The sequence below is a fragment of the Doryrhamphus excisus genome, linkage group LG21 (assembly GCF_037039965.1).
Source record: "Doryrhamphus excisus strain RoL-2023G ecotype Guam linkage group LG21, RoL_Dexc_Guam_v1.1, whole genome shotgun sequence".
NCBI classification, from domain to species: Eukaryota; Metazoa; Chordata; class Actinopteri; order Syngnathiformes; family Syngnathidae; genus Doryrhamphus; species Doryrhamphus excisus.
The window spans coordinates 2,061,692-2,176,947 of NC_136377.1; the positions used below are offsets into that span (position 1 = coordinate 2,061,692).

At 41.1% G+C, this 115,256-nt stretch overlaps 2 protein-coding genes across 4 annotated transcripts; both read left to right on the forward strand.

The window, feature by feature from the left end:
* The first annotated feature begins 8,560 nt into the window (after positions 1 to 8,560).
* med13a (mediator complex subunit 13a) lies at positions 8,561 to 92,949 on the forward strand. 2 transcript variants are annotated; one of them, XM_078788011.1, is made up of 31 exons: positions 8,561 to 9,164; positions 9,250 to 9,352; positions 20,624 to 20,858; positions 36,777 to 36,945; positions 54,166 to 54,311; positions 60,275 to 60,475; positions 61,751 to 61,948; positions 62,037 to 62,199; positions 63,857 to 63,967; positions 65,804 to 66,547; positions 69,152 to 69,368; positions 69,985 to 70,015; positions 70,850 to 70,971; positions 71,110 to 71,200; positions 72,013 to 72,224; positions 72,692 to 72,888; positions 77,616 to 78,535; positions 79,478 to 79,645; positions 79,887 to 80,110; positions 81,466 to 81,655; positions 81,904 to 82,300; positions 82,365 to 82,596; positions 83,813 to 84,004; positions 85,035 to 85,258; positions 86,782 to 86,924; positions 87,009 to 87,167; positions 88,961 to 89,149; positions 89,237 to 89,379; positions 89,852 to 90,016; positions 91,466 to 91,566; positions 92,597 to 92,949. In XM_078788011.1, exons 2-31 carry the CDS (start codon positions 9,287 to 9,289, stop codon positions 92,727 to 92,729), a joined length of 6,483 nt encoding a protein of 2,160 aa, XP_078644137.1. In that variant the 5' UTR covers positions 8,561 to 9,164; positions 9,250 to 9,286; the 3' UTR covers positions 92,730 to 92,949. The 2 variants fall into 2 exon arrangements, with proteins under 2 accessions (XP_078644137.1, XP_078644136.1); XM_078788010.1 differs by having other exon boundaries at positions 8,561 to 9,134.
* Positions 92,950 to 94,430: 1,481 nt separating this feature from the next.
* ints2 (integrator complex subunit 2) lies at positions 94,431 to 108,776 on the forward strand. Of its 2 annotated transcripts, none has more exons than XM_078787723.1 (25): positions 94,431 to 94,801; positions 95,310 to 95,610; positions 95,695 to 95,833; positions 95,915 to 96,017; positions 97,566 to 97,679; positions 98,010 to 98,140; positions 98,395 to 98,565; positions 99,380 to 99,600; positions 99,764 to 99,889; positions 99,984 to 100,055; positions 100,457 to 100,571; positions 101,018 to 101,086; positions 101,489 to 101,623; positions 101,729 to 101,905; positions 102,042 to 102,150; positions 102,554 to 102,658; positions 102,727 to 102,891; positions 103,601 to 103,802; positions 105,085 to 105,210; positions 105,319 to 105,520; positions 105,587 to 105,868; positions 107,185 to 107,292; positions 107,438 to 107,543; positions 107,723 to 107,899; positions 107,977 to 108,776. In XM_078787723.1, exons 2-25 carry the CDS (start codon positions 95,318 to 95,320, stop codon positions 108,150 to 108,152), a joined length of 3,624 nt encoding a protein of 1,207 aa, XP_078643849.1. In that variant the 5' UTR covers positions 94,431 to 94,801; positions 95,310 to 95,317; the 3' UTR covers positions 108,153 to 108,776. The 2 variants fall into 2 exon arrangements, with proteins under 2 accessions (XP_078643849.1, XP_057942243.2); XM_058086260.2 differs by having other exon boundaries at positions 94,444 to 94,801; positions 102,039 to 102,150.
* The last annotated feature ends 6,480 nt before the right edge of the window (positions 108,777 to 115,256 follow it).

Genomic DNA, 115,256 nt, shown 5'->3' on the forward strand with positions numbered 1-115,256 from the left:
TGTGTGCTGAATTAAAATGCTAAGAGCCTGGCATGAAAGCCGGAGGCCATGGGAGACTAATCAGCTGTTGAAGGGCAAATAAGCAAATAAAGGCACACGGTAAATCAAACATTCCGACTTTGACACAAACGCTTCATTAATATGAACACAAGCAAATGTTTGCCCTTGTTTGTTGCAGTGCACACTGATAAAGGCATCCGGAGAGACTCGGGGGCCAAGACCCCAAGGATGGCTTGAATGGGTGGCAGGTGAATATTCTTCTTTAAACACACTCTCTTAGATTTAGTAGTAGTAGTAGTAGTAGTAGTAAAAAGAAACATCAATAATAATCATGTTATTAGATAACCTGTGGGGCTTAGTAGAGCCCTCTAGACATGAACTAACACCCCTATAGTCAACTTTACACTCATATTCCCCAATATAGTAGACATAATGAGAGTTAAGGCTGCAAGGCGGTCGAGTGGTTAGCGCACAGACCTCACAGCTAGGAGACTAGGGTTCAATTCCACCCTCGGCCATCTCTGTGTGGAGTTTGCATGTTCTCCCCGTGCATGCGTAGGTTTTCTGCGGGTACTCCGGTTTCCTCCCACATTCCAAAAACATGCTAGGTTAATTGGCGACTCCAAATTGTCCATAAATATGAATGTGAGTGTGAATGGTTGTTTGTCTATATGTGCCCTGTGATTGGCTGGCCACCAGTCCAGGGTGTACCCCGCCTCTCGCCCGAAGGCAGCTGGGATAGGCTCCAGCACCCCCGGCGACCCTCGTGAGGAAAAGCGGTACAAAATGAATGAATGAATATTGTGTAATATAAGAGTAAAGGTGACTATAGGGGTGTTATTTCATGTCTAGAGGGCTCTAATAATAGCCAAACAGGTTTTCTATGCTGTAATTCCATTTGCATTTGAACAATATTGAAAACTTCTGAGGAAATTCACTTATCACGGTCAGCTCCAGACACATCCCCAGCATCCACCCCACCCAGTGGGGGCCAGTCCCCACAATATGGACAACCAGTACTCTAATGATGAAGTAGTAAGTTTCTATCACAGTGCATACAGTAATATTTGCAGGGGGGAGTTACAATCCGAGACCACCCGCAAATAAACGCGAGGAATTGAGAGGCTCATAAAAAATGTTTATTTTTGAAAACTCACTCAGTACGGCGAGTACTTCACGGGAACGCCGCGAGTGCATCGCACACTTAATGTCAACCGAATTGCTCCTCTGAACGAGACACCATGTACGACGCGGATGCAGAACATGCATAATGCATGAGCGTCGAGCAAGCGTTTCACGCCGCGGCGTGAGCGTCGAGCGTGTTGAGAGTATTATGGCATATTGCTCTGTGAATAATGTCATCAAACACACACATTGCATACACACACACACACACACACACACACACACTGAACAATACAGCCACCTGTAAAGTGGAAGCAGACACACTCGCATTCCGCTGCCTGGTTAGATTGCACGCAGCAAATGATAGCCGTAATGGCGTGTACCGTATAACTCAGTAACGGCGTACACAATACAAGTACATGCATTAGTAGAAATGTACACTCCGGTATTGATTAGACGGTTTTATTCAGTGTTAATAATGCCCTCATTACGCCGCGTCTTACATCTGCAACTATTTTAACACGTGTTGTTGATGACTGAGCGCTACATCGTTTTTTCCAGAGGAGCAACTTATTGGCCAGCGACTGCTTCGTTCTCATGAATATTGACTTATGGCTCATAAAATGTTAACAACATTGTTTTTTTTTTTTTTTTTCTTTTGTAGACGTGCCTGAATGAGGCTGCACGGTAAGCAATGAAGCTACGACTCGACAGCACAATACACTAAGTGCACGCGGATGCGTTACTAATGTATTCTTTATGTCATGCACGTACTGTATTTGTACAAATGAGGCTAGGTTTTGATTGACACTGTTGGACGGGGTATTGATGTTACGCTGTGTTATTGCGAGCCTCGTTTGCATTGGGGGCGCTGAGATGTGGATTCTGGTTACATTCCAGTTTTACTGTAAGAGTCGCTGGTTTATTTATTTATTTATTTATGTATTTATTTATTGACGGATTATGATCCCTCAAGGGGAAATTCAATTTATTCAACTTATTTTTGAGCCCTGACCCCGTGGTTCTTGCGGACTGGGCGGCAGTACAGCAGGGGGCAGCCCACAGCCCACAGGGGCGAGCTGCTTTTAAAATAACCGAGTCCCAAAGATCTACCTCCTTCTATAAACAGAGAGAATATACTGTATATCAGGGGTGTCAAACTCAATTTACCTGGGGGCCACTGGAGCTCGGGGTCTGGGTGAGACTGAGCCGCATCAGGTTTTCCCCCCCAAAAAACCCCAAAAAACGCATTTATTAAAAACAATTTTTTTTTTTTTTAAACTTCGCTTTGGTTCAAATTTTCCACTGTTCTCAAATATCATACTTTTTATTTTTCTACACAAAATAAAATGAAAAATAAATAAACAAATCAAGAATAAAGAAAATCAATCAATCAGTAATAAATAAATAAAAAATATAATGATAATAATAAAACGGCAAATAATAAAAACTTAAGAAACCACATATAGTTGGTGAGTAGACAAATGATTTTTTTCAGATTAAAATGAACAAAGCATTATTAGAGCCCTGTAGACATGACAAAACACGACTATAGTCACATTTATACTCTTTTTATTTACAACATATTGCGCAACTGCAGGGTCTCGAGACACATGCTAACTCGCAAACTAGATAGCTAGCCTTCTAAACGGTAGCCTTCAAGTTATTTCCTTTAAACTTAAATAGCCAAAAACTTACCACTTCCACACGGATAGGGAGGATAACTATTAACAGTTATTTAACCTTTAACATGAACATGAATCAAACGTAATAATTTTTTCTGGGTACATGATACCATACAGCATCCATATTAAACTTTCATATCACTTTTCATATCAAACGAGTGTCCTGCGGGCCACATTTGGCCCGCGGGCCGCGTGTTTGAGACCCCTGCTGTATGTTAAATTTCAGAGGGGTGTGTCCCGTTCACTCTGGAACCCGCGGGTTGCCGACCCCTGGTCTAATGGCTAACATACAGTAGCATAGCGGCTAGCCTACCTGTGGCGTCTTCAGTTGATAACCTACTAGGCAGTCCCACGGCCCTCGCGGCCCACTGGTGCAAAACTCAAACTGTCTTGCGGCCCCATAGTTGGCCCTTGAGGCCCATGTTTGGGCCCCCAACCCTCAGGTTAAGAATCACTGCTCCTCTTTTGATGTATACTTCGGTGACGGCGCTGATGGTGGAATCACTTCCCACGGCGAGGACCGTAGGCTTGCAGCTGCATGGCGATCGGGTCTCCAGTCGATCAGCCGGAGGAGCAGAGGGGGGTGGAGGGGCACGGGCCCCCGGAGCCCCCTCCATCCCGCACAGCCCTCAATTAAACAATTAGGCGCACAGGCCTGCTCTAATTGGAAACATGGCCGGTCCTGCTGTACCAGGGGCTCCTTGACACCAACAGCCCTTAAGCTGCCCTTTCCCTGCCTCCCGGCGTGCCCTTGAGCTGAACTCCGACATCCCCATTGATCTCCGTCTCATTACACCCAACCACCAATCCCCATCCCCCCCCACCGCCCAGCCGCCATCTTTTCTCCTTTCACACATTCTTTAACCAAACTGACAGACCTGAACAATGCCAATATTCGGTTTTACAAAAGAGACCCAATTCAGTGTCGCATCTTAGTCCGCACTGCAGGCAATAAGTCAGACTTGGTTCCCAGTTGGACTCCACCAGGACTGACCTTTGGCACCGTTTATGGACAGACGGCGCAGTTTTGAGGCGCAGTCACGCCATTGAGCGGATCCACTTTGATGGCTGCAGGATTTCTTGGCTTTCTGCCTTTTGCAGTTGATGTGGTCCTGCTGGCTTCATGGGTCCAAGATCTTCAACTCTCAAGTTTCAAACGAGAAAGGGTGCAGTGCCGTCTCCTTGTCGGGGATGGGATCCTGTCCCAAGTGACGGAGTCTAAGTACGACAAGGTCTCGTTCAGGAGTGACTGATAGATTGGTGCGACGTCTTCACTGATGCGGACTCTGCATCAGTCCGTTGTGGTGTAGGGTCCTACCCTCACCCACGGTCATGAGGGTAGGTCAGGGTCTTAGGTCAGAGGAGCGACCAGAAGGACAAGATCACAGGCATCTGGTCAGGATGCCTCCCTGGTGTGGGAGTCTCAGGGGAAGACCCAGGACACGTCGGAGAGACTATGTCTCTCAACTGGCCTGGCAGGCAACGGCCTTGGGATTTGCCGGATGGAGCTGGACCAAGTAGCCGGGGAGAGGGAAGTCTGAATCCACTGCACCAACGACCCAACCTCGGGTAAGCGGGAAGAAGACGGATGGGAAAAATTCAGACGCACTGAGTAATTCCGAAGCAAGTTTTTCGGATGAGGTCAGTGGTTTGCTGATGACAAACCGCGGTGTCACAGAGGAATGCTGGGCATGCTGTTGCCCGTCACCCGGGTCGGTCTCTTGACACCGGGCCAGTTTTACAGTTTTGCTGACTGCTGCTTTTGATGGAAGTCATTCCGACAATTATCTCATTTGTTCTCTCTCCGCTGTCGAGAAGCTCTACTCTCAGCCTTCTTCATCCCGGTGACAGGCAGGGGCGGCGGGGGCGGCGGGGGCGGGGGGGAGCGGCGGACATTTCATTAGCGCTCAGTTCATATTGAATGTATTAATTCTATGCTGGTTCTGCAGGGTGAAAGGCTGTTTTTTTTGCCCCTACGGACACATTTCCTTCCATCTACTCGGAATGGGTGGAAAATCATGAAAGTGGGATGAGGGAGCGGAGGAAGGGATGTGTGGTGAAAGAGAGGAAGAATAGCAACCACAGCTGAATGATGAAAAGCTGACATTCATTCATTCATTCACATATAGACAAACAACCATTCACACTCACATTCATACCTATGGACAATTTGGAGTTGCCAATTAACCTAGCATGTTTTTGGAATGTGGGAGGAAACCGGAGTACCCGGAGAAAACCCACGCATGCACGGGGAGAACATGCAAACTCCACGCAGAGATGGCCGAGGGTGGAATTGAACCCCGGTCTCCTAGCTGTGAGGTCTGTGCGCTAACCACTCAACCGCCTTGCAGCCCTAACTCTCATTATGTCTACTATATTGGGGAATATGAGTGTAAAGTTGACTATAGGGGTGTTAGTTAATGTCTAGAGGGCTCTACTAATGTTCATTCATTCATTCATTTTCTACTGCTTTTCCTCACGAGGGTGGCGGGGGGTGCTGGAGCCTATCCCGGCTGTCTTCGGGCGAGAGGCGTAGTACTAGAAAGTATTTTGTCAGAAAGTATTTGGTACGTAATTTAGCAAATTGAGCAAATTCTACTTTTTTTGCACGATGTTGGTGTTTGTGGCTGACAAAATGGATCGAGGCGCTCTCATTTTAAAGATCAACAACACGTATATGTGTATTATAGGGGATGTGGAGAGGGGGGGGTTTATTTGAACAAAGAGTCTGGTATTATCCCCTTCTCATTTGCAGAGGCTAAGAGTGGGATATTGCCACTTAGCCTCAGTAAACACGAGTCATGCTGCTGAACTCTAGACCTCGGAGAGGTGTGCTCTTAACTGCCGGATGCCTCAGCCGTGTCTGCAAGTGAAAGGAAAACAGCTCTTATCCCCCGGGTGGTCAATTTTATTGATTGAGAGAAGGCTTTATAAATATGTCACATGATTCCCGTTATCTAAGTGGCTGTGTTTTTCACGGCGTATTGTGACTTGTGGATAGAAAGATACACAGCTGACAGGTAGGGGTTGTAAATCTCTTAGCGATAGATGAGTCCATTCGCAGTATTTGATCAGTTTCAATACGATTCTACGGTTAGAGTTGGACCTTTTATATATTCATTCATTCATTTTCTACCGTTTTTCCTCACAAGGGTCACAGGCGGTGCTGGAGCCTATCCCAGCTGTCTTCGGTGGCGAGAGGCGGGGTACACCCTGGACCGGTGGCCAGCCAATCACAGTGCAGATATAGACAAACAACCATTCACACTCACATTCATACCTATGGACAATTTGGAGTAAAAAAAAAAAATTGGGAGTCAAAAATTGTCAACCCGTCGAAAATCTCAAGAGGCCAACAGTCTGACACACTGTGTCATCTTTCAAAGAACACATTACTAACAGCACTAAATTCATCACACAGCAACTTAACACTCAAATTATTCATTCATACATTCATTCATTTTCTACCGCTTATCCTCACGAGAGTCGCGGAGGTGCTGGAGCCTATCCCAGTTGTCTTCGGGGCTGAGAGGCGGGGTACACCCTGGACCGGTGGCCAGCCAATCACAGGGCACATATAGACAAACAACCATTCACACTCACATTCATACCTATGGACAATTTGGAGTCGCTAATTAGCCTAGCATGTTTTTTTTGGAATGTGGGAGGAAACCGGAGTACCCGGAGAAAACCCACGCATGCACAGGGAGAACATGCAAACCGAGGGTGGAATCGAACTCCGGTCTCCTAGCTGTGAGGTCTGCGTGCTAACCACTCGACCTCCGTGCAGCTGAACTTTTATAACGTTAAACCTTAATTCACACATCTTTTGGGGGGATAAATATCAATATTCCTTTTCTTTCCCAGGGTTAGTCACACAAGAGTGAGTCGAACGGCCCAAAAGAGTCGTTGTCAACTTCAAATTACTTTTCATTCACACGTGTCCAACGTTACAGAGATGTGTCGCGATACGAGTCGCCACGAATGGCGGTCTATTGTACAAAAGATAACAAAAAGGTGGAGATAATTGATAGAAAACCACGAGCGCTCACGATAGTAATCTGGTACACACATTAGTTTCTCGTGTCTCCTATGACAACTGCGCTCCTCGACTGCTCTATTTGGCTTAACATTCTTACTGAAGATCGTATCGCGCTACTATTGTTTTTCACATCAAGTGGAGCGAAGATAAAAGATGGCAGTCGCTGTAAGTGATTACCATTCATATTCTTGGTTGGGGAGATTTAAGCTCGGGAAAGCCGCTCAACGCCTCAACCAGGATGAGATGAAACCACAAAGCTGATATTGTGGGGGCCGTCGAGATTGCTCAATAGCAGCACAAAGTCGCCATTGTGCAGTGCGCTCATGATGGCATTGTTTACAGTATGCGTTTAAGAGGCATCGTTCGTTCATGACATCATTTACATCTGGGGTCTCAAACTCAATTTACTCGGGGGGCCACTGGAGCTCGGGTCTGGGTGAGGCTGGGCCGCATCAGGTTTTCCAAAAAAAAACCAAAAAAAAAACGCATTTATTAAAAACAAAAAATTAAAAAAATTCAAATTTTCTACAAGAAAAGCTCTGATAAAACATTCCACTGTTCTCAAATATCTTACTTTTTATTTTTCTGCACAAAATAAGATGAAAAATAAATAAACAAACCAAGAATAAAGAAAATCAATCAGTAATAAATAAATATAATAATAATAAAACGGCAAATAATAAAAACTTAAGAAACCACATATAGTTGGTGGGTAGACAAATGATTTTTTTCGGATTAAAATGAACAAAGCATTATTAGAGCCCTGTAGACATGACAAAACACGACTATAGTCACATTTATACTCTTTTTATTTACAACATATTGCGCAACTGCAGGGTCTTGTGACACATGCTAACTCGCAAACTAGAGAGCTAGCGACCTAAACGGTAGCCTCCAAGTTATTTCCTTTAAACTTAAATAGCCAAAAACTTACCACTTCCACACGGATAGGGAGGATAACTATTAACAGTTATTTAACCTTTAACATGAACATTAATCAAACGTAATAATTTTTTATGGGTACATGATACCATACAGCATCCATATCAAACTTGCGCGGGCCGCACTAGCATTAAACTTTCATATCAAGGCGGGGGGCCTCAAACTTGTGTCCTGCGGGCCACATTTGGCCCGCGGGCCGCGTGTTTGAGACCCCTGGTTTAAACACAGATGAGGGAAATTACAAGGTCCCGCTTGTAAACAAAATACTAAGTAATTCTAATTGACTTTACAGTTTATAAGTAAAAGAAGCATATATATTTGTATTTAATTTAACACACCAGGTAATGAATGACAGGAGGTTTGATAACAGATTTGGCATTTTAACTCCAAATGGTCATTTTTCACTGAATGTACAGTATATTATGAATAATTACATAACCGTACAGTTTGTTGTCAAAAGACTGAGCAATCGCAAAGTGCAACACCGCATGCGCTAGGTGGTGCACTGTGTAAGTGAGCAACTTTATTGGATGTGATATTTAGTATCAAAATCTGTTGCTCAGTAGCGCCACTTGCGCCGGTCTAGTGGCAACACATACCAGCCCTGTGTTGTTAAAGCACTCATGACCGTGACACTGTCAGGTTACCCGTACTCGGAACGGAAATTCCTATTGAGGCTTTCAAAATAAAACATTTATCGTCGCTTACATTTCCGAGAGACCTCCCCAAGTCACAAACACCTTAATGAAACCAGACAAGTTGGGTTAAATTGTTAAATATTGTTAAATTATGTATTTTTGATAATTTACTTCAAAAGAATGAGGCGACACAAGATTCGAAAGCATGTTAACCGGAAGCTGGAGTACATTGTTCACGTCGGTGTGCCGGAACGTCAGAGAGCTTGACAAATCTTTGACCACAAATGAGCCAATCGGCTGTGGAAGGCAGAGTTGTCCCTGTGGCCGCCATTAAAGAAAGGAATCCATGAATTCAAATGGAAACCAACAGGAACAGAGACAAGAAATCATGATCGAAATCATTGAAAGAGTTTAGGCCGATGCCATTTTTAGAGGCTTTTACGGGATGCACGTCGCTTTTAGAATGGATTTTGCCGTGGAGGAGTAAGACGGAATATTTTTTATTTTTTAAGCAGAGACCGTTTTAGGGGGAGGGGGGAGTTGCTTCTTTGCTCTCTTTTTCTTTTTTTTGTTTTATGAACATTTATCGCCTCCTGGAAATTGATTGAACTTGGGTGCTTTTGAGATGTCGACCTAAAGATCATCATAGCTTTTTTTTTTTTCATCCGCTTTTTACCCCGGCGGGGGAACTGCGGTGGGAAGGTTGTTAAATTAACTCTCCTTCAGCCAAATGTTAGAAAAAATTATTACTCGCTGATTAAGCTTCTCAAGAGAAAACAAACACAAATCTAAAATTGCCTTTTTATTTCCCGGGAAGTGAAACGATGGAGAGTTGGACCTCGGAGTGAAGAAGGATGAGTTCTTGTTTTGTACCGAACGGGGCCAGCTTGGAGGATTGCCATTCCAATCTATTCTGTCTGGTAAGAGATTTAAAACTAAAGGAAAGCAGCCATTTTTAACTAGCTGAGCAGCGGCTAAGCTAACGTTAGCCTCGGAGGCATCACTTGATAGCAGCTTAGCTAGGGCTTACGGCCCGTCGGCTGACATCATTTTCCCCCCCACATCGTTTCAAAGATTTCCCCACTCGGATAAACATGACAATATAACGTAACATTTTAGTAAACACCTGCTCTTTATCATGTGTCGAACTGTTAGCATCCGCTCTAGTAGTTTTCCCCCCTCATTCGGATAACGTCATGCGTGTTGTGTTGTTATTTACCGTACTTCCTAAAGTAAACATGGCAACAAATTGTTTATGAGCATGGAAACGAATGGCGCCTCTTACACGGTAAAAGTGTCGCAAGTTTTGTTTTCTCCTCCTTTTCGCTTTGAAATGTTTGTTGTTATGTACTACTCTGGTACACTTTTGAGTAAGTAACAAGTTGAAGTGAGAAACAGCATTGCTTGTGGAATTTTTTTTATTTGTTTTTATTTATTTTTTTGCACTGCTGAGGGAGTGCCTGTCAAAACTCGCTGAGCTCATCGCTTTAAACCAGAAACCTGCAACATAGTTTTGTTTGTTACCCACTCTATTAACTTGCATTATGTTTGGTTAAGTGGCTTCATCTCCTCCAGATTCTTAATTCACACCAAACTGGACTCAAGAGGCCCCAGGCCGGTTATATAATCTTTGGCATGTATTTCTGGACAGTACAAACATCCAGTTTGCTTACACTTCTTTCGAATGCTAAACGCTACTGGGAGTTGTCTTTTTGGCATCCAATGTGTTTATCTGTCTCACTGTATCTCTCTCTTCCCCCCCCCCTCCTCATCTCTTGTTATAAGTTGTGGCAACGTGTTGTCAGTTGACATTAGCCTAAATAGCTGACCGGGGTGCTCATTGGTTGGAAAGTGCACGATTGAGGACAAATTGCAAGGTGCTGCTGTCTGGCTCGCATCATAACAATCATCCGTGTCTGTTTGTTTTTGCGTCTAATTGACTTCGGTTGCTGCCGCGAATGTGGTTGGACGCTGGTGTCTTTTTAGACAAATTACATGCGAAATAGCAGGGGTCTCAAACTCAATTTACCTGGGGGGGCCACTGGAGCTAGGGTCTGGGCAAGGCTGGGGCCGCATCAGGTTTTCCAAAAAAAAAAAAAAAAACGCATTTATTAAAAACAGAAAAATATACAAACTTTTTCAGTGCTTTGGTTTCCGATTTTCTACAAGAAAAGCTCTGATAAAACATTCCACTGTTCTCAAATATCTTACTTTTTATTTTTCTGCACAAAATAAGATGAAAAATAAATAAACAAATCAAGAATAAAGAACATCAATCAATCAGTAACAAATAAATATAATAATAATAATAATAAAACGGCAAATAATAAAAACTTAAGAAACCACATATAGTTGGTGGGTAAACAAATTATTTTTTTCAGATTAAAATGAACAAAGCATTATTAGAGCCCTGTAGACATGACAAAACACGACTATAGTCACATTTATACTCTTTTTATTTACAACATATTGCGCAACTGCAGGGTCTTGAGACACATGCTAACTCGCAAACTAGAGAGCTAGCCACCTAAACGGTAGCCTTCAAGTTATTTCCTTTCAACTTAAATAGCCAAAAACTTACCACTTCCACACGGATAGGGAGGATAACTATTAACAGTTATTTAACCTTTAACATGAACATTAATCAAACGTAGTAATTGTTTCTGGGTACATGATACCATACAGCATCCATATCAAACTAACATTAAACTTTTATATCAAGGCGGGGGCCTCAAACTAGTGTCTTGCGGGCCACATTTGGCTCGCGGGCCGCATGTTTGAGACCCCTGCCTTAAGGATTCCCCATGGGCAAGTAATTTTTGTTTTAAATGTAGAGCCCTGATATATTACAATTTAGTCATGTCTGTACGATAATTTATTTTTTAATGTCAAATACAACTCAGGTATACAAGAACGCAAGGTACATTCATGTACATCGGGTCAATATTATGTGTATCAGTGTTTTCCAAACGCTGATCCATACCAAAAACACACAAACGCCATGAAACAAGAAAATGCTGCAAACATTTGAGGGATTCCCGTCTTTATTTTGCATAATTTCTGCGTTTGGAGCATTTGGACGCTGTTTGCCCCATTTCGCCCACCCGAATTTTACCACACCGCTTCTAAAATGTCCATAATTCCTAGTCTCTCTGTTCGATTCTGCCGGGGCGTGTGGCGTGCACTCAACTTTTATAATAGCAATGTTTATGACAGCACTTGAAGGCAGCGCTGGATACAGTGGGCAGGCGAGGTCCAGGCTGGTGGATGCCTGTCTGGCTGACATTTTCCTGTACGCTGAGACTAAGCATAACACCACTACTGTTATGACTCACTCACAGAACACACTCTGCTTTGTGGTTTTATGGTGAAAGAATGCATACACACATTGCGGTTGTTTTTCCCCTCCTTTTTAGCGAACACTTTTTTTTTTTTTTTTTTTTAATAGGGCTGGATATAACGGTACTTGTTGCAAAGCGGTCTTGTTGTGATTAACTCGGCGTGTCAGCTGACTTTGCTGTTTGTAGAATGAGATAGATTGTGCCAAAGTAGTTGTTTGACCCGTCAGGAAGGAAGGAAGCACGACCTGCTTGTTGATCGCCGCGCTTTCATTAACAGTGAAACCTCTCAGGTTTGAACACGTCATGTTCTGGGATGATTTTTTGCTCCACAGTCATAAAACGTCTAATAACTGTACGTGCAATGTTTTGAAGTAATATTTAAAAAAGTGCAATAATGTGCCAACCACATGTAATTGACATATTATAAACATGTTAAAGTTTCACTTCAAACTCCAAGTTGGAAAATAAACAAAATAATATACGGTCGTCCATCAGTTGTAGTGGTTACTTAGTTCCAGACCCAAAAGCCTTAGAGCAGGGGTCTGGGCAAGGCTGGGCCGCATCAGGTTTTCCAAAAAACAAACAAACACATTTATTAAAAACAGAAAAATATACAAACTTTTTCAGTGCTTTGGTTCCGATTTTCTACAATAAAAGCTCTGATAAAACATTCCACTGTTCTCAAATATCTTACTTTTTATTTTTCTGCACAAAATAAGATGAAAAATAAATAAACAAATCAAGAATAAAGAAAATCAATCAATCAGTAATAAATAAATATAATAATAATAAAACAGCAAATAATAAAAACTTAAGAAACCACATATAGTTGGTGGGTAGACAAATGATTTTTTTCAGATTAAAATGAACAAAGCATTATTAGAGCCCTGTAGACATGACAAAACACGACTATAGTCACATTTATACTCTTTTTATTTACAACATATTGCGCAACTGCAGGGTCTTGAGACACACGCTAACTCGCAAACTAGAGAGCTAGCGACCTAAACGGTAGCCTCCAAGTTATTTCCTTTCAACTTAAATAGCCAAAAACTTACCACTTCCACACGGATAGGGAGCATAACTAACAGTTATTTAACCTTTAACATGAACATGAATCAAATGTAATAATTTTTTCTGGGTACATGATACCATACAGCATCCATATCAAACTTGCGCGGGCCGCACTAACATTAAACTCTCATATCAAGGCGGGGGCCTCAAACTAGTGTCCTGCCCGCGGGCCGTGTGTTTGAGACCCCTGCCTTAGAGGATTCAGTGTTACTAAATCACATTTTTTTTGTAGTCCGAGCTTAGAAAACTTATTTATGTGTCTTTCATTGTGGGGACTCGGGGCAGCCGCTAGCTATTGAGCCAATTTTTTCGAAACTCAAAAAGCAGACATCTTACCACTTCCACCCGTCATGGGAGGATAACCTTATTTTCACTCTATTATCTTATTTTCATGCCATAGCTGACTTCAAGCAATTTTAAGGCACTATAATGCATCATTACTGCCGCCTAGCGACCAGAATACGACATATTACTTGTATTTCAATATGATTTGACTAACAGCGATCATTTATTAATTCATTAGTTTCTCATATAGCATGGGAGCGATAATCGAACCGCAATATTTAAAGGTATAGACGATAATTACACTATTAAACACTGAAAAGAGCCACAACAAGGAGGCTGAAGGGCCGCGAATTGTCTACCCCTAGTCCTGGCCCGAACCGATTAACTCAATTAATCGAAACATCAAGCTTCAGATTAATCGGCTAAGAAAGTAATCTCCTGTTGCAGCCCGACTAACATGATGAGCTTGTTGCCACTTTAGAGACATGATGTTTTTTTCCCACATCTGAATTCTCCTAAAGCTAAAATGCAAGCGAGCGCTGGTCTGTTTTCATGTTTTGGAAAACAAGAGGAGACTAGAGCTTGGTAAAAAAAAAAAAAAAAAAAAAAAAAGAGGGGCAACCGTGACACAATTCGGGGCTGGTGTCATCTCTAAACGCAGGAAGGCAGCTGTTCCCCACTGAGCTTTGCAGCAAAGTGAAGGTGAGCAGCTGACACAATTCCGGGGGTCGCAACCCTTAAAATATGTGCCGCTTTTGGAAAACTCAACTCAGTGGATTTGGTTCTATATTCCCACCTTTTTAACCACGGTAGCAAGGGGGGGGGTAGCTGGATTTTTACAAAACCAAACATAACATGTACACTAGGGTGCATAAAAAAACCACAATTATTAAATTTTGATATGTCTGGGTACTAAAAGTGTTCCGATATATGTAGAAACAACACATACAAAATATTTTTTCCAATACATGATTATTTAGGGGGGCCGCCATACATCTGTTTTTGTGGACTAAAGTAGTGAACAGTTCAATGGTTGCCATGGAGATTTGGGGTGAGAACTCTGAGGTGATCTTTATGTTTTTGTTGGTATTTATGCTCCTATTACATATTACTAGCAAATTTGTGGTTTTGTCTTTGTAATTTGAATGATTTGTAGTCATATTTATAGGTATTTAGTGCATATTGCCTCTCCTGTAGCTAACATTAGCTAGCTACAGTTTGCTAATGACAGTTAGCTAATAGCTGAGCAAGCATAACATCAACAACATTAATATATAGTAGACAGTATTACTGATGCCTCATATTTATTGAGAGTGGTACTGTAGTCCTACATCTTAGAGGCCACAGAAGCTCGGGTCTGGGCGAGACTGGGCCGCATCAGGTTTTCCAAAAAAACAAAACAAAACAAAAAAAAAACGCATTTATTAAAAACTGAAAAATTAATAAACTTTGCTTTGGTTTCGATTTTCTACAAGAAAAGCTCTGATAAAACATTCCACTGTTCTCAAATATCTTAATTTTTATTTTTCTACACAAAATAAGATGAAAAATAAATAAACAAATCAAGAATAAAGAAAATCAATCAATCAGTAATAAATATAATAATAATAATAATAATAAAATGGCAAATAATAAAAACTTAAGAAACCACATATAGTTGGTGGGTAGACAAATGATTTTTTTCCGATTAAAATGAACAAAGCATTATTAGAGCCCTGTAGACATGACAAAACACGACTATAGTCACATTTATACTCTTTTTATTTACAACATATTGCGCAACTGCAGGGTCTTGAGACACATGCTAACTCGCAAACTAGAGAGTTAGCCACCTAAACGGTAGCCTTCAAGTTATTTCCTTTAAACTTAAATAGCCAAAAACTTACCACTTCCACACGGATAGGGAGGATAACTATTAACAGTTATTTAACCTTTAACATGAACATGAATCAAACGTAATAATTTTTTCTGGGTACATGATACCATACAGCATCCATATCAAACTTGTGTGGGCAGCACTAACATTAAACTTTCATATCAAGGCGGGGGCCTCAAAGTAGTGTCCTGTGGGCCACATTTGGCCCACGGGACGCGTGTTTGAGACCCTTGCTTTTTTTTTTTACAAACGTTTATGTGTGAGGCGGCACGCCTAAATCTCAATGGATTTCCTCAAACTTTGCAAAAGACATTTTTTATGTTCATTAGAAAAAAAAATGGAATGCCAGCCAATTGATATTATGAATTTAAAATTTCCCATTCAAATTCGACGCACCCTAATGTACACATACAAAGACGTTTATGGGAAATCGCTGTGTAAAATCGCGGTGCCGAAGATGATTGGAAACGACCTCATTTCCAGTCTTCTCTGTTGTCTTATTTGAGTGAACTTGCTTTGCGTAATGCCTACCCAAATGAAACTAGATTGAATCTTGAAGTACACGAGGCTGTGTGTGTGTGTCTGTGTGTGTGTCTGTGTGTGTGTGTATACTCGACAGGGATCCCGATGTTGCCTTATCCTTCAAAATCAGGCTCAGCAGGTTTAGCGTCATTTAAATGAAGCGTCCGTGCCGCTTTCAAGCTGCTCCGGTGTCCTCGTTTCACGTTGGTCTCAACATTCAAGCGCTCTTTACACAGGGGTCGTGACCCTTAGTGTTCCAGCAACCCAGCACATTAAATAAGTCAGTAATTCAGGCTTAAAATGTCAAGGAACCGCAGTAGTACTTTGCAGCTTTCTATTTTTTTTCTCCCCTACTACTAAACTACAACTCGGGACATGCTTCCTGTTCAAGTTTATACAGAGGTAAAGGTTACTTCGAAACAGAAAGTGGCTTTTCATTTATACATGAATTAATATGCACATCGGCAATGTTAATTTATTCAAGTCCATACTTTGAGTTCCCACAGGATGTGGTCAGTAGTTTCATTTGCTTTACAAGTGAAATTGCGCTGCAGGGGATAACAATAACAACAAACAACAATAACAACAATGTCACTGTTTTGTAGCAGAGTATCTGACATCCTGCGTTTTTAAAATCTCCAATATTGGCACTCCAGCCCATTCCAGACTCCGCCCCAGCTCGTGGATAGAGCCCCCGTGTAGTTACGTTAAAATCTGAAATAGACTTTTGCAGCTGAGTGTAAAACTTGTCATGCCGAAGTTTTTTGTGTTGGCGCCACAGAACTGGGGAAGTTTAACACGACCAACATCGTCGCGCATTTGACGCAGCGTTACACGAGAAAACTTCCACGGGCTGCCACTTCATTGTCGATAAAACTATAGCCCGGATTCGTAACTCGTTCAATCCCCGGCCACTTTTCGAGCTCTGATAAAATTCACAGTTTTTCTGTTACTACCTCAATCATATTTATTTATTTAACAATCCATTACAATACACTCATATGTGACTTTACTCATCTGTATACGCCAGTCATTATTTGCACTATGACCCATTGATCATTGCACTAAAATTAATATATCTGCTCCTGTGCAATACTATGTGTATATTTTGGATATCTTGTATATATCTTGTTAAATTGTCTTTTTTTTTTTTTTTACTTGTCTACTGCACTGAAAGGAGAAGCTCTCCAATCTCGTTGTACATCTTGTATAATGACAAAGGCCATTCCATTCCTTAAAACTGTACCAAACATGAGCTCGTCTAACGTGCAGTTGCGTCATCACCTCTCATGCAAAAAAAAACGTAAAAAACGTCTTTGGAATGGGGCAGTTCGGGTTAAAAAAAAAACGTATAAATAGGACTTTGGTAGCGAATGAGTTAAATCGGTTTTTGTCTTTTCTCGTAGTAGTAGTAGGATTCTTTGTACCCGATACTTTGTGAGATAAGAACTAAAAGTATTTATGGGTCTTGCCATTCTTTTCCACCATTCCACAATGATTTGCCTTAATATCTGATCAATATCTGCATCGGCTGATATTCAAGACTGCAATATCGGTAATAGCAACAGCAAAAAAAAAACGCTGTATATAATATATAATAAATGCTGATAATTCCCAGTCAAGTATTAATTAGTAAATCACAGTACCAACAGGGCTTGGTAATAATCAGTGACATTTTTTGGGGTGTTTTCTGTCACCGTTTATGACCAGCTTCCACAGTGCTAGCCATTGTCCCCTCAGCCCTTTTGAAATAATAAGGAGCCCACATGTTTTTCTGTGTAGTACAGTGCAACATTTGTCACTTTCCAACAGGAAGAAGTAATCACTGCAGCTCTTTGCACAGCCACAGGCTCGGGTTCTTCTGGGGACAACTTTTGAATTCTTCTCAGCCTCAGTTTTCAATAGCTTATATTTCAGTGTTTTAGAAAGGAGACAACTGTGTTGGGTTATATGCAGACTTCAGTGCCACGTTGGATTTTATTCTGACTTGTATGTAGTGCATAATTAGGTCATAATTAGGCACTTCAACCGTCACATATCTTTGTCGATAAAACAGTATTATTGTCAACAATTCTTCGACAATGTGAGCAATCAACCCGAAATTTCACAATATTGTAATTGGAATGCCAAGACCTTTTTAGATTAAATTAAGCAACTTAATGAAAAAGACTTTCAATGCATTTAACTAAGATTGCATGTAAATAAGAATCACAGTCAATCGCAATATTTCAGATTTTAAATCAATGTCACTTTTTGTTATTGTCTGAATAGTGACAAAAGAAAATGCAGAATTAACCTGGAAATAGTTTGAAGTTATGGATAATCTTTCTGAAATTTGCATAATTTCGTTTGGTTTCCAGAGGACGAAAACAAAATATACCGAGGTCGGCAAAATAGGTCGAAGCTCATATTTATTATCGTGCGGTTTATTGATTTTTATTTTTTTAACGTAATGTGTGAACATTTTTCAAAGTCAACGGGGCGACGTAACATAGCTAGCATCTGCTTCTGATTTCTGTCTTGTTAGCTGCCGCATACAATGCGAGCAAGGAAGGACGTTGGACCCGCGTGCGGCATAATGTACGTAAAACCGGAGAATGCACGCAAAACCCGATGCAAAATTGTGGCGGAAATTTTCAAGGTTAACCATAAAACATGCTAACCGGGTTTCCACTGTCTCAAAATTTTGCCTATTAATTGAGGACCAAAACGAGGCATCAGAATTTTTGGTCCGGTTACTACCGTTTACTTCGGTACCAGTGCCATTATGCTAGCAAATTTTGTTGCGCATCCCGAGTATTAACCCTTAGATGCAGACCCGGTCAGGTTGTTTTCCTGAAATATATTCGTAATGAAATTTTTTATCATTTCATATTTGAAATAGTATTCCTCAAAACACATGTTTTTGATATCATGCCGTTCACATTTTTAACTTATCTTTTATACATTTTAAGACGTTTTTGTGTTACTACCCCAACCTTCCATAAGTGGGTCAAAAATGACCCGGTCAGGTTGTTTTCTTGAAATATCTTTGTCATGAATTTTTTTTTTATCATTTCATATTCCAGGTATTCCTCAAAAAACATGTTTTTGACACATGCCGTTCACATTTTTAACTTACCTTTTATACATTTTAAGAAATTTTTGTTTTTGTGTTACTACCCCAACCTTCCATAAGCGGGTCAAAAATGACCCGGTTGTTTTCTTGAAATATTTTTGTCATGAAAACTTAGCATATCATATTCCAGGTATTCCTCAAAAATCATATTTTTGATATCATGCCGTTCACATTTTTAACTTTATGCAACACACAATGGATCCTCACATTTTCTATTGTTGTATGGGGTCATTTTCTTTTTCAAAGATGGAAAAAAAGTGAAAAATGAAGATGTTTCTAACATGAAATCATTCTTGTGAGGTCCTAAATATAATACTAAATATCATACAAGTGATTATTCCTAACCAAAATGGCAAAATTGGCATAAAACGCATTGATTCTAGTATGGGTCATTTCTGAGCCACTTATGGAAGAGTGTAGGGTCCAGTCACTCGTGCATCGTAAGGTTAACCAGCGTTCTTCCTATCAGCATTCCCAGCATTTCCAAGCACTTTCAATGTGTTCAATGTCTGATGTGTATTTACCCGGGCACATGAAGAGGCCTTAACATATACCCCCCCCCCCAATCTTAAAAACCACCGCTTCTCCACAACCACAGCTAATGGCTTCTTCAGGCCCGCTGCATTCGCACTTGAGTTAATACATCCCATGAATTATAATGGATTAATTGCTTAATATACAGAGGGACAGCGTGTTAACTCATCCTGAACGGCATGAGAATGAACTCACCGTATCGGCATAAATTATCCAGGAATAGATGGTTGGTATGTACAGCTACGTACCCCGTGGATCAGGGGTCTCAAACACGCGGCCCGCGGGCCAAAAGTGGCCCGCAGGACACTAGTTTGAGGCCCCCCGCCTTGATATGAAAGTTTAATGTCAGTGCGGCCCGCGCAAGTTTGATATGGATGCTGTATGGTATCATGTACCCAGAAAAAATTATTACGTTTGATTCATGTTCATGTTAAAGGTTAAATAACTGTTAATAGTTATCCTCCCTATCCGTGTGGAAGTGGTAAGTTTTTTGGCTATTTAAGTTTAAAGAAAGAACATGCAAACTGAGGGTGGGATTGAACTCGGGTCTCCTAGCTGGGAGGTCTGCGCGCTAACCACTCGTTCGCCATGCAGTCGGAAACAATATTTATGCTTGAAATTTATCTCCCTTTTTTTTAGTTGGGAACTGGTATTTACCTGAAACTTACATATGTTCTATTGCTGTTTTCCTAAAGTACGGAAAAAATTATTAAATTTTTTTCTGATGAAATACATGAGTCTAATCGTTCTGTTGGTAGGTTCTGTGTGTGTGTATAGCCGCCAAACAACCATTCACACTCACATTCATACCTATGGACAATTTGGAGTCGCTAATTAACCTAGCATGTTTTTTTTGGAATGTGGGAGGAAACCGGAGTACCCGGAGAATACCCACGCATGCACGGGGAGAATATGCAAACTCCACACAGAGATGGCCGAGGGTGGGATTGAACCCTGGTCTCCTAGCTGTGAGGTCTGCACGCTAACCACTCGTTCGCCGTGCAGCCGGAAACAATATTTATGCTTGAAGTTTATCTCCGTTTTTTTTAGTCGGGAACTGGTATTTGCCTGAAACTTAGATATGTTCTACTGCTGTTTTCCTAAAGTACGGAAAATTTTCAATTCTTTTCTCCTAACTGTTAGGTCTGCACGCTAACCACTCGACCGCCGTGCCACCTGTCAGTCAGGCAGTCTGCTTTTAAAATTTGTAAACATTGTTTTGCTTTTGGTGTTTTTGATGTTATTCCGCTCAGAGGGACAAATTAGACAACAGCACAATTCCCATTCCCGAAGTAGTGACTGTGCTGCTTGGACTTCTTTTGTCACGACATTACGTTTCCTCCACCATCGCTCCGCCCCAGCATAAGCCAGACTGTAATTTAGCGTGCTAGCTATAAAATTGCAAGTGTGCACACTTAACAGCGTCTCCCTTCTCCTCCAGGCGGACTTGACCGGGATCAAATGGAAGAGGTTTGTGTGGCAGGGTCCCACGTCTGCGCCCATCCTGTTCCCGGTGACAGAGGAGGACCCCATCCTTTGCAGCTTCAGCCGCTGCCTGAAGGCAGACGTGCTGAGCGTGTGGCGGCGCAGCCAGCGGCAGGGTCGGCGGGAGATTTGGCTCTTCTGGTGGGGGGACGAACCCAACTTCGCCGATCTCATCCACCCCGAGCTCGCAGGTGAGGGGGCTGTCTGGAGGGGGCTGTCTGGAGGGGGCTGTCTGGAGGGGGCTGTCTGGAGGGGGCTGTCTGGAGGGGGCTGTCTGGTGCTTGTGCATCTGGAGACTTGAGTGAGTGTGTGAGTGTGTAATGTACTTTATGTACTTTAAAAGTTGCGTGATCATCAAAAGGCGAGCGCGCATCACATCAAAGCTGTTTACAGGTCTCGGGAAGTCCAAGTGCATATGTGAGGGGAGTCTTTTTACGGCTCCATTGGGAGCTGGAGGAATTCTTGGAAGACCATGTTGGTTTAAAAATGGAAATCTGAGAATGGGAACTTTGACTTCAAAGGGAATTTAGCCCTCCTTTTAGTGGCATAAAGTGGATGTACATTTTTGGATTTATGTTTTGGCAGGGAATGCATTTGTATGAACCAGGGGCGTTTCATACATGTGATATGCTATTCAAATGACATTTTGCCTCATATTGCAAGTTTATTCCATAAAATAAAATATATATATATAATATTTTATAAATATATAAATAATATAAATAAAAAATATATAATATAATATATAATGTTAAATATATATATATAATATAAAAATATTCTATATATTTTATTTAATTGTTACATTTTTTTATTTATTTAAAATTTAGAAAATATATAAATACTTTATAACATTTTAAAATATTTTATAAATATATAAATAATATAAATAAAATATATATTATATATATAATATATAATATAATAGATAATGTTAAAAAAAGATATAGTGAAAATATTATATATATTTTATTTATAAAATATTATATATATATATAATATATAAATATTTTATTTTATTTTATAGAATAAACTTGCAATATGAGGCAAAAGCATATTACATAAATTCTATAAAATTAGGACTTTTTCCATCTTTGGTGGGTTAAAAAAAATAGCGTAAATAGTTTTACTTACTTTTTTTTTTTTTACTTACTATCTACTTACATACTTTATTCCTGTAATATTAACATTTTCCCAACCTAATTTTTAATTTTTCCATCTTCTTTTAATATTACTTTTCAACTTTATGCTACTACAATGACATTTTCCCTTAAAATATTATTATTAATGTCATAATATTTCCTATTTATTGTGAAAATTATCTTGTTTCTGTTAATATTTCTTAATAATTCTTAAAATATCGTCTTTAAATGTAACATTTCAACTTTATGCTACTACAATGACTTTCTTTTTATAATATTACTATTAATATCATATTACCTATTTATTGTGAAAATTATCTTGTTTCTGTTAATATTTGTAAAACCACTGATGATTATTTTTCATTTTTGCGGTTCTTTTGTTAAATTATATTTTCATAATGTGCAGTGGGCCAACACCCCGATACAACAAAAAGGTCACTGTGTGCTCCATTAATTTTTTTTAATGCTTTTTAATGAACTATATATTTTGACACTGATATATCGGTATAACTATACATATATACTATACATATATATATATACATATAACTATACATATATAACCAACTATATTGTCGTATATTTGGCTGCATTTGCAAATTAGATGATTAGAGAGGAGACAAAGTGTCCCGGCAAGAAATATTTTCTATGCGCCTATGACAATGAAATCTACCCCTTACCCCTGCCACCCCCCCACTAGTCATTCAAGGTTATACAGCCTGAAGAGTGATAGCTGTAAAACATAACGGGACGTGTGTGTGGGGGGGGGCTTGGAGCTTTTGTATAGTAAAAAACCTGAACATAAATCACCGTGTCAGGATACGTTATTGGTTGTACATTGAAAAATGATCCGGATTCCGGCGCTTGTCAGGTGGGCGCAGGGGGGATACCCTCCAAGTCGCCCCCCCCCCCCGGGGAAATGTTCAAATCTATGACGGATGAGGCGGCCGGACAAGACTGGTAGTGCCAACACCTGTAGGGCAGGGCAGACACTATATATATAATATAAAATATTATATATTTTTATTTATAAAATATTATATATATATATATATATATATAATATAAATATTTAATTTTATAGAATAAACTTGCAAAATTTCCTTTGCATATCACATAAATTTTATAAAATTAGGACTTTTTGTCATTCAATGACAACTTTTTCTATCTTTGGTGAGTAAAAAAAAATTGACGTAAATAGTTTTACTTACTAATTTTTTTTGTAAAAAATGTAAAAATGTTAATATTACAGGAATAAAGTATGTAAGTAAAAAAATTGACGTAAATAGTTTTACTTACTAATTTTTTTTTACTTTCATACTTTATTCCTGTAATATTAACATTTTTCCAACCTAATTTTTAATTTTTCCATCATCTTTTCAACTTTATGCTACTACAATGGCATTATCCTTTATAATATTACTATTAATATCATATTACCACCTATTTATTGTGAAAATTATCTTGTTTCTGTTAATATTTCTAAAATTTCTAAAAAAAAAATTTCATTTTTGCAGTTCATTTTTGTGCTCCATCAATTTTTTAAATGCTTTTTCATGAACTCTTCGTTGTATATTTTGACACTGATATATCGGTATAACCAACTATATTGTCGTATATTTGGTTGCATTTAATATAATATTTCTTTTATATATAAATATATAAAATTCTATAAAATTAGGACTTTTTCTTCTCTTTCAATTACAACTTTTTCCATCTTTGGTGTGTTGAATAAAATAGCCTAAATAGTTGCATATTTTGACTTTATTCCTGTAATATTATTAACATTTTCACAACGTAATTTTTAACATTTCCGTCTTCTTTAAATGTAACATTTTAACTTTATGCTACATTTCCTCTTATACTATTACTATTAATATCTTAGTTTCGTGTGGTCTCATTGTTACATTAGTGTTTGGAGTGGTGGTGGGGGACCGGTGGGGGGCCGGGGGGGGGACGACCAAACGGAGCAAGAAGCCTCAATTCACGCTTGGCTATTCTACAGAGGATAAACAAGAAAGGATGTTGGTATAGAAACCTGATCTCAGCTGAGCTCATAACTCCAGCCGAGAATTGCAGCTTGCAGGTGCAACCATGTGGAAACGAGGCGAGTGCGCCCACCCACCCAACCGCCCGCCCCCACTTTCTTACTCCCCTCCTCTCTCCAGTAAGAGTAACGGCACCAAGAGATGGAGGAGGCCATTTTTATTCACGCTCAGTGCCGTGTCGATTTGAACTTCTCGGAGACGGACTAAGCCCAACCCGTCAACGAGTCTCCTTCATTTATTGGACATTGTGCCCGAAGTGGACTCCGAATCAAACTGCGATGCCTCAACGGGCGGCTCGTTCAGGCCGAACTGTTCTCCGTAATAACCTGGAGAGTCTGGCTCAGGTCTTAATTGATTTGACGCGTTTTGAAGTCGGAGAGGAGAGCTGGAGAATATAAGGGAACAATCGGGAACATATTACACGTCCTCAGACACGCGGGATCACATCAGACCACTTGACTTTGTACCCGTGACGTTGGCCTGCACACTGGAAGGGGCGTTGCAAGGGAAGGAGAGACTTGCTCAAAGGGTCCCTGATTTGGAATTATGTTCTACATTGTTTGATTTGTTGAAAGCCAACGTTACATTTTTTCTCATAAAATTGCAGTTCATTTATTAATGGAGGGGTAGGATTTAATAAGCTTTGCTTCTTCCTACTCCTTTTGGACATGTGGAACTGTGAACTGATTATGGGATGCATTCAATTGTAATCTGATGCATGTTCAAATGAAATTCAACCATTACCATTACCAAAAAAAAAACGTTATAATAATGGATAATAGGAAGGACAATACTCCGGGGGGTAAGATGAAGACGGACGAGTCAGACAACAATATTGCTTATCCAGTGGAAAGCCAGACCCTGTTGGTTTCTTCCAAAGCTGACTCTGCGTTGACTTCAGCTCCTTGGCGCATTTGTTCCATAGAACAATGGCATGAACAGAGTGAGCCCCTTTTGTCAGTCAGGGTCTCGTGGCACCCCGAGTATAGTTTTATATTGTTGCTATACTATACAAATATTACTTTTTATATATTTGCTGCCAAGTCAACTACTTTTTACTTTGGTATTTTTGTCAGCCTGGTTTAAGAATCAAAGTGAATGAATTTTTTCTGTGATTTTTGGCGAGCTGAAACGGCACCGCTCCCCCCCTCTCGTCCGCCCTCATTCGATCAGCGTTCTGTGAAAGTCCTTTCTGTTGTAATTTTGACCAAGCGCCATGAACTAGCGTGCCAGTCATCTGTTCCGTCCATGGGTATGTATGGGGGGGGGGGTCTGACACGGTTAGCGCAATGTAACGGTAACACACTCTTATTTAAATACAATAAGGAAATTAATTGTAATGCTAAATTGGCCATGTCCGGAAATAAAGTGGTTACCCCTGCTGGATTAAATAACAGCCCCCCCTCCCCCCTTCCGTAGTTTCGAAATACCGTATGCATCGATTCTTATGCAAATACGTTCTTCTCTCTTCCTTCAAAAGCTGTTGCAGGCTTCTGACCAGGGACATTTTTTGCAAAGCAAATCATAAATGGCTGCCTTCTCCTCCCTTCTGATCTTTTCTGCATAGGAATTTGCAATGCATGTCCGTGTGTGGGAATAGCGGCTCCGTGGTATTTCTCCCAAGTTCATACTGGCTTGTCTTGGGTCATTCCCTCCCAGAAGAGCCCCGGTAGGATTGGTGGAACGTCTCTTTTATAGCGTACGTCACAAAACACAAAATATATATCTAGTTTATATATTTATTTTCATTGCACACAGAAAGACGAGTGGTTAGCACAGCTAGGAGACCCGAGTTCAATCCCACCCTCGGCCATCTCTGTGTGGGTTTTGTCCGGGTACTCCGGTTTCCTCCCACATTCCAAAAACATACTAGGTTAATTAGCGACTCCAAATTATCCATAGGTATGAATTTGAGTGTGAATGGTTGTTTGTCTATATGTGCCCTGTGATTGGCTGGCCACCAATCCAAAAAAACAGAAAAATATACAAACTTTTTCAGTGCTTTGGTTACGATTTTCTACAAGAAAAGCTCTGATAAAACATTCCACTGTTCTCAAATATCTTAATTTTTACTTTTCTGCACAAAATAAGATGAAAAATAAATAAACAAATCAAGAATAAAGAAAATCAATCAATCAGTAATAAATAAATATAATAATAATAATAACTTAATAATAATAATAAATAATAATAAAAACTTCAGAAAGCACATATAGTTGGTGGGTAGACAAATGATTTTTTTCAGATTAAAATGAACAAAGCATTATTAGAGCCCTGTAGACATGACAAAACACGACTATAGTCACATTTATACTCTTTTTATTTACAACATATTGCGCAACTGCAGGGTCTTGAGACACATGCTAACTCGCAAACTAGAGAGCTAGCGACCTAAACGATAGCCTTCAAGTTATTTCCTTTCAACTTAAATAGCCAAAAACTTACCACTTCCACACGGATAGGGAGGATAACTATTAACAGTTATTTAACCTTTAACATGAACATGAATCAAACGTAATAATTTTTTCTGGGTACATGATACCATACAGCATCCATATCAAACTTTACATTAAACTTTCATATCAAGGCGGGGGCCTCAAACTAGTGTCCTGCGGGCCACATTTGGCTCGCGGGCCGTGTGTTTTTTTACCTACAGTTATGTCCATCACTCTGACATTTTACTTTAATTTTTCCAGCATACCTCACCAAACATCACAACATATTTCTGCCTACACAGTTCCAGATTTACTGCCCCCCTTCCCGTCCCCGTCACAGATAAGTACCACATTATACAGCCCAACAATATATTCTGGACTGATGAACAGTAACTGTGCGCCCCACAGCCACGGGTCTTGGGCTGTGTATACCTACTGACAGCAAACTGAACTGTCGCTGGGGTTTTGAACTTACGGAGTCAGCCGTGCATCAAATGTTATCAAAAGGGCACAAATGCGCTCGCAGTAATTGTGATATCTTTCTCCCGGACTCGCCGTCTTGGAGCGCAGACACAGAGTCTGCGGAGACCGCGGCCTCGCATGGATCGTTGCATCTAACTACCAGCCCTGCATCGCCGATGCCGCTCAAGAGCTGTTTCCCCCCCCGACCCCTTCATTACGTACTACTCGGCCACAAGGCCACAGCTCCTCCACTTGTAGAACCCCACGCTGCTGTTGGGATTTATTTTGTTTATTTATGTACTGGGAGAGTCTGGTTCTCCCGGGAATCTATTGTAACATGCTTTTCAAGTACAGTAGATTCCCACTTTTCATGGATTAGCGGTTAGCACGCAGACCTCACAGCTAGGAGACCAGGGTTTAATTCCACCCTCGGCCATCTCTGTGTGGAGTTTGCATGTTCTCCCCGTGCATGCGTGGGTTTTCTCCGGGTACTCCGGTTTCCTCCCACATTCCAAAAACATGCTAGGTTAATTAGCGACTCCAAATTTTTCCATAGGTATGAATGTGAGTGTGAATGGTTGTTTGTCTATAAGTGAGCTGGGATAGGCTCCAGCACCCCTGCAACCTTAGTGAGAATAAGTGGCAGAAAAAATTAATTAATGAATGAATAATTTGAGTGTTAAGTTGCTGTGTGATGAATTTAGTGCTGTTAGTAATGTGTTCTTTGAAAGATGACACAGTGTGTCAGACTGTTGACCTCTTGAGATTTTCGATGGGTTGACAATTTTTGACTCCAAATTGTCCATAGGTATGAATGTGAGTGTGAATGGTTGTTTGTCTACATGTGCCCTGTGATTGGCTGGCCACCGGTCCAGGGTGTACCCCGCCTCTTGCCCCGAAGACAGCTGAGATAGGCTCCAGCACCCCCGCCGCGACCCTCGTGAGCATAAGCGGTAAAAATGAATGAATGAATGAACATTAGTAGAGCCCTCTAAACATTAACTAACACCCCTATAGTCAACTTTACACTCATATTCCCCAATATAGTAGACATAATGAGAGTAAGGGCTGCACGGCGGTGGAGTGGTTAGCGCGCAGACCTCACAGCTAGGAGACAAGGGTTCAATTCCACCCTCAGTTTGCATGTTCTCCCCGTGCATGCGTGGGTTTTCTCCGGGTACTCCGTTTTCCTCCCACATTCCAAAAACATGCTAGGTTAATTAGCGACTCCAAATTGTCCATAGGTATGAATGTGAGTGTGAATGGTTGTTTGTCTATATGTGCCCTGTGATTGGCTGGCCACCAGTCCAGGGTGTACCCTGCTCTTTCGCCCGATGAGACGGACATGCCTGCCGAGCGCTACCTGATCTGCGATTTAGTGAAAGTCAACTCCTACTACGACTACTGTGCGCAGTGCCAAGATTGACAGATTAGACCTTATTGTATTACAATATAAAATGTGAAACATTTATAATTGATTTAATTAAGCAAATTGCTACCATTACAAAATGCTCAGATGTCTCGTGGGCAGATAATAAATTATTTAATCACTGTAGTTTCCGGTGTGTAAGAAGCACCGGCATTTAAGCCCGGATTTGTACTATGAAAAGCAGCTCATGTCCATGTCATAAAAATACATTGTGGAGCGAACAAGTCAATGATCACCAGGCCAGGTCTTTATTTGACAGGAGCCAATGAGAAAACTCACAACAAGCTCGGAAATGGCAGGAGGTCATTCTTGTCATTTTAGGATAGAAGCCTAAAATCATCACACAGCAACTTAACACTCATAGACATAGACTTTTTTTATTGTCATTGCACAATAACGCAGCAGTGAAATTGCCAACGAAATATCTTAATTTTTATTGTTCTGCACAAAATAAGATGAAAAATAAATAAACAAATCAAGAATAAAGAAAATCAATCAATCAGTAATAAATAAATATAATAATAATAATAAAAACTTAAGAAACCACATATAGTTGGTGGGTAGACAAATGATTTTTTTCAGATTAAAATGAACAAAGCATTATTAGAGCCCTGTAGACATGACAAAACACAACTATAGTCACATTTATACTTTTTATTTACAACATATTGCGCAACTGCAGGGTCTTGAGACACATGCTAACTCGCAAACTAGAGAGCTAGCGACCTAAACGGTAGCCTTCAAGTTATTTCCTTTAAACTTAAATCGCCAAAAACTTACCACTTCCACATGGATAGGGAGGATAACTATTAACAGTTATTTAACCTTTAACATGAACATGAATCAAACGTAATAATTTTTTCTGGGTACATGATACCATAAGGCATCCATATCAAACTTGCGTGGGCCGCACTAGCATTAAACTTTCATATCAAGGCGGGGGCTTCAAAGTAGTGTCCTGCGGGCTGCATTTGGCCCGCGGGCCGCGTGTTTGAGACCCCTGAGTTAAGGAATGTGATTCCCTTTTTTAAAAAAAAGGAGCTGGCTGAAGTTGTACGCATTTGTTCGTCTGTGTGTAAGCGCGGCAATGATAAAAAAAAAGAGCGAGATTGACGCTTTGTGATTGGCCGCGCTCGTCGGGATTCTACCAAGCCTGGCCACAAGGTTTCTCCTCTCTTGCATTTGCTCCTTATCTGCAACGGGAGAGAAAGTACCGGCACTGGTGTGCAAAGTTTCCATTACTAATTAATGAATATTTCTTGAGCAAAGAAGGGAGCGAGAGATAGCGGCGGGGAGAGAGACTACACCCATGGGCCAGCGCTGCATGCATGGCCGAGTCCCGGGAGCTACGCCAGTCAAAGGAGATCCATCACAGAGAGAGGGTGAGGAGGGAGGCGGGTGGGTTGGGTGAGCCGCAGCAGGGAGAAAAAAAGGGAAAAGCAGAGGGTGGTTCACAAGCAGGAGATTAGCCCTAGAAAATTGATCCCCGAGCACAAAGCCAATGGCCGCCTCCAATGTTTCCTTCTCCGAGCTGGACTGGGCTTATCTATTAATCATTCTTCCGCTAGCACATTAAGTTAGAACGAAAATGTGACAAAGAGTCATCACTGACTAATCGTCGGTGGAGACGACATGCATTGAAATATACGCATCGTTTGGACATGTAAAAGACATCTGGTGGCCGATCCTCTTTAATCTCGCCATGTGTCGCTTGTTTTCCATCATGATTATTATTATTATTATTTTTCACTCCATCATATTTACTCTCATACAGTAATTAACACGCAATCTGTTCATAAACTAAAATAAGAAGTCCAATTCACTGGCGAACTTTGAGTCCACAGGACCGCAACCTGGTTTGACATCTCCAGTGTGTGTGGGGGGGGGGCCCCGGGTGGGAAGATGTGGGAGACAAGATGGTAACCATGTAACAAGTCTCCAGACCACATGGTTCCAAGCGACATGGCAGCAGTTGCCAGAACTGAACGCCGCGTGCAGCAAAAGAGCCGTCTTTTGGGACTCTGGTTCCGTGCTATACGCTTGTAGTTGGGGACGCTGGCTGCGGGCCACCAGAGGGAGCTCACGAGCTCAGCATGGCCGCCACTGGCCGATGAAGTCCTCTGCTGGGGTGAAATGCTTTATGGGATGATGGGATTTTTAAACTCATATTTCTATTTGTCTTGTATATTTCTTAGGTGTACCTTTTTGAGTTTTCTCACCTGGCATCGGGGAGAAGGCTCTGCAGCAGGGGTCTCAAACATGCGGCCCGCGGGCCAAAGGTGGCCCGCAGGATACTAGTTTGAGGCCCCCGCCTTGATATGAAAGTTTAATGTTAGCGCGGCCCGCGCAAGTTTGATATGGATGCTGTATGGTATCATGTACCCAGAAAAAATTATTACGTTTGATTCATGTTCATGTTAAAGGTTAAATAACTGTTAATAGTTATCCTCCCTCTCCGTGTGGAAGTGGTAAGTTTTTGGCTTTTTTAAGTTTAAAGGAAATAACTTGAAGGCTACCGTTTAGGTGGCTAGCTCTCTAGTTTGCGAGTTAGCATGTGTCTCAAGACCCTGCAGTTGCGCAATATGTTGTAAATAAAAAGAGTATAAATGTGACTATAGTCGTGTTTTGTCATGTCTACAGGGCTCTAATAATGCTTTGTTCATTTTAATCTGAAAAAAAATTTTTTTCCACCCACCAACTATATGTGGTTTCTTAAGTTTTTATTATTTGCCGTTTTATTATTATTATAATATTTATTTATTTATTACTGATTGATTGATTTTCTTTATTCTTGATTTGTTTATTTATTTTTCATCTTATTTTGTGTAGAAAAATAAAAAGTAAGATATTTGAGAACAGTGGAATGTTTTATCAGAGCTTTTCTTGTAGAAAATCAAAACCAAAGCAAAGTTTATTTATTTTTCTGTTTTTAATAAATGCAATTTAATAATTTTTTTTTTTTGAAAACCTGATGCGGCCCAGTCTCGCCCAGACCCTAGCTCCAGTGCCCCCCCCAAGTAAATTGAGTTTGAGACCCCTGCCTTAACTAATGGCTACACATCACCATGTTGTGATTATTGACCGAAGAATTCAGCATGATTTGACGGCAGAGGCTGAGCAATGTAATAATGCGAGCTGTGCCTTGTGTGACCTTGCGTGAGGTACAATAGATGGCAGTATCCTTATCAGAGCGACTGTGCATTCGCTTAAGAGCTTTTAGAAAGGTCACCTCATCTGTGCCTGCTACCCGGGAGGTAGCCACATAAAAGAGCCCCAGCCATCAGCTGAACCAATAAATCTTTGCGCCAATAATCACTGTTTACATGCACTAGCTAACAAATTATAGCATGAATATATATTTGGGTCCATGTATACGTGGCTATTGGAATATTTGGGTCCATGTATACAATTGGAATATTTGGGTCCATGTATACAATTGGAATATTTGGGTCCATGTATACGTGGCTATTGGAATATTTGCGTCCATGTATACGTGGCTATTGGAATATTTGGGTCCATGTATACGTGGCTATTGGAATATTTGGGTCCATGTATACAATTGGAATATTTGCGTCCATGTATACGTGGCTATTGGAATATTTGCGTCCATGTATACGTGGCTATTGTGTGGGAATGCATAAAGCTAAGTTTAGTGTTCACTGTGTGGTTTGTGTCAATTGGTCTAACCAGTATGGTTCACAAAAATAATTCAAATTTCCTCTCTCAAACTTTATTAGTCACACTGATATATCAGACCAACATCGGTAGATTGCCTTAAAACACCCCCATACTTTCTCGCCGTTGGTGCTTTCTTGTTGACAGCCAAAGAATCAATCACTCGAGTTTATTTATTTATTTTTTTAACATCCTCAATCAAACTTTCATTTTCTTTGGAGTTCCACACGTTTCCATTGACTGGGAATTACAGTTGATGTCGTTCTGCGCTCCTTTTGGTTTATCCCCGTGAACCTGATGATAAATTAGCTGATGCCTTCAAATTCATCAGGCGTGTCGCCCGACTGACTTGGCGGCTCGCCTGACGTAGTTGTACTTCTGTCGTACTTTAAGTGGTTAGACTAATTATTTTTTTTTTTCAGATTAAAATGAACAAAGCATTATTAGAGCCCTGTAGACATAACAAAACACGACTATAGTCACATTTATACTCTTTTTATTTACAACATATTGCGCAACTGCAGGGTCTTGAGACACATGCTAACTCGCAAACTAGAGAGCTAGCGACCTAAACGGTAGCCTTCAAGTTATTTCCTTTCAACTTAAATAGCCAAAAACTTACCACTTCCACACGGATAGGGAGGATAACTATTAACAGTTATTTAACCTTTAACATGAACATGAATCAAACGTAATAATTTTTTCTGGGTACATGATACCATATAGCATCCATATCAAACTTGCGCGGGCCGCACTAACATTAAACTTTCATATCAAGGCGGGGGCCTCAAACTTGTGTCCTGCGGGCCACATTTGGCCTGCGGGCCGCGTTTTTTGAGACCCCTGCTTTAAACGATACACGGTGAACACTTATATCACCTGCGTTTGTAGCTGAAGAGCGCTCACTCGGCTCGAATCAAGATTAGTGATTTTTGATAAATTAGCTGATGCCTTCAAATTCATCAGGCGTGTCGCCCGACTGACTTGGCGGCTCGCCTGAGGTAGTCGTGCTTCTGTCGTACTGTAAATGCTGGCTGTTTTCATGAACGCTGTTGAAATGAGGCTCATAAAGCTTTTAACAATCCCTTTAAAAAAAAAAATGTAAAAAGAAAAAAAAAACGGCATCGTTGTTGAATCGTGACACAGTTTCAGTTCACAATCGCGGTCATTTGGATTGGGTGCGGACACTGCTTCCTTTTGTGCGCTCAAATCTGACATGAAGAGACGGTCCCTGCAGTCAAAGGACAGCAAATCCTCTCAGATGCGAGTACTGGCTTATCCGGCATCCAAGCCAGTGCAGCCAGTGCGTCCCCATCATGTGGTTATTGTGATAAAATCATCCTCAACAGTTGAGCGATGGATATTCTTGCCTGTTGCTCTCTTAACATCTTAGCATCTTAACCGTAACTGGGATTACGTTCACCGCAAGGGTATGACTTAGTTACCGTAAAATGATAGAATGATAGAACCGATACTGCGTCTTACACATTAATGAAGAATGTCATTTTTTTTTTTGCCAATTTTTCGCAACAAATATGTTTCGACGATGTTCATGAAAGTAACAATAACAGGAGTGCAAAACATTTACATCAGCATTTATGTGCCGCTATAAAAACCAAATAACCGATTTTCCCATACTCGTTATTACTTCCCTTGTCGACGTTGCACGATTAGTGCATCACCGATTATGGAGTTTGAAATAAACCGATGGCAGCGAACTGGTAAGATCACGCCAGGGAGCAATATGTCAATATTACTTGCTAGCATTTGATGCATTTTTGGATATGTTTTCGCCATACCCCAAACCGCATGTAAAGATTTAATTTAAAGAATTAATTAATTGGATTTACATTATTTTCAATGGGAAAACTTGCCTTGGTTAGAGTGTGTTTTGGTTTGAGTCGTAGCTTCTGGAACAGATGAATGACGTTAACCAAAGCACCATGGAATACTTGCTAGTTAGCATTTGATGCATTTTTGGATATGTTTTTGCCATACCCCAAACCGCATGTAAAGATTTAATTTAAAGAATTAATTAATTGGATTTACATTCTTTTCAATGGGAAAACTTGCCTTGGTTAGAGTGTGTTTTGGTTTGAGTCGTAGCTTCTGGAACAGATGAATGACGTTAACCAAAGCACCACAGATTAATTGGATTTGCATTGTTTTCAGTGGGAAAACTTGCCTTGGTTAGAGTGTGTTTTGGTTTGAGTCAGACCTTCTGAAACAGATGAATGACGTTAACCAAAGCACCACGGATTAATTGGATTTGCATTATTTTCAATGGGAAAACTTGCCTTGGTTAGAGTGTGTTTTGGTTTGAGTCGTAGCTTCTCGAACAGATGAATGACGTTAACCAAAGCACCACGGATTACTTGCTAGCTAGCATTTGATGCATTTTTGGATATTTTTTCGCCATACCCCAAACCGCATGTAAAGATTTAATTTAAAGAATTAATTAATTGGATTTACATTATTTTCAATGGGAAAACTTGCCTTGGTTAGAGTGTGTTTTGGTTTGAGTCGTAGCTTCTGGAACAGATGAATGACGTTAACCAAAGCACCACAGATTAATTGGATTTGCATTGTTTTCAGTGGGAAAACTTGCCTTGGTTAGAGTGTGTTTTGGTTTGAGTCAGACCTTCTGAAACAGATGAATGACGTTAACCAAAGCACCATGGATTAATTGGATTTTCATTGTTTTCAGTGGGAAAACTTGCCTTGGTTAGAGTGTGTTTTGGTTTGAGTCAGACCTTCTGAAACAGATGAATGACGTTAACCAAAGCACCACGGATTAATTGGATTTTCATTATTTTCAATGGGAAAACTTGCCTTGGTTAGAGTGTGTTTTGGTTTGAGTCGTAGCTTCTGGAACAGATGAATGACGTTAACCAAAGCACCACGGATTACTTGCTAGCTAGCATTTGATGCATTTTTGGATATGTTTTCGCCATACCCCAAACCGCATGTAAAGATTTAATTTAAAGAATTAATTAATTGGATTTACATTATTTTCAATGGGAAAACTTGCCTTGGTTAGAGTGTGTTTTGGTTTGAGTCGTAGCTTCTGGAACAGATGAATGACGTTAACCAAAGCACCACAGATTAATTGGATTTGCATTGTTTTCAGTGGGAAAACTTGCCTTGGTTAGAGTGTGTTTTGGTTTGAGTCAGACCTTCTGAAACAGATGAATGACGTTAACCAAAGCACCATGGATTAATTGGATTTTCATTGTTTTCAGTGGGAAAACTTGCCTTGGTTAGAGTGTGTTTTGGTTTGAGTCAGACCTTCTGAAACAGATGAATGACGTTAACCAAAGCACCACGGATTAATTGGATTTGCATTATTTTCAATGGGAAAACTTGCCTTGGTTAGAGTGTGTTTTGGTTTGAGTCGTAGCTTCTCGAACAGATGAATGACGTTAACCAAAGCACCACGGATTACTTGCTAGCTAGCATTTGATGCATTTTTGGATATTTTTTCGCCATACCCCAAACCGCATGTAAAGATTTAATTTAAAGAATTAATTAATTGGATTTACATTATTTTCAATGGGAAAACTTGCCTTGGTTAGAGTGTGTTTTGGTTTGAGTCGTAGCTTCTGGAACAGATGAATGACGTTAACCAAAGCACCATGGATTAATTGGATTTTCATTGTTTTCAGTGGGAAAACTTGCCTTGGTTAGAGTGTGTTTTGGTTTGAGTCAGACCTTCTGAAACAGATGAATGACGTTAACCAAAGCACCACGGATTAATTGGATTTGCATTATTTTCAATGGGAAAACTTGCCTTGGTTAGAGTGTGTTTTGGTTTGAGTCGTAGCTTCTGGAACAGATGAATGACGTTAACCAAAGCACCACGGATTACTTGCTAGCTAGCATTTGATGCATTTTTGGATATTTTTTCGCCATACCCCAATCCGCATGTAAAGATTAAAACTAGGAATGAATGTAACTGTGACAGTTGTGACGATTCCACAGGAAGTCATGGCAAAAGAATTTTGCAACCTTTTCGAGGAATACTGCAAACGTTGCAGTACCGAGTGTCTTTTGAGAAAATGCACAAGTCACAAATGGCAACACCACAACTTCAGAGCGAAAGACGGCATATTGAAGGAAATATTGCAGTATTATTAATTATTAAATCAACTATCGGCCATCATGTCAGTTTTCACCACCGATAAAACTTTTGTCGGCTCGGTAAATATAAACAGAACAGCTCAAAATGGTGTCGCCCGCTACATGTTTAGCCTCCCTATTAAGCAATAATAAACAAAATTTTGTTTACAGAGACTTGATACTCACTTTTATTTATTTTTTGTGTGTGTGCTTTTTATCTGAGTCCTTTTTTACTATTAAGTACTGAAGTATTGCTTTTGATACGGTGTACTCTCACTGTTACGCCATGTTATGATTCCATTTATGGAAAAAAAATGTCTCAAAACAATGTTGACAGTATTTTTTATTAGCAATAACTTGCTAAATTTGTTATCGTGACTGGTCTGATTTTATGTTTAGGCTGTCATACTGCTGAAATCCGAAACCGATTCGCTTTTTAAATACATGAACTATGTACTTGTAATGTACTTCGTACTTCGTTACGAGGTACATTATTTAAAAAAAAAACAAAAACCTTTAAACTGTATTATTGAAAGCAGGAAGTGAACAAATGTAACAGTTAGTGATTGTAAAAGTACCAGATGGAGGGGTAGGATTTAATAAGCTTTGCTTCTTCCTACTCCTTTTGGACATGTGGAACTGTGAACTGATTATGTGATGCATTCAATTGTAATCTGATGCATGTTCAAATGAAATTCAACCATTACCATTACATTACCATTACCATGTCTCTAAATGACGCCCAAATGGTCAAGTCCCCCCACCGCCTCACTTGTGCATCTTTCCTTTTCTCCTCCAGCTGAGGATGATGGACTCTGGGAGAACGGTCTTTCCTACGAGTGTCGCACGCTGCTGTTCAAAGCCATCCACAACCTGCTGGAACGCTGCCTCATGAATCGCAGCTTTGTACGCATCGGAAAGTGGTTCGTCAAGCCCTACGAGAAGGATGAGAAGCCAATCAACAAAAGGTTAGTGTTGGCATGCTGCTCTTCTTATTTTTATTTTTTTCTTAATTTTAGATTTGGTTTTGGTTGTTGCGCTGGGTTGGTTGTCCAAAGCTTTAAACCAGGCGTCTCAAACTCAATTTACCTGGGGGCCACTGGAGCTAGGGTCTGGGTGAGGCTGGGCCGCATCAGGTTTTCCAAAAAAACAAACAAAAACGCATTTATTAAAAACAGAAAAATTAATAAACTTTGCTTTGGTTGCGATTTTCTACAAGAAAAGCTCTGATAAAACATTCCACTGTTCTCAAATGTCTTACTTTTTATTTTTCTAAGCAAAATAATATGAAAAATAAATAAACAAATCAATAAATATAATAATAATAATAAAACGGCAAATAATAAAAAATTAAGAAACCACATATAGTTGGTGGGTAGACAAATGATTTTTTTCAGATTAAAATGAACAAAGCATTATTAGAGCCCTGTAGACATGACAAAACACGACTATAGTCACATTTATACTCTTTTTATTTACAACATATTGCGCAACTGCAGGGTCTTGAGACACATGCTAACTCGCAAACTAGACAGCTAGCGACCTAAACGGTAGCCTTCAAGTTATTTCCTTTAAACTTAAATAGCCAAAAACTTACCACTTCCACACGGATAGAGAGGATAACTATTAACAGTTATTTAACCTTTAACATGAACATGAATCAAACGTAATAATTTTTTCTGGGTACATGATACCATACAGCATCCATATCAAACTTGCGCGGGCCGCACTAACATTAAACTTTCATATCAAGGCGGGGGGCCTCAAACTAGTGTCCTGCGGGCCAAATGTTTGAGACCGCTGCTTTAAACAAACACTTTTGTAGCTGAAGAGCACACACTCAGCTTGAATCAAGCTTAGTGATTTTTTTTTAATCAGTGCTATAAATGCTTCCGGTCAAATGGCATTTTCAGTGAACGACAGCGTGCTTATAATACCTCCATTCACACAATATGCAGAATTCATTTCAATTCCGGAGTGTTAGCTATTGCTTGCACCTCGGCGGTTTTATTTGTGCACAGTGTGGGTTGCTTGCCTGCAGCTCGTGTTGGACCCAATAAAGCATTATTGAAAACAGTAGCAGTATGATGTTCACAAAAGGCCATGTATTAGAAAATGAATGATTTATATTATATTATTTATATTATTCTATATTTATATTCTATTATTATTATATTGTAATTTATTTATAAAAATAAAACATTTTGTAAAAAAAAAAACAGATTTCAACATCCCATCAACTCTATTACATAGTCTTTAAAAATGGCTCACGAATGGACCGGTGGAGCGTTACAGGGCCACAGGTTAGTGGGTGCAAATATTTGCCCCAGGTTCTGGCAAACCACGCAGTGACATTGGTCACCACGGTCCCCCGGTTTGATGTCAAGGTTTAATTCATTTAACTTCACGGTTGTACGTGCGCATTTAACATTCCCTCGTTATTATTATTATTATTATTTTTTTACAAGTTGACAGTGACAATGGTTCCAACTCGCACCGACGTGTGGACGTGTTAATATCTTATCGGTTTTGGAGACGTTTTTGTGTTGTTGCCAGATCTCCCGGTCAGGTGACCGCCGGGCCACGCAGCAACATAATCTTGTTTGTGCACAGATCCACGTGTGCATTTGCAGTCCATTTCGCTTTGCCCGGAATTCTATCTGCCCTTTGCCACATGGCGAGCTTAGGCACGCGTGTTTTTGACAGGACATAAAATAATATGGGGGTACCCCCCCCCCCCCCCCCCCTTGCACCTGTAACTATCTGATGGCCTCTGCTGGCATCACAGCAGCTGACAGTACCGATAAAGAAGGCCAGCTCTGTTCTGGGACGGCCTACGGAACAGGTGGAGGAGGTGGGCAAAAGGAGGAGCTGTCGTCCGTGATGAACAAAGACGACCACCCCCCCCCCTTCCGACACACACTCCCTTGGTTAAGGAGCTCCATTAGTGACAGGGTGATACATCCAAAGTGTGCGAAGGAGACAGATTGCAAGTATTTACTTCCTGCAGATGTCAGACTCGATAATAAAAACTGCTCCTAAAATTCCTGTACAATAACGTGCAATAAACCGTGCAATAAACCCGTGACTTAAACATTTATATAGTGTGTGTAACTTCTGATTTGTATTACCCTGATCTGCTCTTGTGTGCTACTCCTGCACTAATATCACTAAACCTGATATTTCCCCTTGTGGGACTAATAATGGCATACAGTATTTTAGTACCTTGGTTAAAGTCCACCCTGGTTAGCACATGTTCAAGTGTCTGGAACAAATGAATTATAATTAATTAATTGGATTTACATTATTTTCAATGGGAAAACTTGCCTTGGTTAGAGTGTGTTTTGGTTTGAGTCGGACCTTCTGGAACAGATGAATGACTTTAACCAAAGCACCAAAGCATCCTGATATTTCCCCTTGTGGGACAATTAAAGGCATGCAGTATGTTATCATGGATTGATGTACAGTAGTACCTTGGTTAAAGTCCACCCTGGTTAGCGCATGTTCAGGTGTCTGCAACGGATTAATTGGATTTACATTGTTTTCAATGGGAAAACTTGCCTTGGTTAGAGTGTGTTTTGGTTTGAGTTGGACTGTCTGGAACAGATGAATAACGTTAACCAAAGCACCATGGATTAATTGGATTTGCGTCGTTTTCAATGGGAAAACTTGCCTTGGTTAGAGTGTGTTTTGGTTTGAGTTGGACCGTCTGGAACAGATGAATGACGTTAACCAAAGCACCACGGATTAATTGGATTTGCATCGTTTTCAATGGGAAAACTTGCCTTGGTTAGAGTGTGTTTTGGTTTGAGTCGGACCGTCTGGAACAGATGAATGACGTTAACCAAAGCACCACTGTACACTTTCTCCTGTCCCTCTCTTCTCCTGATATTTCCCCTTGTGTTATCATGGATTGATGTACAGTAGTACCTTGGTTAAAGTCCACCCTGGTTAGCACATGTTCAGGTGTCTGGCACAAATTATTGTATTTACATTATTTTCAATGGGAAAACTTGCCTTGGTTAGAGTGTGTTTTGGTTTAAGTCAGAGCTTCTGGAACATATGAATGATGTTAACCAAAGCACCACTGTATTTTTTCATTCTTTGAAAAAAAATGAAAAGGCTGTGGAATTCTTTTTCCGTGTCTCTTTCTCCTGTCCCTCTCTTCTCTCGCGCCCCCAGCCTTGCCTCCACCCCCCCCTTCTGCTGTCTCGGAACAGACTGGACAGGTTATAAATAGTGGCGCAACCACCCTGAATTTTAGCTGTTGTCAAGGTTGTTTTTCTGTTCCCTTTTAATGTGTTCCAGCCACAGCGGGATTCTAACAGTGGCTTCTTTTTTTTCATGTTATACTTATTGTTTTGCTTTGCATCATATTCAAACTATTTCATGTCCTCAAAAATAGCGGCAGAGTTCCCTGTTTTGATGGCAGCGAACGTAACGGATGACCGTGAAGCGGTTTTTGGGTGTATGTTGTCCTGTGTACCTTTTTCCTGCATGTGGAAGTAAAAATAGACTTAAGATTTGGGTTGGGCTGCTCAGTTGCCATCTGCTGATGGAAATGCTGAATAGTACCCCCCACCCCCCCCCCTTTCACCCCCCCTTCCACCCACACCACCGGCACCCCCTTTCCCCGTTAATCATGCCAGATAGCCATATGACCGTGTTCATAACCTTGTAACCCCTGACCCGAACCCGAAGTAGTTTGCAATTAAAGCGATTTTTTTTTAAAATATATATTTTGCAATATTGTTTGCAAATACAGCTGAGAGTCCTTTGTCTGGGGTGCAGCACCTCCAAGTTGTGCAACCTGGTTTTTCAAGGTAGACTAGACCGTCTTCAAGAAACAGCAGGAAGGAATGAGAGCGTGCGAAAGAAAAAAAGAGAGCGAGCGAGAGAGAGAGAGAGAGAGAGAGAGAGAGAGAGAGAGAGAGGGAGGGGACGGACAAGGGAGAGAGCTCGTCTCGGTTGTCATGGCAGCAGGGAAATGCACCCTGGGATCGCGTGTTTCCAAGGTGAAGCGGGATGCTTGCCCTCTATTGGCCGGCTCGAGGCAGTCGAATCGTCGACTTCGCTCCTAATTGGTCGCGTTTCGGAAAAAAACCAGCGCAACGTTACATCCAACCGGTCTTTTTGATGTCTCAATTTTCGATGAGGACAAAGGGATATATATATATATATACGATTTTTTCCGCCTTATCTGCTCAATATGCGCCGCACGACGGCGGTTGTAAGATGTTCAAGCATCCTGATGAAATCGGGTTCCCCCGGGGGAGTGAGCACACGTGAATTTAAACGCGTGACGCAAGTACAGGTGTCGTGTGTCTCGACGACATTCTTCCGCGATGTGTGGTGTCCAGTTTTGGGAGGTGAACGTGTGTGCACCGCGGCAGGCGGAAGCGTCGAGCAGCACTCTTGTTAAGTAGGACAGCGCAGGATAAAGGGCCACTGCCTCCAGTCTGGGGCTAAAGCGCTAAATTTATCCCCTCCCTGCTCGGAGCGCAAGACAAAAACACACACAGGGAAAGATGGTCATGCTAGCATGTGTGTCAACATTCAGCACGGATCAAGAGCAAGAGGGGGGGGGACTGCACTTTTAAACCGTGACAACATATATAGGCATCCAGGGGGATCAACACCTGACCCTTTACCCCCCACCTCCTGGTGTTCCCTGTAATCCAGTCGTCTTCCAGCAACAGGAGCATGTGACTTGGGGCTTTGGGGCGTACTGTATGATGTCGCTACAGTGAATTCTAATCAATAACCAGGAAGTTCATGAAATATGACTTTATTTGGGAATTCTCACAGGTGAAGCCACCAGTTTGAGCATCGCATGGTTAGCGTATGTTTCCTTTGGAGTTCGACCTTCATGGAGTTGTAGAACACAAAAGCTACATTTTTTTAAGTTTCTTGCTGTTTTTGTAGCAACAAATGACTTTCTCCAAAGGGTATCGTACCACCAGTGCGTTCCCAACATCGTTTTTCATGCAGACAAAAGAGGTAGTAAATACTCGGGAAATTGGAGCACTTGTAGGAATTAGTTGGAGCAACTTCCAAGGCTTGATCATCTTACGTTTCTGCAGAAGAGCTTTACATTGGGGCGGCATGGCGGTCCAGTGGTTAGCGTGCAGACCTCACAGCTAGGAGACCAGGGTTCAATTCCACCATCTCTTTGTGGAGTTTGCATGTAAAAAAAAAATATATATATATATATATGTATGATTTTTATATTATTTATATATACATATTAAAGGGAAAATGATGACAGTAGCAAAAAAAATTTTGGGGGGGGAATATATATATATTAAACAAAAAAAATGATGACAGTAGCAAAAAAAATGGGGAAAAATATAATTTTTTTATATAATATATACATATTTATATTTTATATATATATAATTTTTATATTATATATATATATATATATATATATATAAAAGGAAAAAAAATGATGACAGTAGCAAAAATTTTTTGGGGAAAAATATATTTTTTATATAATATATATATATATATTTTTTTATTTTATATACATATATATAATTTTATAATATATATATTAAAGGAAAAAAATGACAGTAGCAATTTTTTTTATATATATTTATATATATATTTTATATATATATTATATATAAAAAATATATATTATATATACATGATGAGTGCTAACTTTGGTCTTTGCCCCTTTTTTTCCCACAAATTTTTTGCTGCTGTCATCATTTTTTTCCTTTAATATTTCAACTTGATGCTATTAATGATAAGTGATGAGTGATTAGTTTTTGCAGTCATTTTGCATAATTTTGCTGTGCCCCAAATATACAAGGAAATCAGACAGTTGCTAACTAAGCCTGATGAAGTCGACAGGTTGCTGTTCCTTCCCGGGCACAAAATAAGGTCATGCTTGTGTCTGCTAAAAAATACTGCCTTTTAATTCCAAGTTGCTGCTCACATTTAAAAATGTCCTCTTCATCGTTTGAGTCGGTAATCAATCAAGTGAAAAATGCAAATATGCTAATAATAAGCATTGTCTGAAAAATGTATCTGCCAGACAGGAATATACTGTAAAAGTCAAGTGATTTTCAGCAGGCGCCCCCATCCTCCCTCCCTCCCCCGGGCGCGTATGTTTGTCTCTTTTGGTGTGGGACGAGTGTGTTCTGGAAACTGACACGCTGTCGGGCTTGTGTCAGTGTTATCTCTACTGGTGTATCCAGCGTGTGGAGGTATGATGTTCTCCACCAGGACTGGATTCCTCCTCCTTCCTCCTCCTTTTCCACGGACCTCTCTGACTTCCAGCTTTTAATCTGACGTGTAAAGAGGCTCACCCGCATTTGGGGCTGAGCCAAATCAATTTCAAGTAATCAAGATTTGTGTGTTTGTGTATATATAAAGCAGGGGTCTCAAACACGCGGCCCGCGGGCCAAATGTGGCCCGCAGGACACTCGTTTGTGGCCCCCGCCTTGATATGAAAGTTTAATGTTAGTGCGGCCCGCGCAAGTTTGATATGGATGCTGTATGGTATGTCATCCTGGACATGTTTCCCTCTTTTAGAACTCCATATTGTTTGCTCTAGTACACAAAAACAAATATTTCCTGAGCAGTATTTATTCTGAAAAGTCAGTTTTTCAGCCTTACTTTCACTAATTGCCGGAAGCGACATCAACGGTGGAGACATGTTTGTTAATATATGGCTCATGTCAAAATGTCAGGAGTTTGATGTCAGGTTTTCTCCAGTTCAAGTGACACGTGGTTTCGTCGTCCAGGAAATTCGATGTCAATCTCAGCGGAAGCTCGGTTCTTGGTCGTGGGCACACCAAACATCCCAGGAATGCTTGTTGTTTTCCTTCCGTCCCCCCGTCTTCTCATGTCCTCCTTATTGTCCCTGCCACAAAGAAGCTCTCTTTTCAGGTTCCATATTGCTTTTGCAGCGCTTCAGAAAAATGCTTTCATTTTTATACCTTGAAAGAAATACCTCAATTACCTCACAGTTTTATTGAAAACCGTTAACCGAAAAAGTCTCCGTCTAAACGGCTCACATTATATAGATACTGGGGGGGGGAATGGAAGCAAACCAGCGACACAAAAGCCAAGGTGCTTATAGAGAGAGATCGAACTTGGGGGAAAATTTCACTTCATTTGTCAGTAAAGCATTGATCCCGCGGGAAATACAACGCCTTCGTTTTACAGCAGCTGAGACGGTGGCTTGTCGGATTAGGAAGGACCCGCGCTTTCCGTAAGGTTTACATATGAGCAAAGTGCTTATTTGCACGCAACACGCCGCAAATGCATCCACCGGGGAGGCTTTAAAAGTCCAAATATAGGATCGCTCATTGAAACGGTTCTGTCGTGCAATCACGGCTAATGTTTTGAATCTTATGTTTTATTATGGATTAAGAAGCTTTAACAGGTTCTTGTCGGGGGAATTTAGCAATTAGCAATTAGATATTTCACAAGCAGTGGATACTCCAATCACAGAGGAACTCACGATACAGTCTTGGGCAATGATTGGTAGAATTGGGGTTTATTGGAAGAAAATCAAAACTGCACGGTGGTCGAGTGGTTAGCGTGCAGACCTCACAGTCAAGAGACCCGGGTTCAATTCCGCCCTTGTTAAGGTTAATAAGGTTAATTGGCGACTCCAAATTGTTCATAGGTATGAATGGTTGTTGGTAAAGTGACTATAGGGGTGTTATTTCAAATTTAGAGGGCTCTAATGTTTGAGAAGTAGTTGTATTGTAAAGTCCATTTCTTTAGTCAGGAACGGATATTTTCTTGCACGGCGGTCTAGTGGTTAGCTTGCGGACCTCACAGCCAGGATACCTGGGTTCAATCCCACCATGTAGGTATGAATGTGAGTGTGAATGGTTGTCGGTAAAGTGACTATGGTGGTGTTATTTCAAATTTAGAGGGCTCTAATGCTTGAAATTCATTTGTATTGTCATGTAATGTGTTTTTCTCCATTTCTTTAGTCAGGAACGGATATTTTCTTGCACGGCGGTCTAGTGGTTAGCGTGCGGACCTCACAGCCAGGAAACCTGAGTTCAATCCCACAATGCGTGGGTTTTCTCCGGGTACTCCGGTTTTCTCCCCCATTCCAAAAACATGCTAGGTTAATTAGCGACTCCAAATTGTCCACAGGTATGAATGTGAGTGTGAATGGTTGTCGGTAAAGTGACTATGGGGGTGTTATTTCAAATTTAGAGGGCTCTAATGCTTGAGATATAGTTGTATTGTCATGTAATGTATTTTCTCCATTTCTTTAGTCAGGAACGGATATTTTCCTGAAACTTGTTATTTTGCTGATTACTAAATCTTTTTTTCTGATGAAAGACGGAGGGCTGCACGGCGGTCTAGTGGTTAGCGTGCGGACCTCACAGCCAGGAAACCTGAGTTCAATCCCACCCTCGGCCATCTCTGTGTGGAGGTTGCAAGTTCTCCCCGTGCGTTGTTTGTCTCATAAATATTATGAGTTCTTCTTCATTCTCGTGCGACAAATTGATTTATTGATAATCATAACAGGCCTAGACACCTGTCACTCATCTATTTTTTTGTGCAGCATTAATAACTTGTGGCAGTGCGTCATAACAAGAGAATCATGTAAACAATGCAGAGTAGAGACTTCCATTGCAGCGTGAGGACTCCCACTTTGGTTTTTAGTGCGTCAGTCCACGCTGGCACAGTGGATGATCTTACAGATAAAATAAGATATCAAATGGCCTTTACTCCGGACTGCCAAGAATCTGTCAGGAATACCCATGCCCCCCCCCCTTTTTTTTTTTTTTTGCATTAAGGGAAGCTATTTTAACTTCGGTTGGTCATCCGCCACGCAGCAGCCCATCCATGTGACAATAATGGCGGCTGTCAGCCCCACTCCGTCACTCCGGCCTCCCTGCTGCCACATAAGCTAGCGCTGGCACCCTTTGGCACCTTATTTCCATGACTTGCCAGCTGACAACAAGTGCCCACCTTCCCTCCTTGGCATGTGGCCCTGCTCCAGATACTCACTGGATTTTGTCTTATTGACGTCCTGCTGGGCCAATTGCCACGCGACATTTGCAACTTCGTGGCTGTTTTTGTGATGATTTGACATGTTGGGATTGACGTAAGGAACACACATCAATCAATGTCTGCTGGGTTTGTCGTCATAAATGAAGATGGAAGATTTGTAACGGCTTGAAGCAACGGATGCATGAGAAAACTCAGTTAATGACGCTAACCAAGGTTCCATTGTAAATATAAATAATCATGTTTATAATCAGTCATGTCGGTCGTGTGGTTAGCGCGCAGGCCTCACAGCTAGGAAACCAGAGTTCAATCCCACCCTCGGCCATCTCTGTGTGGAGTTTGCATGTTCTCCCCGTGCATGCGTGGGTTTTCTCCGGGTACTCCGGTTTCCTCCCACATTCCAAAAAAACATGCTAGGTTAATTAGCGACTCCAAATTGTCCATAGGTATGAATGTGAGTGTGAATGGTTGTTTGTCTATATGTGCCCTGTGATTGGCTGGCCACCAGTCCAGGGTGTACCCCGCCTCTCGCCCTGAAGACAGCTGGGATAGGCTCCAGCATACCCCTGCGACCCTCGTGAGGATAAGCGGTAGAAAATGAATGAATGAATGAACATTAGTAGAGCCCTCTAGACATGAACTAACACCCCTACAGTCAACTTTACACTCATATTCCCCAATATAGTAGACATAATGAGAGTTAGGGCTGCAAGGCGGTCGAGTGGTTTGCGCGCAGACCTCACAGCTAGGAAACCCGAGTTCGATTCCACCCTCATCCATCTCTGTGTGGAGTTTGCATGTTCTCCCCGTGCATGTGTGGGTTTTCTCCGGGTACTCTGGTTTCCTCCCACATTCCAAAAACATGCTAGGTTAATTAGCGATTCCAAATTGTCCATAGGTATGAATGTGAGTGTGAATGGTTGTTTGTCTATATGTGCCCTGTGATTGGCTGGCCACCAGTCCAGGGTGTACCCCGCCTCTCGCCCTGAAGACAGCTGGGATAGGCTCCAGCATACCCCTGCGACCCTCGTGAGGATAAGCGGTAGAAAATGAATGAATGAATGAACATTAGTAGAGCCCTCTAGACATGAACTAACACCCCTACAGTCAACTTTACACTCATATTCCCCAATATAGTAGACATAATGAGAGTTAGGGCTGCAAGGCGGTCGAGTGGTTTGCGCGCAGACCTCACAGCTAGGAAACCCGAGTTCGATTCCACCCTCATCCATCTCTGTGTGGAGTTTGCATGTTCTCCCCGTGCATGCGTGGGTTTTCTCCGGGTACTCCGGTTTCCTCCCACATTCCAAAAAAACATGCTAGGTTAATTAGCCACTCCAAATTGTCCATAGGTATGAATGTGAGTGTGAATGGTTGTTTGTCTATATGTGCCCTGTGATTGGCTGGCCACCAGTCCAGGGTGTAGAAGACAGCTGGGATAGGCTCCAGCACCCTTTGCGACCCTCGTGAGGGTAAACGGTAGAAAATGAATGAATGAAAGTTAATGAATTAACTTTCTGTTTCTGTATTTCAGACATAGTGTATTTGCAGGCGGTCATTAATCATGATGAATTAACTTGAAAAACTGTGATTAATCTGGTTAAAAAGTGAATCATTTGACATTTGCAATGAAATACGGACTAGATGGAGATGTCAACATACCGCCACAGGTTAAAAAAAAAAATCCTCTTGCTCCAACGTCTCCGGCCAAAGTCAAGTTCGCGTCCAAAGCGGTTATCATCGGTTATGTCAACAACAGCTCACCCCGACGCCAGTCAGCCGAGTCAGTCCGAGGGGCGTCAACATAAACGGGCTCCACAGTAGTTCCCGCAGTTGAAGACCCTGTTAAATGTACTTTCCCCACACGGCTCACCGGCTTCTCCCCCCCCCCCCCCCCCCCTTTTTTTTTAAGATGATGTGTTGGCGGCATCCTTGGGCTGTCTGCTTGTGTTTATTGGCCGATCCATCCTTGATGTTTGCAGAATGTTTGTCCATGTTTGATGTTCTGACGTACACACACACACACACACACGGAGATATTATGGGCTTTCTGCCGCAGTATTTGCAGAAATTGCTTCTCTAAATCCTTTTATGTGTACATGGGCGACACCGAGGGGGGCGAGAAAACACGCCACGTGCCGCCGCCGCTGTTGTTGTTGTTGTTTTGATTCTCTCTTGGCGGACCTCACACCTGACGACATGTGACGACGCTCCCTTTACTCGGCAGCGCATCCAGCTGTCCGATGTGGAATTCTGCTGCGGTGCACAATAACCATCTCATTTTAAATACCTACACGCTTAGCAGTTAGGAAGTCCGCCACAGACTCATTAAGAGACTTTGAGATGTGCAGACCACAGGCAGTAATATGCTCGTTAATCACGCGGCGGATTTTGTGTCACAGCGGCAGCGTTGTCTAATAACACCAGCCAGGAATTTGAATGTGCGCGGGGATTGGCGTTTGCACCTCCGCCGGCTGAGCCGCAGATGGCAACCCTCTCTCTCTCTCCCTGAAGCGCTTTTTCGCAACACAGACGCATGCGAACGTGTTGTGTCAGGTATTCTGTGTGCCGGCGAGAGGAGAGTCGTAGAGTCGGGTTTCTGTTGAGGTCTGCAGAAAAATAACACGTCACGTCTTTTCCATTCCTTGTCGACTCCCCGCTCGCTTTTTGTACATCCCTCCGTTGTTTTCCATCTTCTTTTATTATTTACAAGTGCAGCCATTTTCACCTTTTATGAAATGCATGTTTTGCTCTGATGCTATTTTCCCCTGAAAAAATATAAAAAAATGGCCGCTTTGTCAAAACAATATGCATATTAAGCAAATTTGACATTATTGGCCTAAATTAAGCATTCATTCATTCATTCATTTTCTACCACTTTTTCCTCACGAGGGTCGCGGGGGGTGCTGGAGCCTATCCCAGCTGTCTTCTACACCCTGGACTGGTGGCCAGCCAATCACAGGGCACATATAGACAAACAACCATTCACACTCACATTCATACCTATGGACAATTTGGAGTCGCCAATTAACCAGTGGCTAATAGTCTAAAAATAAAGAATTCATTTCAAGAAATGCTGCAAATGTTTGGCAGACTATATGAATGGCCTGCAAGAAAATGCGTGTCACAAACTTGGCAATTCCACAACTTCATAGAGTGAACAATGATTTCCTTTACTATATCATGATATGGTATCTATGGTAATTTTTGGACTTATAATATTAAGATATTTTGTGGCTATATTCAACCACAAAACAGCAATTCATTCATTCATTCGTCTTTGGGCGAGAGGCGGGGTACACCCTGGGCTGGTGGCCAGCCAATCACAGGTCACATATAGACAAACAACCATTCACACTCACATTCATACCTATGGACAATTTGCTAGTCGCTAATTAACCTAGCATGTTTTTGGAATGTGGGAGGAAACCGGAGTACCCGGAGAAAACCTAACGCATGCACGGAGAGAACATGCAAACTCCACACAGAGATGGCCGAGGGTGGAATTGAACCCTGGTGTCCTAGCTGTGAGGTCTGTGTGCTAACCACTCGATGGCCGTGCAGCCCTTACACTTATTATGTCTACTATATTGGGGAATATGAGTGTAAAGTTGACTATAGGGGTGTTAGTTCATGTTTAGAGGGCTCTACTAATGTTCATTCATTCATTTTTACCGCTTATCCTCACACGCTAACCACTCGACCGCCGTGCAGCCGGTCAAATGTCACTTCCTGTCCACATTTATTGTAACGCACACAAGTATGAGTCGTATTCATGTCTTGGATATTTTATTTTCCTCTGATTATATGTACTGTATTAGGTAATATGAGACTAAGGGTTACTGTAGGGGTGTTATTCTATGTCTCGAGGGCTCTAATGGTATTAAAAAAACACATATGTAGAAGGTGCTAAACAGGTTTTCTCCGTGCTAACTCCAAAAATATTTCACTTATAAATAAGGAATATCACTTAGTGGAAATTGATTCATCACGGGGGCGTCTGGGACCAATTAACTGCAATAAACGATTAATCACGGTAATGAAAACTAGTTAAGAGTCAGCTACAACCAACTGCGCTACGGCAGAAGGATTTCCGTGTCTTTTCCCGACCCGAACCCTCCAGCTCTGGTCAGGTCATTACTATGTAACGATAAAACGAGCAATTATTGCTAACTTTTTATCTTACCCTTTCCTCTTTCGCCCTGGATTCTGCAAAAGCGCTGTCATGAAACGATCAATTACTCCTCTGGAATCTGTTGATACATTTGAAATCGAGTGTGGGAGGCATGAAACTAACAATGCAAGTTTAAGCGCCTCTTAGTCTGAGGCCATGGTTGCCTTCCAGAAAATGGGAAATTACTACTTCTTGTTTCGAAGACATGAGCGAGAGAGGTCAGGAAAGTATACTTTTAGATAGATAGATAGTAAGTACATTATTAGAGCCCTCCAGACATGAACTAACAACCCTATAGTCACCTTTACACTCGTATTAGCCAGTATAGTATGTAGTACGTATAGTGCTGAGTGCTGAGAAACTTTTCACCCGACCATTGGTGTGGCTCACGCTGACGACTCACGGCTCCGGAGGACCAACACCAGTTCAAGTCCAAACTGTCGGACTGCAGTGGAAAATCCAATCCACTTTATTTATATAACACATTTCATAAACAAAAGTGCTGCACAGAATAGTAAAATAAAAAGTAAAAAATAAAATACAATAAATGAAGGTACAAATTGAATTTAATCCAAAACTAAACGATCATATAAGAAATAAAATTAAGAAAAATAAGAAAGTAAAATAGATATTAAAATATTAAAAACAAGAAGCAAAGCAATAAAAGTATAAAAAAAATAAAACCAATTAACATAAAAAGAAAGAACTAAAAGACACAGGACCATACGACTCACTCCGAGTTAAAAGCCAGAGAGTAATGGTAATGGTAATGGTAATGGTAATGGTAATGGTAATGGTTTTATTTCATTACAATTCAATGCATCACATAATCAGTTTACAGTTCCACAAACGCATTTAGCCGCGAGTTCGAGACCCCTGAGTTAGTATGTATGACCTTGGTGTCCTGAAAGGCGCTTTTAAATAAAATGTATTATTATTATTATTATTATTATGTTCTCTGTAGGCGGCATTATGAATTATCCTTACTGGCCTTTTTTGCAGTACATTTAGTACATTCAAGTAAAAGTGGGTTTTAAGACGAGACTTAAAGCTTTCGATGTTTGGGGCCTTTTTTTACTTGGGAGGGGAGAGAGTTCCATAGCTTGGGGCTAGTTTTGGTCTTGTCGTGTATCTCGGCTCATATAGCGGCACCATGGGCCGCGAGTTCGAGACCCCTGAGTTAGTATGTATTACCTTGGGTGTCCTTGAAAGGCGCTTTTAAATAAAATGTATTATTATTATTATTATTATGTTCTTTGTAGGCGGCATTATGAATTATCCTTACTGGCCTTTTTTGCATTACATTTAGTACATTCAAGTAAAAGTGGGTTTTAAGACGAGACTTAAAGCTTTCGATGTTTGGGGCCTTTTTTTACTTGGGAGGGGAGAGAGTTCCATAGCTTGGGGCTAGTTTTGGTCTTGTCGTGTATCTCGGCTCATATAGCGGCACCATGGGCCGCGAGTTTGAGACCCCTGAGTTAGTATGTATTACCTTGGGTGTCCTTGAAAGGCGCTTTTAAATAAAATGTATTATTATTATTATGTTCTTTGTAGGCGGCATTATGAATTATCCTTACTGGCCTTTTTTGCAGTACATTTAGTACATTCAAGTATAAGTGGGTTTTAAGACTAGACTTAAAGCTTTCGATGTTTGGGGCCTTTTTTTACTTGGGAGGGGAGAGAGTTCCATAGCTTGGGGCTAGTTTTGGTCTTGTGGTGTATCTCGGCTCATATAGCGGCACCGCTGTGGATGTGCTAGCCTGTGGCTCCCTTTTCCACAGTCCACCTGCATACGAATTCACTAACGAGCATCAGCGCGTCTTCTGGCTTTTCAACACGAACGCCAGGCATCTCTCCACCATGTAGTTGTCATTATGGCGTTTGAAGCCTTCTCGCTACATCACAGTTGCCGCGCCTGCACTGCTCTTTCCCATCCGCCCCCCGTTTCTTAATCCCCTGCAGAGTAGGTGTGCAGTAAATGAGAGTCGGTGGAGAAGACGGATATTTGCTTAATCAAATCCTCCCGAGGAGACGTCCCCTCTTTGATGCACTCCCGAGCTCGCCGTGTTCGCTTTTCAGTCGGCCATCCGTCACTTGTGTTTTTCCCTCTCCGTCTGTGCATGTATTTGGATGTCAGACAAGACGGGCTTGAATGGAAGAGGGGGGAAAAAAAACACGCAGACATTGTCCTGCATTTTTTTTTTCCCCCGCCTGCGTTGAAGATTCATCTCCACGTCACTTTTGTTGTGAGATGTTGAGGTCAGACTGGCACACGGACAAGCGCTGTCGTGATGATATTTTTTAAAAAAAAGACAGGCTCCGTGACGTGTCCTGGGGGGGTTCTTGGCTGGTGAGGCAGCGACTCCTTTTGGAGTTTTTAATGTGAATACTAGGATTCCAGTGTTTATGGAATCACGGAATTAGCCGATACGCATTCAGTAGAGCGTGCATATATCCTCAATGCATTCCACTTTCTGCTAGCTAGCTAGCTGTACAAAAACACTGCCTTTTTCCTCTGTGGAAGGACGTCCGTGACAAGCACCTTCCAGTTCTATGCCACCCCCTAAGACATTTCTGTGTATTTTATTGTCTTATTGTCTAATGACAGTCTTGAACCAGTCATGATGTGCTATATATATATATATATATATATATATATATATATATATATATATATATATATATATATATATATATATATATCACTATATTGACACTTACTATGGTACCCATTATGGCATTGGATGGTCATATCACCGAGTACTTTGGTACGAGTACATTATTTAAAAAAAAAACACACAAAAAAAAACCTTAAACTGTATTATGGAAAGCAGGAGGTGAACAAATGTAACAGTTACTGATTGTAAAAGTACCAGATGGAGGGGTAGCATCAGGTTTTCAAAAAAAACCCGCATTTATTAAAAACAGAAAAATGAATAAACTTTGCTTTGGTTTCGATTTTCTACAATAAAAGCTCTGATAAAACATTCCACTGTTCTCAAATATCTTACTTTTTATTTTTCTACACAAAATAAGATGAAACATAAATAAACAAATCAAGAATAAAGAAAATCAATCAATCAGTAATAAATAAATAAATATAATAATAATAATAAAACGGCAAATAATAAAAACTTAAGAAACCACATATAGTTGGTGGGTAGACAAATGATTTTTTTCAGATTAAAATGAACAAAGCATTATTAGAGCCCTGTAGACATGACAAAACACGACTATAGTCACATTTATACTCTTTTTATTTACAACATATTGCGCAACTGCGGGGTCTTGAGACACATGCTAACTCGCAAACTAGAGAGCTAGCCACCTAAACGGTAGCCTTCAAGTTATTTCCTTTAAACATAAATAGCCAAAAACTTACCACTTCCACACGGATAGGGAGGATAACTATTAACAGTTATTTAACATGAACATGAATCAAACGTAATAATTTTTTCTGGGTACATGATACCATACAGCATCCATATCAAACTTGCGCGGGCCGCACTAACATTAAACTTTCATATCAAGGCCCGCGGGCCGCGTGTTTGAGACCCCTGTTCTAAACAGAAGACTCATTTTTCCTCCTGTCATAACGTAATATTAATAATGAATCCTACTCATCACGGTTGGGTGTGGAACCAAAGAACCGTGATAAAGGAGGGATTATACTGTTTGTGTTTCCTGCAGGGCTGGTATCTATCTGTGGTGGAGGTGCAATATAAGAAACATATTTTATGGATATGATTTTCTGCACTAGTAATTCAAACACCTCCAGCCCACATATGAGAAAATCCTATATTTAATATTTATCTCCCACATGCTTTTTTTGGCTAATTGTTCTTAACTTCACATCCAATATGTGCCAAGTCCCTTTTTTTTTTAAATCAACTTGTGATCAAGCCCATATGGTTGACTTTCCTCGTCTCTGTTCTCCCTCCTTTGCAACCACCCTTTCCCCCTCATCGTGGGGTTAAACCTTGATTGTTTGTACATGTGTGTGTTTTCCATTCAGCGAGCACCTGTCGTGCGCCTTCACCTTCTTCTTACACGGCGACAGCAACGTGTGTACCAGCGTGGAGATCAACCAGCACCAGCCCGTCTACCTTCTGACCGAGGAGCATCTCACGCTGGCTCAGCAGGCGCCCAGTCCCTTCCAAGGTGGGTTGAAGAGCCCTGTAATACTACTCATATAGTAGTATTCAACGCAGTATTTTTATTTGCAAATAGAGGCCCAGAGTTGTTTGTTTTTCCAAGTGGTCGTTGGCATAGGGGTGTTATTTGGTGTCTACAAGGCTCTAATAACAGTACAAAGTGTATTTAGAATGTCAAATGCATTTTCTGTGCTCAATCTACAGAAATATTTCATTTATTAATATTGAATCTTACTTCCCGGAAATTCACTTAACGTATTTTATGGTTATTCATAATTAATCGACAATCAGATTCATGCAATTTTTTTTTTTCTTTTAGCACGGAACGCAAATGGATATGTCATCAAAGGACTTGCCACTTAATCATGAATCCAATTTCCACAACTGATCTAATCAGGAACAGATTCACATGCTATTTTTTGAATGAAGGTACAATCTTAGTGAGAATTAGGGACAGCCCTCACATCCTTTATAGGTAGAAACAAGCCTTGCCAGCCGTTCCCTCTTGCTATATTTGAGTTAGAGTAATCATTTTTGATTGGACCAAGTCCAATAATTGCCAAGCGCCTCTTTAGTAGCGTGCGGAGAAGCGCTTTTGCCCTATTATATGAAATATAATATATGAGATTTTTTTTGTAAATTAAAACAAAAATTAAAATCAATAAAAAAAAATTTAATTATTTAGGGGGGCTTAAGAACATTTTAGGACATTTTTTGTAATAGGCTTGCTTATTAGCCTGCTTTTGCCCTATTATATGAAATTTGAGAATTTTTTTTGTAAATTAAAAAAAAATTAAAATCAATAAAAAATATTAACTTATTTAGGGGGGCTTAAGAACATTTTAGGCCATTTTTTTAAAATAGGCTTGCTTATTAGACTGCTTTTGTCCTATTATATGAAATTTGAGATTTTTTTTGTAAATTAAAAAAAAAAATTAAAATTAAAATCAATAAAAAATATTAACTTATTTAGGGGGGGCTTAAGAACATTTTAGGCCATTGTTTAAAATAGGCTTGCTTATTAGCCTGCTTTTACCCTATTATATGAAATTTGAGATTTTTTTTGTAAATTAAAAAAAAAATTAAAATTAAAATCAATTAAAAAAATTAATTATTTAGGGGGGCTTAAGAACATTTTAGGCCATTTTTAAAATAGGCTTGCTTATTAGCCTGCTTTTGCCCTATTATATGAAATTTGAGATTTTTTTTGTAAATTAAAAAAAAAATTAAAATCAATAAAAAATATTAACTTATTTAGGGGGGCTTAAGAACATTTTAGGCCATTTTTTTTAAAATAGGCTTGCTTATTAGCCTGCTTTTGCCCTATTATATGAAATTTGAGATTTTTTTTGTAAATTAAAAAAAAATTAAAATTAAAATCAATAAAAAATATTAACTTATTTAGGGGGGGCTTAAGAACATTTTAGGCCATTTTTTAAAATAGGCTTGCTTATTAGCCTGCTTTTGCCCGATTATATGAAATTTGAGATTTCATATAATCCATTAATAATATATATAATCTAATAACAATACAATCAACAATCAATACATCAAAAATAAAATCAAAAATAAAATCAATATGTTTAGTTTTTTTTAGTTTTTTAGTTTTGCTGTCGCAGTGCCTGTCCTACTTGCTAACGAAACTTGGCGTCGGGGAAGGACCGACCACCTTGGCCCATCCATCCAACCCCCCCCATCCCCTCCCCCCACTGTCCCCTCACCTCTGCCTTGCTTGGTTTACTGTTCGACAGAGCACATCTCTCCACGATGTGACCCCATAAAAGGGCGCCGAGTGAATGGAGTGAACTCTCCCCCCATTACGCTGATCTAAGAACATTTGACATGTCTTCAGGGAGCCTCAGATATACTCAGAGAGGGGCAGAAAGGGTTGGAGGAAGAACAGAAATGCATGGGGGGGGGGTTCGGAACGGGAAACCAAATCCATAATTGTGCTGAATTTCATCTCTTTCTCAACAGGCCTCGGGTCTTGGGGCCGCGTGTGTGGAAGACATGCAGGGATTTAAGTGGTTGGATTCAATTAAGGTTTAATGTGAGCAACCCCGGCTGCGTTTTATTGTATAGGAACACAAACCACCTTGTTTTCCTCGGGGTTGCGGCTCGTATTTGCTGACTGCTGCAGGGAAGTGAGGACACGCGCGGCCGTGTTTTCAGGCGAGATGCGCTAATTTCAAACGTCTGAATCGCTTTTCGGTTGATTTGACATTACAAAGTAATCCCTTGTAGATTTTTTTATTCCTTATAAACAAGCAAATGGGCGGTGGACAGGAAATGACGTCAGAGGTTCAGGGTTGAGTTTTAGCTTGTCGTGGGCTATGGCCTCAACAGTAGCCTGTGATGATTATCATTATTATGTTGTGCCTGTTGTGAGATAATTTAATCCTGCAATAAAATCCTGTTGTTGCAGAGATCAAATGCTGAAGCCCCCCTAAAATGTTCTTAACCCCCCCAAATAATTCGATATTTATTATTATGTATATTTTTTTAATTGATTTTTTTACAAAAACAATCTGAAAAATGTTTTATAATAGGGCAAAAACAGGCTAATACGCAAGCCAATAAGCAGGCTAATACTAGCCTACTACTAGTACTACTAATTTTATATAATAGGGTAAAAGCAGGATAACAAGCAAGCCTATTTTAAAAAATGGCCTAAAATGTTCTTAACCCCCCTAAATAATTTGATATTTATTATTATATATATTATTTTTTGTATTGATTTTTTTTGCAAAAAAAAAATCTGACAAATTTTATATAATAGGGCAAAAGCAGGCTAATAAGCAAGCCTATTTAAAAAAATGGCCTAAAATGGTTTTAACCCCCCCCAAATAATTTGATATTTATTATTATATATATTATTTTTTGTATTGATCTTTCCCCCCAAAAAATGTTCTTAAGCCCCCTACATAATTTGATATTTTTTATTGATTTTATTTGTATTTTTTTTTTATTTTTTTTATTTACAAAAAAAATCCAAAATTTCATACGTATAATAGGGCAAAAGCAGGCTAATAAGCAAGCCTAATTTAAAAAAAAATTGCCTAAAATGTTCTTAAACCCCCCTAAATAATTTCATATTTTTTATTGATTTTAATTTTATTTTTTTTTACTAAAAAAATCAAATCAAATTTCATATAATAGGGCAAAAGCAGGCTAATAAGCAAGCCAATAAGCAGGCTAGTACTAGCCTACTACTACTAGTAGTAGTAGTAGTAATCAGAAGAAGAATAATGATGATAGTAATAATAACAATAGTCTAATGAATAATATAATAATGATTATTATATCATTGATGACTGTCCACTGGACAGAATGGTTGCAGAGCTTGAGCAGCGGTTTTGCAGTATAGATTGTGTGTACTTGTGTACATTTAATGGTGGCTTAAAACTATTGAGTATCTCTACTAAATCTGTACAAAAGTGGGAAAGTTATTTTTTGGAATTTTTTTTTTTTTTTTACTACATTCATTCATATGCTGTGCATCTCCAGGGGGCTAAACCCCCCCTATCCTCAGAACCTAGTGACACCCCTGGGACCGTGTACCAGAATGAAGGTACAATCTTAGTGAGAATTAGGGACTGCCCTCATATCCTTTATAGGTATAAAGCTCATATCATCATATCATACCTCAGCAGTGTCACAGGGAAGATGTTATTTGCTTTTAGTACAGCGGGGGGGTCCAATAATATACGTGGGTCTGCCTTTGGAGGACCCCTTGCTTGAGGATGTAGCCTACTAATTCCCTGTAACGCTCCGACTTTAATTAGACTTATCTTTAACCACTAGCTGCCACATATCTTTTTTTCTCCTTTTGAGAAGTTGGATTGAAATATTACAGTTTTCCTTCTCCCTTAATAATTAAAGTGTCACATTGGAAAAGACCTGCCAGGCTTTCTTAGTTTATTTTCCAGAGGAAAACACAGAAACATCTGCAGTAAAATGATGGGAAAGGGACACACCTCTTCCTTGGATTAGCTTTTCTTTATCGTTATCTTTAGCCAATTATGGCATCCTTGAAGCATCGAAGGATCAATATTTTTGGAACCCAAGCCAATCCAGTCTGGTAATGACAAAGCAGAGCAGGACAGAGAAGGACATTAACAAATACTCACTCGCACACCCACTCCACTCCACCCGGCCCCGGTTTGGTAGTAGAACCATTTATACACCTTGGCACTTGCAACATATGATAGATGCACACAGAGCGTAAGCATTGTATGTGTGTGTGTGTGTGTGTATTCATATGGTTTTCATGCGTATATATGTATGCATTATGCATGCTGGTTTATAGTAGTACCTCCCCGGGCTGATGGATGGAGGTCTGTTCTATAAGCAGACTGATGGGCTCTTTGTGGCTCCATATGTCTCCGCAGTGAAGTGTGTTTGTCGAGGAATGGCCCTCTTTTTATAAGCCTCTGTTTATGGCTTCTGAGAGGCTGCCGCTTGCCAATAATTGACATCTGGATTGCTCTGTAAGTATTTGGCAAGTCCGCCGGGACTTGGCTCGGGCCGGGATTGCTGTGGAAAGGTCACCGTGCTCGCTGAATAGGCCGGAGACGGCGGAATGACGAAGAGAACCAAAGCATATGAAGTAGGAAAGAAAGGAAATATTATGAGGATATAAAGCCAGGGGTCTCAAACTCGCGGCCTGCGGTGCCGCTATATGAACCGAAATACACGACAAGACCAAAAGCTATGGAACTCTCTCCCCTCCCAAGTAAAAAAAAAAGCCCCCCCCACATCGAAAGCTTTAAGTCTCGTCTTAAAACCCATTTTTACTTGAATGTACTAAATGTACTGCAAAAAAGGTCAGTAAGGATAATTCATAATGGCGCCTACAGAGAACATAAAAATAATAATAATAATACATTTGATTTAAAAGCGCCTTTCAGGACATCCAAGGTCATACATACTAACTCTAAAAATGTAAAAAAACTTTGCTTTGGTTCCAATTTTCTACAATAAAATAAAATAAATAAAAAATCAAGAATAAAGAAAATCAATCAGTAATAAATAAATATAATAATAATAATAAAAACTTAAGAAACCACATATAGTTGGCGGGTAGACAAATGATTTTTTTCAGATTAAAATGAACAAAGCATTATTAGAGCCCTGTAGACATGACAAAACACGACTATAGTCACATTTATACTCTTTTTATTTACAACATATTGCGCAACTGCAGGGTCTTGAGACACATGCTAACTCGCAAACTAGAGAGCTAGCCACCTAAACGGTAGCCTTTGAGTTATTTCCTTTAAACTTAAATAGCCAAAAACTTACCACTTCCACACGGATAGGGAGGATAACTATTAACAGTTATTTAACCTTTAACATGAACATGAATCAAACGTAATAATTTTTTCTGGGTACATGATACCATACAGCATCCATATCAAACATTAAACTTTCATATCAAGGCGGGGGCCTCAAACTGGTGTCCTGTGGGCCACATTTGGCCCGCGGGCCGCGTGTTTGAGACCCATGGTGTAGGGTATAGCAGAAGCAAAAGCATTGAAGATAGTTTTTTTTATTTTATTTTTTTATTTATTTATTTATTTTTTGAAAACCTGATGCGGCCCGGCTTCACCCAGAACCTAGCTCCGGTGGCCCCCAGGTAAATTGAGTTTGAGACCCCTGCTATAAAGGATCATAAACTGTAAGCGCAAAGATAGAGGTGAGAATATTTCGAAAGAGGGATCCAATATAAGGGTATTAACTGGAGCGTAAGCAAGGGAAAGGGAAAGGGCAACAAGGCGTTTAGAAAATAATAAGTGCAAAATAGGATCAAATATGTCGTTACTTAACAAGTCATTGTGGAATCCAGCTGGACGGCGAAGCAAAGGAAGTGAGAGCAGAGCTAAAACGATGGAGTAAGGATTTGTTTTGGGTTATCGAGTAAGCCCGGTGTCTTCACAGCTCCGCCCTCCGGCTTGTCTGTCTCCACAGTGATCCTGAGTCCGTTCGGGCTGAACGGGACGCTGACCGGCCAGTCGTTCAAGATGTCGGACCCACCTACCAAGAAGCTGATTGAGGAGTGGAACCAGTTTTATCCCATCAGCCCCAGTGCCAAGAACGGTGTCACGGAGGACAAGGTGGAAGACATGGATTGGGAAGACGATTCTCTGGCCTCTGTAGAGGTCCTCGTCGGTGAGTGGCTTCTTTTTTGCACCAGAAATGTGACTAATTGGGCTATAATTAATTAGGTATGTTATATATTACATATTATATTCACTTGAAACTTTTAACTTTTACATTTGAGAGTCTGCTTGTAGCAGGGAATAATACATTATTTTTAGATGAATAAAAGTGAAGATTCATTTTTGTTAAGGTAATGGTAATGGTTGAATTTCATTTGAACGTGCATCAGATTACAATTGAATGCATCACATAATCAGTTCACAGTTCCACATGTCCAAAAGGAGTAGGAAGAAGCAAAGCTTATTAAATCCTACCCCTCCATCTGGTACTTTTACAATGGGTAACTGTTTCATTTGTTCACTTCCTGCTTTCCTAATAGATATATTTTTTATTTGATTTGATTAGATTTTTAATTTTATTTTATTTTTAATGTAATTTTAGTTTTAATTTTAATTATTTTGTGTTATTTTTAATTTAATTGAATTTAATTTTATTGTCACATACCAAAGTACATTCCAAAGTAAATCCTACCCCTCCATCTGGTACTTTTACAATCAGTAACCTAATATATATATATTTTTATTTGATTTTATTTTGAATTTTATTTTATTTTTAATGTAATTTTATTTTAAATTTTATTTTAAATTTTAATTATTTTTAATTTTAAATATTTTTAATTTTATTGTATTGTCACATACCAAAGTACATTCCAAAGTAAATCCTACCCCTCCATCTGGTACTTTTACAATCAGTAACCTAATATATATATTTTTTTATTTTATTTTATTTTTAATGTAATTTTATTTTAAATTTTATTTAAAATTTTAATTATTTTTAATTTAAATTATTTTATTTTATTGTCACATACCAAAGTACATTCCAAAGTAAATCCTATCCCTCCATCTGGTACTTTTACAATCAGTAACGGTTACATTTGTTCACTTCCTGCTTTCCATAATACAGTTTAGGGTTTTTTTTTTAATAATGTACCTTGTACCGGAGTACAAAGTGATATGAGCATCCAATGCCATAATGGGTACCATAGTAACTGTCAATATAGTGATATATATATATATAGCACATCATGACTGGTTCAAGACTCTTCATCTTCATCAAAACCACCACCATGAAGAGGAAAAATAATAATAAAATAAAGTAAAATAGGTTTTCACTGTCATCTTAAAGTCTGCGCCCAATATTATTTAGTCCTTTTCTAATTTACATATTTGTTGACTCAATTGACTATCTAAGACTATCTGTTATAAAATGTGTGTTCCCGCACAGGTGGGGTGCGGATGGTGTACCCAGCCTGCCTAGTACTGGTGCCCCAGTCAGACATCCCTGTTGCGGCCCCTGTGGGGTCCTCCTCCCACTGCACTGCCGTCTACGCCGGCGGTCACCAAGTGCTTGCATCCCAGCGAGAACCTGCCATGTCGTTGGTGACGCTCACCCCTCCCACGTCGCCTGAGGAGGTGCATACAGGTAGTTAAAAAAAAAAAAATAATAATAATCACTTGAACAATGTCCACGCTTGTCCTTAATATGAGTGTGTGGTATTTCGTCTCCGTAGTGGACTCTCAGTCCGCCCAGAAGTGGACCAAGATGCCTTCATCGTCAGACGCGTTCTACGTGGACAGAACCAGCCATCATGGAGGCAAGATTCCATGCCGACTTGCTAGCCGGGCGGTGGAGAGAGTCTGGCAAGAGTGCAATATCAACCACATCCAAAACAAGTAAGATTGTCCCCGCTCGGGACGCTCTCCTCGTCCATTTGTACGACGGCGGTGTTGATGGGCCACATGTCAAATGTGTTTTGTCTCAGACATGCGGCCCACGGGCCAAATGCGGCCCGCAGGACACTAGTTTGAGGCCCCCGCCTTGATATGAAAGTTTAATGTTTGATATGGATGCTGTATGGTATCATGTACCCAGAAAAAATTATTACGTTTGATTCATGTTCATGTTAAAGGTTAAATAACTGTTAATAGTTATCCTCCCTATCCGTGTGGAAGTGGTAAGTTTTTGGCTATTTAAGTTTAAAGGAAATAACTTGAAGGCTACCGTTTAGGTGGCTAGCTCTCTAGTTTGCATGTGTCTCAAGACCCTGCAGTTGCGCAATATGTTGTAAATAAAAAGAGTATAAATGTGACTATAGTCGTGTTTTGTCATGTCTACAGGGCTCTAATAATGCTTTGTTCATTTTAATCTGAAAAAAATCATTTGTCTACCCACCAACTATATGTGGTTTCTTAACTTTTTATTATTTGCCGTTTTATTATTATTATTATATTTATTTATTACTGATTGATTTTCTTTATTCTTGATTTGTTTATTTATTTTTCATCTTATTTTGTGTAGAAAAATAAAAAGTAAGATATTTGAGAACAGTGGAATGTTTTATCAGAGCTTTTCTTGTAGAAAATTGGAACCAAAGCGAAGTTTTTTTAATTTTTTTGTTTTTAAATAAATGCGTTTTTTTTTTTTTTTTTTTGGGAAAACCTGATGCGGCCCAGTCTCACCCAGACCCTAGCTCCAGTGGCCCCCAAGTAAATTGAGTATGAGACCCCTGTCCTACACTTTTTCAGTACTTTGGTTCCGGTTTTCCACACCAAAATATCTGATAAAACATTCCACTGTTCTCAAATATGTTAATTTTTATTTTTCTATACACAAAATAAGATAAAAAAATAAAATAAACAAATTAAGAATAAAGACAATAAATCAATCAATCAGTAATAAATAAGTAAAATAATAAAAAATAAAATAATAATAATAAAAATAAGAAATTATTATTATATGTATTACTGATTGATTGATTTTCTTTATTCTTGATTTGTTTATTTATTTTTCATCTTATTTTGTGTAGAAAAATAAAAATTAAGATATTTGAGAACAGTGGAATGTTTTATCAGAGCTTTTCTTGTACAAAATCGGAACCAAAGCACTGAAAAAAGTTTGTAAATTATTCTGTTTTTAATAAATGCGTTTTTTTGGGGGTGGGAAACCTGATGCGGCCCAGACCCTAGCTCCAGTGGCCCCCAGGTAAATTGAGTTTGAGACCCCTACTAATATAAACCACGTTGGAGCTAAATAGTAATTAATAAATCTTAGTAGACTATCTTAGTAGCAGTTACGCGCGGTCTTGTGTATCATTCACTATCAGTGATTGTGACACATTGGGAGCATCTCGGGTTGTGTTGCCCCCTGTGCGAGCGCAGAACGTCAGCAGTAGTTAGCTGTTAGCTTGTCACCCAAAAACGTTATTGCTCCGAGCGGGGTAATGAAGTCAGCGTCAGCAGGAAAGCATTTTCACCACAATACAATGCAATATTTGTATCGATTCTAAACCTCATGAACTGTTTTTCTTATGATTGTTTGCTTCTTTCCCAGGCGAAAATACTCCGCCGCAACCAATGGTACCTGTGAGGACGAGCGGACCGAACGAACGGGATCGTGGGATTTTGTTGAACCTTCCGAGAGGTCGTACTGCAGTTGTTCCAGGTGAGCGTCTCTCCCCGTTTCCCCATCACATGACCTGTCAAAAAGACTCTACTTCTCAAAAAGCAACGTTAATACGTTCTTTCATCCAGTCGGTGCTGGGAGATCCCAATAAGCGAGCTACCTGAACGACTGATTAATGAACCACTCTAATAGATGAGACCAAAAAAATTCTTCATTGGAAGCAGATATTTTTATGCATCGTGAACCCCATCGTGTGGAAAATCCTCTTGGCCACGTTGTGAGAGCTTGGGCATGATAATGTGTTGGAAGCTGTCCAGCAAACAACAAATAGAAAGCTCTAGTCCTGTTTGTTTACAATTGTGATAACCCACAGCAGGTTTTTTTTTTTTTACCCCCATTTACCAGAAATTCCGCACTGAAAATAAGACACGACCACACAATTTAAAGATAAAAATAAAAATTCTATACACATGTTGTAGCATATGGTATTTAGTACACAGAAAAACACTATAAACCAAGGGGTCTCAAACTCAATTTACCTGGGGGCCACTGGAGCTAGGGTCTGGGCAAAGGCTGGGGCCGCATCAGGTTTTCCAAAAAAAAAAACAAATACGCATTTATTAAAAACAGAAAAATATACAAACTTTTTCAGTGCTTTGGTTCCGATTTTCTACAATAAAATCTCTGATAAAACATTCCACTGTTCTCAAATATTTGATTTTTTATTTTTCTACACAAAATAAGATGAAAAATAAATAAACAAATCAAGAATAAAGAAAATCAATCAATCAGTAATAAATAAATAAATATAATAATAATAATAAAAACTTAAGAAACCACATATAGTTGGTGGGTAGACAAATGATTTTTTTCAGATTAAAATGAACAAAGCATTATTAGAGCCCTGTAGACATGACAAAACACGACTATAGTCACATTTATACTCTTTTTATTTACAACATATTGCGCAACTGCAGGGTCTTGAGACACATGCTAACTCGCAAACTAGAGAGCTAGCCACCTAAACGGTAGCCTTCAAGTTATTTCCTTTAAACTTAAATAGCCAAAAACTTACCACTTCCACACGGATAGCGAGGATAACTATTAACAGTTATTTAACCTTTAACATGAACATGAATCAAACGTAATAATTTTTTCTGGGTACATGATACCATACAGCATCCATATCAAACTTGCGCGGGCCGCACTAACATTAAACTTTCATATCAAGGCGGGGGGCTCAAACTAGTGTCCTGCGAAAACAGCTGTGATAGGCTCCAGCACCCCCGTGACCCTCGTGAGCATAAGCGGTAGAAAATGAAGGAATGAATGAACATTAGTAGAGCCCTCTAGACATGAACTAACACCCCTATAGTCAACTTTACACTCATATTCCCCAATATAGTAGACATAATGAGAGTTAGGGCTGCAAAGCGGTCGAGTGGTTAGCACGCAGACCTCACAGCTAGAAGACTAGTGTTCAATTCCACCTTCGGCCATCTCTGTGTGGAGTTTGCATGTTCTCCCCGTGCATGCATGGGTTTTCTCCGGTTTCCTCCCACATTTAAAAAAAAAAACATGCTAGGTTAATTAGCCACTCCAAATTGTCCATAGGTATGAATGTGAGTGTGAATGGTTGTTTGTCTATATGTGCCCTGTGATTGGCTGGCCACCAGTCCAGGGTGTTCAAGACAGCTGGGATAGGCTCCAGCACCCCCCCGTGACCCTCATGAGGATAAGCGGTAGAAAATGAATGAATGAGTTAACAATAGTAGAGCCCTCTAGACATGAACTAACACCCCTATAGTCAACTTTACACTCATATTCCCCAATATTGTAGACATAATTGATATATTTTCATCTTCTCTCCTCCAGACACAAATCGGTGAAGCAGCGAATAGGCGGGAATGCGGGCCCGGCTCAGTCGGCGGGCCAGGCCTCACAGACGCCTACCAAGCACAAAGCCGGAGGAGAGAAGCCGGACAAGAGCGACAAGCAGCAGAAAAGACCCCAGACTCCTTTCCATCACCGAAGCCTCACCAGCGACGACGCCGCCATTGAGAGCGACGCAACAGCCGGCCAGAGTCTGGCGATGAGGACCCAGGACGGGGGCAGGTTCTCGAGTATTCGCTCGGCGGATGTGACCGCCATTCAAAAGACGCCTCAACTCAGCAGCGGGGCGGTCGTCACGGGGCCGCTAGACCCCGCCAACTCCCCGCAACCCCCGCCTCTTAGCCCCCACCCGTGCGAGCGTAGCGAGGACTCCGGGGAGGGTATGAAGAACCCTTCCACCCCCAACAACCAACACTTTTACCAACCTCCCCCGGAGCCGTGCCTGGGCGGCGCGAAGGGCGGCGGCGAGGAGCCGGCGGGGCCAGAGGGTCTGAGCCAGCACTTCCCCTCACACCATCCGCCCCCTTCGTCTTATTCGGAGCCCAGTGAGCCCACGGTGTACACGGGCGCAGGGATCCACCCGGACGATGACGGCACTCACTCGCCGTGGAGGTTGTTCACGTTACCCCGCAGGAGGGAAGCAGAGATGCCCACGCCATTGCTGCCCGGGGACAGGTTTCGGGACGACGGGTTCGCCTCCCAGGACAACCTGGTCTCTGTGACTGAGTGAGTATCGCCCCTCAGGTTGGGAACCAATATGGAGCGCAAAGAATTAATCAGTTCTTTGAGTGTCCTGATTCGACAGCACAACGTTGAGAAGAATAACAGCATAAATGTCTCTGTTCTTCGTTAGACCAGTGGTGGTGTCCAAAGTGTGGCCCGCGGGCTACGGCTGTTACTTTATTTTTGCCCTTGCATCCTTTCATTTCTGCACCAAGTAGTACACCCCATTTGGCCTTAATTGTTTCAATGCACAATAAGTCAACAATCAATTGCAAAATAAGAGTATAATAAAAAGATTTTTTTCAATCAAAACAAGAAAATAACAAGAAAAGAAAATTGAAAAAAAAGTTTCCGATGCAAACAATAACAGAGAAAATAATTAAACTTGGGGGAAAAAAAATTAAAAAGTTTCCTATTGAAACAATAATACAGTATATAAAACTATAATAAGAAAAAATAATGTAAAAATGTTTCCAGTGGACAAAATAAGGCAAAAAAAAAGGATTTAAAAACGATACGGTATAGTCAAATAAAACGGGAAATGAAAGACTGTGAAAACAAAAGCATTTTCTGACTTTAGAAACTGCAGTCAACACAAATGCTAACGCTAAATAAATTTAGCAATAAGAGAAAATGATAAAACTTGGAAAAAAAAATTTAAAGTTTCCTACGGGAAAAATAAAACAGTATATCAAACTATAATAGGAAAAAATTATTAAATAAATTTAGCAATAACAGAGAAAATGATAAAACTTGGAAAAAAAATATAAAAAAATAAAAAATAATAAAATAAAAAAACAATAATACATATATATAAAACTATAATAGGAAAAAAAAAATAATAATGTAAAAAAGTTTCCAGTGGGCAAGATTTAAAAACGATAAGGTATAGTCAAATAAAATGGGAAATTAATCACTGAAAACAAAAGCATTTTCTTACTTTAGAAATTGCAGTCAACACAAATGTTATTGCTAAATAAATTTAGCAATAACAGAGAAAATTATTAAACTTGGAAAAAATAAATAAATAAAAAGTTTCCTATGGAAACAATAATACAGTATATGAAACTATAATAAGAAAAAAATAATGTAAAAAAGTTTCCAGTGGACAAAATAAGGCAAAAAAACAAGGATTTAAAAACAATACAATAAAATCAAATAAAACAGGAAATGAAAGACTGTGAAAACTAAAGCATTTTCTGACTTTAGAAACTGCAGTCAACACAAATGCTAACACTAAATAAATTTAGCAATAACAGAGAAAATGATAAAACTTGGGGAAAAAATTATAAAAAAAATAAATAAATAAAAAAAACAAAAAAAAACAATAATACATACATATAAAACTATAATAGGAAAAAATAAAAAAAATAATGTAAAAAAGTTTCCAGTGGGCAAAAAAAAAGGATTTAAAAACAATACGGTATAGTCAAATAAAATGGGAAATTAATCACTGAAAACAAAAGCATTTTCAGACTTTAGAAACTGCCTTCAACACAAATGCTAACGCTAACGCTAACTTATTATGCCCATCCCTGACACCCACACACACACACACACACACACACACACACAATGGCAGCCCGACTGCTTCAACTCTCCGAGACGCTCCCTTGCCTCACTCATACTGTACCTCTGCTTGGGAATGTTTAGCGTAGCGCTTAGCTGCACGCGGCATGTTAATCTCTTCCTGTGTGCCCTTTTTGACATCATACATCACCAATGTGCACGGCCATCACTACTCATTGATTCCCACGCCACGCAGCCAAGGGCACCCGAGCTCGGAGAGAGAGCGGGAGTAATGGCGGCTTTGATAAAGAGGAACTGCTGTTATAATGGAGTCCAAGGTACGGCCTATCGTACCGCTTGGAATGAGACACTTGCACCCTGAAGAAGCTGTGTCAAGTGAGGGGGGGGGTAATCAATGGAGCCGTGCGCTCCCAATGGGGGCCGAGTGCCTGGGTGGGCTTTCTCCCCTTTGCATTCCCTGCCATTCTCTTCCGAGGACAGCAATTAGACCACAAGTCCGAGACCCATTGGGAGCTTTTGATAAGCTATCTCGCAGCAACAAGCGATAAATGTGTCTTTAAGTGTATGAACAGTTTGCGCTTGAGTCACCATGTTCTGGTTAATCTGCTCGAAAAATGTCGTCGTCTGACAACAAACACCATGCAGACAGTTCCTGCTCCGATTCACATTCACAATAATTTACCACTTCCACACTGAATGGGAGTAGAGGCTTTTAGGTCGGGTAATGGTCTTTGAATTAGTCTTCTGAATGCCTTATCTTATCTATTATGTGGAAATATGGGCTAATAACTATAAAAGCAATCTTCACTCGCTAAATGTACTGCAAAAAAAGGCCAGTAAGGATAATTCATAATGCCGCCTACAGAGAACATACTAACTCCTTATTTCTAAAATCACAAATACTTCAACTTGCTGATATAGTTCATCTTCAAACAGCTAAAATAATAATGCATAAGGCTAACGCTAAATGTTAATGCTAAATTAATTTAGCAATAACAGAGAAAATGATACATTTGAAACGAACACTCATTGGCTGGCGTTATTCCCTCATCATGTCACTCACTGCCTTCCTCCCAGGGTGATGTCCACATCGAAATTCCCGCTGAAGGTGTCAGACGAGCGCGTTCTCATGTACCAGGCCAGGAGGAACCGGTACCTGGCCGCCGCCATCACCGACGGAGACCATGAGCCCGAGGTGGACCCCTACGCCTTTGAGGAAGGAGATGTGAAATTCACATTTTCCAACAAAAAGGACAAGACGGGCGGAGAGCGTGAGCCAGGAAAGAAACATAAGGTACAAGATATGGATTTTTTGTATTTTTTATTTTTTTATTATTATTATTTTTTTGTTTATGGTTTGTGTATTTCCCCATCAAATATTAAGATCAAGATTAAGATACGCCTTTATTTTGTCAGCAATGTCACTGTCATGTTTGGTGAGACTTGATCGCCACAACAACAGGCTTTTATTTCAGGTTTGATTGCGCTCGCAACAGACGCAATCATCCCTAACGCCAGCTGCCGTGTGTCTTTGCATCCCGTAACGCTCTGCCAAGGTTGAAAATTCTCCTTCTCCACGTGGATTTAAGCCCCCCCCCCACCCCGATTATGCAATTATGATGACTTAATAACAAATAGTAATATGTGTCGCAAAAAAAAAATCATCCGGTTGCGTTTGAGGTTTCGGGATTTTCTGACATGAAAAATGGAGGATTACTTGTGTATGCAGTATTACCGCTTCCCAGGGGACAGCTTTGTATTGATATTGCACAGTAATATGTCATTGGGATCGGTATCATATCATATATATAAAGAAATGTAAGTACAAGAGTATTGTATGTATGTGTGCTGTAATCGGTGGCTTTTTATTTCCTCTCATTAACCTTTTCTCTTTTCACTTTTCCCAACAGGGTGAAGATGGAGGATCAGGTCCATTAGATGGTAAGAATTTTTTTTTTATTTTCTTAAGTAACGTGTACATTTGCGTGATTTGGCTGCACCCTGGCCTTTGTTCACGTGTCAGGAATGGAACTTGGCTGTGACAACAGTCACAACTTTTATATTGTGTGGGAATATGGGCTAATAACTACAAAATCTTCACTCGCTATAAATGTACTGCAAAAAAGGCCAGTAAGGATAATTCATAATGCCACCTACAGAGAACATACTAACTCCTTATTTTACAAAAAAAATTATAAAAATGAAATAAAATACAATTTTATTTAATTTTATGTAATTGTATGTAATTTTATTTTATTTTATTTTATTTATTTTATCTTTGGTAACATAAGATATGCCTTTGTTCGTGTGACAAAAATAATAATAATAATAAAATTAAACAAAATACAATTTTATTTCATTTCATTTGATTTTATGTAATTTTATTTAATTCAGTTTTAATAAAAAAAATTAATTGGTATGCGACAAAAAATAAATAATAAAAATAAAATTAAATTACATAAAATTAAATAAAATTACATTTAAAAATTTAAATGATGTTAGGAAAGCAGGAAGTGAACAAATGTAATAGTTACTGATTGTAAAAGTACCAGATGGAGGGGTAGGATTTAATAAGCTTTGCTTCTTCCTACTCCTTTTGGACATGTGGAGCTGGGAACTGATTATGTGATGCATTCAATTGTAATCTGATGCATGTTCAAATGAAATTCAACCATTACCATTACCATTACCATTACATGACACATTTGTTGGACCACAGGAATGTCTGCCATTAAATTGCCAATCGGTTCTCAAGTCTACAATCTTTGCACGCAGATCCTCAGCGGGCAGCTGCTCAGAACCGCATGGCCTCGACAAGCCTGATCCACGAGACCGACCTGGTGGTGTCCATCAACGACCTGGACAACCTCTTCAATTCGGACGAAGACGAACTGGCGGTTAGTGAGACGTTGTCTCTGTTGGCTTGGCAAAATTTGCTACTTTCTATTTCACGTTTGTTACTCACCCACGCCTGTGAGGATTTAGAAAAGTGATTTGTCCCCCCCACCCCCAACCCCCACCCCCGTCCTTTACAGAGTAGTTCCAGACGACCGGCGAATGGAACGGAAGAGAAATTTGGCAGCAAGGAACCTAAGCCATCCACTTTAGACCCTGTGTCCTGTATCAGTACGTATTTTTTTTACTCTTTCTCTTCATGTTATTTCTGAGTATGCGTCAGCCTCATTTGGGGGGCGAGGGGGGCGTCGATCTAACCCTCAAACTGCATGATCCACCCACTTGTGCTCACATTAGCCATGTTTGTTGTCAGCTAACAATAGCGATTTGGCCAAGTTTTGCTACCAACGTTATCATATCGTCTAGGGCAGGGGTGGGCAAACTACGGCCCCGGGGGCCACATCCAGCCCGCCAAGTGTTGGAATACGGCCCGCCCAATCTTTCCGAAGTATTTCATTTAAACTCAACATACAACCTGGCATCATGGCCTGAGCCAACCTTTTGATGGTTTTATCAATTTCGGTTTTTTGACATGGTCTGTTGTTTACAAAGTGCTCCTGAAAAAAGGGACACAAGCACATAATAATAATAATAATTATTATTATTATTAGATTAGATTATTATAATTATTATTAGAACTATTATAATTATTATATTAATGCTAATTATTGTATTAATTATATATAATATTATTGTTATATTTGCATATTTTACATAATAATATAATAATTATTATTTAAATTTTATTGTAATTATTATAATATTTTAAAAATATTTAAATATAAAATAATAAATAATAATAGCAGATTGCATGACAATTTTACAGATACAATAATACCAGGTGGACTGTTATGTGTAAAATATATAGTACATTAAATAAATACATATAATGTATATAGTACATTAATAAAGTACATTTTTCATACTGCATACTAACCGTGTCGTGGCCGTCCGTCCGTCCGTCCGTCCGTCCACCCTTCCAGGCTCGGCAGACCTACACCAGATGTTTCCCACTCCTCCCTCCCTTGAGCAGCACATCATGGGCTACTCGCCCATGAACATGTGCAGCAAAGAGTACGGCAGCATGGAGCCCACCCCTGGTATGACCACGCTGGATGGAACCCAAACCCTTGGAGGTCACTTCAAGATCGAGGTGGAGGAGAGTTTCTGCAGCCCAAAGCCATCCGAGGTCAAGGTGAGTCTTCGGCGTGTTCATTAGCTTTAGCATATCACAGCTAATACCGCGAGAGGCGGGGTACACCCCGGACTGGTGGCTAGCCAATCACAGGGCACATATAGACAAACAACCATTCACACTCACATTCATACCTATGGGCAATTTGGAGTCGCTAATTAACCTAGCATGTTTTTGGAATGTGGGAGGAAACCGGAGTACCCGGAGAAAACCCACGCATGCACGGGGAGAACATGCAAACTCCACACAGAGATGACCGAGGGTGGAATTGAACCCTGGTCTCCTAGCCGTGCAGCTCCCGTCTTTCATCAGGAAAAAAAAAGGTTTAATAATCAGGAAAATAACATAGCTAAGTTTCAGGAAAATATCCGTTCCTGACTAAAAAATTGAGAAAACTGCTTTACAAATACATTTCAAGCATTAGAGACCTCTAAATTTGAAATAACACCCCTCTGTGCATCTTGCAGGACTATTCATTTGTGTACAAGCCAGAGCTTTGCCAGGCGTTTGTGGGCTGCTCCATGTTTGCACCGTTGAAGTCCCTGCCCAGCCAGTGTCTCCCGCCTATTAAGCTACCAGAGGATTGCGTCTACCGACCAAGCTGGACCATGGGCAGGGAGATGCTCAACCCCATGCCTGTCATGACCATCCTCAACAAAGACAGGTATGATGCTTTTTTTTTTTTTTTTTTTTATTTAATTAAAACTAAACCAAAGAAAGCATTTATTGAGGTCACATAGACCCTTCCTGGTTAGACGACCTTGAAAGTGTTTGATGGGATGAGGTAGTTCTTCCATAACCATCTCTTTAAAGCAGGGGTCTCAAACTCAATTTACTTGGGGAGCCACTGGAGCTAGGGTCTGGGTGACACTGGGCCGCATCAGGTTTTCCAAAAAAACCCCAAAAAAAACGCATTTATTAAAAACAAAAAAATTTGGTTCCAATTTTCTACAAGAAAAGCTCTGATAAAACATTCCACTGATCTCAAATATCTTACTTTTTATTTTTCTACACAAAATAAGATGAAAAATAAATAAACAAATCAAGAATAAAGAAAATCAATCAATCAGTAATAAATAAATAAATATAATAATAATAAAAGGGCAAATAATTAAAAATTAAGAAACCACATATAGTTGGTGGGTAGACAAATGATTTTTTTCAGATTAAAATGAACAAAGCATTATTAGAGCCCTGTAGACATGACAAAACACGACTATAGTCACATTTATACTCTTTTTATTTACAACATATTGCGCAACTGCAGGGTCTTGAGACACATGCTAACTCGCAAACTAGAGAGCTAGCCACCTAAACGGTAGCCTTCAAGTTATTTCCTTTCAACTTAAATAGCCAAAAACTTACCACTTCCACACGGATAGGGAGGACAACTATTAACAGTTATTTAACCTTTAACATGAACATTAATCAAACGTAATAATTTTTTCTGGGTACATGATACCATACAGCATCCATATCAAACGCCGCACTAACATTAAACTTTCATATCAAGGCGGGGGCCTCAAACTTGTGTCCTGCGGGCCACATTTGGCATTGATTTGCACGTTAAAGGTGGAAAAATAGTACAGTACAGAAGCTCTGGATTTCAGACGATTCGGTTTTTGCACACTAAACACTGACTAAGACTGGACCGACACCAGTCGGTGACTCAGTCCCCCGCAAGGAATGGCAAGTGGTTCCTTTCCGGTCGGGAAGCTATAGATAGATTCCGGCAAGGGAGTCCTTGAATCATCACAATTGCGTGTGTATGTGGTTTATTTGTTCATAGAACCGACGCAAAAATGATGAATGAGGCGATGATGCGTTCGAGTGCACCGCGTATTTCCGAGCGTTACGCGAATGTGTGCTTTTGAAACTATAGTTGTTCTCAGTGTCTCGCGGTGGCCTCGTTGGAATCGTTCATACACTGGTCGGTCATGTCGACGACGTTTCCCGGGAACGCCGGATCATGCCATGTACACACACACACACACACACATGCACACACACACGTCAGGCAAATGATGAACATGAACTTTGTCGCTCATTTTGACTTTGACTTTGACACTCAGCCAGTCGGGCGTCTTTGTGACAGAAACCCGCTGCCATCTGTGCCAACAACACCCCCCCCCACGCACAATCATCCCAATTTCAAAATCACTCGCATAGAGCGAGATATTAATGCTGATATTTGTATTTATATAAATGCCACCGAGCGTGACTGTATGTTAATTGCTTATTTCCAACTCACGGTATAGCAAATAGTTTTCTAATCTGCATTTGTTTGCCCTCAAAATCGGTATCTTCCCCGCCTCTTGTTATTTTTTTCCAAGGCGTTTTGCCTCCTGAGCCGCTGCAAGGAAATTAGAGTCAAAAAGATGTGTTGTTTTTAAACACTCGTTATCACTGCAAAGGTTCAATAGGCCTGAGTTTGTAGTAGTGCGTTTTTTAGTAGCTATGTGCTGTGTATTTAACAGACGATCCTTCCATACGGATGCCGTTTGTAAATTAGGAAATGCCAAATGTGGCCCGCAGGACACTTGTTTGAGGCCCCCGCCTTGATATGAAAGTTTAATTTTAGTGTGGCCCTGCGCAAGTTTGATATGGATGCTGTATGGTATCATGTACCCAGAAAAAATTATTACGTTTGATTCATGTTCATGTTAAAGGTTAAATAACTGTTAATAGTTATCCTCCCTATCCGTGTGGAAGTGGTAAGTTTTTGGCTATTTAAGTTTAAAGGAAATAACTTGAAGGCTACCGTTTAGGTCGCTAGCTCTCTAGTTTGCGAGTTAGCATGTGTCCCAAGACCCTGCAGTTGCGCAATATGTTGTAAATAAAAAGAGTATAAATGTGACTATAGTCGTGTTTTGTCATGTCTACAGGGCTCTAATAATGCTTTGTTCATTTTAATCTGAAAAAAATCATTTGTCTACCCACCAACTACATGTGGTTTCTTAAGTTTTTATTATTTGCCCTTTTATTATTATTATTATATTTATTTATTACTGATTGATTGATTTTATTTATTCTTGATTTATTTATTTTTCATCTTATTTTGTGTAGAAAAATAAAAAGTAAGATATTTGAGAACAGTGGAATGTTTTATCAGAGCTTTTCTTGTAGAAAATTGGAACCAAAGCAAAGTTTAAAAAAAAAAAATTTTTTAATAAATGCATTTTTTTTTTTTTTTGGAAAACCTGATGCGGCCCAGTCTCACCCAGACCCTAGCTAACCACTCGACCGCCATGCCGCCCTAAAAGTCAAAACTTAGAAAGTTAGTTTGTAGAGAAAGTTCTATTACGGGAATAAAGTTAAAATAGGAGCATAAGGTCATAATATCACACGAAATTGATTTTTTTTAAAGAAAGTTGAAATATTACAGTATATATTATAATAATCTCTGTTCTACTTGTGTATCAATGCTGTTATACATGAGGCTCTGATTATGACGCTTTAATTGGAGTGCATTGGTGTGTTACATTGAGTGGTGCTGAGAGGGAGGAAGGGAGTGAGGGAGCGAGGGAGCGAGGGAGGGAGGGAGGAAGCGATGCGTGCACTTGGAACAACTTGGCCAATGTCCAAACAATCCCGACTAACAATCTTCTAACAACGCGTCCGCGCCGCCTCCGAGACCTCGTCCCGTCGTGAACGTGCCCTGGCTGCAGGGGCTGGAAAGTAATGCAGGGACTTCCTCCGGTTGGGCCAGTGCCAGGTGTTGTTGCTCACATACAGCTCCGGGGGGGGGGGGCGGACGGCGGCGTGATGAGCTCCAACTGCTTCCTCACGGTAGCGAGCCAGCCTAAAAATAAGCCCATACCTCATCGAGTCTGTTCGGATTTTGGACCTACCGCCTCGTGCCGCAGCGCTCTGGCCCGTTTCTTTTTCATCCAAGAATCCTCCAAAAATTTAAAATTGAATTAGAAATCACTCACTCACCTTGCATTTGACTCCGTTTTGTTTCTGAAGGATGATGAAGATTAAGTATTTATGCCAGGTTCGGAACTCCGGCATCAATGCCAGAATAACGCTCTGCTTTTGTGGACGAGCGGACAAAATGATGTCGTCTAATTTAATAACGCAAAACTACGCAAAACTCAGAAAAGTCTGATTAAGCTTTTTTGTTTGCGTCATAAGGAATGTGCAACTTTTTTTTGCATATTTTTTGCATGCTACAATGCTAAAATACAGCTTTTACCATTATTAGAGCCCTGTAGACATCAAATAACACCCCTATGGTCACCTTTACACTTGTATTACCCAATATAGTAGACATAATAATACTATATAAGCAGTTTTAGACATCTTTTAGACATTTTTGGCGGATCCCAAAAACAGCACTTGAAAGTTTTCCTATGGATTCACTGCGCTGCTGCAATGACGTCAGCTTCCCTCTGGGTTCTGGGCCCTCTGCCTCCCTCTGGTGGACATATAGGACGGCATTGCAGCACCATCCAATATTTTCTATGCATTATAATGAAATGGTTTTCTCAAACGAAAGGAATTTTAAGTTGCTGTGTGATGAATTTAATGTTTTAACTCCAATTTCCAATGGATTAATTGGCTCCTGTAAAATAATAATACGATATGCGCAATTTTTAGCCATCTGTGGCGGCCCAAATGTATTTTTGGCGGACCCCAAAAACAGCACTTGAAAGTTTTCCTATGGATTCGCTGCGGTGCTGCAATGACGTCAGCTTCCCTCTGGGTTTTGGGCTCTTGGCCCTCTGGCTCCCTCTGGTGGACATATACACAGCATTGCAGCACCATCCGATATTTTCTATGCGTTACAATGAAATGGCTTTCTCAAACGAAATGAATTTTAAGTTGCTGTGTGATGAATTTAATGTTTTAACTCCAATTTCCAATGGATTGATTGGCTCCTGTAAAATAATAATACGATATACGCAATTTTTAGCCATCTGTGGCGGCCCAAATGTATTTTTGGTGGGCCCCAAAAACAGCACTTGAAAGTTTTCCTATGGATTCACTGCGGTGCTGCAATGACGTCAGCTTCCCTTTGGGTTCTGGGCTCTGGGCCCTCTGGCTCCCTCTGGTGGACATATACACAGCATTGCTGCACCATCCGATATTTTCTATGCGTTACAATGAAATGGCTTTCTTAAACGAAAGGAATTTTAAGTTGCTGTGTGATGAATTTAATGTTTTAACTCCAATTTCCAATGGATTGATTGGCTCCTGTCAAATAACAATATGATATTAGCAATTTTAGACATCTGTGGCGGCCCAAATGTATTTTTGGCGGGCCCCCCACAAATAATTGAATGTACGGGAAACACTACTCAAATTCTGGTTGATTAATATTTTTTCCGCTATGGAAAAATTGCATTATTTCATTGAAAACAAAAACATTGTCTTTTCTTCCACCAGTAACATCCCAAGCGTGGGCAGCACTCTGGACCAGGACTACAGCCAGGCCTACACCCCTCAAACTCACACCCCCTTCATGTCCAACAGCGCCCCACCAAGCAACAGTGGAACCGGCATCCTGCCCTCGCCGGCCACGCCGCGTTTCTCGGCCCCCACCCCGCGTACGCCGCGCACCCCGCGCACGCCCCGAGGCCCCTCCAGCGTCCAGGGCTCACTCAAGTACGAGAATTCGGACCTGTACTCGCCAGCCTCCACCGCCTCCACCTGCAGACCGCTCAACTCGGTGGAGCCGGCCACCGTTCCTTCCATCCCCGAGGCTCACAGCCTCTACGTCACTCTCATCCTGTCCGAGTCGGTGATGAACCTCTTCAAGGACTGCAACTTTGACAGCTGCTGCATCTGCGTCTGCAACATGAACATCAAAGGAGCAGATGTGGGGGTCTACCTCAGCGACCCCGTCGGCGAGGCCCAGGAACCCTGCAGCTGCGGCTTCAGCGCCGTGGTCAACCGCCGCTACGGCAACGGCTCGGGACTCTTTGTGGAGGACGAGCTGGATATCATCGGCCGGGGGACGGACACCAGCCGCGAGGCGGAAAGGCGCTTTGAGGAGCTCCGCCTCTCCTCGCTGGACAGAACCAGCATCTGGAGGGGAGACCACGTCCCGGATGAGCTCATTCTTCTCCTGCAGGACCAGTGCACGAACCCCTTTTCGCCTATTTCGGGCCTGGATGACGTAGTGGCACACGGACTGAAGGGTGGCCCCGCGCCCCCCTGCGTTCGGGTGGAGGAGAGGGACTTTCACAGTGACTGCTACATGGCCTTGGAGCACGGCAGGCAGTTCATGGACAACATGTCAGGGGGCAAGGTGGATGAGGGGCTGGTCAAAAGCACTTGTCTGCACCACTGGTCTAAACAAAACGGTAAGAACTAATCGCAGATCATTATCTTGAGTTAATCTACGGTAAAAAAAAATTAACTACGATTGTTTAAATACTACAATGACGAAACGATGGCTCTTTGGCAGGAGTCGATCACGAGCTATCAGTGCACACACATGCTTGTCAACCCATTGGAAGTTGCAGGTCAGCACTTGAAAGTTTTGCTATGGATTCAATGCGGTGCTGCAATGACGTCAGCTTCCCTCTGGGTTTTTGGGCTCTGGGCCCTCTGGCTCCCTCTGGTGGACATACACAGCATTGCAGCACCATCCAATATTTTCTATGCGTTGCAATGAAATGGTTTTATTCAAACGAAAGGAGAGTTTTAAGTTGCTGTGTGATGAATTTAATGTTTTAACTCCAATTTCCAATGGATTGATTGGCTCCTGTTAAATAATAATACGATATAAGCAATTTTAGACATCTGTGGCGGCCCAAATGTATTTTTGGCGGGCCCCCCACAAATAATTGAATGTATGGGAAACACTTTTTACTCAAATCCTGGTTAATTAATATTTTTTCCGCTATGGAAAAATTGCATTATTTCATTGTAAACATTGTCACATGAACAAAAACATTGTCTTTTCTTCCACCAGTAACATCCCAAGCGTGGGCAGCACTCTGGACCAGGACTACAGCCAATCCAATATTTTCTATGCGTTACAATGAAATGGTTTTCTCAAACAAAAGGAATTTCAAGTTGCTGTGTGATGAATTTAATGTTTTAACTCCAATTTCAAATGGGTTGATTGGCTCCTGTCAAAATACAGAGTAATTGGTCCTCACAGACTAATGCGCACCACAATATGGCACTTTTTGACGTGGACACATCGGGCTTACACGCCGGAATTCACGGCAATTCTTAAATGAAACTTTTTGATTTTTTTTTTTCCTAAGCATTTCCTATATTCATGTGTTTTGCAGCAGTGGACGTGAGTGCGCTGTGTTCTCAGGACGTTCTCAGAGTGTTGATGTCTCTTCAGCCCGTACTCCAAGACGCTATCCAGAAAAAAAGGACGGTGCGGTCGTGGGGCGTTCAGGGCCCTCTCACCTGGCAGCAGTTTCACAAGATGGCCGGACGGGGCTCATACGGTAAATCTGGAGCTTTTTCCTGCTGTGATTCTGATATCGTTTGGTCTTTGAAAGATCAAAGTTTATGATTAGTGATGGATACTTTTGGTTTCGCCGTGCTGACATTTAGAATCGATGTGCCAAATTGCGTCGTGACCTTCCAATCGGATGCACTACAGGGATTAAAAAAAAAAAAAAAAGAACGGAAGCTACTCAATTGTTACACTCGCTCACTTGTTTTCTCTCTGCTTCCTGCTTGCAGGCACCGACGAGTCCCCCGAGCCCCTCCCCATCCCCACCTTCCTGGTGGGTTACGAGTACGACTGCGTCGTGCTGTCCCCTTTCGGTCTACCCTACTGGGAGAAACTGTTGCTGGATCCCTTCGGTTCCCAGCGGGACGTCGGGTATTTGGTGGTGTGTCCCGACAACGAAGCTCTCCTCAGCGGTGCCAAGAGCCTCTTCAGAGACCTCACAGCCGTCTATGAGGTACGGCAGGCTGGCGCGGCGCCGGTGTTTGGACCGGCCAAATAATCGTTGATGTGCTCGGACTTACCAGTAAAATGGCAGTCATGAATGAATGAATGAATGAACATTAGTAGAGCCCTCTAAACATTACCTAACACCCCTATAGTCAACTTTACACTCATATTCCCCAATATAGTAGACATAATGAGAGTAAGGGCTGCACGGCGGTTGAGTGGTTAGCGCGCAGACCTCACAGCTAGGAGAACCGAGTTCAATCCCACCCTCGGTCATCTCTGTGTGGCGTTTGCATGTTCTCCCCGTGCATGCGTGGGTTTTCTCCGGGTACTCCGGTTTCCTCCCACATTCAAAAAAAAACATGCTAGGTTAATTAGCGACTCCAAATTGTCCATAGGTATGAATGTGAGTGTGAATGGTTGTTTGTCTATATGTGCCCTGTGATTGGCTGGCCACCAGTCCAGAGTGTAACCCGCCTCTCGCCCCCAAAGACAGCTGGGATAGGCTCCAGCACCCCCACGACCCTCGTGAGGATAAGCGGTAGAAAATGAATGAATGAATGAATTCCTGTTTTGTGGTTGAATACGGCCACAAAATATATTAATATTAATAGTACAAAAATTATGATACCATATCATGATATAGTAAAGGAAATATTGCACTCTGTGAAGTTGTGGAATTGCCGTTTGTGACACGTATTTTCTTGCAGGCCATTCATCCTGTCTGTCAAACATTTGCAGCATTTCTTGAAATGAATTCTTTATTTTTAGACTATTAGCCACGGGTTAGTCGGCGACTCCAAATTGTCCATAGGTATGAATGTGAGTGTGAATGGTTGTTTGTCTATATGTGCCCTGTGATTGGCTGGCCACCAGTCCAGGGTTTACCCCGCCTCTCGCCCGAAGACAGCTGGGATAGGCTCCAGCACCCCCGCGACCCTCAGTAGAAAATGAATGAATGAATGTCCAATAAAAATATTTTATTCCATAGGTGTGAATGACACATATTTTCTTGCAGGCCATTCATATTGTCTGTCAAACATTTGCAGCATTTCTTGAAATGAATTCTTTATTTTTAGACTATTAGCCGCTGGTTAATTGGCGACTCCAAATTGTCCATAGGTATGAATGTGAGTGTGAATGGTTGTTTGTCTATATGTGCCCTGTGATTGGCTGGCCACCAGTCCGGGGGTGTACCCCGCCTCTCGCATGAAGACGGCTGGGATAGGCTCCAGCGTGACCCTCGTGAGGATAAGTGGTAGAAAATGAATAAATGAATGAATGTTAAAGAGCCACTGCTGTTGCCTATTGTATATAGCATGTATATCTATCTATATTATGTATATCTACACTTTTCCACAGTCGTGTCGACTGGGCCAGCATCGGCCCATTTCCAAAGGCTACCCTGACGGCATAGTCCTCGTCGGCGGCAGCGGAGCCAAAAGCCTCGCCGACGAGCCAGTCAGCGATTGGTTCCTGAAGGCTGCCAGCGGCAACAACGATGCCTTCACAAAGCTCAAACTCTATGCACAAGTGTGCCGCCACAACCTCGGTGAGTATCGCCAATCTGCCGCTTTTTTTTTTTTTTTTTTTATTTTGTTCCGCGTCTGTTGCTCATTTCGCCGGGCTTTGCTCGCTCACTCTTGACCCCCACCGCGAAGCCGAGACGAGTCGAAAATGTGCTGAACAAATGTCGAGAGCGTTCAACGGGAGCAGCTCTTATCCGATCAAAGCAAGTGTATAATATTACTAATCCAGTAATGTAGCCATCTTTTTTTTTTTTGTTTGTTTTTGTTTTAGCTCCCTACCTCGCATCACAACCATTGGATAGTTCCCTCCTGACGCAGCCGGCTCCCTCGTCGTCATCGTCGTCGTCCAACCAGTCATCCTCTGCCCCCGGCTCTGTCGGCCACCAGGGTGCGATGCACGGCTCCTCGGTCTCCAACAGCAACATCGGGTCTGGAAGCGGCTCGGTCTCGTCCAACAGCCTGGTGATGACATCATCTGGGCAGTCTGGCAGCGGGATGCAGTCTGCCAAGGCCGGCTCCTTTGCCCCCTTTGCAAGCGTGGGCGGCCAAAACCAGGGAGGCGGCCCTCAAAGTGGACAGCCGGGACAGCAGGCGGGGAACCAGAATAGTACCACCTCGGGGGACAACTCCAACAGCCAGAGCCAGCCCCCCACAGAACCCCCAGAAAGGTACAACCGGTCACACTAACAGTTTTTTCTTCATATGGACTTCTGGTTTCTGTCATGCCCACAGCACTTTGGAACGGGACAAGGTCGGCGTGCCCACAGATGGCGAGTCCCACGCCGTCACGTACCCACCTGCCATTGTTGTTTACATTGTGGATCCCTTTAGCTACGAGGAGTCTGAAGGCGGGCCGGGCCCGGCGCCGGCCCACTCGAGCGTGTGGACGCTTGGGTTGTTACGTTGCTACCTTGAGATGCTTCAGTTGCTTCCCGCACATATCCGCAACTCCATTTTTTTACAGGTGAGACAACTTCCTGATTATCCTGTGTGATCGTATACTCAGGCGTGTATACTCGGGGTATAAAAGAGACGCTTTTTTTTTTACATACGCGGGTATAAAAATATGACAGTGGGGGTGGTAGAGCTCATGGTTTATAGTCCAGGGGTCTCAAACTCAATTTACCTGGGGGCCACCGGAGCTAGGTTCTGGGTGAAGCCGGGCCGCATCAGGTTTTCAAAATAAAACCAAAAGTCATTTGTTAAAAACTGGGAAAAAAAATCAATAAAAAATTGCTTCTGCTATACCCTACACTTTTTCAGTACTTTGGTTCCGGTTTTCCACACCAAATAATTAAAAAACATTTAAAAAAATATTATATATATATATATATATACGTATATATATGTATATCACTATATTGACTGTTACTATGGTACCCATTATGTCATTGTATGGTCATATCATATGTGACAAAAAATAAATATATAAATAATAATAAAAAAAAAATCTGATAAAACATTCCACTGTTGTCAAATATCTTAATTTTTATTTTTTTAAATATTTTTTAATAAAACAAATTAATTAAAAATTTGTTTAAAAATAATAATAATATATATCACTATATTGACACTTACTATGGTACCCATTATGTCATTGTATGGTCATATCATACATGACAAAAAATAAATAAATAAATGAATAATTAATTAAAAAAATATATTTTTTAATAAAAAAATAATTAAAAAACATTAATATATATATGTCACTATATTGACTGTTACTATGGTACCCATTATGTCATTGTATGGTCATATCATACGTGACCAAAAAATAAATACATAAATAAATAATAAATAAAAAAATTTAATAAAATTTTTTTATTAAAAAAAATAATTAAAAAACATTTTAAAAAATAATAATATATATCACTATATTGACGGTTGCTATGGTACCCATTATGTCATTGTATGGTCATATCACCTTGTACTTTGGTACGTGACAAAAAAAACTTAAATTATATGAGGAAAGCAGGAAGTGAACAAATGTAACAGTTACTGATTGTAAAAGTACCAGATGGAGGGGTAGGATTTAATAAGCTTTGCTTCTTCCTACTCCTTTTGGACATGTGGAACAGTGAACTGATTATGTGATGCATTCAATTGTAATCTGATGCATGTTCAAATGAAATTCAACCATTACCATATACCATGACATGTATATTTTTTTAATCCCACAGATTGTCCCCTGCCAGTACCTGCTTCAGCCTGTACGAGGGGAAGACCGACATATCTACGTGCAGCACCTTAAGTCCTTAGCCTTCTCCGTCTTTGCTCAGTGCAGGCGGCCACTGCCCACTTCCACCAACGTCAAGTCGTTGACGGGCTTTGGCCCGGGACTAGCCATCGACACGGCACTTAAAAGCTCTGAGGTAAAAAAAACAGACCTTTTTTTGTGATATATTTATTTATTGTTTCCTGTAATCCATCTGTAAGAAAAGTAAGTTCTAGATGTTCTTGACGGTCCAACATTAGTCACGTTTACATGAGGAGTTTTTCTCTTTCCGAATGACCTTCCATGGAAAGGAATATTCCAATCTCTTGTTTACATGCACCGTTATAATCCAACAGAATAGTCAATGGGGCATGCCCAGTAAAACGTAAACATCAACATCACGTGATATTGACTTCCCTGAGTTTTTCTTTCACTTGTTGGAATAACTCCGTATTGCCAGTTTTTTGGGAATATTTGGGTCCATGTATACGTGGCTATTGGAATATTTGGGTCCATGTATACGTGGCTAATGATGGGAGCTTTTTACGTTCCTGTTCATTTCCATGGTGATGGCTTTCCTTTTCTTTGGCGCACTGCCGCTTGAAAGACATAATAAAAGCCAAAATTCGGTGTTATGCTTGCGCCGGCGAAGAGAAAAAAAACACACGCTAACTACTTCTCGTGCAAGGCTCGTGTTTACAGCCTTAAATGACGTTCTTTGATGAACGAGAGCACGGAACGTCATAAACCGAGGACCACGTGTCCTGGCGAAGAAGCCGAGACGAACACGCTCTCAGCCTCTCTTGAGTTGTTGTTTTCATTTTCATCTCCGGAGACATGACCCGACCTGAAATGATCCTTTCACCCCAGCTGTGTGGGGTCCGCCCCTGAAAGTAAAACAATGTTTGGAGATCAACGTCTTTGTGTTTGCTTGAAGCAAGACACAAGGAACTTGGAACCTTTTGGATACAGAACAGGTTGATTCCATCAGATGCTGGGCGGGCTTGGTGGGAGCTCCCAAATGACAAACGTTTAAACAAAGGAGCACTTAAATTCAGGCCACCCCCCAAGTGTGAAAACGATGGTGGACGTTTGTAGTATAAACACAAATGTACAATATCTTCAAGTTCTATGTTGAATTTTTATTTTGATTTTTTACTCATCCCCCTCATTCTCCTTTCATACAGAGACCAGAGTGTCTGCGTCTGTACACGCCTCCGTTCATCCTCGCCCCCGTTAAGGACAAGCAGACGGAGCTCGGGGAAACGTTTGGGGAGGCGTCGCAAAAGTACAACGTGCTGTTTGTGGGCTACTGTCTGTCCCACGACCAACGCTGGCTCCTTGCGACATGCACCGACCAGTACGGGGAACTCTTGGAGACCTGCATCATTAGCATCGACGTGCCCAACAGGTACGACCACTTCAAATTAGTAGGAATATATGTTATTTTAGGGCCGCACGGTGGACGAGTGGTTAGCGCGCAGACCTCACAGCTAGGAGACCCGAGTTTGATTCCACCCTCGACCATCACTGTGTGAGATGTCCAAAAACATGCTAGGTTAATTAGCGACTCCAAATTGTCCATAGGTATGAATGTGAGTGTGAATGGTTGTTTGTCTATATGTGCCCTGTGATTGGCTGGCCACCAGTCCAGGGTGTACCCCGCCTCTCGCCCCCAAAGACAGCTGGGATAGGCTCCAGCACCCCCTGCGACCCTTGTGAGGATAAGCGGTAGAAAATGAATGAATGAACATTACTAGAGCCCTCTAGACATGAACTAACACCCCTATAGTCAACTTTACACTCATATTCCCCAATATAGTAGACATAATGAGAGTTAGGGCTGCAAGGCGGTCGAGTGGTTAGCGCGCAGACCTCACAGCTAGGAGGCCCGGAGTTCAATCCCACCCTCGGCCATCTCTGTGTGGAGTTTGCATGTTCTCCCCGTGCATGCGTGGGTTTTCTCCGGGTACTCCGGTTTCCTCCCACATTCCAAAAACATGCTAGGTTAATTGGCGACTCCAAATTGTCCATAGGTATGAATGTGAGTGTGAATGGTTGTTTGTCTATATGTGCCCTGTGATTGTGTACCTCGCCTCTCGCCCCCAAAGACAGCTGGGATAGGCTCCAGCACCCCCCGCGACCCTCATGAGAATGAGCGCTAGATAATTAATGAATGATTTTTAAAAAAAATCCAAAACACCACCCATCCATCCATTTTCTACACTGCTTATCCTCATTAGGGTCGCCGGGTTTTACTGGAGCCTATCCCAGCTGTCTTCAGGCGAAAGGCGGGGTACACCCTGGACTGGTGGCCAGCCAATCACAGGGCACATATAGACAAACAACCATTCACACTCAATAGTTGTTTGTCAGCTGTCAAAGTCAGCTGGGATAGGCTCCAGCAAACCCCGGCGACCCTAATGAGGACAAGCAGTGTAGAAAATGGATGGATGGGTTGTGTTTTGGATTAAAAAAAAATAATTCATTAATTCATTTTCTACCGCTCATCCTCACGAGGGTGGCGGGGGTGCTGGAGCCTATCCCAGCTGTCTTTGAGTGAGAGGCGGGGTACACCCTGGACTAGTGGCCAGCCAATCACAGGGCACATATAGACAAACAACCATTCACACTGGTGAATGGTTGTTTGTCCAGGGTGTACCCCGCCTCTCGTCCGAAGACAGCTGGGATAGGCTCCAGCACCCCTGTGACCCTCGTGAGAATAAGCGGTAGAAAATGAATGAATATGTTATTTAGTAGCCAACCATAAACTGATGCAACCAGACATCCAGTTTGATAACAAAAGGATGCGGCTGCATCGGTAGAGGCCTCCTTAATCGTGATGAATTAATTTGAAAAGTGATTAATTTGATTAAAATTTTATGATTTTATTACGATAAATAATTACATGTGCGTCCTTGTTGCCTTGCTCAGGGCCAGAAGGAAAAAGGGTTCAGTCCGACGCCTCGGCCTGCAGAAGTTGTGGGATTGGTGCTTAGGTCTGGTCCAGATGACATCAGTTCCCTGGAGGGTTGTGATTGGTCGACTGGGCAGGATCGGACACGGAGAGTTGAAAGGTAGGACTTTCTTTTGTCACGCCGCATTTCCACACGTGTTCGATCTCCATTCATCGCCGGCGTTCTCTCCTCCCGCCACGCCAGACTGGAGTATCCTGCTGAGCAGAAGAAACCTCCAGTCGCTCAGCCGTCGTCTGAAGGAAATGTGCCGAATGTGCGGCATCTCCACCTCGGATACTCCCAGCATCCTCAGTGTGTGCCTGGTTGCCATGGAGCCCCAGGGGTCCTTCATCATCATGCCGGGTGCGTACCAGACGGAGATCATGAATTTACTTATCCGTTTCAACGTGTCCCGCTCGTCCGAGTCGGCTTACTCCGCGGACGCGTCGAAGTGTGTGTGTGTGTGTGTGTGTGTGTGTGTGTGTGTGTGTGTGTGTGTGTGTGTGTGTGTGTGTGTGTGTGTGTGTGTGTGTGCACGGCGCTCCGGCTTGATGGATGGCAGCGGCGCATCACAATGCTTGTCACCTCCTGGTCCACGGCAGATTGATGACAGGGAAGATGGTGTACCTTTTCACTCTCAGACGGCCATTGATCTCAATGCCCATCGAGCTCCATCGATGGGTTTATTTTGGGAAACCAGTGCGGGGGGGTTGTCGCTACATCCTACCAGGATTGTGTTGAGTGATGCCAGCGTGAAGAAAACCATTTTTGTGAGTAACTGTTAAAGAGTGGCAAATGTGGCCCGCGGGACACTAGTTTGAGGCCCCCGCCTTGATATGAAAGTTTAATGTTAGTGCGGCCCGCGCAAGTTTGATATGGATGCTGTATGGTATCATGTACCCAGAAAAAATTATTACGTTTGATTCATGTTCATGTTAAAGGTTAAATAACTGTTAATAGTTATCCTCCCTATCCGTGTGGAAGTGGTACGTTTTTGGCTATTTAAGTTTAAAGGAAATAACTTGAAGGCTACCGTTTAGGTCGCTAGCTCGGACTTATACTCCGCAGCTTATGTGTTTTTTTTTCTACCTAATTATGCATTTTTAGCCTTGTGCGACTTATACTCTGGAGTGACTTATGTATGTTTTTTTCTACCTAATTATGCATTTTTGGCCTTGTGCGACTTACGACTTATGTATGTTTTTTTTCTACCTAATTATGCATTTTTGGCCTTGTGCGACTTATACTCTGGAGCGACTTATGTATGTTTTTTTTCTACCTATTTATGCATTTTTGGCCTTGTGCGACTTATACTCCGGAGCAACTTATGTATGTTTTTTTTCTACCTAATTATGCATTTTTGACCTTGTGCGACTTATGCTCTGGAACGACTTATGTATGTTTTTTTTCTACCTAATTATGCATTTTTGTCATTGTGCAACTTATACTCCAGAGTGACTTATGTATGTTTTTTTCTACCTAATTATGAATTTTTGGCCTTGTGCGACTTATACTCCGGAGCGACTTATGTATGTTTTTTTTTCTACCTAATTATGCATTTTTGGCCTTGTGCGACTTATACTCCGGAGCGACTTATGTATGTTTTTTTTTTCTACCTAATTATGCATTTTTGGCCTTGTGCGACTTCAACTCCAGAGCGACTTATGTATGTTTTTTTTTCTACCTAATGATGCATTTTTGGCCTTGTGCGACTTATACTCTGTAGCGACTTATGTATGTTTTTTTTTCTACCTAATTATGCATTTTTGGCCTTGTGCGACTTCAACTCCAGAGCGACTTATGTATGTTTTTTTCTACCTAATGATGCATTTTTGGCCTTGTGCGACTTATACTCTGTAGCGACTTATGTATGTTTTTTTTTCTACCTAATTATGCATTTTTGGCCTTGTGCGACTTCAACTCCAGAACGACTTATGTATGTTTTTTTTTCTACCTAATGATGCATTTTTGGCCTTGTGCGACTTATACTCTGTAGCGACTTATGTATGTTTTTTTTCTACCTAATTATGCATTTTTGTCCTTGTGCGACTTATACTCTGGAGTGACTTATAGTCCAGAAAATACATTTATTTATTTATTTATTGAAGTTCTCCTAATGAACCGCTCTCTGACGGTCTTCATCTCTGTCCCATCAGACTCGGTGTCCACGGGCTCGGTGTTTGGCCGCAGTACCACCCTAAACATGCAAACGCCCCAGCTGAACACACCCCAGGACACCTCCTGCACTCACATCCTGGTCTTCCCCACCTCGGCCTTTGTCCAAGTGGCCAGCTCCAATTACACCAACATCGACCCCAACATCGACATCCTCAACGGAACCACAGGTCAGAACTGAAGTTTGGAATTGGTTTGGAATTTCCTTCTTCTCTTTTAAAAAAAAAAAAAAACGCTTTTTTTCCTTTGCTCCACAGATTGCCCTGACGCCATGGGTATCTTTGACCTGCTGGATCCAGAGAACGAGTTGGTAGACCCCGACATAATCAACATCTCCCCCACCACGTCACCCGTGCATTCCCCCGGCTCCCATTACCACCACGGAGGTGATGGCGGCAAGGTAACACCACCCTCGTTCTTCATTTGCCGTCTTCATGATCATTTTAGGACCAATCGAAAAATTGCAAGAATTTACGTTTTTAAGTTGAAGACCGTAGCTAAAAATAAAAACCTGAAAAATAAAACCCCTGAAATAGAAATAAGACGTGAACACAGTGGTTCCAGGAGTGGGAATGTTGATCCAGGTGGCGAAGATGGCTTCACGGAGGGCATCCACTCTCTGGAACTGATGTCCGGTTTTTGTAACCGCCCCTCGCCAATCCAGCCACAAATGATCTCAATTGGATTTATATCAGTGGAACATGCAGGATGGCCTTCAGTCATGAGGAACGTTTTGACGTTCTCCTAAGAACCTTCTTAAGATCCATAATGTCAATTCTTGCAGTTTGGAATCAGGACTTGTACCTAATTTTCCTCTCATCCGGTATTTAAGAAACCTCACAAAACTAATCCAGAATTCATGCAATCCGCAGGGCCAGAGTGCGGACCGCATGGAGTCTCGCGAGGAGGTGCCGAATCTCCTGCAGCAACCCCTCGCTCTCGGCTACTTTGTGTCCACGGCCAAAGCCGGACCGCTACCTCACTGGTTCTGGTCAGCGTGCCCACAGGCTCAGAACCAGTGCCCCCTTTTCCTCAAGGTATGAAGGCTCATACGACTGCACAATAATACACCTGTGCCAAATATACACAGACAGGACGGCCGCTCTGAACGGGATGGGGAGTTTTTGTATCCTCGACGTTGGAATTCACTCATCTAAAACAGGAAGAGCATAAATGAAAGCTGCTATGCAAATCGCTTCCAAGCTCGTTCATCAGTGTGATTGCAGCTTGGAACAAAGCTGCTTTTTAATGCTTGGTTAATTTAGTCGTAGGAGACCAGGGTTTGATTCCACCCTCGGTTATGGTTATTACTGCGCTGCATTATTCCCATCTTTTAGATACACGAGGACGATGACTTGCATTTTTGGTCTTGTGCGACTTATACTCTGGGGTGACTTATGTATGTTTTTTTTCTACTTAATTATGCATTTTTGGCCTTGTGCGACTTATACTCTGGAGCGACTTATGTATGTTTTTTTTGACCTAATTATGCATTTTTGGCCTTGTGCGACTTATATTCCAATGCGACTTATGTATGTTTTTTTCTACCTAATTATGCATTTTTGGCCTTGAATGACTTATGTATGTTTTTTTTCTACCTAATTATGCATTTTTGGCCTTGTGCGACTTATACTCTGGAGCGACTTATGTATGTTTTTTTTGACCTAATTATGCATTTTTGGCCTTGTGCGACTTATATTCCAATGCGACTTATGTATGTATGTTTTTTTCTACCTAATTATGCATTTTTGGCCTTGAACGACTTATGTATGTTTTTTTTCTACTTAATTATGCATTTTTGGCCTTGTGCGACTTATACTCTGGAGCGACTTATGTATGTTTTTTTCGACCTAATTATGCATTTTTGGCCTTGTGCGACTTATACTCTGGAGCGACTTATGTATTTTTTTTTCCTATCTAATTATGCATTTTTGGCCTTGTGTGACTTATACTCTGGAGCGACTTATGTATGTTTTTTTCTACCTAATTATGCATTTTTGGCCTTGTGCGACTTATACTCTGGAGCGACTTATGTATGTTTTTTTTCTACCTAATTATGCATTTTTGGCCTTGTGCAACTGTGCCAAATGTACACAGACAGGACGGCCCCTCCCTGACCCGAAAAAGGCCGCTCTGAACGGGACGCGGGCTTTTTGCGTCCTCGTCGTTGGAATTCACTCATCTAAAGCAAGAAGAGCGTAAATGAAAGCTGCTATGCAAATTGCTTCCAAGCTCGTTCATCAGTGTGATTGCAGCTTGGAACAAAGCAGCTTTTTAATGCTTGGTTAATTTAGTAGTAGGAGACCAGGGTTCGATTCCACCCTCGGTTATGGTTATTACTGCGCTCCATTATTCCCATCTTTTAGATACTTCATTTAGATTTGTCGGAAAGGCACAGATAAGAAAACAGTTTTAATTCACAAATAAAACTTTTATTGGGGGGTTCATGAATTATTTTAATATACTTGACACTCTTTCCCTGTTAGGCCTCTTTGCACCTCCACGTGTCTTCAGTGCAATCGGATGAGCTACTGCACAGCAAACACTCCCATCCTCTCGACTCCAATCAGACCTCAGATGTCCTCAGGTAAGCAAACAACGCCACCACAACTCAAATTGCTGAATTTTTGTCATTGTATGAATGACTGCGTTGACGTCATCCTCCTCAAAGATTTTTTTTTTTATGTTTTCCAAAGAAAAACACATTTTCATGCATTTCACAAACATTTTTTATCCATTTCATAAATAATTAAAATTAATCCGATGATTTTCAAAGAAGGATCTACATCAGGGGTCTCGCATTTGGGCCGCATTTGGCCCACGATACGCTAGTTTGAGGCCCCCCACCTTGATACCAAAGTTTAATGTTGAAAATGACAGCTTAAAGCTGTGTGCACACCGGACACAATTAACATGATTTTGCCCCCGCCCATACTGTTACCCTACCCTGTTACCCCGCCCTGTTTTGCTTTGGATTAGCAACGAAGCTAAAGGCTTACTATATGACGCTGGGTTACAAATAAATGCATAAAAATAAATGATTTGGAATCAAACGGAAAATACACATCAAGATAAAGCATCTCATTAAAACATGTTGTTAAAGTTACGACGCCGCTCCCAGATTGGAACCGAGTACGATGCTAACTTGCTAATTGGGTCAAATTATGAAGTTTCATTAATGTTCATGTTAAAGGTTAAATATTAAATAAAAAAATAATTTCTCTACCAACTGTATGTGTTTTCTTATTTGCTGTTTTGTTATTATTTTACTTATTTATTACTGATTGATTGATTTATTGTCTTTATTCTTAATTTGTTTATTTTTTTTATCTTATTTTGTGTATAGAAAAATAAAAATTAAGATATTTGAGAACAGTGGAATGTTTTATCAGATATTTTGGTGTGGAAAACCGGAACCAAAGTACTGAAAAAGTATTTTTAATTGATTTTTTTTCCAGTTTTAATAAATGCGTTTTGGTTTTTTTATTTTTTTTTAAACTTGATGCGGCCCGGCTTCACCCAGAACCTATCTCTGGTGGCCCCCCCAGGTAAATTGAGTTTGAGACCCCTTGCCCTAAAACGATTTGTATCTTGTCCCCCCTCCCTCCCATTGATAGATTTGTGTTGGAGCAATACAACGCCCTCTCCTGGCTGACGTGTGACCCGGCGACGCAGGACCGGCGATCATGCCTGCCCATTCACTTCGTGGTGCTCAACCAGATCTACAACTTCATCATGAACTTGTTGTAGCCGCCCGCTCGCGGCGGAGAGACGTTCCCAGGGATATGCAAAGCGACAACACATCAGACCGGGAGTACGCCGTCGGATCTTATTTATTCCCAGACAGGATTCGGCGTGCTGTGAAAATCCAAATAAAATAAGCGGCGAGTGTCTCCTCCCTGAAAGACGCACGCAAAGAGACAAGGGAATAACGATGATGCTCGTGTAAACAGATAAAGGGACGTATTTTCGATCACAATGGATTTTTTGGTTTTACGACCCAAAATTCCTTATTATATTCCTTTTTGGATGGAATCATATCCAAACAAAATGCCTGCATCTATCTTATTTATTGTAAGTTTTTAAATGTATTATTTGTCTTATTTCTTAATCTTATATATATATACTGTATATATGTATACTGTATGTGTATACACACAGTATATATATTAAGAGTGTGAGAGGTTTTTACCACCTTCCTGTTTGAAAGCAGCGGCTCTAAGATATATGTAATCATCTTAATGACAAAAAAATGATATAAAAACAAAAATAAGGTCCCAGTAGGTTGCTTTTAGAGTATTATTTTTTTGTAACAGAGAGAGACTATTTGTATTGTCACGATGTACAGAAAAAGTGGAGAATTATGACTTACAGCAAAGCTGTAGCTTACATAGGAATTGTACAGCAATGAACTTCACTGTGTTCTAATAAAGAGGTACATTGTTGTATATAGTATTTTATACCACACATTTAGACACAAAAACCAAAACTGCAATCTATATAAATAATTATATATATATAAATGCCATGCCAAACAGTTGAGGCTGTGGCTTCTGTTTTAGGAATAAAAATGTGTCAACATAATTTCCCTGTGCTTGTGGTTTATTGCATTGGGGGGAGATGGGAATGGCTGCGGTGGTGGAGTCATGAACGAGTCGTTTAAAACTTGGAGGGTAATCGTCTTCATTAACATTTAACATTGCTATCCAGTTAAATTATAAATAAAACTCGTTACCATGTAACTACGTTTGTATAGATAATAAGTCGCATATCTGGTTCTTGCCTCAAATCAGCCCTCCTGTGTCGCTGTATGAGCAGCTTCACAGACTCGACAAATTCACTGACTCGCGGGTTGGGCTTGTGCGAGTCTTTCTGTGCATGCTCTTAATGACAAGTGAATTGAGTACCCGAATCAGTTCAGTGAGTCATAAGAACTAGCTTCCGTAACGGAGCTAGCTTGTGTCTAGCTAATGTTTATTTAATTCAACAAGATTATTATGTAAGTATGTGATTCAGTTGCTATTATCAGCTATTTAGCATCAACGGGGACATGTTTAACATGGTTTAGATTCGAGGTTTTAAACCCATTAACACCTATTTTTATTATTAACACCTATGTTTTTTGTCCCTTCTGGGGCCCCATACTCCAAATATTTCCTCGGTCCAAAAAGGTTTTCCCATATATGCGGCATTATCTTGCTAACATCAGTTTAATAAATTATCCACAAATAAATTTGTGTTTTATTGTGATTGTAACAAATTAAATGGTTTCAAATATCAAGCAAAAAAATATGAGTATCATTATCGGCACCTGCAATTTTAGACTTACTGTACTGGTATCGAAATTTCACCCACCTGTACTCAAGGCTAATTAAGAGTTTTATGAGATTAAATCTTTACTGTATTTTTATCAGTTCGCCTACAAAATACAACAATTAAGTTATACTGCGTATTATTTCAAATGTGACATGAACATCGTATCCATCCGTCCTCATGAATGTGAATGAACGTCAACATAAGATGATGGAGTCAATGCAGGCATCCGTCATCTTGTGTGAGACAGCGCCGTGCTCCCCACACGGCAGTAATATATTAGCACCCTCACTTCGTTTTTTACACTCTTTTTACAGTTAAAGTCCGTCTTAATAACATTTGAATAGTTAGGGTGTACAAAATGCTACACGCTGATAGGTTTTGTCAAGCCGGACGGTAGGATACTTTCCCCGTACCATTGGCTAGCTTAGCGCTGTCGTGGTCCTCAAGCAAGTCCGAGGTCTGAAGGCCTCTCGCCTGGAAGTGCAACCACATATTTAATAATTGAGGTAAGAGTGTTTCCGTTGCCGTTTTGTGAACTTTATTGCGTGGTAAGAAGCAATGTTTAGCAAATGCTTTGTTTTCATTACCCGGCTGCTGCGTTGAGCATTAGCTTTAGCTGTTAGCTAGCTGGCTAGTAGCATGCTAAGCTACACAAAAGTGATAAAGTTGGCGAATATGCGTTATAAATTATCGCAATAACGTGCGTTAAACTTGACGGTGGCTGAGCCGGAGTTGGGTTTATGTTTTGACGCCGAGTGTGAATATTTGTAACCGTAGTATGTATTAGCGTTAGCATTGAGCTAGCTGTCGTTGCTAGGTTGAATGAGCTGAAAATGCTGTTCTGTAACTTTTGTGACTGGCGTAACTTTATGACACAAATTTAACATTATGAAATAAACGTAGGAAGGGGTGTAATAATAACTTAGTAATGTTTTTGTGTTCACATGGTTCATTCATATGTCATGTGTATTGTTACTCCCTGATGCTTTCTAAATTGTTGATATTCTCCTCCAGTTGCAGAGATGACAGACAGTGCAGGGCTGCAGTTTGTCAGCCCTTATGCATTTGAAGCCATGCAGAAGGTGGATGTGCAGCGCCTGGCTGCCCTGAGTGACCCCGAGCTGAGGCTGCTGCTCCCCTGCCTGGTGAGGATGGCTCTGTGTGCCCCGGCTGACCAGAGCCAATCCTGGGCACAGGACAAGAAGCTCATCCTCCGTCTCCTCTCGGGAGTGGAAGCCGTCAACTCCATTGTCGCGCTGTTGTCTGTTGATTTTCACGCTTTGGAACAGGATGCCAGGAAAGAGCAGCAACTCAGGTAAAAAAAAATAATTAAAAAAAGACTTTAGAAAATAATTGTTCAGAATATTACAACTCTACCTTCTGGGTTCCCTTCTGCCAGGCACAAAGCCGGCGGCTCTAATGTGGAGAGCATCCTGGTGTCCCAACTGCAGCATGGTCTCACCTTGGAGTTTGAACACAGCGATCCACTCAGGAGACTCCGTCTGACCCTCAGCGAGCTTTTGACCATCATGAGTAAGGTACAAGCTCAAGCCGCCGCATTGAAATAATATAATAATATTATAATATTTATATTAATAATATTGTTTTTTATTTTTTAGGTGGCAGATTCAAACGGAGAGTTCTTCCTGAAGTCATCAGAACTCTTTGAAAGCCCCGTCTACTTGGAGGAGGTTGCAGATGTCCTCTGCATTCTGCAAGCAGGTAGGCCACTTTGGTCAGACCACCAGGCTAAAAGGTTAGCCAATTCCATCTGTACATCAGGGGGGTGTCAAAGTGGTGGCGAAGCTTGGTTCAAGGCATGCTGGGAGCCGGAAAGTGGCGCTGCCTCCCGGCATGCTTTGCGGTACTTGTTTTTATATAGCGGGAATCTACTTTAATCTATCAAATGTCTTTATGGATACCGGAATTTGCCTCTCATTTCTTCCACATATGGGCCTGTAGAGCAAGGGTGTCCAAATTGTCGGGCCGGGGACCATTTGCAACCCGCAGCTTGTTGCCTTGTGGCAAATTGTAGAAATAAAATAAATTTTAAAAAATGAGGAAAAGAAGAATGTTGATACAAATAACTAGTAATAAAATAAAGCTTTGTCTTTAAACTTATGTTAACAATTTTGTAGCTTTTTTACAAAAAATACATCAAAATATCAGCGACTGTACATTCTTTTATTTTCACTTTGGACACCCCAACACTCGAGGCACCTCTTGGAATTGTTTAGAGCAGGGGTGGGAAAACTACGGCGTGGGGGCCACATATGGCCCACCAAACGTTTGAATCAGCCCGCCAGTATTTAAAATTTTAACATACAAAGTACCAACATGACTTGCAAGTCGGATGTCTTATTTAGTAAAAAAAAAAAAACAACAAAACTGTAAAATTAAATGACATATTTTGATGTGGTCTGATGTTTAAAGTGCGACTGAAGGCACATTAGAACATGCAGCTGATAGTATAACACTTTTACACATAAAAATTATAAGCATAAAATAGTGTGCGTGTTAAATATATGTTCTGGCCCCCCCAGACAATTTTGTTAACTCATTGCGGCCCACGAGTTAAAATATTTGCCCACCCCTGGTTTGGAGCAACGTTGGGTGTCTTAGAGTAGTCGACTATTCGACCATTCGATTCGGAGTCCCCTTATATGTTACAAGCTGAGTGGGACCAATCACAGCGGAGTAGACGGGCCGTGGGTGGAATAAATTAAAACAGACCATTTTGGAAAAAATCAATGGAAATACAGCTGGAATAGGTGCAGATTCTGGAAGATCTAGAAAGCTTTTTATTGTGTTATTGGGTTATTGTGTGTTGCTGCTCTATAGGAGTCCACAATTCAATACAAAGGGCCAAAAAATGAGTATATTAGTTAACATCCAGAAATTCTCATGTAGTTTGAACTCAACGGCACAACGTGTCTATATTGAGTATTTTTATAAATATCAACAGCCTTACATTTAGAATCATACATTTGTAATCATCGTCCCACAGCCATTGTTCACTCCTAAAGCACATTGGCTTGCAATAAAGAAGAAAAATCAGTGGGTATGATGTGTTTGCACAAAGAATGAATTTGGCAGTCTGGCCGGTAGTGTAGAGTACATTTATACCAAAGCGCGCATTATCCGTACATCACAAGTAATCACACATTCGTGCACAGCCGCCCCAAAAATATAATCCATCTGAGTATTTAGCTTTTTTTTTTTTTTTTTTGTGTGCATTTGATGAAGTGTATATTTATTTTGCCTTGGCAGAGCTGCCTTCCCTGCTGCCAATAGTGGATGTGGCGGAGGCTTTGCTGCATGTCCGCAACGGAGACTGGTTTCTGTGTCTGCTGGTTGCCAATGTGCCCGACAGCTTCAATGAAGGTAATCTTCATCGTGATTCTTACCGTGTAAGAAATGGCCAGTATTCGCTTTGGGGGGGGGGGGGACCCAAGTGACCGTTAAAGTACCCTTGGTTATGTCGCACACATTTGTAGCTTAGTTTTTGTACAGTGATTATTCATGATTAATTAGAATTTCCGTGTATTTAAAATGTAGATCTATCATAAATATCAGCTATTAATATGCTATATTTTATCATTCATTCACCCGGGACCCCTCGGCTGGACGAAGTAGCCGGGTAGAGGGAGGTCTGAGCTTCCCTACTTAGGCCGCATAAAAAGGACCATAAAACGCTAATCAAAATGTTTGCAGTCTGCAGATGTTTGATCAAAAACGGAGAGCGCCAGGATGAGGAAAGCGTTGGCGGTCGACGCAGGACGGAAGCCCTGAGGCAGCTGTGCCAGATGAACCCCTCACAGGCCCTCAACATCCGCGCCATGGTGGTCAGTGGGAATTTTTCAATGCATGAAAGATCTTGTAATATCTAAGTCCCTAAGTTCACGACATTCCGAGGTTTCAAACGCCCTCCCTATAATTTAATTAAAAAGTCTAGGAACGGAACCGGTTCAAAATCGTAATAATTCTACTTAGGAAAATGTTTTCATAAGAAAACCAGACTGACCAGAAGCCCAATGGACTAAACTCAAACTTAAAACTCGCTACAAATTGCTGACAACTCCAATGTGTGTCGCTTTAGGTGGAGGAATGCCATCTTCCCGGTCTTGGAGTGGCTCTGACTCTGGATTACAAACCAGACACAGCAGACGAGGCCGTCAGTCCCCTGGTCTCTTACGTCAGCGGCTTGCTCCTCGGCACCAACAGCAAAGTCCGCACCTGGTTCAGCATGTTCATTCGCAACGGGCAACAGGTGAGGGTCTTCTTAATCCAGTTTTATGCCGCTCCGACATCTCATGAACGGTCCGGTATAGAAAATGCATTTGGTCTTTGGTAACCGATTGAGGGGGGGCGTGTCTCTATGCAGTTCTGATCAGTGAAGAGTAGTTTTTGGTTCGTGGAGCAAGCTGCGGAATCCGAGCTTTTCGGCCAATGCAGATTTACCCTGTACTCATCTGAAGGTCTTGAGTATTTCATGAAAAGAAACGCCCCCCCCACTGGGGTCCGATATCATTTGAAAAGCCCCTGAAATAGCAGCATAGGGCTCCTTCAAGGATACAGACCTGAGCCCGGTGGCATTACGATGCATCCGGCTGTTTGTGACCTTTTGTTTTGCCACACACGTCCATTGCTGTGTGTCGTTTTTGAAAAGTGATCGTATAATATTTCCCGAATAGAAGTGTGTGTTTCACAATAGCTAAAAAAATGCTGTTTCATATCTTTTCCATCTGCTGACATTTCTCCCTGGCAATGGAGAACAAGGAGCTTTTCTGTGTAAATGCCATCATCCGTTTGCTTATAATATTATAATATCCCTTTAGAAAAGGAGACAATGAAAGAGGCTGTGGTTAATTGCAGTGAATATGCTTTAATCCCCGAGCCATCAGTACACTCTCAATTCTGAATTGCATTATAAGAGGTGTAGAAATGATGATTACTGCGTTATGCGTTATAAATGTACGCCAATGAGCCGGTAATGTTAATATGCCGGCAAAGCAACGTATACGTACAAATGAACGGCGGCTAATCGGTTGTGCGGATATTTTTTTTTTTTCCTCGGCTGCCAGAGAAAGAGAGAAAGCAGCTCGGTGCTGTGGCAGATGCGCAGGCAGCTGCTGTTGGAGTTGGTCGCCATCCTGCCTCGCTCGCGCAGCACTCATGTGGCCAATGACGGCGACGTGGACGAGGAGGGCGGCTCCGGGTACTCTGGCCTCAGGGAGGAGCATGTGGTGAAGGCGGGCGCTCTGCTCCGACTCTACTGTGCCCTCATGGGCATCGCCGGCCTCAGGTATGTTCAAGCGCATGCCATTATTAGTGTTTTATTTGCTTGTATTGATAAATGTGTACTTGGTTGCTAATATTGCCGCAATCTGAATCATGGATACATGACTGTAAAGTTGAAACCAGTGCGTTGAAGAGAATAAAGTACATTTGCTTTGGCCTCGCTTCAGACCGACAGATGAAGAGGCAGAGCAGCTCCTGCAGCTGATGACGAGCCGACCTCCAGCTACTCCTGCAGGCGTTCGCTTTGTTTCCCTGTCCTTCTGCAAGCTGCTGGCCTTCCCCACGCTTGTCAGGTATGCGGGGGCGATCTTACTTTTTGTTTTTTTTTTAGCATAAAACGGGTTCTGTTTCTTATTAATGAAGCTGTTGGATTTAAATGATCTTCAGCACTCCAGAACAGGAGCAGCTCATGGTCATGTGGCTCAGCTGGATGATCAAAGAGGAGGAGTACTTTGAGAGGTAAGCGCCGAATACACAATTCATACACTAGTTTCCATACACGGGTCAGAGTTTAATTCGGAATTTAAGCAGTTGCAGGCCAATGACTTGAATGGAACAGGTCAAGGTATATACATGTTGTACAGGAAGTGTATCTTTAAATGTGGTGCTATATGAAAAAATAAAATGTACTTATCATTCAAATGGGAGTAGCGTTAGCACGCTAGAGCGCCCACACTACACTGCGTTCACATGATTACTGTTGCTTCTCAAATAGTGAGGCGGCCCCCCTTGGGGGAACGCAGTGGACTGTCATTAACAATAACAAAACATACATTACTGAAATGATACGTATGCGTGTAAATTCATTCCCGGCGATTACAGGATGTCGCTCACGCATCTGTGTGTCCTCCCCCATGCAGCGCTGCGGGCGTATCTGCCTCTTTTGGAGAGATGCTGTTACTGGTTGCCATGTATTTCCATAGCAACCAGCTCAGCTCCATTATTGAGTTGGTGTGCTCTACATTGGGGATGAAGGTAAGATGATAGGTAGGAGGAAGCCATTGATCAATACACGTCAGTCTGTCTGGCTGGCCGGAGACTGGAACCGCTCCTCCGCTGCTGCAGTGACGCATAAAAATACTGAAATACCGCTGAAATGCATATATCTGCGAAGACAGGCTATACCCTGCAGCCATTTCACTGCTTTATAACTTGGTAAGTGCAGTGTCGTCTCCTGCATGCGTGCTAAGTAGCGTATCCATCTAAGTGTATGTTCCACTAATATATGCAATGTAATTGGATTCGGATGTTTGTTTCGCCCCCTCGAGGGCAACGCTATCAATTTGGTGTTGTGCCTGCCTTGTAGAGTGATTTTTATGAAATATGAAGAGAGGAAATTGAACTATGGCAATACTGCTACCTGAGGGCTGTTTTGGTTTAGAGTAAGCCGACTACAGTTCATTTTTTTTTTTTTTTTATAGATTGCCATCAAACCAAGCTCTCTTAGCAAGATGAAGACTATCTTCACACAAGAGATCTTCACAGAACAGGTGCGTGTCCATTTTATATACTGTATGTATTTGTGCAAACTAAAATGGTTTTAGCGTGAAGGTTGTTTTTCTGCTAAATTGTTGCAAAAAGTGTTGGTTCGACGTTTTTGAAACAAAATGATTCGCTTACCTTTTCGATCATGGTTCTGTGTTAGGGTGTCGTCCACACAAAAGTACAGATCTATACAAATCTCTTGTTTATCGGATATTTGTTTATAGGATATTTTATATTATTAATACTAATATTTTTTTAAATTAGAGCTTGGAAAACCTTTTTTATTTAATTTTAATTTTATTTAATTTTATTTACTTTAATTTTATTTAATTTTTTTACTTTAATTTTATTTAATGTTATTATTATTATTTTTTTTTTTACAACATTTTGGCACTCTCCATATGCAGGTGGTGACCGCCCATGCAGTGAGGGTTGCGGTGACCAACAATCTGAGCGCCAACATCTCAGGTTTCCTCCCCATTCATTGTATCTACCAGCTGCTTCGGAGCCGAGCCTTCACCAAGCACAAAGTGTCCATCAAGGTAGATGTTTCCCATGCATTAGCAGTCACACCACTAGTACTACTACTACTACTACTACTACTACTACTCTGAGATGATGTTCAACGATGTCCGTCAACCTTCCAGGACTGGATCTACCGTCAGCTGTGTGAGACAAACACCCCCATCCACACCCAACTGATTCCCCTCGTTGACGTGTACATCAACTCCATCCTCACCCCCGCGTCCAAGGCCAACCCGGAGGCCACAAACCAACCAATCACAGAGCAGGAAATCCTCAGCGTCTTCCAGGCCTCTTCTGGCGTAAGTCATGCTGAGGGGCCGCCTCAATTTTATTTATTTTTAAATAGGAAATTATTTGCACTCATTCACAATGCTTGTGTGATACAATTCAATTAAAACACTTTCAATTAAAGTTCAGCTCTTTCTTTCTTAGCAGGGAGACAGCCGAGGAGGACGACAACGCTACTCCATCACCACCCAACTTCTTATCCTCTACTACATCCTGTCATACGAGGAGAACCTGTTGGCTAGCACCAAACAGCTGGGTATGCACACTGAACGTCGCCGTCCTCCTTTCCACTTGAGGGCTGTATGTTGGGCTGACAAACAGCCCGAGTGCAATTAGCCGCGGGAGCTAACTTGGGTTAGATTGAGCATTAGCAGTTACTAGCGGGTGTATATTCTCCTTTCCCTGACAAGCTCACCTCTTGCCCTTCATTAGGTCAGATTTATGACGGTTGATGGCCATCTCTTTAATTGTTCTGTTTACCTAAGTGCCTAAGACTAATGAAGCCGATCAGCTGAGGTAATGAACGTGCGTCAATGAAGTCACCCGCATTGCAAAGCGCAGCAGCTCTGCAGTCAATGCACACAGCATTACTGTATACTCATCCTCCACCGTTTCGTCACGTCACTTGCCGTTTTCTCTCTTTTTTTTTTTTGAGACAGCTTTAATGCAGAAGAAACCCAAGTCATACTCTGCAGCTCTGATGGACCAGATCCCCATAAAGTACTTAGTTACCCAAGCCCAGGGGCTGCAACAGGAGCTTGGGGGTGAGAATATAACAACAAATAATAATCTGTGAAAAAGCAATCACAAGTCCGTCACTGTGTTGTCACAGGCCTGCACTCTGCCCTGCTGAGGCTGCTGGCCATCAACTACCCTCACCTCTGTCTTGTGGAGGACTGGGTGTGCGAAGAGGAGGTGACGGGAACCCTGCCCCTGCTGAGGAAGATGATGCTCCCCCGTAACACCTGCAGATATACTCAGAGCCAGCTCCACCAGGGTTTGGGATGAGTTATTGTCCAAATATTTCAACGTTCTTTGTACATTTTTGTCTTGTAATGACTTCATTCTCATATTTACACTTGAATCAAAATAGTATTATCATTACTATGATATTATAACTTTTTCCCTAACCTAATATGTCATAATATTTTAATATTATAAAATGTTTTTTATAATACATACAATATATAATAATAATATAATATATACAATATTTATATAATATTTATATTATAAAATGTAATAATTTAAATATATTATTTTATAATATATAATATTTATATTATAATATTTATATAATATATAAATATTATATCAACTACTATTTATAATAATACTAATATTTCCACACAATGAAGGCGTCACATTGTCATACTTGAACATACTTGATCTCATGCCTATATTTACACTTGAATCAAATTAGTATTATCATTACCATGATATAACTTTTTCCCTAACCTAATGTCATAATATTTAAATATAATAAAATATTTTTATAATACATACAATATATAATAATAATTTATATAATATTTATAATATTATAAATATAATATAATAATAATTTATAATATATAATATTTATATAAAATATATATATTATATAAACTACTAATTATAATAATACTAATATTTCCACACAATGAAGGCGTCACATTGTCATACTTGAACGATTGATTCAGGTGTTTGGTCTTCTTCCCGACCAGCCTTCCAGAAGTTACCGTCCAGCAGTCCCAGGCTGATGCGAGTCCTGGAGCAGTTGACACTCCTCACACCCGGAGACCTGATCCCTTACTCGGAAGCCCTCACCGCCAGCATGGCTCTGCTGCTGGAACCCGCCGTGCCACGCCGCGTTCTGCAGACGCTCAACAAGCTTTGGATGGGCCTCAACACCGTGATGCCTCGCAGGTACACCAAGCGTCCCTTTTGAGTGTTTGGTGAACTTGATGAGAACGAGTGTGTTGTTTCTGTGAAGGGCGAAGGAGGTTATCAGCACCTCTTGAGTCGGCGGCGTTTCTCGTAAGGCTGTTTTAAGCCGCTGTGTGAGACGCAGTAAGTGGATTAAAGCGAGGAAGAAGAACTGTTGCACCCTTGACCCCGATGCCGTTTAGTCATAGATGAGTTTGCAAATAGATCAGAGGTACCGAGTGAGACAACTTTGTCGGCCTACTTCCAACTCTCTGGGTCAGTCGGGTCTCACAGGAGCTGAGTTACAAAGATCTGAGAAGATATGCCATTGATCCAGGAAGGCTCTGTCACTAAAAAAAAAAGCTCCAGGCATTAAAACTGGGACAGATTTTCTAAGACGGAGATATAAGGGATTTTTACACTCTTCTCGTAGCACTAAATGTTCCAGTTGACGAGACAGGCAAAATTCAGGAAGGCAGCGGTGTCAGACTCACTCGCTGGTTATGGATTATTTCATTAAACTCCTGCTAAAGTATCTCAACGTCCTTTTTCCAATTCAGCTGTATGACTTTCTTTCTATTACAGTGTTCCCTCGTTCATCACGGGGGATAGGTTCCCAAAATAGCCCGCAATAAGTGATGTCTGCCAAGTAGCCAACTTAATTTGTTTACAATGGTGATGCAGGTTTTAAAACTGTAAAACCCTTCACAATACACTTTACACACTTTTCTCAGACAGGCATTAAAACTTCTAATTTTATTTGAATTGTAATTCTCAATATGTTAAGGTGGACACAAGAAATTAAGTGGCATCAGCGTATTCACTCCTGAGCGCCTTGTTCTGACGCTGTTCGGCTGTAGCGTTTTTGCATCCTTGTTAAAACACTTTGCATATATACATATATTATCCTAGTCCTTGAACTGAAGATTAATTTGGCCGGTTAGCTGCTGCTGCTGCTTCTTCTTTTATTTATTGGTGGTTGGCAATGGTCTACAGGCAATCAGGTTCTCGCTTAGCCAATAAGAACTGGTTCTATATTTAGACGACATGGAGCTGCACACGTCTTCAACGTGAGTATATAACACCCTCTAGTGGTAGCAATAGTAAATACAATAACAGACACGTACAGTACAACATGGCACTGATAGATCGCTCTAATACACCACAAGACGTAGAACACAATGCACATTCATACGCTGTCAAAAAATGTAAACCACGATGTAACGAAAGAACACTATCTTTGCATATTTCTTTCGATATTGTAATTGTGTTTTGGTCACAGGCTGTGGGTGATGACGGTGAACGCCCTCCAACCTTCGGCAAAGTTGCTCCGACAGCAGACGTACACTCAGAACAATCTGATGGTGGATCCTCTCATCGTGCTACGCTGTGATCAGCGGGTGTACAGGTAAAGAGGAAATCGGTTGGTGTTTTTGACGATTTCACACCACAGTTTCAACGGATCGACCATTTTTTATTTTTTATTTTTTGACACATTGCACCACCTCTTCCTCAGGTGTCCTCCTTTAATGGACATTGTCCTTCACATGCTGAATGGCTACCTGCTCGCCTCAAAGGCTTACCTGCACAGCCACTTGAAGGAGACGGCAGACTTTGACAGACAAAGCCAGACGGTCTCAAATCTGGGTGTACCCGGTCAGCCAGATACCCCCGAGGTCACCCGGGAGGAGCTTAAGAACGCTCTTTTAGCAGCGCAGGTAATTTCATTTAAATGACTCTTGCACTTTTTGTTTTGTTATTTAATAATCCCTGTATGAATCCAGGATAGTGCAGCGGTCCAGATTCTTCTGGAGGTGTGTTTACCAACCTCAGAGGAGCAGCAGCTGGGAGCAAACCCCGAAAGCCTTTTAAGGGGCATCACGGGCCCCGCGGCAGGGAGAACGGAACAAAGGAGCCCGATGCCGAGAGCCAAGGAGGGCTTGAGGGACGCTGAGCCGGAAGGAGGCTTGCTGAGCGATTTGAGGGAGGTGCAGTGCCTCATCTGTTGTCTCCTACACCAGATGTTCATCGCCGACCCCAACATTGCCAAACTGGTCCACTTCCAGGTAAGGAGCAGAGACTCGGTTTAGATTACATATACCTCGCGTGCTCGCCGTCTGTAATATCATTAAAGCTGTGAATGGCAACCAATCCACCATCTTCATTCCAAACGTTGCCATTAGAAAATGAATAGAATCTGCCAAATGCTAAGGTTGCTAAGGTTTTCAAAAGATGTATTTTGACCTCATGACTCATCAGTTTCCAGTAACATTAGTAGTCAGCGGCCGCCGCTCCCCCCCCCACTGAAGCGGCAGATGGTCTTATGCTGGATTGCACTGAAGCAATCCCCTCAAATTGAAGAACCTCCCTTTGCACTTTGCACTAAAGCTTATCGGTGTTGGGAAAATGACTTGTATTAAAGAAAGTCATTGCTTATAGCTACCCGTTACTTTCCCAAAATAGTCATTGAATTGGCAATGGAATTAGTCCTATATGAATGTAATTAGGTACCAGGGGATGTACTTTTAATGTCCCATTTGGGGGTCTGCAGCCTATGGACTGGCTCCTTATGGTGCTCCAGCCATTCGGAACACTTCCTGGTTTGCAATTTGCTGTCCAATCTGCAAACAAAATATGAAAATAGTTACTTTTGGAAGAAGTTTCCTAAGCTGTAACTCCAAAAAATATTTCATTTATAAATAAGTGATACTAGGGCTGCACGGTGCAATAGTGGTTAGCGCGCAGATCTCACAGCTAGGAGACCAGGGTTCAATTCCACCCTCGGCCATCTCTGTGTGGAGTTTGCATGTTCTCCCCGTGCATGCGTGGGTTTTCTCCGGGGACTCGGGTTTCCCCCCACATTCCAAAAACATGCTAGGTTAATTAGCGACTCCAAATTGTCCATAGCTATGAATGTGAGTGTGAATGGTTGTTTGTCTATATGTGTACACCAGTCCAGGGTGTACCCCGCCTCTCGCCCGAAGACAGCTGGGATAGGCTCCAGCACCACTGCGACCCTCATGAGGAAAAGCGGTAGAAAATGAATGAATGAATGAATAAGTGATACTACTTTGCGTTTAAATTAATTTATGGCAGTCAGGTCTGGAGAAAATTAATCGTGATGAACGAGGGATGACTAGTAGTAGTAGTAGTAGTAGTAATAGTAGTAGTCGTAGTACAATCTGACAGATGGTATTGTTGCTATAGACAACATGCCACATTTGACTGTTTGTAATGTTTGAAGTATGAATTAGATTTGAACGCCATTACTCCAAACACGATGGATATAAACTACAGTGAGCTGGCTACCCCCCCCCCCCCCCCCCCCCCATCCCCGCTTAATTTTCCATCATGTGGTTGTGTGCCACGTTGTCTCTTCCAGGGTTACCCTCAAGCTCTGCTGCCTCTAACAGTGGCAGGCATCCCTTCCATGCATATCTGTCTGGACTTCATCCCAGAACTGCTGGCCCAGCCCCAACTGGAAAAGCAGGTGAGGTGTCCCGTCGCGCCCTTTTGACCTCTTCTTCAGCTCCGATCATTGCTGCGGCATCTTCCGGTCTGTGTTTGCGTACATGCACTACAGGAACATTCGGCGTGTTAAATGTTTCTTTGCTTGACTTGATGTGTCTGGACAGATTTTTGCCATCCAGTTGCTGTCGTACCTGTGTATCCAGTATGCCTTGCCCAAGTCGCTCAGTGTGGCCAGATTGGCCATCAGTGTCATGGGTACTCTCCTCACAGGTCAGCGTTTCTTCCTCTTTCCTTGACATTTGTTGCTGTGTTATTCTGTACATGCTGAAGCCATTGTGTATATTTTGCTGCCACCATCTGGCCATCGTCTGTTAGTGCAACATGAAGTGCTAATGAGTGCAGGTTTTGTCCGTGTTGTGTTTGATTGGTTTGTACTCTCTGCCCTTTAGTGTTGACTCGTGCCAAGCGCTTTGCATTCTTCATGCCCACCCTGCCGTGCCTTGTGGCCTTCTGTCGGGCCTTCCCTCCGCTCTATGAGGACGTGACAGCCCTGCTTGTACAAGTGGGTCAGGTTTGTGCCTCCGACGTGGCCACCAAAGCCAGGGACATTGACCCTCTCGTTGCTCGTAAGGACGGACACACAATGACCCAACCCTGAAATGTATGTTGCGTCATCATTTCACACATCATTTCTTCACCTCAGGTTTGCAGTATTTAAAGGAGAAGCCACGAGATGGTTCGGCAGATGGTTCCACCAAGCTTGCCCTACCCCAAAAGTCAGCAGTGGAACTTGGAGGAGCTGACCCGGATGTCCAGATCTGCTACTGTCTGGAAGCTACCTTCATGGACATTATCATCTCCACACTGCATGGACTATAGAGCAAGCGGACACGCAGTGCGGTATACACTGCCGAGAGGGCTCTTTGTTGGTTCGTTTGTGTACATCAAATGGGACTTGACTTATGCTGTGGTGTCATACATTGTTTATCCACTAGGGGGTAGCTTAGCTCAGGGGTATCATGGTCTCTATCCCACATGATCAATGTGTGAATGAGCTGTTCTTTCCTTTCATGGCTACATAGTAGATGCCTCAAAAGCAGTGTTGGGAGTAAATGTGCCACATTTGAGAACGTTTAAAAAAAAAAAAAACTTTTGGGGTGAAAGTATAACTAATTCTATTTTTCAAATATTTTTCCCAACACTGCTTAAAGGAAGAAAAGAGCTATAAGCTCATTTACATCTGCTATTTGTCATCAGTCATTTCAGGACAACAGCAAGTACTGTAGAAATACACACGCTGCATTATTTAATGAAATCATCATTATTCCGAGTTCATTCAGTCAGGTACAATTATGTTCTTTATCTCGGCTGTAGAAAGTAAATTAGGTCAAATCAAGTTTTGTTGACTACTATTTTTAATACATGTGAACTTTTTCAGCCAAAACAGGACATTCTTTTTGTGTCATATGTAGGCTTGTATTTGTTTGTAATAAAAAAAAGAAACCCGAGATTAATGTATTACTTTTTAGTACAATTAAGTGATATTTGAAAATTGAATATACATTTTATTTAATTTTTAATTAAAAAAACTAACACTATTTTATCGTTACGGTGCATTTTAACGTTACAATGGCAAGTTTCTAACTTTTTTTTGTTCAATGGACATGCACCAAATGCTGCTCTCGCGATATTTCCTACTTTGCCAGTCGGCAACACCGAAGTCACAGCGCACGTGCTCAGAAACTCGCACGTGCGCAACAAGTATGGCGACCACCGGTGAGTCGGTGAAAGTTGTTTTATTGAACCCCGCGTGAAGCATCTCTGGCCGGAAAGGGGAAGCCGTAGCAGAGGTGAGTAGTGAACGAGTTAACGGAGAGTACTCATGAATCCCCATTCGGTATTTAAAAATACTTGTTCAAAAATGACTGGTGTGACCCACCTTGAGGTCCAGCCGGTTCCGGAAGCGGGGTCCGTAGAAGGCGAGTCGCCATTTTGGGTACGACCTTTCAGATAATAAGGTTTTCCAGCGTACTCTTGTACCGCACTGCTTCCACTGACTCCCAAACCTCATTTAGCCGAGCACGCTGGTTCGAGTCCGGGTGTAGTGATGGGCTGGCTGGACGGAATGAGTTACACGGTACTGCAAAGACACAAATGATCTCAAAATACATACAGTAGTATGTGTACTAAATCCTAGCAAAATGGCTGTCCGTGTTGTCCCATTGTTAAAAACCCAATGCTAATCTAACAGAACTGAAAAAAAAAACTAGTGAGGGAACTTTTCATGTCTATTTTGTTCATACCAGCAGGAATAATATTTGCATAGCCATAATCCAGGTAGTTCACCAGAGGGCAATCTTGCCTCAGGAAAAAAAAAAAACAAAACATCAGATTTATAATGTAAAGAGAACTAATGGCTGTGTTGCGCCCATGTGATTTTGTTATGAACTCATGATCTATGAGTGCAGGCATATTTTCAGGTCGTGTCGAAGATTCACACATTTCCGTTTTATTTATGTGTGGGTCTCTGTGATGTGGAGGAATTTGTGCTCAGCCGTTTGTCACGCTAACGCAATTTTCTTGATGCAGTCAGGGACGCCCGAAGCAAGCCAGGGTGAAATCACAGAATCAGCTCGCTTTGCTTTTTTTTTTTTACTGCATCGACAAAGCACTCAACCTCAACACCACTTAAGTCAAAATAAAGCATGCAGTGTTTACCTGGATGGGGGCGAACCCTCAACATCTGACCAATCGCAACAGAGAAGGCGTGGCTCCAGGGGAGCAGGGCCCTATGGTAATGGTAATGGTTTTATTTCATTTGAACATGCATCAGATTACAATTGAATGCATCACATAATCAGTTCACAGTTCCACATGTCCAAAAGGAGTAGGAAGAAGCAAAGCTTATTAAATCCTACCCCTCCATCTGGTACTTTTACAATCAGTAACTGTTACATTTGTTCACTTCCTGCTTTCATAAATACAGTTTTTTTTTTTTTTAAATAATGTACCTCGTACCTCATTTTTTTTAACTTATCGTTTATACATTTTAAGAAATTTTTGTTTTTGTGTTACTACCCCAACCTAAGTGGGTCAAAAATGACCCGGTCAGGTTGTTTTCTTGAAATATCTTTGTAATGAAAAATTGTTATCATTTCATATTCCAGGTATTCCTCAAAAAACATGTTTTTGATATCATGCCATTCACATTTTTAACTTACCTTTTATACATTTTAAGACATTTTTGTTTTTGTGTTACTACCTCAACCTTCCATAAGTGGGTCAAAAATGACCCGCATGCATTTTCTATGGAATCCAATAGGAACCTTTAATTCTTATCAACTTATCAACCCCTAAATATAATACTAAATATCATACAAGTGATTATTCCTAACATGAAAACGCATTGATTCTAGTATGGGTCATTTTTGAGCCACTTATGGAAGAGTGTAGGGTCCAGTCACTTGTGCATCTAAGGGTTAAAGTTGACCTAACTTAAGTTTGAATTTTATTAAATAAGCTAGTTCAAAGGTCACGCAGGCAACAGACTTTTGTGTCTCGTTAGGAGCGCGCTGAAGATGTGATTTAATGGCACGGAAGGGAAGAGTGTCTCTTTGATCTCTTTCCCTTTTTATTGGTGGCGTATTTGGCCGAGGATGTGCAAACAGCAATCATGTTGTACACGGACTCACAACAATGTCCTTGCCGCTCCCCCAGGAGCGCTTTAGGGAAGCACTTAAACGCTATCCTTCATGCACTTAGCTTTGCATCCTTTGCTTCCGGCTTTTGTTTGTGTTGGTGTGGCTTAAAAAAAAAAAACAACTCACCCCACGTCTACCTATTTGTGTTTACATGCTACTAATAGATGGCAAGCCCCAAAGAGGCAGAAAATGAGTCTTTAGCTTCGGTAGGAGTCATCAGGGTAAGCGGAGTGTTCAATCCCCGTGGGACCCTTGTGGCTTCTCAAGTGGAAAATGCACTTAAACACCCACATGCAGCTCAAATTAACTTCTTCCGTTATTTGACCTTTTGCCTTTTACGGTTTTAAGCAGGGGTCTCAAACTCAATTTACTTGGGGGACACTGGAGCTAGGGTCTGGGTGAGACTGGGCCGCATCAGGTTTTCCAAAAAAAAAAATAAATGCATTTATTAAAAACAAAAAAATGTAAAAAACTTCGCTTTGGTTCCGATTTTCTACAATAAAAGCTCTGATAAAACATTCCACTGTTCTCAAATATCTTAATTTTTATTTTTCTACACAAGATGAAAAATAAATAAACAAATCAAAAATAAGAAAATCAATCAATCAGTAATAAATAAATATAATAATAATAAAACAGCAAATAATAAAAACTTAAGAAACCACATATAGTTGGTGGGTAGACAAATGATTTTTTTCAGATTAAAATGAACAAAGCATTATTAGAGCCCTGTAGACATGACAAAACACGACTATAGTCACATTTATACTCTTTATTTACAACATATTGCGCAACTGCAGGGTCTTGAGACACATGCTAACTCACAAACTAGAGAGCTAGCGACCTAAACGGTAGCCTTCAAGTTATTTCCTTTAAACTTAAATAGCCAAAAACTTACCACTTCCACACGGATAGGGAGGATAACTATTAACAGTTATTTAACCTTTAACATGAACATTAATCAAACATAATAATTTTATCTGTGCACAATTTTATTGCTGCTTAATTCCTAATTTTTTGGGGGCCCAATCTCATACTTTTATTTATTTGTCATGGCCCGCCACAAATACATTCAGACCACCACAAATGCATTTGATTTGGCGCTATCTGTTCCGATTTGCATATGAACTAGTATTGCTTCTTAAATGTGATCGGCATATGCCGATAAATGGCTTTCAAAGCCGATCATGGAAATCCATGTCACGACAAAACAAACATGACACAAATGTGAACATGTGCTGTGTCACGTTTAGTTCCCACCCGACTAAGCTAAGCTAATCAGTGGTTAATCGCTTTGTCAACCACTCGGTCTGCTAAGCCTTTTAGCTTCTGACTCAAAATGTGACTTTTTAACCACAGTGACGTTTTGTTTGTGGATAGTTTGGAGCTCGTTTTTGTCCCAGTGGGAAATGATTATGTCCATATGTCCGTCGGGTGCGTTCTAACAAATAAAGATTTGGTGCATAACTCTACCAATAACTGTAGCTAGCAAGCTAGCTAGTGTCCGCCAGTGGCAGATTGGCAAAATATGTAAACAAAGATGCAACATAAGTTGAACGTTTGGTAATGTTTTTTTGTGGTTCGTTCGTTGTCGGCGTTTGTCGCTGGATGGCGATCATTTTTTGTGACTTTGTGATCGACTTTGAATGGCATTTATCAAAATATCGTGTGTTTTTTACGGACCGACGGATCGCAGGGAGCATCCCTCGACTCAAGCCTTGTTCTATCGCTCATCAAAGGACAAGGATGGGGTTCTGCTATTTTCCCATCAGGCTTTGCTTCAATGAAGGAGGAGTGCTCTGACAGCTGATTGCATGTCTCACCAAGACAAAAGGACACGACGGAAGCTTTCATAATAACCTGAAACTTTAGATTCTCCCCCCGGGTATGTCAGGATGATGGGGATTAAAAATTAATTGGCAGCGCGTCAGTGCCTATTTACATTTTTTTTTCTTCCTGTAAAGATGCAATTCATTACTCGGAATGAAGGAATCTGCCGAGAGAGAGCGAAGGAGACCTCCCTGCAGACTGTATTCCACTCGGAGGGAGTGTAGGCAGGCTGCCAATTAACCACGTACTAAAAGAACCCAAAGCTCCCATGATTCATCCAAAATGCCCCAATTTCAAATGACTCTGGCAGAGTGGCCTTTTTGAAAAAAAGGATGTCTAAATGGGTTTGATTACTCGCTGAATTTAGCCACAAAGTCACAGAGTTGGCAACACCGATCCCTCGTGCGTCGTCTTCTTATTCTCCGGCAGGTGTCGTACAGGTCGCGGTAGATCTATTTGTGGGGGAAAGAGTAAGTATCATTTGTTTCTTTTCATTAATAATAAACCATATTTATCCACAAAACAGTAATTATTCTTTGAAAACCTCATTTTAGCGAAGAGGCGATAATGAAAGCTCAGTATTGCGAGGGATTACGTCGAGCCGTCATCACCGACCCGAGGCCAAATCCTGAGTATTTGTGCTCTTTCCCAGCCACTTCAAACACAGACAGCCGTGATGGCGTTGTACTTTGAGCGTATTTCAAAAGCGCCGTATGCTTTAGTGGCAGAAATACATCCACGGTGAGGGAGGGAAGGGAAGGGAACGTTGGGGGCAAGCGAAGAACATAATGGCTTCCTTTCCTCTCTGGCACTCGGTACGGGAACGTTTGTGAAGAAAGGGAGCGTTTGATGTGAGAAGCGTAGCGAAAAAAAGAAATAAGGCAATATCTTGGGAGCCGTTCCCTGTGAAGACTCCAGGAATGTCTTGTAAAAAAATGTTGTCTAATTGATTCCACCCGTAGATAACCTAAGGCTATAACCTTCCTCCTACCTACACGCAAACACTTCCTGCTTTGTGCTACGTTATTATTCATCCGCCTCCGCCATCTTTTTTTGTTGTTTTCTGCTTTCATCATGGCGTACGGATCACTGCTAAATGAGGTAAAACTGCATCTGAATTGGTAATTCATGCATCAATTCGGGACCGGCGACGTCCTCATTGATTACGGCCGAAATGGAGTCCTTGAAATAAACGTGTGCCGTGTGTGGGCTTACCAGATCGCTACCAAAGCTGCAGTCGTAGCCGTCTTAATGACTTGATTACATTGCATTACGATGCGGAGCGCCTGTCATTAGCATTGTGATTTAAGAAGCAATTATAGATTGCTTGTGTGGCGGTGGGCCTCCAGGTAGGTACCTGATGGGGGTTTCTCCGTATATGATGAGTGACTGACACCTAATGGACTAAAAATTCATGAAAATATTCATTGCATGACAATGCCAGGCTGAAAATGAAAGTGAATGAAGTTGCTGTTTGCACCACGAAGCACGTTTATCATTGACAAAAAACGCAAGTATGTGGTTTTTTTCACACACACACTCAACAGGGGCCCCAGGAGGACCCAAAAAGGGCATAAAATGCCAGTGTTGAAATTTTGTGATTTTTGACAAAAAACGTTGGCTACATTTTCATTGTCCTTGTCCGCAGGTGAAACAGTGGAATTTAGCTGAGCTAAAACACAACTCTGAATCCCCAATGTCACTTCCTGTCTGCCCAGGGCACATTTACAGCAACACATGTGAGTACAACCTTTGTTTATGTCTTAAATGTCTTATTTTCTGTTGTTAGTATATCTCCCATACTGGCTCATTTGAGTGTAAAGATGCCTATAGGGGTGTTAGCTCATGTCTGGAGGGCTTTAATAATGTTGTATATATATATATATATATATATATATATATATATATATGTGTGTGTGTGTGTATAGAGTGTATGTACTGTGTATTGGTCCGGATGATAGCAAAGGTATAAGACAAACATATCTTTGGTAGGTTTTTTGATTGAATGTAATATCCCGACCGTTCCATTCCAGCAATAGCCACCGGAGACAAATGTAAGAGGAGAAAGGCCCACAGAGTAAAAAGGACCGCAGAGAGTGACCGGCTATGATGTCTTGAGAACCTTCCAACAATCCACTATTGCTGCTCCCACCATTGCCATTACTGACACTATTGATTGTGGCCCTGGGAGTGATGATAGTATTCAGCCTTCTCCCTCCAGCGGAAGCTGCAATCATGTTGCAGTGTTGCCCAAATGATAGACTGTCAGGGAAATGAAGGAGGTGGTGAAGGGCTGCGGAGGGAGCGATAAGCATGATTGAGAGCGATAAGAAATGGGGGAGCTGGGAATGGAGGGGCTGACATTAATATGGCTTGGTGAGCTTTTGGCTGGAAGGATTGTAATGGCGTCTGTGGGTTGTGGTAAAACACAAGGGCAAAGTGTCACTTGTGT

Bases quoted from the DNA above. Each gene is read 5' to 3' on its own strand.
- med13a (XM_078788011.1), top strand. From the start codon at position 9,287: ATGAGTTCTTGTTTTGTACCGAACGGGGCCAGCTTGGAGGATTGCCAT. The intron at 80,111-81,465 runs GTACGGCAGGCT...ACTTTTCCACAG, and splicing joins ACCTCACAGCCGTCTATGAG to TCGTGTCGACTGGGCCAGCA. The intron at 84,005-85,034 runs GTAAAAAAAACA...CCTTTCATACAG, and splicing joins CGGCACTTAAAAGCTCTGAG to AGACCAGAGTGTCTGCGTCT.
- ints2 (XM_058086260.2), top strand. From the start codon at position 95,318: ATGACAGACAGTGCAGGGCTGCAGTTTGTCAGCCCTTATGCATTTGAA. The intron at 102,151-102,553 runs GTATGCACACTG...TTTTTGAGACAG, and splicing joins GGCTAGCACCAAACAGCTGG to CTTTAATGCAGAAGAAACCC. The intron at 107,544-107,722 runs GTCAGCGTTTCT...TCTGCCCTTTAG, and splicing joins CATGGGTACTCTCCTCACAG to TGTTGACTCGTGCCAAGCGC.